Here is a 141978-nt window from a genome sequence, read left to right as displayed (position 1 = left end):
AATCAAATGAGGTCACAAAAAGTCATACATGACTAAACAACAACAAAAGCACTTTATATTATGCTTATAAAGATATAAAGACTCATATTTCAATCTGGAATTTTCAATTCCTGATCATTTTTAGAAGGGAATAGTGAGAGGCAGCTAGGTGGTGCAGTGGAGGACCTGAGTTCAAATCTGCCCTCAGACACTTAATACTTCCTAGTTGCATGACCCTGAACAAGTCACTTTGCCCCAGTTGCCTCAACAACAAAAAAGAAGAAGGGAATAGTGCTAGAAAAGTTGAGATATGGTTTGGGAAGAAGAAACTAGATAGCCTACAGCTTTTCCAACCCAGATGCATCTAGAAAGTGCCCTGCCAAGACTGGGAAAAGATAGAAAAACTTAATTTTGTTCTGTTATGCCATGTATAACTTTGTCTCTGTCTACCCCCCTCCCTCCCTTTTTTTTTTTTTTTTTTTTAAATGTGTTGTCTTTTTTCATTAGAATGTAATCCCTTTGAGGTCAGAGACTGACTGTCCTGATTATCTCTTACATGTATGTTTTGATCACTAGGCACATGGTAAATGATAGTTGTCACATAAAATGATAGTTGACTGACTAACCACCTCTAAACCTAGAGCTCTTCATACTGTACTCTCTTGCTTCCTCTGATCAACTCTGGTGTTCTTCCTACAATCTCTTGTGTCATCCTTTCCTTTTAGGATAAAAGCATGAGTATTTTTTTGGCCTTATCTTTCTTTTCCACCTCTTCCTTTTCAGTCCCAAGATCCAGCCCCTACCATGGAATTGGCTGTGGCCATTCTGAGAGATCTGCTCCGATACTCAGCCCAGCTTCCTGAGCTCTCCAGAGACATTTCTACAAACCACTTACCTGGCCTATTAACATCTTTACTGGGCCTCAAGCCTGAGGTAAGATAATAGGACCTTGGGGCATGGCCTCACAGGGAAAGGTGAAATGGGGGAGGAGAGAATGGAGCAGGAAATGGGAATGAAGGCTCAAAGGGCTCTGGGCTCAGGTAGCAATTTGAAAGCACTAGAATATGGGAGAGGCTCTTGCTCACTTTTCTTTATATTTCCTCATAGTGTGAGCTGTCAGCATTGGAGGGAATGAAGGCCTGCATGACTTACTTCCCCCGGGCCTGTGGCTCCCTCAGAGTAAGTGACTGGCTACTTTGCCACCATCCCAGTCAGTTATGTTTATTCTTCAATTCTACTCTCTCATGCTATACATTTCATAAATAATCCACGGATTTCCTGAAGTAGTTGTATGTGAGAATTTCAACATCCTTCTACAGACTTCTGTTCTCTTGACTAGAACCCAGACTCTTTCAGTTGATCTTTTAAGTAGTCTTTGCTACCAGTAGGTACAATTATCCACTTCTGTAAAACCAACCAGTGGCTCTTATTAACACTCTATGCCAATCCCACATTCATTAGCCAAGATACTATGATAAGCTCTAAGGATACAATGACAAAACAAAGAACAATCCCTGCTTTTATCTAGCTTACATTCTCCTTGCTAAAGGATGTAAAGAGATGCAACATGTAACAAAAGTATTATTTAAAGATGGAGAATGTACTGACAGGTATAATTTTCGAGAATTCTGAGAAAAAAGTATATTCTAGGAATAGAGGACAGTTTATACAGAACCGAGAAGTCAGAATAAAGATTATTTGATTCAGAATGAATGAACAAAAAAATCATTTAAATGCTTAATAGATACAAAGCTTTATAAATAGCAGAAATGGAATCTAGGACACTTGAGGGGGAGCAGTATGAATAAGTTTGGAAAGATAGGCTAGAGCCAGATGACAAAAGGTTTTAAATGCCAAAATAAGTAATTTGTATTTTATCTTAGAGACAATAGAGAGTTACTTGATGTTCTTGAGGAAAGGGACTGATGTGTAATTTGTTTTAGGAAGATTATTTACTTTGGCATCACTGTGGAGGATGAATTGGAGAGTGCAGAGACTGAAAGTAGAGTGACCAGTTAGGGTAGATGGTAGAGATGTTATGGAAGTAGACTTGACCAGATATTGATTTTTTTATTTTTATTAGATTTCTTCCCAATTATATGTAAACACAATTTTCAACATTCATTTTTTGAAAGATTTGAACTTTCAAATTTTTCTTCCTCCTTTCTCCTTCTCTCTCCAAGATGGAAATCTGATATAGGTTATATATGCATAAAATCATAAAATTCTTGTTAGTCATGTTGTGAAAGAAGAAACTGAATAAAAGGAAAAACGCTCTCCCAAAGCCCCCAAAGCAAAAAAAGTGAAAATAGTATACTTTGATTTATATTCAGACTCTTTATCATTCTTTATCTAAATGTAGATAACATTTTCCATCATTTTCTATCTTTGGGAATTGTCTTGGATCATTATATGGCTTAAGAAGGTTAAATTGACAATGGTCAACAGGACAGTGTACAGTATTTTTCATTCAGTTCAATGTAAGTCCTTGTTTTTCTGAAATCTACCTGCACATCATTTTTTATAGCGTAATAATATTCCATTACATTCATATGCTGCAACTTGTTCAGCCATTTTCTGATTAATAGGCATTCTTTCAATTTTGAGTTCTTTGTTGCCATAAAAAAAAGCTACTGTAAATATTTTTGTATGTGTAGTTCTTTCCCCCTTTTTTATGATCTTTTTGAAATATAGACCTAGTAGGTCTAGAGTGGTTTAGCCTGAATAAAGGATATATATTATTGATTGTTATTTGGGCATAATTCCAAATTGCTCTCCAGAATGGTTGGATCAGTTCACAACTTTGACTTATATAAATTAAGTTGAAAATAATGTTGAGATTGGAACCGTGAGTGATTAAAAAGATGATGGTAGGGCAACTAGTTGGTATAATGGATAGAGCACCAGCCCTGAAGTCAGGGCTGAACCTGAGTTCAAATCTGGCCTAAGATACTTAACACTTCCTGGCTGTGTGATCCTGGGCAAGTCACCTAATTCCAATTGCCTCAGCAAAAAAAAAAAAAAAAAATTAAAATAAAATGATGGTTTGCTTTCAGCTCATAATAGATAAGAAATTAGGATAGAGTGGCAGGTTTGAGGGAAAGACTCTGAAATCTGTTTTGGACATGTTAAGACATGTGGGACATCCAGTTGGGAGATCCAGTCTGTCCAATAGACAAAGGTTGGTGAGAGCTTGCAGCCCAGGAGAGAGATTAGGGGTTAGATATATAGATCATTTCCATAGGGATCAATACATTAACAGAATTTATTAAGCACTATTATAAGCTGAATACTTTATCAGGACCTAGGAATAGAAAAACAAAAATGAAACAGTTCCTGTTTCCTGACTTTAAGGAGCTTAATGATATTGGAGGGAAACAACGTATACAAATGTAGAAAATATAAGGCAATTAAAAAAATTGAAGGCAGTAGCAATATGTGAAAGGTAGGACTCCAGTAAGGAGGGAATGTTTGCCTCATACCTATGAGGCAACAACCAAAAAAGAGAAACAAGAAATGAAATATTTGAGGACAACAAACAGTGTCAGTTTTTCTGCCTTGTAGGAATAGGTAAATCAGAATGCTTAATACAATAGTATCAGAAGCTTCTCTGAAGTCAGGAAAAATGAAGATTGAGGAAAGGCTTTTGAGTTTAGTCTTTTGATAACCTTAAATACTTATAGTTCTAGTTAAAGGATGAGATAGAAAACCTAAATTCAAAGGCTTGATAAATGAGCAGGAATAATAGAAGAAGAGGCAGCAAGCATAAATAGCTCTTTCTAAGAAGGATGTAATTAAAACACAAAAATATAGGATGATAACCCAAGGAAATGACTTATTGGGGACCATGCCTAAGTGAAAAACCCAGAAAGCTTGTAAAGGGTTAAAGGGGACTGTACCATTAAAGGGCAGGTCAGTTCTCCAAAAAGCCCCCATAGCTGTGAATCATAACACACTTGAAGGAACTGCAGATCAGCTTTTACTAATGTAGATATTGCTTGTGAATTGGAAATGAAATAAATCTGAGGCAAGAGGGAAGAGGAGAGAGGTCAGAGAATGTAACTGCTTCTCAGTCTCTTTGTTATCATCCTCTCACATGAAGGAGTCTATTCTGCTGTCCGAATTAGATCCCCAGCTGCCATTAGCAGGTGGCTTCCATAATAGTGACCACATCAAAGAAGTGGTTTTTTTTGTTTTTTGTTTTTTTTAAAGAATGGGAAGATCTTATGTATGTTTGTAGAAGGGAAGGAGCTGGTAGAAAGAGGTTTAAGATAAGCGAAGCAAGAAAGGATTGACAGATGAAGGGTGAAGGATCAGGTGTACATATGGTAGGAATTGGTCTTTTGTGGAGGCTATTTACTCAAAAGATTTTGGCAATGTAAGAGAGAATATGGCTTAATGTTGAGGGGTTTTTCAGTTCTGGGTGAAAACCACATAAGTAGTGGTTTCAGTTTTCTGTTAAAGTTTGACTTTAGGGCCTTTTCTGATGGGCAGGAGAAAGAGATGGTATAGGAACTTTGGGCCTGAAAAAGATTTAGAAGATCATGGAATGGCACAAAAAGTCAAGAATAAAAGTCATCTTGTAGGAGTGAAGACACAGTTGAAGTTAGATGAAAAATTTATGAGTGTTTCCAATCAAGAAGATTATGTAATTTTCTTTAGTAATTGTTGGGAAGCATATGTACATGAAAAGCATCTGTCTGATGTTAGCAGTGATAGGACAAGGGATTGGAGAGGTAAGATGAGAACAATTAAATTTATTAAGTATAGGATCAAGATTTTTTTTAAAGGAAGAAATGGAGTAATGGGATGCCTGGAAGTTGGTGCAAATACAAGAAAAGTTTTAGGAGCAATGAGAAATGGAAAGAGATGTACTCAAGATGGAAGGTTGCATTCAGATTGAGAAATTCAAGTTCTGGATCATAAAGGAGGAGTGATTATGGGTGATGGTGAAGATTACGGCATATATCATGGGAATTAATTGGGTTGATGAGTGGAACTATATCAACGAATCGAAGTAAGCATTTCTTTAAGAATCTATTTTGTGCTAAGTGTTGGAAATAAAAAGAAGAGCAAAAAAAAAAATTTTTTTTAAAGGTGATTACATTCTAATGGAAGACAGTTGAAACAACTATGAACAAACAAGATAAATGGAAGGCACTTACTAGCATCAAAAAAGGCTTCTTGCAGAATGTAGTTTTAGCTGGGACTGCAAAAAAGCCAGGAGACAAATGAAAAGAGGAAACATTCCAAGCAGAAGGTAGATCCAGTGAAAATTTATCAAGTGTCTTGTGAGAGGAATAGCAGGGATAGTTGCTAGATATACAGAATACAAAAGGAAAGAAATAACATATTTAAAAGACTAAGTTATGAAAACTTTATTAAAAACTAGAGGATTTGATTTTGGAGGTGAAAGAAAGCCACTGGAAATTTTTGAAAGGAAATAACATGATCAGACTTGTATTTTAAGAAAATGATTTTGATAGTTGAGTGGCAGATGGTCTAGATCCCAGTTTCTTAAACTGTGGTTCATGCCTTGATGTGGGATTTTATAACTGAAAGTAGGAGTCATGAAATTATGATTTGTTATCAGTAAATGTCTAATTTGCATACTTATTTTATATACCTATAATCCCAGGGTCACAAAAAAATTTCTTGGCCAAAAAGAAGTTGCAAATGGAAAAAGTTTTAAGAATCCCTGGTGTATAATAGAGAGAGACTTGTGGCAAGGAGACTAACCAGAAAATTATTATAGTGTCCCAAGTATAAGATAAGGGCCTGTCCACGGATGTTGGCAGTGTCAGAAGAGAGAAGGATGAGATGTTACAAAGGACAAAATTGAACTATTCAACAACATTGATATGGTAGGTAAAAGTAGGAAATAGAGCTTAGGTGACTAGCAGGATGGTGGTGCTCCCTTTAGTAATAGGGAAGTTAGGAAAAGAGGATGGTATAGGAGGAAAAATAATGAATTCACTTGTGGCCATGCCAAGTTTAAGACGTCTGTAGGACATTCAGTTCATGGTGTCCAATAGGCAGCTAGATTTGGGAGACTGAAAGTTGGGAGAAAAGTTAGGATAAAAAGGAAAGATAAATAAATCTGAAAATCTGCATAGAGATAATTGAATCTGGAATCTGATGAGACCATTAAACAAAATATTACTGAAGGAGGAAATTATAGGACCCAGAACAAAACTTTAAGACATACTGTGGGAATTGGGGGAGTCTGGATTTACATTAAGGGGCAAGAAAGATGTCTACTCCTTTCCTGGGATAATATACTACGTATTGTAGATCATAATAAGAGGGGGATCCCTTACTAGAGAGCTTAGTAATTGTAACATGGATAAAGAACCATCAAAGAAGACTGAGAAGACTCCACCATTCAGGTAGCAGAACCAGAAGAGTTTTGTGAAAACCTATAGAAAAGAGAGAAAGGTGACACTGTCAGAATCTGTAGAGAGGTCAAGAAGGATGAGGATTGAGAAAAGACCATTAGATTGGACAAGTAAGGGAGAGAGCTTTGGAGAAAGCAGTTTCAGTGGAATGAGGGAGAAAGTAAGAAAAGAGTGGAAAGAAAGAAAGTAGGAGGTCCTATGTGTGTGAGTAGGCTAATTGAAGGGATAGCAATATGTATGTTGAAGTCTCTTCTGTCAGACCACACTGGACTAAGTGTCAGCAAAACTTAGATGTACATCTGTTTGCCTTAGTTTTCTCTTCTATGAAATGACGACTAGGTTTTTTATAAACTCTTTTTCAGCACCAGAACTCCCCCATCCCCCCCCCCCCAAAAAAAAAAAAAAAAGAAAAGAAAAGAAAAACAAACAATTGAGCACAACTAAAGTAAAAAAAAAAATTCTCATTGCTAGTGTTTCAATTTCCGCCTCTTCTGCAAAGTAGTAGGGTAGATGTCTTCTCTTATCTCTTCTTTGAGGCCATTCATGCCCATTGTAATTTTGAAACATTCAGTTTTTGTTGTTCTTTCCATTTACATTGTCATAGTCATTTGGTAGTGTATTTCTGGTTCTGCTTTACTTCATTTTGCATCACTTCATACAAATCTTTCCATGCTTCTCTGTATTTATCATATTCTTCATTCCTTAGGACATAGTAATATTCCATTATGTGCATAAGCCACAATTTTTCTCAGTGAGTTCCTTGGAGTATAGATATGCTCCAGCAACAAAATCTCTGCATTAAAGGGTATGAACATTTTAGTTACCCCTATTATAATTCCAAATTTCTAAAATAGTTAGACCTGTTTTACTGCTTTACCAGCAATGTTATTAACACATTTGTTTTTCTACAACCTCTCCAATGTTGACTGATTTGCGTTTCTCTCGTTAGTGATTCAGAGCATTCTCACATGGTTGTTTAGTAGTTGACAGCTTTTCTTTTGAGAACATGGTTCTCTCTGAACACTTCTCTATTATAGAATGGCTTTTATTCATGGATTTCATGGAAGTATCTTGGATATCAAATCTTTATTTGCTAAAAATAGAAAGGGATTTGGAAGGAGATGGGATAATAAGAATGGTATTGGAAGGGAATTTTCAACTGGACAACCTAATGCTAAGAGGCAGGTAAGGGGTTTAGTGGATGGAATGCTAGGTCTGGACTGAGTTCAAATCTTCCCTCAGACATTTAGTAATTATAAGGCTTTGGGCAAATCACTAAACCTGTTTGCCTCAGTTTCCTCATCTGAAAAAGGGGAATAGTAATAGTATCTAATTCCCTAGGTGATTGTGGGGATTAAATGAGATATTTGTAAAGCACCTAACACAGTCCCTGGCACATAGTAGGAGCTAACTAATAAATAGAGAAAAAAGTGTGATTTTATTAGACATAGTTGGGGTATATTCAGTTCTCTAATGTTTAGGCCCTTAATTCTCATATGTTTTTCCTTCTGCTTTCCACTTTCAGATATACTTGTTCTGTTTTCTGCTCCTTCACTTTCTCCCCTTTTTTCCCCCCTTTGTTCTCAGTGTTGCTATGATCTTTTTTTTAGGAAACTTTATTTAACTTCCCATTAATACCTTCTCTCCCTCTAAAAACCACTATCCAAATCCTACTCACATTTTCTCTCCTCACAAGTATTTTTTAATTTAATTTTTTTCAGTTTTCAAACATTTTATATTTTTACTTCTATCTTCCACATACCTAGGGGGGGGAAAAAAAAACACTTGTAAAAAATAAGCAGACAAGCAAAATAAATTCCTCTACTGACCATGTCCAAAAATATGTCTACATATTTTACATATATAATATGATATTCTTCTTTGTCAGGAAAGTGGTAGAAATCATCATTAGTCCACTGGAATCATGGTTGATTATTGTGGATCTTTTTGTCTTTTAAAATTGTTTCTGTGGTGTTGATATTATACATCAGGGTGGCAAACTTGTAAGACTGAAAAAGTGATTGAGAAACATCCGAGTTACATATTGTTGTCCTATTTTTGCTCACTTTACTTTGCATCAGTTCATGTATGTTTTTCTGGGTTTCTCTGAAACTATCTCTTCATTTCTTAAAGCATAGTACAGTAGCATTCCATTGCATTCATAATTTGTTTATATATTCTCCAATTGATGTGCACTCCCTCACTTTCCAATTCTTTGATACCAAAGTAGAAGTTTATAAACATTTTTGGATGTAGGACTTTTTTTTTTCTTTTTTTGATTTCTTTTCCACAACTCCACACATTGGGAGAGAAAAAAAGTTTTGACAAAAATGCATAGTCAGGCAAAACTAATTCCCACATTGATTCTGTCTTAAAAATCTGGGTCTCATTCTACACATTGAATCTACTACTTTTTTCTCTCTCTCACTAGAAAGATAGCATGTTTCATCATTGGTACTCTGGAATCAAAATTGATCATTGATCAGAATTCTTAAATCTTTCAAAGTTGTTTGTCTTAATAATGTTGTTACTGTATAAATTGTTCTTATGGTTCTGTTAGCTTCATTTTGTATCACATCACACATATATCCCAAGTTTCTCTGAAATGGTATTTTTCCTTATTTCTTGCAGCATAATAGAAATCTAATATATTCAGCAATTCCCCAAATTAATAGGAACTCATTGTTATTGGTTCTTTGCCACAACAAAAAAAGGGTTTTTAAAGATAATTTATATATATGTATATATATATAAGTTCTTTTTCTTTGATCCCTTTGAAATATAGATCAGTATTGCTGAGACTAATAGAATACACAGTTTAATAATTTTTTGGACACATTTTCAAATTGTTTTTAAGAATGATCAGTGCATTTCACAGCTCTGTTAATAATGCATCAATGAGCTGATTTCCCTGCAGTTCTCCAACATGTTTTTGCCAGTTTGAGTGTTATGAGGAAGAACTTCAAAGTTGCTTTAATTTTATTAATAATTTCAAATTCTTTTCCCATAAGAATATTGATAACTTTGATTTTTTTTCTTTGAAAATTGCCTGTTCATGTAATACTGAATCAGTTCTTTATCTTGGATATAAAATTTTTTATCAGAAAAACTTGATTTTTTTCCATTTCATTGTTTTTTTCCAGTTTTAACTATTAGATTTGTTTATGCAAACCCTTTAAAATTTCATGTTATCACAATAGACATTTTATCTCATGTAAATCTTTTTGTTGCTTATGAACTTCTCTCCATGACTCTGAAGGGTAATTTCTTTACTATAATTTGTTATCTTGACATATAAACCTAATTTCTTCCAGATTGCTGTAAATTTTTCTAAGAGTTTTTATCAAATAGTGAGTCTTCACAATAACTGGCATCTTTTGATTTATCAGACACTGTGCTAGTTTTTTTCTGGGTATAATATGCCTAATTGGTTCTACTGGTCATCCTCTCTTTTAACCAGTACTAAATTGTTTTAAAGGTCACTATTTTGTAGTATAGTACAAGTGCTGGTATTGATACTTCCTTTTCCCTTTGCCTTTACTTCCTTTTTTCCCCCCACGTATTACTCTTGAGATTTTTGTCCTTTTGTTTAATTTCTTTCTCATCATTCTATTTTATAAAGTGATCCATTCTTATTTTGATGTGGTTCTGAATAAGTGAATCAATTTAGTTCATATTGAAATTTGTGTTACATTGACTTACCTATGAGTAATTTATATATCCAATTATTTGGTTCTATCTTTATATTCTTAAACAGTATCTGAAGTTATACTGGCATAGATCACGTATGTGTCTGTGTTAGTTAGTAGACTTCTAAGTATTTTATATATTCTGTAGTTATTTTAAATGTAATTATGAGTTTATTTTGTATCTTGCAACTTTGTTGATGTTACTGTATACTGATAGTTATTTCTTTGTGATCATATCATTTGCAAAAAAGAAGATAATTTTGTTTCTTCTTAGTCTACTTTTATTTTTTGAGTTTTTTTCCCTTATTGCTGTAACTAGTATTTCTAACAGTCTATTTATTAAATAAATCCTAGGGGTGATAATGCATTTCCTTTCTTTACTCTGATTTTTTTTTTGAAAAAGGGATTCTAGTTTATCTTCATTTCATATAATGCCAGTTCTTTGTTTTAGATGCTAGTGATGTTTTCTAAACTTTTATTTAGATACTTAATATCTTTTTGTTTTTTGATTGGTTGTCTGTGAGGTGGTCCATTTGAGGACTTCCATTGTTATAATTGACCATCTATTTCTCCCTGTAACTCATTTAGTTTTTCCTTTAATTAGATGCTATACAGATATGTATATATGTATTTTTTTAATATTTAAGTTTATTTATTGTCTTATATCCTAAAGCAATTATTGTCTCATATACTTAACTATCTTTTTTAACCAAATGAGTTTTTACTGTGGTTTTGTCTGACATCATGGTCATTGCCCCTACTTTGAGTTCAGGTGAACTATCATAGATTTTGTTCCAATCCCTCATCTTAATTCTGTATGAATCCTTTATGTTTTAAATATGTTTCTAGTAACTAATGTATTTTTGGATTCTGCTTTTTTAAAATTTAATTCACTTTTTTAAGATTATATATGTATTCATTTTTTACATGTTTCCATGAGTCATATTGGAAGGGAAAAATCAAAACAAAAGGGAAAAACCAGGAGAAAAAAAACAAACAAACAGGGAGTAAAAGTGAAAATAGGACATGTTGATCCACATTCAATCTCCATAGTACTCTCTCTGGATGCAGATGGTGTTTTCCATCCAAAGTTTATTGAAATTGCCTTGGATCACTGAATTGCTGGCAAGAACCAAGACTATCATAATCAGTCATGACATAGTCTTGTTTCTGTGTACAATGTTTTCTTGGTTCTGCTTGCTTCACTCAGCATTAATTCACATAAATCTTTCTGGGCTTTTTAAAAATCAACCTGTTCATCACTTTTTATAGAACAATAATATTCCATTACTTTCAATATATCATAATTTATCCAGCCATTCCCTAATTGATGAGCACTTACTCATTTCCACTTCTTTGTACCCCAAAAAGAGCTGCTATAAATATTTTCACATATATGGGTCCTTTTCCCCTTCCATAATATCTTTGGGATACAGATTTAGAAAGTAGTGGTACTTCTGAAATCAAAGGGTATACACAGTTTGATAGCTCTTTCCAAATTGTTCTCCAGAATGGTTGGCTCAATTTACAATTCCACTAACAATTCATTGGTATCCCAGTTTTCCCACATCCCCTCCAACATTTATCACTTTTTTCCCGTCACCTTAGCCAATTTGACAGGTCTGAAGTGGTAATTTGCATTTCTCTAATCAATAATGATTTAGAGCATTTTTTCATATGACCATAAATGGCTTTAATTTCTTCATCTGAAAATTGTTCATGGATTCTACTTTCTAATCCATTCTACTATTCTTTTCCAATTTATAGGTAAGCTTACTTAGTCACATTCATAGTTATGATCGTGTTTCCATTTATCCTGTTCTTTTATACTTTTTTTGTTGTTGTTCCCTGCTCCCTTTTTATCATGAGTTCTTATCATTTCTTGGTTTCCACTTAACATCTTCTGCTTTTCTCCTCCATAAAGTAATACACTTCATCAGCCTGATTGCTTTGAAAAGACCCAATTCCAAAAGGAATTCTGTCTTAATGAAAGAAAAGGTTTGTCCTGTTATTTTCAAGCAAATGTTGAAGAATAAAAGAAATGGCTCTCAAATTGTGAGCAGATAGAAGTTCTGTTCAACTTTCTTGAATAAATGATGAACTATTTATAATTAGTGCATGAATTATTTGCTGGGTTAGTGAAGACTGACAAAGGGCCTATAAATGATTTGAGCATGTTAAATACACAGGTGGTAATAATAATTGTGCCTTGAATAATTTTTCATGTGTGTTTATAAAGCACATTTATTACAATAACCTGTCAGGTAGTTATTATAGGTATTCTTATGCCATTAGAACCCCCATAGTTCTTTCTTGGATCCCATTTCTCTTTTCCTGGATATCAGCTGTCATTTCTGGTTTTATGTTAGCTCTCAGTTTTATTAGCCTGCCATTTGTGACTATCCCTCCCACTTATTCATAAAAAGTATAAGAGACCTGACTTAACCAATTTCAGCCTATTTCATGGGCTTAATTTAAGGCTTATTTGATTTGTTCCACAAAGATATTTTGAAAGACTTTGTGAAATCACTTGAAGAAATGCAAATATATTTATGACATTTCTCTGTCAAAATTCAAATTTGTTATTGTTTAGTCAAGCTCAACTCTTCAAGACTTACTTGGGGTTTTCTTGGCAAAACTACTAGAGTTGTTTGCCTTTTCCTTTTCCAATTCATGTTTACATTTGAGGAACTGAGGTAAAGAGGTTGGGTTTGAACTCATGAAGATGAGTCTTCCTTGTTGCCAAGCACAGTGCTCCATCCACTGGACCAAATTTATTTTTTTCCAATCTAGTAAGCATTCGTTCAGCTCCTGCCTTCACTCAGGGATAAAATGATCTTTACAAAAATTGCAATCTGCTATGTTCAGATTCTATTGTGTTCTGTTTGGGACAATATCATGTGTTGGAAAGTTGGTGACAAGAGGGCTGAGAGTCTGGTAGTATCTGAAAACTGTCGATTTCAAAACTATTAAGGAGCCCCTCTGTGCTTTTTCAAATTTTTTTTTTGAAGGGATTGAATTTGGGGGGGAGTTGGATTAGGAAGAGGGGAGAAGCAAGCTAGGGAATTCAGTGGAGGCAGTTCTGACTCCTTATGACACTTCGTAGCTCTTGTTGTTTGGCCAACAAAATGTTTCAGGCAAAGCATCACTTCCCTGATATCATCATGGTCTTCAACCATAAAGGACAAATAACAACTAGCTATACGACTCTGGACAAATCACTTAATTTTTCTTAGCCTTAGTTTTCTCATCTATAGAATGGGGATGACAATTGTATCTAATCTTCCAGAGTTGAGGATCTCATTTTACATGAGATACATGTAAAATGCTTTGAAAATCTTTAAAACTTGTTATTAGACTTTGTACCTCCAGGGGGCAGAACTACATCAGATAAATGTTATAAAGAAAGCTTTTCATGGTAGAATGGATTATGGGAGAATTTTAATTTTGTTGTCTTTTGTTGTCTACCTGCTAATGAATTCTTCCTGCACAGAAAAACAAAAGTCAAAGTTCCTACTAAGAATCAGTCACTATTAAGCCCTCTCTTTACTTGGAGAAGGAAGATGCGATTCTGTCAGATTAGTGTTTAGCTTGCATTCTGTCCCAACTAAAATCCCACCTTCTTTTGGAAGACTTTTCCAATCCCCTCTTAATTCCAGTGTTGTCTTCCTCTGTTAATCATTTCCCAATTATCCTGTATCTAGCTTGGTATATATGGGGGCGGGGAGTGGGGGTATGCATGCAAACTTGCACTCTTGGAAGTGCAAGTTTAACATGTTTGCATGTTAACTCTCCTGTTATATTGCAAGCTCCTTGAGAACAGGAACTGTCTGCTCTTTTTTCTTTAATCTGCACAAGTGATGCAGTGCTTAGCATATAGATGTTTAATGAATGCTGATTGATTGGGCATACCTTTTTCCAGATTATTTTAAAGATGTGCAAACTGAGACCCAGATGGTCAAGTTACTTTGCCTATCATGTAACTTATTAATTGTAAGGCCACTTCTGAGTTCCTGTCCCCTTTAATAATCATAAATTCATGATTAAGCTTCTTAGATCTTTCCTCATTTTACAGCAGATGAGGAAGTTGAGAACTAGATAATTTGAGTCACATAGGGAAAACTAACTCACTTGCCTAGCCCCTGTACCATGGATTATCCACTCTGCCTTTCAGGGATTAGGTTAAGTATACAATTATAGTAAAGAAAAAAAACCTGCTTAGAATATTACTATAGTAAACATTATTAATCATTTGATTAAGAATTTGGATATGAACCTAAATCTATGATTCAAAATCCAGTGTTCTCTCCATAGCACTCTACTGCCTTCCTCCTGATTCAGAAACTTTCCACTGTTCTCCCACTATTTCCTCCTTCATACCCTTCTCCTTGCCTAGGCAAATCCCTTTAAAGTTCCCTCCTTCTCCAAGAGACCTATCCCCAATATCAACTCCCCCCCCCCTTTAGTCTTCATTTTTTTTTTTTTTTTATTATTAAAGCTTTTTATTTACAAAGCCATATGCATGGGTAATTTTTCCAGCATTGACCCTTGCATAACCTTTTATTGTAAATTTCCCCCTTTTTCCCTAGCTGGCAGGTAGTTCATCTTTATATACCTATTAATAACTCTCATATTCTTAACCTAATCTAATCTAACTATCCCTATTAAGTAAAAGAGATGCAGATTTATCCTTCTTCTTCCTTTCTTAAAACTTCATAGTGTCTGCATGTCCTTTTTTCTCATTTACTCTCCAGTTAGGAGGGGAGAATTGAGGGAATCAACTGCTTTTTGGACAAGAATGTATACCTTATTATACTCTCCCCCCTCCCCCAGTTCTTCACTTTCCTATTGCTGTTGAGGGTACTAACATCCTTCCAGGAGGTACAAGCTTGGGTATAGAGCCTTGAAACCTGTTTCATCATCACCCTCATTATTCATTCCATATTGACACTCTTGTCAAATCTTGTTTTCACCTTCACAACATATTGAATATACATCCTCTCTTTTCACCCGTTACCATATTATAGGTTTTCATTACTTTTCTGGGCTTCTGCAGCTGTTTCATTGGTCAGTTTGATTCAAGTCTCTTTTAGCACTGTAATATATCTTTCATTTAGCTACCAAAATGATTTGCCTAAAACACAGTTTTGACTATGTCCATTTTTCTGTCCTACATTCCCTTCCTTACCCTCACATCAGTAAATTTCAATGGTTCCTTATTAGCTCCAGAATCAAAAATAAAATTTTCTGTTTGACATTTTGGAAGTGGCTAGGTGATTCAGTGGATAAAGCACTGGGCCTAGAATCAGGCAGACACATAAGTTCACATCTAGCCTCAGAAACTAGCTGTGTGACCCTGAGCAAATCACTTAACATCTGTTTGCCTCAATTCACTGGAGAAGGAAATGGCAAACCATTCCAATAATCTTTGCCAAGAAAACTCCATGGACATCATTGGCATGCTGTGGTCCATAAGATCTAAGTGGAGGACATGACTGAACGACAATCACTCTTGCAAAACTTTGTGTTCCAAATTTTTTCCCCTTCCCTTCCCTCATAAGACCTCCTTGAGACATTGTATTATATTACATGACCCATCAAGTAATACAATATAAGTTAAACTTGTGTAGTTTTTCTAAACATATTTCTGTATTTATCATATGCACAAGAAAAATCAGATTAAAAAAATGAGGAAAAAAAAGTTCAGTTTTTAAAATTAAGGGAAAAGTTAGAAGAATTAGTCATTTTGATCTTTAAATACATTTCAAGAAATTATGTTTCACCCTGAACTTTGGGGGCAGGGAGCAATTATGTGTTTATTAAAGTAAGAAAGTGAGAATTTCTCTTAGACAACACTCCCAACAGCAGGTTTTTCCAGACTAAAATAGTATCTTTCCTTGAAAAAGATAATGTAATTAGGGATATTCTTTCTTTGGGAATGATTTTGTTTTATCTTTTATAAAGTTTTCTTTAAACTTGTTTTATCTCAAACAGTTCCTCTTGTTCATCACCCTTCATAAGATTTTACAGATTAGTTTATATTTAACTTGATGCCTTTAGCACCTAAATCTGTTGCTATTTGGCATTTTAGAATTAATTTTAGGCTCAGAAATAATTCACTCAAAACTATTAAGTGATTGAAAATAAAAAATTGGAAATCAACATTAACACTAACTATAATAATTTTATGATAATTTAACCAATGTAAACTAATTGGCACAACAAAAAGACTAAAAAAATTCAGCATGACAGTAAGCTTCTTCATGAGCAGTATCATTTCACAAAGCAGAGAAAAGCAGTGGAGATTAAAATCAAGTTTAAAGGCAATCTTAAGAGCTTTAAGAGAAACTGGATAGAGTCAGGAAAACTCCTGAATTCAAATCTAACCTCAGACACTAATTGTCTGACCTGGACAAGTCATTTGTTTTCTCTATAAAATGAACTGAAGAAGGAACCACTTCAATATCTTTGCCAAAAAAAAAACCAAAAACCTAGTGGCATTAGGAAGAAATAGCAAAGTGTGTTCATAATGAAATGAGGACTATACACAGAAGGAAACTATTAAAAATTTGCAAAAACCATTTTTACAAATTTCCCTATGTCTAGGGCTATGGAGCCATCACACATATCCACAAGTCTACTATATTTTACTGCCCCTTTAATGCGAAATCTAGGAGTTTGGATTCTTCTAAAATGGTAGATAACCTAGCACACATGGAACAAAGTCAAGAAAAACAACCAGACTTTACCAAACTTATATGGAAATCATCTATGCTGGAGCAATATAATACAGTTTTTTCCTCAAGTTTCTAAACTTTTAGCATCCAAAGTAATCAAAGTCTTTTGGCTTATCTGCCATTTAGGTATGTCTTGATCCCTATGGCCTCCATTAAGATGGAGTGAAATGGCTGTGGGCCTTGGATTAGTTTTTTTTTTTTTTTACCAACTCAGATCATTTCCCTTTTTTGGATCTCAATTACTTTATAAATTCCCTTTCAGCCCTAAAATTCTGTGAGTGTTTTTTTTTTTTGTTTTTTGTTTTTTTTTTTTTTTGAAGCAGACTGTGAAGTAAAGTGTGATCTTTGAGAAATCAACTTTTGATTAAGCACACTGAGTGAGAGTGGGAAGCATTTTGCCAGCTAATCTATGCTAAGAAAATGATGGGAAGAGAGCTCTCGCGCGCTCTCTCTCTCTCTCTCTCTCTCTCTCTCTCTCTCTGTCTCTTTCTCTTCTCCCCCTGCCTCTCTCCCTCTTCCCTCCCCCTCCCCCCCAACTTCTAGTTTTGAGGCATTTCTAGTTCCTAATGAGTTTCTAGTCTGTCCCTTGATTGCCAGTGTCCAAAATAAGGGTTTGTTTTTGTAGTTTCTCCTAGGCTTGAATTTCTTGGAATTTTTGTATGTTTGGACTTTTTTTTTTTTTTTTTTAATCACTTCTAACAAGATGAGAACTCTTCTTTTTCTCTATCTGGCCAGGGAATTCTGAGAGCTCATACAGACTTTAACCCTTAGTGAATCCTCTGTAGGGTGTGTTCTGTCCCTGTAGTTTACTTACCCCCTTACTTCACCCACTCTTTCATGCTAAAACATTAAAACAGTTCCTTAGAATTGGGGCAAGGCTATTTTGACTTTGGTCAAGGCACGATTCAGTTTTAGAAATTAAATGTAACAAATAAATTCTCAGACCCAGGATCTCAGATTGATAATGTGGTCAACTTTGTGTCTTTTACATAAAATTATTGGATTACTTCTATTACAAGGAAAGGATAAAAAACTTAACTTTACCATAGGAATCCAGCTTTATTGATTAATGTAGGCCTTAGCAACTGTGAGAAATGATACTCTCTACTGAAAAAATTGAAAATTTCATTTGCTATTGGGTGTGACTTTTTAGTGGCATCTATGTCAAGCACAGAAATGCTTTTGGAATGAAAACTAAAATTATTTCTGGATGTTCTACTTTTTATTTCTTATCTGTTCTCTTTCATCCTACATAGTGGAGATATTAAGATTGTTCATATATTGTCACATAGTAAACACGAACTCTGTTATAAAGAGAAACCTTCCAAAAATCTGTCTAGAAATGAAACAGTCTGCCCAGGAATTCGAGTTCCCCTTCACTTAGAGTTCTTTGAAATTTATAGGGTAGTTGTAGAAGAGATTTCTAGTCAGATTTGAGTTGGAATAAATATTCTTTGATGTTCTATTTGGGGGATTTTGCTGACTGGTCTGTCCAAAATGCACACAGATAATTAGCCTTGAAGTAATTTGAAAAGGGAGAGAACCTCAAAACCATGAAGAATGGCTTTATGGAGGTGATCTTACCTTGAGTTGACCTTTGAAGGAAGTCAGAGATTCTGAGAACCAAAAATGTGAACACAGTGTAGGAATGGAAGATGATCTATACAAATCACCAGATGTAGAAGTGGGATGTAGAGTTTGGAAGTGTTTTAGTCCATTTTTTCTAGAGCCCAGAATACATAAAAGGGAGTAATGAAATGATGAGCCAGGTCAGGCTTCCAGATTGAGAAATTTTTGCTAAATCCTAGAAGTAATGAAGCGGGGTGGGAGTAGGGAGGGACACTACTGAAGGGTTTTGATAATGGAGAAAGAGAATGGGGGAATTTATATACACACACACACACACACACACACACACACATACATATAATAACTATTACAGTATACACACACACACACACACACACACACACACACATATATACATATAATAACTATTACAGTACCAGGCACTATGCAGGGTGCTTTTTTACAAATATTATATCATTTGATCATCACAACAGTTATTCAAGCCCAACTGATAAATGATCAAAAGATTTGATCTGTGCTCAAAGGGCTATGTGAATCCTATGACATAACGATACCGTTACTACAGAAGAGATTCAAAGAAAGGGAAATGACCCATATGTACAAAAACATATTCAAAGCTGCTCTTAGGGCAAAAAAAAAAAAGAAAAGAAATTGAGGAGATGCCCATAAATTGGGGAATGGCTCAATAAAGTGTTGTGTTACTGTTCTATGGGAAATGATGAGCAGGACACTCTCAAAAAAAGAAAAACAACCCCCCAAAAAAAAACTACCTGGAAAGTTCTCCAGGAATTCAAGCAAAGTGAATTGTACTGTACTCAAAAGTAATAGCAATGTTCTGGGATGACCAGCTGTAAATGATTTTGCTTTTCTCAGCAACATAATGATCTAAGCCTACTTTGAAGAACTTATGAAAAACCTATCTATACCCAGAGAAGGATTGTGTGTGAATACAGATTGAAGCATTCTCTCTTTCTTTTTTATTAACTTTTTTTTTTTGAGGGTTTTTATTTTCATTAACATGGGAAATCTGGTTTTTTTTTTCCACAATATGATTTTTATAGAAATGTTTTGCATAACTTACTTCATATGTAGTTTCTTAATTGTGAGTAGGGATAAGGGAGAGAAACTAGAACTCAAAAAAATTAAAAATAAATGTAAAGTTTGTTTTAAATGTAACTGAGGAAAAATATTAACTAAATAAATCAAATATTAACATTTATGAAAGGTAGGTGCTGTTATCACCTCCATTTTACAATTGAGGAAACTGAAGTTAAGCAATTTGCTCAGGGTCATAAAGCTGATGAGTGCCTGTTTGACCTCAGGTCTTCTGGACTCCAAGCCCAGCACTTTATCCACTGGCCCACCAACTATTTTTTAGAGATGTGATCAGACTTGTGCCTTAGGAAGATTCTTTTTGCAGGTGTATGGAGTTGTTTTGGAGATGAGAGTAGTAAAGACTTTTGATAAAAGTCTTTATCATAAGTTCAGGCAAGAGGTGATAGAATGTTAGCCATGCAAGTGAAAGAGAAGCAAAACTAGGATCATCCAAGCCTAGGAATTGTTTGTTTTGAACCTGGTCGCTGATGCCCTCCATATAAGTAGGGAAATTTTGGAGGCAGGGACAGGTTCAGGAAGGAAATTAGTCTTTTGGACATCTTGCAGAAGACAGTCTATTCTCAGGGCACTCATTACCTTTCCCTTCATATTTCCCAAGTACCCAAACACTACTCATTTTTTTCTGAAATATGCTTTCTGTATTACTGTTACAGTGACTGCCTGCCATTAGTTGGTTCCCTGCCTGAGATGCCCTTTTCTTTGCTTTTTTCTCCCCATCACCTCAAATCTGCCCATCCTATAAAACCCAGTTAAGGAATTGACTCATGCTTAGAAAAATGTCAGGAGAAGAAACAAGGATGATTATAGAGAAAAAATAAAAATGGTGTTTCCTGAGCTATTCCCACTTTCATAAGACCTCCCTCCTGGTGATTCACAGTATATAAGCCAATGATTCATTTGTTGCCATTAGACAGTATGACATTTCTCACTTCCTCTTTTTGATGAATACTAATTGAGATTATAAGACTTATTGGGAGGAATGGGGGAAGGAATTCCTTTGTCTTTCTCAATAATTCCCTTTCCCTCTAGGGCAAACTGGCCTCCTTTTTTCTATCCAGAGTTGAAGCTTTGAGCCCTCAACTCCAGCAGGTAAAAGGATTGTGGGGAGAATATAAAAATGGAAGTTGGAAAGGGTGGTATGGGTATATAGAAAAGGCTAGATTTTCCCTGCCCTCAACTTTATGGCAATCATATAGAATACATGGGTCCCAGTATTGGGATGATTCTGTGTCTTTGCCTATTCGGATCTCCCCCTTAAATTTTCTTGCCTCTGGCTTTATTCTAGTTTTAAGATTTTTTTCTCCCTCCTACCAACCACATAAACACCTCTACCTACTTCCTTGTCTCTTCCCCTATTTATGTCTGTCTTCTGAGCTCATGTGTCTTGGTCTTCCTTTCTTCCTTTGTTTCCTTTAGGTTTAGAATCGATTTTCCACCACCATCCCCCACCCTCATTCCATGTTTCTCACTGGTACTTGGGGAGGATCACAGAGTGATTCCCTTGGGTGACCTAGTTCCTGACTCTCCTCCCTACTGTAGTTGGCGTGTGAGTGTTACTCGAGGTTACCTGCCCTGGGGGCTGGCTTCTCCCAGGGCCTGAAGCACACAGAGAGCTGGGAACAAGAGTTACATTGTCTACTGGCCTCTCTACATGGCCTTTTGGGGGCCCTCTACGAGGGCGCTGAGACTGGTATGGTTGGGTCAGGATTAGTGGCGGGGAGAATGCTGGGGTTGGTAGGGTTTGATTGCTATGGTCCTTGGGAAAGTGGTGATAAGAAGGGTGGGGAGGAGGGAGATTGATTCCAGAATGGTACGGTTAAGAGATGGGGGATGACTGACAAGGGATCATTCATTCATTGATTATCTCTTGCTTACTGTAGGGAAAATGCCCCTTATGGTAAATAAGGCATAAATAAATAAATCTCTGTGGGATCTGGGAAAACTTGAAGCTCTGATTTTTTTTTGAAAGAAACAGAACAGAGCATGTGTGGAGGATGAACCATATGCCTGCTTTGGACATGAGTAGAAGAGTAACTGAGGAGGGTGGGCTTAATCTGGGTTAAATTTTTGGGAAAAATGTGACAGCTTGGAAAAGGGATGACTAAAGGTAGGAAGTTTATTAGCTGTCACTTTGTATATTTGTGTGTGTGTATATCTTTGCATATCCAGCCCCAATACAATATGAAGGTCCTGGAGTGGAGCTCCTGCTGCCACCTCCTGCAGATAATGATGTTCATGGTCTTCTCCAGCTTCGACAAAGGTTTTCAGGGCTGGCCCGATGTCTGGGGCTCATGCTCAGGTGTGGGAAAGGGAATAACATGGTATGGGAAGGTGGGAATGGGGGAACATGATATGGGTTGAAAAGGGGAGGACCTGGAAAGAGGCAGAGTGAGACTGCGTCAGGAGGGATTAGAATTCATCTCTAGCTCAGGTGTCCTTAGGGGTGAGGAAGACAAAAGAAATGATAGGGCCAGTTATTTGGAGAGTCTAGATCTTATGGGGTCTTCTCTCTGCCTCTACTTCCAGCTCAGAATTTGGGGCACCAGTGTCCGTACCAGTACAAGACATACTGGACATTATCTGCCGGACTCTCAGTGTTAGTGGCAAGAACATTGTAAGTGAAGAATTACTCATTATAAATCCATAGACTACCTTTGCTGTCCTCACCTACCCTGGGATCCCTCTACTCCCTAAGAATCAGGACTTTTTATTTTCCTCTGCCGTCTTCAAAAATGCCTGTATCTTTTCACTTTTCCTTATCTCCTTTCTTCTTTGTGTCCTTACCCATTTGCCTCCCACCTCCCTGCCCCACTCCCAGCCTTCCCTTGCCCCATGAACATACTGATTTCTCTCCTGACCAGAGCTGGCTGGGGGATGGTCCTTTAAGGCTACTGCTGTTGCCCTCTATCCATCTGGAGGCCCTGGAACTGCTCTCTGCCCTTATCCTTTCGTGAGTGTGATTGGGGAGGGGGGAGTTATTGAGGGAGTTGTAAAGTGATCTCAGTGTTCATATTCTCCCCTCACTTTTCCAGGTGTGGGAGTCGACTTGTTCGATTTGGGGGGCTTATCTGCCGCCTGCTTCCCCAGGTCCTTAACACCTGGAGTGCTGGGCGAGACCCCCTTCCACCAGGCCAGGAGAGACCCTATAGGTAATGAAACTTTAGGAGTGTTGTACTAGCATTGGGAAGAATTGATGGGGTATAAGAAGCAGTCAAATGAGAATTTCATGAGAGGTGGATTCTAAGAGAGGAGAGAAAAGACTCCTTTCATACCCATAACTCCTTCTCTCTTTGTCTCTCAGTGCAGTTCGGGCGAAGGTGTACTCAGTGCTGGAACTATGGGTACAGACCTGTGGGGCTGGGGCTGGGATACTCCAAGGGGGAGCGCAGTCTGAAGCTCTGCTTACTCATCTGCTTAGTGACATCTTCCCACCTGCTGATGCCCTCAAGGTGAGGCCTGAGTCTTCAACCTCAGTCTCTCCCAAACACTCTCCCATCCTGACTCTACCTGCTTTGTTCCTCTCCTCCTTAACTCGGCCTGTTCCCTTCCTCCTTTTTATTTATCATATTTTCTAACTTACACACCAGTAATACTCTTCCTGCTCCCTCCCCAACTCCTGTCCCCAAGCTTCGTGGTCCCCGGGTCACCCAAGATGGAGGATTGCAGTCTGGGAAGCCTAGTGCCCCCAAGAAACTAAAGTTGGACTCAGGGGAAGCTGTGGTCCCACCCATGCACAGGAAGGGAGATAGCAATGCCAACAGTGATGTCTGTACTACTGCCTTGAGAGGTGAGGCTTTATGACAGCACTAGGAGAAATGTTCTCTGATTTGGAGTCAGCCCAGTTTCACTCACATGAACCCCTTCCCATCCTCCCAGGTTTGAGCCGGACCATCCTCATGTGCGGGCCCCTCATCAAGGAAGAGACTCACAGAGTTGGTTCCCTGCATCAGATCTTGGATTTGGGGGGGGTAGGGGAGGAGGTGAAGGGTTGAAGCCTTGTAATGTTGGTGACTGGGGTGCTGGCCTTTTCTCTCCTCCTCTCCCTCTCTTTGGTGGTACAGTTGAGGGAGGAGAGGGAGTCGGGGGGAGGGGGGAGGAGGGGTTTGTCGTTTAGTGTATGACCTCTCTTTTTGACTCCCCCAGCGACTCCATGAGCTGACATTGCCCATGGTAATGGGTACCCAACAGGGTGAGATTCCTGGAGGTTCTCCCTATACCAGTGCTCGATGTCGCCGAGAGCTCTACCGCTTGCTACTTGCTCTGTTGCTGGCACCAGCACCACAATGTCCTCCCCCCCTCACCTGTGCCCTGCAAGCCTTTTCCCTTGGCCAGCGTGAGGAGAACCTTGAGGTACTACTGCAGAATGCCCTCATTTTTCTGGGACAGAGTTCCTTCTCTTCTAGCTTCTGATCTAAGTTTCTGCCTATTTTTAGGAAGCCTAGTTTATCTATGGATTCTGTTTCTGTTTTTGCTTTTTTCTATATCATATCTCAGGTCTTCCCTTGCCCTTGTTCCTTAGGAAGGAGAAGTTCATCTACTTTTCTCCTTTCCTGACTTGGCTTCTTTTAGATTTTTCCTGCCTTTCTCTTCTCTTCCATCATGCTATTAATAATCCCCATTTTTTTCTCTTTGCCCTTCTCTAGGTCTCTTCCTTCTGCTCTGAGGCATTAGTGACCTGTGCTGCCCTGGCCCACCCAAGAGTTCCTCCTCTCCAGTCCCCAGGTCCCTCCAGTCCCCCTATTGTTCCCCCAACTCAGCCTGAGCCCCCTTCCCCCTTCCGGGCCCCACCTTTCCATCCCCCTGGTCCTCGGCCCCCAACCTCTGCCACAGCTAACCACCTGGGCCTCCCTGTCCCAGGCTTAGTGTCTGTGCCCCCCCGACTTCTTGCTGGCCCTGAAAACCATCGGGCAGCCTTTAATGAGGATTCTACCCCAGCCCCTGCTGGAACATCCCCACCTTCCCAGCCCCCAGAGGAGGCCTTTGGAGGAAGGCCTCCTCGACCAGCGTTTGTTCATTATGAGAAGGAGGAGACATCGGATGTGGAGATCTCTCTGGAGAGTGACTCAGATGATAGTGTGGTGATTGTGCCAGAGGGGTTACTGCCCCTGCCCCCTGCGCCTCCCCAGGGTGGCACACCACCCCCAGCACTGCCTGTCGTTGCTACTGCTGCCTCCCCACCCCTGCCACCCAAAGAAGAGCCTGAGGAGCTGCCCCCTGCCCCTGGACCCCTGCCACCTCCACCAGGGCCTGGAGCCCTCCCACCGCCCCAGCTAGTGGCTGAAGGGACAGCTGGTGGGGGACCCCCTCCGCTGGAAGAAGACCTAACGGTTATCAACATTAACAGCAGTGATGAGGAAGAAGAGGAGGAGGAAGAAGAGGAAGAAGAGGAGGAAGAGGAGGACTTCCCAGAGGAAGATGAGGAGGATGAGGAAGAAGAATATTTTGAAGAGGAGGAAGAAGAGGAAGAAGAATTTGAAGAGGAGTTTGAGGAAGAAGAAGAAGGAGAGCTGGAGGAAGAGGAGGAAGAGGAGGAGGAAGAGGAAGAAGAGGAAGAACTAGAGGAAGTAGAATTTGAACCAGCAGAGGGTGAGGTAGAAGATAGGGGAGCCCCTCTCCCAGATTCTTCCCCGCTTCCTCCTCCCTCAGAGCCTCCCAAGGAAGAACCAGAGCCTGGTCTCCTGATGGAAGTAGAAGAACCCAGTGCAGAGGATGAAAAGGAGGGGGAGGGTGCCCCTGCCCTGGCCCTTGAGGCTTCACCCTCTCAAGGAGAAAGGGAGCAGGAAGGTAGAACAGCTGCACCAGAAGAACCCCCTGCTGAAGAGCTGGCTGGAAATGAGCCCCCTGTCTTAAGTGAGGAGGGGACTGATGAGAGAGGCAATCAAGAGCCTCCTCTAGCCATGGCTGCTGAGACCACAGCGACAGAGAGTGAAACGGCATCCTTGGGGGAGGTAAGAGGGATGAACACGGGAGGGGAGCACGGGTGGGGGGTGGCGGAGAAAGTGGCCGCTTCCCAGGCTGGTTGTGGCTCCCCGCCTTACCTGCACCTTTTGTCTGTGCCTCTCTGCCTCCAGAAGGAACAGGATGACACAGCCGCTATGCTGGCCGATTTCATTGACTGCCCACCTGATGAAGAGAAGCCAACACCTCCACCAGAGCCTGATTCTTAGCACCCCCTCCACACTCATACCTCCCAGGTTTTCAACTTAAATAAAGTCATTATCTGTATATCAGCCATAGCCTCTGCTTTTCCTTTTGCCTGCTGCAGCCCAAACATTTTGTCTTAGAAGGCAGTTCAGGCTTGGTGGGAAGGGACATTGGCCTTCTGTCTCCTTCTGCACTCTTCTCTTTCTTTCATTCTTCCTCTTCTCTCCCTCTTCTGATCATCTCTGTGGAAACCAAAGCTTAGCAGCCTCATCTTTGCTTTCTCTTCCATAGATGTCCTGGGCTCTAACTGACAATATCAACATTTTATAAAATGCTTTCAGAATTCGTAGCTATCGTTCTAACCTTCATAGCGGTAATGAAAGGACCACAATATTGCCTTGGACAACTTGATTTGGGGGGAAGGGGTCAGTACTGTTGTTTCCATTTTGCAGAAATGAAAACTGAGACCCAGAGGAGAAATGACATAAAGGAGAAAGAAGGTTCCCCAGGCAATTGAGTCATATATCGTACCAAGGTTCACTAATTTGGACTAGATGTGAAGAGTGATGATGGGTCAGCGTGCAAACTTGTATAAGACAAACTTCTTTGTTTAAATAACTTAATATGGTCGGGTAGGGGACATGATATTTCATCTGAAATGGTTGGTAATATTTGGGTTAGCCATAGAGTGTTAAAGTTGTTGAGGACCCTGGGATGATGTGCTCTAGCACCTAGAAAGCAGAATGAAGAGAAGTAAGGTGATTGAACCAAGGTTACATGAGTAAGTGGTAGAGCCAAGATTTGAATCCAGGTCCTTAACTCTTACTCCAGTATTCCTTTCAGGCAATATATTATATCCCCAACTGGATTTCCATGTAGGAAATAGACTTGGAGTCTGAAAGGCGACAGTTGAAATTTATAAGGCATGAAATGAATGAATGGTTTAGAGATGATGGAATTCCAATGAATGAGTGTAACCTCCACTCCAACTGTTGTGCCCAGGGGTTCCTCGCCAGGCAGAAAATCTAGCAATGACTAAAGAATTTGGAGACCCAGATTCCCAGTCCTTTTTACTGTTGTCGAACAGCAAGGTCCTTAGATAAAGTACTTTAAGTTCTCATCATCTTCATGTTGAACTAGATCTATATCTCAAGTCTCTTATAGCTCAGATTTAATAAACTTGGTGATCTTCCTCACCTACATTCTGCCAAATTTAGTCCCTTTTAGCTGCCCTTCCAGATCTAGTGGGGTCTGTCCCAGTGGGTGCATGTGTCTATCTAAAATTTTGTAGAAATTGGGTGTCAGGTGGTTTGCACAGGAATTGTTCAGAAGCAAATTGTTGTGTGGCAAAGAGCACTAGATTTTTTAGAGTTGCAAAACCAGAAGTCAGATCCCAGTTAACTTCACAAATTATTACTGTGTACATGGAAATGTCACTTTATTTTCTGGGCCCCAATTTATTAATATGTAAAATGAGCAAGCTGGACTAAATTACCAGCTTGGGGTAAAGAAATGAGTAGAGGGAAGAGCTTCTAACTCCAGGTCTGGTATCCTGGGATTATTAGTTTCAGATTTTCTTCTATTGGACTGAATGCAATTCACCCATTGTTTCTATTCCTGTAGCAAAGTAAGAATCTGCTCCTATCAGGTCCTTGCCTAAATCTTTTCATTTCCAGACTAAAGATTCTTAGTTTCTTCAACTGATTCTCAAGTGTCACAGACTTTATTTTGTCAATGTCCATAAAATACAGTGCCTAAAAAATAATCTAAATGCTCTATCCAGAGCTTTGTATGCTTTGATCTGGGCTAAGTAAGAGCGCTATGACCGCCTTTATATTGAGTTGTGTAATGGTTGTGTTTTGGGGGGGAATGGAGAGGTACGCGAAATATGTTTGTCTCTTCATTGTCACATTATTGACTCATAAGTTTCCTGAAAAGGCCTTTTTTACATGAACACTTTGCCTAACCCCAACTTCTCTATATTGTCTTGATGTAGTTGAGGTATTTTGTTTTCAGATCCAAGTGGAGAACTTTACATTTATCCCTATTAAATCTCATCTTACTGTATTTGACCCCATTGTTCTAGTTTTGAAAATCCTGACTCCTTCATCCAGTACTAAGTATCCCTTTTCAGCTTTTTGTCATCTACAGATTTGACTAGTAGCCATATATTTCTTCATTTAGATAAAAATGCTAAACAAAAAAGTGAAGGGTAGATCCTTGAATACTTTGCTAGAGACTTTACAGGTCAAATAACTTCTCTAGGTCTGTATTGTCATTCACCCCTTATTTCTACGTTGCCCATTAGGGTGGCATGAGAGAGCACTTGGGTGCCTCCCAAACGTACCTTCAGTGTATCTGATTCCAAGCCTTAGCTTAGCACTCACTTTATCAGAAGGAGACTCTGCTTAAACAATTATGTCTCTCAAGACCCACCTCAATTCCTGTATTTGTAACCTTCTTTGATCTCGCTAGTCTGCAGCAGCCTGTCTTCTCTCTTGGGTCTTGTGGTATTTCTTCCTCCCTTGCTCCTTGTTATTGCCACTTACAGCACAGACCCAATGCCTTGTCTTTTCATTTCATAGAGTCCCTAAATAGAATTGGAAGGGACTTCAGAAATGGACCATCTAGTTCTGCCTCAATATTTTATGGAAGAGGAAATTAAGATCCAGAAAAGTGAAAACCATTGCCTGTGATTGCACTAAACAAATCTGTTTCAGGACTAGAGTCTGATGCTTTTTCCTTCTGTACTATCTTGCCTTTTCAATAAGATTAACCTGCTGGGCAACTGTTTGTTTTGACATTCTAGTGCTCTTGAGGAAGAGACTTCAACACTGTGTTAAGGGCAAAGGGCACTTGACAAGGTATTTGAGATAGAAGCATAAAATGAGGGGGCATGCAAACTGGAGAAGAGAGGAGAAAAGAAGTGTGGGATCGAAGTAAATGATGTGAGCTAAGCTGAGTCAATAAAGATGAGGACTATTGCAGTTGGGAAAAATTAGTCCAAGCAATAGACCCTTATTTATCTCCTGTTTTCCCAGAACACAGAACTAGGCAATTAAGGCCAGAAAGAAATTAGACTCTTTTCCTTCAGAAAGTCCTTTCAGTCTAACTGACAGCAAGTTGTAGGAAGGCGGAAAGAAAGATGTGAGCCCCACTACAGCCTTATTTGAATGTGTATCTGTTTTCTATATTAATAACAAATTGCATAGCCATTAACAATGATATTTTTCAAAGGCCATAAACTTGATTCACAATTGAGAGAATCAAAGGTAGCCCATGGAAAAAGATTTCTTGGTTTTACTTCAGGATGACAGCCAAGCCAGTTAGAGAACTTCTATAATTTGGGTATTTCCTGGGAATATCTTAGAACCTGCCCACTTTTGATCTGGAGAAAGAGTTAAAAGGATGATGAGCTAGTGACAGGGAGGTAGAGGTTTGGTGTGGTTGTCTATCAGTGTACCTAAAAGATTGATCTTCATATACATTGCCGGCCCTTTCCTCTCTCCACTCCTCTCCTTAAACTACAATAACAACATTTTTTGAACGTGTAGAGAGCATGTAGTAAGAGAAATTTCTTGGTGTGCTATGGGAAGGGCATGTTCTTTAGCCCCCTAGAAAAACAAATTTAAGAGTGCATAGCTATGAAGCTCTGTGGTTCTGTCTCCAGATTCAAAGATAAGCCAGCATACGAGATGCCTCCAAGCTCCAACGCCAGTTTCTCGGCCATTTCAACTTTATTTCCACCCTCTAACCTCTCAATGCTGGGCCTCATGCAGAAAAGTCCTGGAGTTTCTGATAATGCTTTGTGTTAGCACAGCTAATTTCTGCTTTTAAACTTCCTAAGATGGGCCTTTACCCTGACATCAGGTTTCTAGGAAAAATTACAATACTTGTTCACATGTAAGAGTTCTCACAACAGATTTTTTAAAAATTAGTTTTATAGGTGTGAGATTTTTCTGATGGCCCCTAATCCTCAGTTAGAGGAGAGATTTAGATCCCTGAGAAAAGAGATATCTTGTGAAAGTCAGGTGGTAAAGCTTTCCTGGAAAGCAGAGGATAGGTAGGGAGCAGAAAAGGAGCTTACCTGGTCACCTTTCAATATTAACTTATTCTTACTAAGTATTACAGGGGAAGCATGCTAGTATTTTTTTTTAAACTTTACTGGATTTATTAATTTTTTTATTATAGCTTTTTATTTACAAAACATATGCATGGGTAGTTTTTCAACATGGATCCTTGCAAAACCTTCTGTTTTCCCCTCCTTCCCCCAACCCCCTCCCTTAGATGGCAGGTAGTCCAATACTTGTTAAATATATTAAGGTATATATTAAATACAATATATATATATATATATATTAAATACAATATATATATATATATATATAGATTTAGATTTAGAAAGAAGGTAAAAAAAAACCTGAGAAGGAAAACAAAAATGCAAGCAAGCAGTAATAACAGAAAGAGTGGAAATGCTATGTTGTTGTCCACACTCATTTCCCAGTGTTCTTTCTCTGGGTCTAGCTGATTCTTTTCATTACTGAACAATTGGAACTAGTTTGGATCATCGCATTGTTGAAGAGAGCCACATCCATCAGAATTGATCATCATGTAGTCTTGTTGTCATGTATAATGATCTGGTTCTGCTCATTTCCCTTAGCATCAGTTCATGTAAGCCTCTCCAGGCCTTTCTGAAATCATCCTGCTGTTCATTTCTTACAAAACAATAATATTCCATAACATTCATATACCACTCAGCCATTCTCCAATTGATTCAATTTCCACTTTCTAGCCACTACAAACAGGGCTGCCACAAACATTTTGGCACATACAGGTCCCTTCCCTTCCTTAAGATCTCTTTGAGATATAAGCCCCAGTAGTGACATTACTGGATCAAAGGTTATGCATATTTTTATTACTATTTGAGCATAGTTCCAAATCGTTCTCCAAAATGGCTGGATGTGTTCACATCTCCACCAGCAATATATCAGTGTCCCAGTTTTCCCCACATCCCTTCCAACATTCATCATCTTTTCCTGTCATCTTGGCCAATCTGACAGGTGTGTAGTGGTATCTCAGAGTTGTCTTAATTTGCATTTTTCTGATCAATAATGATTTAGAACACCTTTTCATATGACTAGAAATAGTTTCAATTTCTTCGTCTGAAAATTATTCATATCCTTTGACTAACAGTTGGAGAATGGCTTGATTTCTTATAAATTTGAGTCATTTATATATTTTGGAAATGAGGCCTTTATCAGAACCTTTGACTGTAGAAATGTTTTCCTATTTTTTTGAGGAAGTATGTTATAGTGCACTAATAGAAAACTGGTCTAGAATCTACTACTTGGCTTCAAGTCCTACCTTTCACAAATTGGCTGTTTGACCTTAGGAAAATCACAACATTTCTGTATTCCAGCCAACCCTCTAAAAGGTATGGTAGAAAATTTCCCCATCAGCAATGAAATCACAGGTTTGGATTATAGAGGGTCATAGTCAGTGGGGAAACTCTGGGTAAAGTATGGGACCCTTCAGCCCCGAGGGAACCTGCTAACAATGTCTGGTTTGGCTCCTCATCTCCCTTAAGGGCTCTGGGTCCTCCTGAGAAGTCAGAGGGCGGTGACAACTTGTGTTGAGATTGAAGCAGAGTGATACCAGGTGGAAGAATGATACCAGGTGGCGAACTACATACAATAGCAAGTTGTTTATGTGGTCCCATGTGCACAGTGTTGTTTTTCTTTCATTATATAAAGGGGAAAGTCCTTGAAATAAACGAACTCCATTTTTCCACCATCCTCAGGAGTCCCACCTCATCACTTCTCCACTAGGAATGTATATTTTAATCACCCCGGCATAGGGGCTCTAGAAAGCAAGAGTATGTTTTGTCACCCCAACTTGGGGGCTCTAGAAAGCAGGACACAACATTGGATCAAAACAAAGTCCCAGAACAATCCCAAACTGGGTGATAAGTTATTTCTAGATTGTTGAAGTATTCAAGCCGTACCAATGCACTCTAAATTCAGAACCCTGATATACTGTCCCAAGCTTTCATGGGCTATTTCCACAAACTAAGAAGTAGGCAACTTTCTTTGTCCCTGAAATTCCTTCCCAAACTGGAGAATTGAGTAGGAATAGGAAACACAAAAGAATTTAACTGAGGTCCCTAGGCTAAGATCACTTACCTCAAACATCTGGGGAGATGGGGTAACAGTTCAGAGTTTTCCCCTACCCCCATGCCTCTCTACAAGGACATGAATGATAAAATCACAATCCACTACTGCCAAGAAACAGGAGATTCTCCTCCAAAAACTGGGTCCCTGGAGTCACAGACTTCCACTGTCAGTCACCCCTTTCTTTCTCCTTAAGAGAACAAGCTCAGTTATACTTCCAGATAGCATCTGTCCAGTTTTCTTCCTCACTATAACTAGATAGATTCCCCACACAGATTAGCTTTTTGCAGTTTCCAGTCTCTTCTAGTAGTATTTCAAGCTTCTTTTCAATAACATTTCAGTTTTTTCCTCTGAAATTTTTCTAGACACTACAAAAGATAAAACTTCCTCTTCACAACTAGCCAGACAACATCTTGATACTTACCTTAGATTTTGACTACAGAATTTTCCTGCGTAAGTCATATCCCATGACTTGAATCTGAGAGTGACTCCTCTGAGTTTCTGCTATTTTTTCAATCTTTCACAATAATCTAATTGTCACAATAGATTTTTTTTTTATTTCTTAACAATATGATGCTTTTGTGTGCTTTTTCAAGATCTGGTTTCTCTACTCCAAACTTTTTTTTCCAAAATTTCAATTACAATCTCGCCCCCTACCATTCTCTAATTTTACCAGATAGTGCCAGCTTTGGTCCTTTTTTTTTTTTTTTTTTTTTTGCTCCCCTCTCCACCAGAGCAAACCTTAGCGTTTTGGGGATTTTGTTTTAGTTTGAACTTGTGGCATTAGAGAATTTTGGATGAGTAAACTCCCTACTGATGCAGATAAGCATTTTTAATCTTTAAAAGAGTAGCCTGGGAAACTAAGTGTTTGGGTCACACGGCCAGTAAGTGTCAGAGGCAGGATTTGAACCTGTTTTCTTGACCAAAACAAAAGCATTTTTATTATTCTACATCCTCAGACTGCTATTATTGTCTATCCATAGGTGTTGAAGGAGAAAGGTTCTTTTTTTGGTCACATTTTTCACTTCTGGTTCCGTGTCCATAGCAGAGATCCAGTCCCTGCCTTCAAGTTCATAATGTCTAAATGAGGGGCTAAGAAAGATGCTAAATTGTTCAGGGATAAAAAAGGATAGATAGGAAGGAGAAGCATAAAACCTTCATAAGGACTGGACCTTGGGGGCAGTTAGATGAGGCAGTAGATCAATCATGGATCCTGGATTCAGAAGGACCTGAGTTGAAAACTGGCCTCAGACACTTAATACTTACTAGCTGTGTGACCCTGGGCAAATCGCTTAACATGTGTCAGGTTCTCTTGGCTCTCAAGAATGCTATGCCTGTGTCTTCTTCCTTAGACCTCCTTTCTTTCACAAAGGCTAGACCAGTGAAATTTCATGTGACTCTAATCTTTGGAGCCAGACTTCATGTTTTTTAATTAATGTTTTTAATTTAATAGTATTTTTTTTCCAATTATATGTAAAGATAGTTTTCAGCATTCATTTTTATTAGATTTTGAGTTCCAAATTTTTTTCTCCTACCTCTCATCTCTCCAAGACAGCAAGCAATCTGATACAGCTTATACATATACAATCATTTTAAACATTTCCATATTAGTCATGTTGTGAAAGAAAAAATCTGAATCAAAGGGAAAAATCACTAGAAAGAAAAGACAAACAAAAAAGGTGAAAATAGTATGCTTCAATCTGCATTCAGTCTCCATAGTTCTCTGGATGTAGATGGTGTTTTCTATCCCAAATCTATTGGAATTGTCTTGGATCAATGTATTGTTGAAAAGGCTTAAGTCTATCATAGTTGATCATTATCACATAGTCTTGCTGTTACTGTGTACAATGTTCTTGTTCGACTCACTTCACTCAACATCAGTTCATGTAAGTTTTTCCAGGATTTTCTGAAATCAGCCTGTTCATCATTTCTTACAGAACAATAATATTCCATTTATATACTATAACTTTTTTAGCCATTCTCCAATTGATGGGCATCCAGTCAATTTCTAATTCCTTGTCACCACAAAAAGAGCTACTACAAACATTTTTGCACATGTGGGTCCTTTTCCCTCCTTTATGATCTCTTTGGGATACAGACCCAGTGGTGACACTGCTGAATCAAAACTGCACAGTTTTATAGCTCTTTGGGCATTGTTCCAAATTGCTCTCCAGAAATTTGGAACTATGCTCAAAAAGTTATCAAACTGTGCATACCCTTTGATCCAGCAGTGTTTCTACTGGGCTTATACCCCAAAGAGATACTAAAGAAGGGAAAGGGACCTGTATGTGCCAAAATGTTTGTGGCAGCCCTGTTTGTAGTGGCTAGAAACTGGAAAATGAATGTCCATCAATTGGAGAATGGTTGAGTAAATTGTGGTATATGAATGTTATGGAATATTATTGTTCTGTAAGGAATGACCAGCAGGATGAATACAGAGAGGACTGGTGAGACTTACATGCACTGATGCTGTGAAATGAGCAGAACCAGGAGATCATTATATGCCTCAACAACGATACTGTATGAGGATGTATTCTGATGGAAATGGATCTCTTCGATAAAGAGAGCTAATTCAGTTTCAATTGATCAATTCAATTGAAGCAGCTACACCCAAAGAAAGAACACTGGGAAATGAATATAAACTGCTTGCATTTTTGTTTTTCTTCCCGGGTTATTTATACCTCCGGAATCCAATTCTCCCTGTGCAACAAGAGAACTGTTTGGTTCTGCACACATATATTGTATTTAGGATATACTGTAACCTATTCAACATGTAAAGGACTGCTTGCCATCTGGGGGAAGGGGTGAAGGGAGGGAGGGGAAAAATCAAACAGAAGTGAGTGCAAGGGATAATGCTGTAAAAAATTACCCTGGCATGGGTTCTATCAATAAAAACTTATTTAAAAAAAAAACAAAAAAACAAATTGCTCTCCAGAATGGCTGGATCAGTTCACAACTCCATTTATAATGCATTAGTGTTCCAGTTTTCTCACATCCCTTCCAAAATTCATCATTATCTTTTTCTGTCATATTACCAATTTTATACTTAGGAGAAATTCTCATCTTGTTTTCTCCCTTATCTTTTCTTTTTGTTTCCCATTATTGTCTCCATTTTTTCCTTCCTGTCATACCACACTTCTTTGTATCCTCTCTCTAGTCTTTCTTGACTTTCTTTTTTGATTCTTCCCAAATTTTCCTTTCTCTTATAACATACCTTATCTAACAAGAATTTTTAGATAGATCTGTAATGCCCCACCTCACTTTTCTGATGGATTAGATAGATTTCTACATTTGTGGAGAGTATGATAATGTCTATGACTGGGCAATCACTTTACTCCCCTATCTTCAACTGGGGAATTGCCATATCTACCACATATCATATATTTGCAGTTGAAGAATATGATTATTTTGTTTGGGTTCAGGGTAAAAACCACTTTCCCTAAATAAGAGTTAAGGGGAGAGGAGAAAGACAACATTTGGAGGGGAAGGAGAGAAGAAGAGAAGGGAATTATTTAGCGTCCTCTATATACCATACATTTATTTCACAAATAATAATCACAAATAGGAAGCAAATATTTATCAAAACAAGCAAGTAAAATAGTAATCATGGAAGCTACAAATTAGCTAACAGAATACACTAGAGTAAAGGGGACTTTACGACCAAGGAGGGAGATAAAATCACAGTTTAAATGGGAAGAGAATGATTTCACTCTAGAAATATGCTCCCAGCAGTGTTTAAGGGGCATAGAAACTGGGAATGAATGTACACGGTGATGTGCTGGCTTTTCCCCCCAGGGCCTATGACTTTAGAAATCTCCCATTCATCATTCATAATCCTATAATGTTTCTCTCTCTCTCTCTCTCTCCAAGAAGTCTCTCCATCAATCAGGAGTAACATTTTCCTACATGTATACAATGGCACACAGCTGTCCTTCAGGAGATAAACAAACCCACTTTAAGTGGAGTAGGGCTACACTCTTAAGGCATGTAGAGGCTTCCTCAACTATCTGTAGAGCCATTTGAGGTATTCTGAATCAGTATTCACGCAGAACCATTGCTCATGCTTCCACTTGGGGAAGGCCAAAGGAGCAATTAGTTCAACACAAAAGTATTAACTAGATGGTAAGAAGAGTTTTTGGAAAATGTTTCTCCTATAAAACCAGGGAACAGTCCCTGACAAGTAGATAGATCTTCAGGAGGAACAGTGGACATATGTAAATGACACATGTGGTACAGGCCTAGAAGGAAAGGGAGGCTATAGCTATGAAAGTTCCTTTAATATCGTAGATCACAATTCATCTCTGCTTATCTTATTATGCTCCTTTTATCCATGTCCTACCAGTGAGCACTCTGGTTGTCTACCTGCCAAGTGCCATCTTCTCTTCTGTCATAAAAGTCCTTGATTACATCTTTTACATCTGCTCTTCTTGGTCCCCTGTGTATGTTACTATCTGTTCACATTTCACCCTGCACCTGTGTGATATTTTTAATTCCTCAAACACTTTTATATTCTGTATTTTGCTATTATATCAGCAATACCAATAGAAGGATGTGATTTTAAAGAAGAAAAAAAGCTTTTATGAGAAGCTTGAGACCATTAAGAGAGCTTTGCAATTTCCCAAAGGCAATTCATTGTTGTAATTTGTATCTCCTCTATTTACTGTCTCTCTTTATACTGTCTGACACAATTATATTTATTGAAGGTCAGGTTCAATGGATTCCATTCCAAATGTATATTATAATTGGGGCAATCATCCACTTGTGTTTTGTTTTGTTTTGTTTTTTTCCTATGTAGATCATCAGGCCAAATGCCTTTGAAGGATTTCTTCTAGGAGTCCCTGCAATGTGCTTTGACCATATATATATATATATATATATATATATATACATCTGAACGACCTCACCAAGCCCAGGAAATCTCACCATATTTCCTCCCCCATAGTGCTAAACCACTTTGGTGAGCATACATTTATCTTTTTATGCCTCATCTGATGTTTATGATTTGAAGATTGATAAATAATAGGTTTGTTACTTGTTATAAGGAATTCAGAATGATTATGATGGATGGATGGATGGATGGATGGATGGAGATACGTTGTTTTAAAAGAGCATGGCAAAATAATATTTTGATCTATCCAGTCAAATGCTTTTTCATTATCATAATTAACAAAAACATTGGGCTCATTTAGTCTACATCTTTTGGTTAATTGTGAAATAGGAAGAAGGTAAAAGTTCTTGTTTCCTCATTGAAGATGCCCTTGATTCATGCTTCAGTGACTCTCAAAAGGATTGTGTATGGATGGAGAGTAGGTCTATAATTAATGATGGTCTTGACCACATCTTTTTAGTTTGAGACTTTTTCTATACCTGTGGTATTTTCTCCCTTGTATACCTTCTATATCAGACCCAGAACATTTAGTCTAATCCAACTCCTTTTCCTTCTTTGTCCACTTTTCGTACTGTGAATAATGTTAGAGAAGGGGGAGGAGGAAAGAGGAACAAACCTTTATTAAGTGAATGCTAAGTGCTTTACATCTCATTTGATATTCACAAAAACTTTGGGAGAAGTTGCTGTGACTGAAATTTGACTAGTCATACAGCTAGTAAGTGGTTGAACTCAGGTCTTCTGACTCCAACTTAGCATTCTGGCCAGTTCATTACTTAGCTGCTTCTAGGAATCCAATAGGTCATTAGCCCTGGTGGAGAAAATAGTTTATTATTTAAAGTTATTATGTTTAATGAGTTTTACAAATATTTCCCCTTTTCTTCTATTAATCCTTCAGTTGTCTTTTTTTTTTTTTAACAAAAGTTTTTGTTTTACGAACTAGAAAACTTTCAACACAAATATTTTCTTATAAGGCCAGAAAAAAGGTCATGTTAATTGGTTAATCTATTATACCTACTTGTTTTTTAAAATACATATTAACATGCGTAGAGTAGTATCAACATAGCCCTGCTTCTTTTTGTTCCTTTCTGAACTTCCTTCTTCTGTGAATTTTAAAATAGTTCGTTGAGGTTTTGCAAGGGCTAATTTTGAAGAATTGTCCATGCATATGCTTTGAAAAATAAAAAGCTTTAATAAAGAAAAAATTACAGGAAAAAAAGTTCATTGCTATTTTTTGGTTTGTTTTTAATCAATATTCTGCTATCCCCCTCTCAACTCTCCCATCACCAAATTAAAATCCTCCTTTATTATACATAAAAATAATCAAGGAAAATAGTTTATGCTGTGTCATTTGGGTCTAAAAATATATGACTTTTCCTCCATCATCTCTACACTAATTGGAGATGCTTCATCATCAGCCTTGTGGAGTTCTGATTAGTCACTGCATTGGTCAAAAGTGTGTGTGTGTGTGTGTGTGTGTGTGTGTGTATGTGTGTTTCCCCCAAGTACATGTTAAAAAAATTTTTAACATTTGGGTTGTTTTGGGTTTTTATTTTTTTTTTTTGAGTTTTGAATTCTAGATTTTATCCCTCCTTCCCTTTCTTCTCTCCCCCTTCCCTAAGATGGTAAGCAGATATAATGTCCTATTATGTGCAGTTATGTAAAACATTTCTACATTAATTATTTTGTACAAGAAGACTTCAGTGAAAGAAGGAAAGTGGAAAATTACATGTTTCAGTATGTATTGAAACAATATCTTTTTCCTCTTGAGGCAGATAATATGCTTCATCATTAATGCTTTGGGATTATCTTGTATTGCTGAGAATAATTAAGTCATTCACAATTCTTCATTGTACAATATTGCTGCTACTGTGTATAACATTTTCCTGGTTCTGTTCACTTCATTTTGTATCAGTTCATGTAAGTCTTCCAGGTTTTTCTGAAGTTATACTGCTTATTATTTCTTTTTTTATTTTAATAGTATTTTATTTTTCCCAATACATACAGAGATAGTTTTCAACATTCACCTTTGCAAAACCTTGTGTTCCAAATTTTTCTCTCTCTCTTCCTCTCCCCCTATTGGAATCCTTACAAAGTGTTAAGTCATTAGAATTGATAGAAACAATAATTATCTAATTTAGCATGGTTCAGTATGATTGATCTGATCCTACAAGGAGATGTTATGGGCCAGAACTTGAAACAAGGTACTAAGTGGAATTGAGGAGACAATGTTTAAATCTAGTTTAGAATTGATTTAATCCTACAATAAATAATGGTTTCCCAGTGATATAATGATTGGTGTGTACTCAGTGTGCAGCAAGAAGCTCTCAGTCCCAAAGAGCACTCTGGGAGATTGAGAAGCCACGAGTCAGAGTTGAACTACAGGCAGGAGCTGGAAGAGCTTGAAGCTGGCAGACAAGCTGCAAGAGCTCTTGGAACCAAGGAAGGAGATAGACCTCTAAGAAAGCTACCCGGGCCCAAGGAAAGAGACAAGACTTGGAAGGAGAAAATAAACATTTGGATTTTATTAGCTGGTTGCATTTGAAGTGATTATTACTTTGAACTGAAACTAAGGCTGCCTCCAGAGAACCTCCCCAAAAAACCTGCTCCCAGAGAATGATTATATTATAAAAAAGAAGAGAACACTACATCCCCCCAAACAGGAAGCAATTTGATATAGGTTAAATATGTGCAATTCCTTCTAAACATATTTCCATATCCATCATACTATGCAAAAAAAAATCAGATGAAAAGGAAAAAAATATGAAAAAAGGAAAAAACAAACAAAAACCAAAAAAGTGAAAATACTGTACTTTAATCCACATTCAGTTCTCTCTGTGTATACAGACGGCACTTATCATCACAAGTCTATTGGAACTGCCTCGAATCATCTCATTGTTAAGAAGAAGCAAATCCATTACATAATTTTTTTGTTGATTATCACATAATCTTGTTGTTACTGTATATATACAGTGTTCTCTTGCTTCTGCTCATTTAGCATCATCTATTCATGTAAATCTTTCCAGGATTTTCTGAAATCAGCCTATTCACCATTTTTTATAGAGCAATAATTCTCCATTACATTCATATATCATAACTTATTCATCCATTCCCCAACTGATGGGCATCCATTCAGTTTCCAGTTCCTGCCACTACAAAAAGGGCTGCTACAAACATTTTTGCACCTGTGAGTCCTTATCCCTCTTATATGATCTTTCTGGGATACAGAACCAGTAGAGATATTACTGGATCAAAGGGTACATAGTTCCAAATCGCTCTCCAGAATGGTTGGATCATTTCATCTTCTCCACCAACAAATACTTGTTATTTCTTAAAGCAATATATACCATTGCAATCATATCCCACAGTTTGCTTATTTCCCCTCTATTTGGCATCCCCTCTATTTCCAATTCTTAGCCACCAAGAAAAGACCTGCTATAAATATTTTTGTACAAATAGGTCCTTTCCTCTTTCTTTTGATATCATTGGGATATAGACTTAGCAGAGGTATTGTGCAAAGTATGCGGTTTTAAAAGCCCTTTAGGCATAGTTATTGGCCAGAGTTTATAAGTATTTAAAATAGTTTTCCTAATTCTGATCACTTCATTCATCACTTCTTACAGGTTTTTCTGAATCTGTCATTTTTGTCATTTCTTATGAGGCAATAATACTGCATTATATATGCCCACATCATAATTTGTTTAACTATTCCCCAGTTGATGAGTACTCATTTTGTTTATAGATCTTTGCTACAACAAAAAGTACTGCTATAGATATTTTTGGACATATGGGTCTTTTCCTCTGTCTTTGATCTCTGTGGGTTATATGCATAGTAGAAGTATCCTTAAATCTAAAGGCATATAAAGTTTAGTCATAGATACAGTCTCAAACTGATTTCTAGAATGGGTTAGACCACTGTACAAATCTACCAACAATGTATTAGTATGTCTTTCCTCCCTAGTCCCCCAACAATTGTCATTTTTCTTTTTTTTTGTTACCTTTGCTAGTTTGCTAGCAGAACTTATTGTATTTATTTACATTTCTCTTATATTTTTAATAATTGGAGCATTTATTCCAAGTATGGTTATTGATAGTTTGGCAGCTAGGTGGTACACTGAATACAGTGATGAGGCCTGGAATCAGGAAGACCTAAATCCAGCCTTAGCTACTTCCTAGTTTGTTGGGTAGCCACTTAATATCTGCTGCCTCAGCTTCTCCAACAATAAAATAAGGATGATAACACTTTTCTTCCAGGGTTGTTGGAAAGATTAAATAAGACATTATTAAGTACTTACCACAGTATCTGGAACATGGCAGTTGCTTAATAAATGCTTTTTACCTTCCCTTCTCTTCCCTTAAAAAACTGTTTAAGCATTTAAATACTGGAGAATAGCTCTTATTCTTATATTAAAAAATGTTTAAGCATTTAAATACTGGAGAATAGCTCTTATTCTTATATATTTATATCAGTTACTACATATCTGTTATCAGACCTTTATTAGAGAAATTTGCTGAAAAGATTTTTTCCTAGTTAACCATCTCCCTTCTAATATTAACTATTGTTTTTGTTCAAGCAAAACCTTTTCAATTTTATGTTATCAAAATTGTCTAATTTGTCTTCTGTGATCATATCTATAATATGTCATAGGTCAATAAATTTCTCCCTATTCATAAGTATAAACATTTTCTTCCCATCTTCTATAATTTGTTTACGACATGACCCTTTATTCATTAGGTGCTTATTGTAGCAAATGGTATTAGATATTGATTTATGCCTAATTTTTCTTAGAGTGCTTTACAGATTTTCCAGAACTTTTTGTAGAATTATATGAGTCCTTGTTTGTGTATTTGGTTTTATTGAAAAATATGTACTTGTATTCTGATCAACTATTTAAATTTTTAACCAGTACCAGATTGTTTTGATGTTTTCTGCTATCCAGTGTAGTTTGAGACTTGTTATTGCTGGTATATAGTTCTATAAAGCATTTCTTTAGCAGTTTGATTGGCATGGCATTAAATCTGTTAATTAATTTAGGCAATATTGTAATAGGAGCAAAGCCCAATAATTATCAATTAATTTTCCAATTATTTTAATTGTACTTTATTTCTGCAAAGAATGTTCTGTAATTTTATTAATATAATAGGATCCTATGTGTGTATTCATAACTGGACTCCCAGTTTAAAATTTTTTTAATGATTTTGAATGGGATTTCTTTTTCTCTCTGTTGAAATTTTTTTGTAATGAACCAAAAAATTGTTGATTGTAAAGTATTTTATATCCTGTATATCCTTTACTAAAATTAGGCTATTAATTTTTAGTTGGATTTTTAGGATTACAGAGCAAAGATATATTTCTGGGTTTAAAATGTTGCTTTATTTTATTCTTGCCATGTTTCTGATCTTGAAAGTGCCAAGAAGATATACATCCTTGAAGTAATTAATCCTTCTGGGAAAATGTCTGTGAATGTTAGAGCTTGATTAACAATCAGATCAGGTCTTCTATCTCCTGTATAATTAAGGAATATACACCTACTTTCTCAAAGAAAAATCAGGGAACCAAATGTGAAGGAGGGGACACTAGAATGATTTTTTAGGAGGTATTAGGAGCAGCACTGATCAACTGTATTTCCTTTAGGTCACAGAAAGAAGTAAAAATGGGATACACACACACATATAACAAGTATAATATTCACAAAATAAACTTATCAAGGATTGCCTTATTCTCACACATACAGAAATCTTAAAGTTTAAAGGTTCAAAGATGTGTTTATTCTTTCAGGGAAGTTGAAGAAATTATATTAAATGAAATTACAGGGTAAACAGCCATTGTCAGGCCTGAGGATAAGCCATGACTCTACTGGCCTTTCAAAAGCAATTTAAAGTCATTCAAAACTTGAAATACCTCTGAAGAGTTTGAGTTCTGGCATTTGAGAAGCGAGCTAGCCAGCAAGGAAGAACCTAATTGATATTTGGGAATAGGGAGGACTGATTTCTCTTTTCTCCTCTTCCCCATATCATTGATCATAGCATTTTGGAGCAAAGATACTTGTCCAGTAGAAGACCATCCTCCCAAAAGGGAGCAGGCCCAAAGAATCTAGCAAAATAATATGTCACTATGCCCAAAGGGAACAATATGAGGATGCTATGAAAAGTAGGACATGAGGGCCCTGAAGCATTCATTCATGAATGATCGTGGTTAGATATGTTCCCTAAGTATGTGTCTCTCTCTATATTTCCCTTTTTTCCCCCCACAGACACTGTGTATGTTGTGGGATAGTGCATCCAAATTTGTGGAGGAAATACTTTATAGTTACTATTCTTACAATGCCACTTCAGTAAAATGCTTTGTCTTAGGCTAATTGTGTCCTCTAGCTAACTATTTAAGGTAAAAAAAAACAACAACAACATTGCTAGGAGATTATGAACAATACTTTTCAGAATGCGAAATTGAAGAATATCCTCTACCTGGGGATCTAACTGCCCAGCGAGGCCTTGGAGACCCATCTTCCAAGTGTGACTTAGGAGGAAGGGAACAGCCCAAATTGAACACTTGGAGTTCCACATAGGGGAAAGCAGTGATATGTTTCCAAGAAGAAAAGTTTCAAATATTCTTTCCAGAGTTTGGAGAACTTTTCTTTCTTTCTTTTTTTTTAAATTTAGGTTATACCTGTACAGCCATTTAAAAAATATATATTTCCATATGAGTCATGTTGGGAGAGAAAAATCAAAATAAAAAGGTAAAAATAGTATGCATTCATCCACATTCATTCTCAATAGCACTTTCTCTGGATATAGATTGTAATGCTGGAGAAACCAAGGCAAGATAGAGTGAGAGAGTTTTTAATATTTTATTTGGAATTCTGAGAGAGACATTATGCTGGGGGCATGATTCCCCCCAGGGCTGATGTCCAAAGCATCCAGCATTGAATGTGAGGGTCCTGAACTATATATACACACGTAGCTCCAAGCTCAGATAATAAAACAAAGGCGGGGGAATGGGGAGTGGAGTCCAAACTCTGGTGAGTGGGAATCTCCAGGCAGGAACCATCAATCCAATTCTGACAGGTTGTGGGTAGGACCATAAATTCTAACAAATTGGAGTTAAGGAGATGTCCAACTAAAGTCAGGAAGTCTGAAACTTAGAGATACTAATTAGGTATTTGAGATAGGACATCTGGAGTTTTATCTTTTGGAATGCCAGATGTTCACAACCTTAATTATCTCAGTTCTAATGAACAGAAAAGGGGGAGGGGGGAGGTTTGCAACCAGAAGGATTGAGGCAGAACAATTCAGGAAAACTGAGGCAAGACAATTTAGGGAAACTGAGGCAGGACAATTAGGGAAACCGAGGCAGGAAAACTAAGGGAACTGAGGATGATAAAAGGGAACTGTGGCACAACAAGATGGAATTTTTCATCCAAACTTTATTGGAATTGCTTTGGATTACTGAATTGCTGACAAGAAGCTATCTTGTTGCTCTGTACAATGTTGTCCTGGTTCCGCTTGCTTCATTCAGCATCAGTTCATATAAATCTTTCCAGGCTTTTCTAAAATCAGCCTGTTTTATCATTTTTTGTAGAACAATAATATTTCATTATTTTCATATACCATAACGTATTCAGCCATTCTCCAACTGATAAGCATTTACTCATTTTCCAATTCTTTGTACCTTAAAAATAGCTGCTACAAACATTTTTCTACATGTGGGTCCTCTTTTATGATTTCTTTGGGATTCAAACCTAGTGGTGGCACTCCTGGATCAAAGGGTATACACAGTTTAATAGCTCTTTGGGCATAGTTCCAAATTGCTCTCCAGAATGGTTGGATCAGTTTACAACTCCACCAATAATGTATGTGTCCCAGTTTTCCCATATCCCATCCAACATTTATCACTCTCTTTTCCTGTCATCTTAGCCAAGCTGAGAGCTATGTAGTGGTACCTGAGAATTGTTTTAATTTGCATTTCTTTACTCCATAGTAATTTAGAACATTTTTTCATATGACTATAAGTGGCTTTAATTTCTTCATCTGACAATTGATTATTCATGTTCTTTGACCATTTATCAATTGGGAAGTGACTTGTATAGTCTTAGAAATTTGACTCAGTTCTTTATATATGTTAGAAATGAGGCCTTTATCAGAAACACTGGCTGTAAGTACAAATTGTTTCCTAGCCTTCTAATCCCTTCTAATCTTGGCTGCATTTTTGTTTATGCAAACCCTTTTTAATTTAAGATAATCAAACATCCATTTCGCATTTTATAATGTTCTCTTTTTTTCTTTAGTCACAAATTTATTCCTTCTCCAAAGATTTGATAGGCAAATTATCCTTTGCTCTTCTAGTTTTATCATGGTATTACTTTTTACACCTAAATCATGTTTCAATTTTGATCTTATTTTGGTATAGTGTGAAATGCCAAAGTCAATGCCGAGTTTCTGACTTACTATTTTTCAGTGTTGGGAGAACTTTTCAGCATGTAATATTGCTTAGTGGCAAAGTTAATTGATGTGTTGATTGGTTTTACTGAAATCCTTTTTTTCCCTTTATTAAAAAATTTTGTAATCAAGAGTAGCTCACTGAGTTGGAATAGAGGAAAGGAGAAAGTGGATATAAAAATCCAGGAGATGTAAAACAACAGATAGCAATAAAAAGATTTTAAAATTACAAATAAACCTCAGATCCCTAATCCAAAAATAGTTATTGGCCCAACTTTCGATTTCCTAATTCTTTTTTAAAGTTTTTTATTTGTTTTATTCTTAATTTAATTAGTAAAATAAGTATTTCTGTAACAAAGTAGAACAGAAAAACGGGATTGTACCTGAAATTGCAGATCCATTATATATAACTTGTTATTTCTTTCAAATATACAACAAAGTTATCATATAACTTTATTTTTAAAAATATATATGGTAACAAAACAAATCCACCCACTATCCTGCCTAATGAGGTATCTCATCATTCTTTGTGTATATAGTCCAAATCCCCTCTTTTGAGATGTGGATCTTCAGTCTTCTGAAGGTACAAAAGTCTTTTCCAAATTTCTTTGAACTCTTCTATCATCTTCAACCCAGGGAACTCCTGTGAAGACATTGGCTTCACATGGAAACAAGATTAAACTTGGGGAAGGTCTGTTTCCCATCAACAGAGTTAGATTCCCTTTCTTTGGTTCATTTTTTCCACTGGTATTAATCCAGGAAATCTCTAAAGCCAAATTTAAATTCCTGCCTGATTTGGAGTGGCAAACCACGCTCAAAGCAGCTATCACTGGGACTCAAAAGTATAATCAATGTAATCAATAAGGCAATAGAGTGTATCTCTAAATAAGTTTTAGGTCCTTACTCTCTAACTTTATCAAGTTGGTTGGAGTGTGCGTGTTTATGTATGTGTGTGTGAAAGAGAAAGAGAGAGAAAAATAGAGAGAGAGAGAGAGAGAGAGAGAGAGAGAGAAATTCATCTCTCTAACATTTATCATTTTTTTTATCATCTTTACCTAATATGAGAGCTAAGATAAAACTTCAGAGCTGTCTTATTTTTCTTTTCTGTTGTTATTAGCCATTTCCAATGTTCTTTCACATGATTGTTGATGGTTTACATTTCATTTTTTGAAACCTGCTTCAATCTTGATCTCTATTTTTACCAATTTCCTATGTAGCCTGAATATCATACCTCTTTTGGAAATATTGGTGCAAAGATTTTCCCCAACCAATAGTTTCTTTTCTTATTCTAGCTACATTGATTTTATTTGTGCAAAAGCTTCTAAATTTTATTTAATCATGATTTTATATATTTTTGATCATCTCTATCCCTTATTTGGTTAAAATTTCTCCCCTGGCAATAGTTCCTTTAATTTTTTTTTTATTACATGATCTTTTATATTTATGTGACAACTCCATTTGGAATTGAGATATTTGGTGTAAGATTTGGTCTCACCCCCTAATACGTTGTTGGTGGAGTTGTACATTGATTCAGCCATTCTGGAGAGCAATTTGGAACTATGCCCAAAGGGTCATAAAACTGATCCAGCAGTGTCACTATTGAGTCTTTGTTCCAAAGATATTATAAAAGAGGGGGCCCATATGTGCAAAAATGTTTATGGTAGCTCTTTTTGTAGTGACAAGGAATTGGAAACTTGTAAATGCCCATCAATTGGGAAATGGCTAAATAAGTTATGGTATAGTAAAAACTGTATGCAGATTGAAGCACACTATTTTTTACCATTTTTGTTTGCTTTTTTTCTCTTGAGTTTCCCCTTTTACACATATGTATATTTCTCTCACAACATGACTGATATAGAAATGTTTAAAATAATTGTACATATATAACTTTTAAAAAAAGATTTGGTCTAATCTTAATTTCTGCCAAACTATTTTCCAGTTTTTGAATAAGGTCTTGTCAAATACAGAATTCTTATCCTGTAGTTTGTGTTCTTGAGTTTACTCAAATTCTAGGCTACTAATTGTTTTTGTGTATACCTAGCCAGTGTAATCTATTTTTCTACTTTTCAATCAGTACCAAGTAGTTGTTTTATAATGAGCTTTAAGTTTTAAATTTTCCCTTGATTACATGAAAAAGCAAGTTTTAACACTCGTTTTTGAAAATGTGGAGCTCCACATTCTTCTTCCCTTCCCTCTTCATTAAGAAAACAAGCAATTTTATATAGATTATACATGTACAGTCATATAAAACATATTTCCTTTTTTTTTTGTAGTTCTATTTTTTTAAAATAACTTTTTATTGACAGAACCCATGCCAGGGTAATTTTTTACAACATTATCCCTTGCACTCACTTCTGTTCTGATTTTTCCCCTCCCTCCTTCTACCCCCTCCATCCCTTTACTCCCTCCCCCAGATGGCAAGCAGTCCTATACATGTTAAATATGTCATGGTATATCCTAGATACAATATATGTGTGCAGAACCGAACAGTTCTCTTGTTGCACAGGGAGAATTGGATTTAGAATGTAGAAATAACCCAGGAAGAAAAACAAAAATGCAAACAGTTTACATTCATTTCCCAGTATTCTTTCTTTGGGCGTAGCTGTTTCTGTCCATCACTGATCAATTGAGACTGAGTTAGATCTCTTTGTCAAAAAAATCCACTTCCATCAGAATACATCCTCATACAGTATTGTTGTTGAAGTGTATAATGATCTCCTGGTTCTGCTCATTTCACTTAGCATCAGTTCACGTAAGTCTTTCCAAGCCTCTCTGTATTCATCTTGCTGGTCATTTCTTACAGAACAATAATATTCCATAATATTCATATACCACAATTTACCCAATCATTCTCCAATTGATGGGCATCCATTCATTTTCCAGTTTCTAGCCATTACAAACAGGGCTGCCACAAACATTTTGGTACATACAGGTCCCTTTCCCTTCTTTAGTATCTCTTTGGGGTATAAGCCCAGTAGTAGCACTGCTGGATCAAAGGGTATGCACAGTTTGATAGCCTTTTGGGCATATTTCCAAAATACTCTCTAGAATGACTGGATCAATTCACAACTTCACCAACAGTGTTTTAATGTCCCAGTTTTCCCACATCCCCTCCAACATGTCATTTCTTTTTTCTATCATATTAGTCAATCTGATAGTTGTGAGATAGTATCTCAGAGTTGTTTTAATTTTCATTTCTCTAATACGTAGCGATTTAGAGTATGTTTTCATATGACTATAGGTAGCTTTGATTTTTTTCTTTTAAAAATTGCCTGTTCAAGTAGGTAATGAGGAAACCAAATTATTATTCTTTGCAGATGATATGATGGTATAGAGAACCCCAGAGAATCAACTAAAAAGCCATTAGACGTAATCCACAGCTTTAGCAAAGTTGCAGTATACAAAATAAATCTACATAAATCATCAGCATTCTTATACATCATTAACAAAATCCAACAACAAAATCCAACAGCAAGAAATACAAAATTCCGTTTAAAAAAAATAATATAAAATGTTTGGGAATTTATCTGCCAAGGGAAAGTCAGGAACTATATGAGCAAAACTACAAAACACTTTCCACAGATCTAAGTCAGATCCAAGCAATTGGAAAAATATCAAATGCTCATGGATAGGTTGAGCAAATATAATAAAGATGACAATACTCCCTAAACTAATCTATTAATTTAGTGCTATACCAATCAGACTCCCAAGAAACTATTTTACTGAACTAGAAAAAATAGTAAGAAAATTCATCTGGAAGAACAAAAGGAATTTCAAAGGAATTAATGAAGAAAAAAATCAAATGAAGGTGGCCTAGCTGTACCAGATCTAAAACTATATTATAAAGCAACGGTCATCAAAACCTTTTGGTACTAGCTAAGAAAGAGAAGTTGAATAAGTTGTTGCTAGATTGTTATAGTCATTGGCTCACAGAACAAAATAGCCAATAACTATAACAATCTAGTATTCAACAAACCCAAAGGCCCTACTTTTTGGGATAAAGATTCAGTATTTGACAAAAACTACTGAGAAAATTGGAAACTAGTATGGCAGAAAGTAGGCATAGACCCACACTTAACACTATATACCAAGATAAGATCAAAATGGGTTCATGATATAGGCATAAAGAATGATATTATAAATAAATTAGAAGAACATAGGTGAGTTTATCTCTCAGATTTGTGGAATTTGGATCCAATTTGGAGCTGTACTCAAGGAGTTGTCAAACTGTGCATATCCTTTGATCCAGTACTACTGGGATTATATCTCAAAGAGATATTAAAGAAGGGAAAGGGACCTGTATGTGCAAAAATGTTTACGGCAGCCCTCTTTGTAGTGGTTAGAAAATGGAAATTGAATGGATGCCCATCAGTTGGAGAATGGCTGAGTAAATTGTGTTATATGAATGTTATGGAATATTATTGTTCTGTAAGAAACGACCAGCAGGATGATTTCAGAGAGGTTTGGAGAGACTTACATGAACTGATACTAAGTGAAATGAGCAGAACCAGGAGATCAATATACGACAGTCAATTCTGATGGACGTGGCTCTCTTCAACATTGAGATGATTCAAACCAGTTCCACTTGTGCAGTGATGAAGAGCGCCATCCACACCCAGAGAGAGAATTGGGAACATGGAATACAACATAGCATTCTCACTCTCTGTTATTTGCTTGAAATTTGTTTTCTTTCTCAGTTTTTCTTCCTTCTTGATCTGATTTTTCTTGTACAACAAGATAACTGTATAATATGTATACATACATTGGATATAACATGTATTTCAACATATTTAACATGTATTGGACCACCTGCCAGCTAGGGGAAGGGGTGAGGGAAGGAGGAGGAAAATTGGAACAAAAGTTTATGCAAGAGTCAATGTTGGAAAAATTACCCATGCATATGCTTTGTAAATAAAAAGCTTTAATAATAAATAAAAATATCTGTAAGGAAAAACTTTAAAAAAAAATATTCTGTACCCATTCTCCACCCTATCCAAAGAAGGAAGGGAAGAGAATTTTCTCTCATTTAAGGCCAAGATTCATTATTACAGTTACACAGTGTTTGGTTTCAATTTAATTTTTGTTTACATTATTGTTATCATTGTCCATAGTCTTCCCAAATCTCTGAATTCCTCACATTTATTGTTTCTTGGAGCTCAATAATTGCATTTACATAACAGAAAAAAATTGCCTTTTCATATATCTTTTGACTACTATTTGTGGGATGACTTGTATTCTTTTAAGTTCTACTGGTTCTCTGTTTTTGAGAAATTAGACCTTTCTCATAGAAACTTGCTATAGAATTTTCTTCCTCCAGTTTCTTGCTTTTCTTCTAATCCAATGCCAAGTGTTATTAATGATTACTCATATAGTAGTTTGTGATCTGAAAATCAGTTATTTAACTCTTCATTCGGGATACAATTGTCCTCAGATTTATCTAACTGAAACAGGTTGTTGGTGGTAGTGTGAGAGTGTGTATGTGTGTTATGGTGAGGTCTGGAGAGATGGAAAACATTGGGAAACAAGAATGTCTTGAAATTATTAAGGGAGTTTAAAACTAAAAAGTAGTTTCCACCTGATAAAAAGAAAACATTATTTTAGAAAGACCGGGGTCCTAGAAATTGGAAGAATGAGAGAGACTAGAAGACAATTAATTATTTCAATAAATGGCATGTAGAAGAGGATGTGGATTCAAGAGCTAGCTATGGGGAATAGAAAATAGCAATGGTAAATGATTTCATGAAATATTACCGAGATCTGATGAGGATTAAAAAAAAAAACTTTTGAAAACTAACTTATACTTTTAACAAGAAATGTTCTTGTCAGAGAGATGCTCATTTTTGCTTAAGATATATATCACAGTAGATATGTAATTCTTTCTTCTGTCTTTACCCAACTTTTTCTTTTTTTATTTTCCTCAATAACTTTTTATTGACAGAACCCATGCCAGGGCAACCTTCCACAGCATCATCCCCTGCACTCACCTCTGTTCCGACCCCTTCCCCTCCCTCCCTCCACCCCCTCCCCCAGATGGCAAGCAGTCCTCTACATGTTGAATAGGTTACAGTATATCCTAGATACAATACATGTGCGCAGAATTGAACAGCTTTCCCGCTGCACAGGAGAATTGAACTCAGAAGGTATAAATAACCCGGAAAGAAAAATAAAAATGCAAGCAGTTTACATTCACTTCCCAGTGTTATCTTCTTGGGTGTAGCTGCCTCTGTCCATTCCTGATCAATTGAAACTGAGTTAGATCTCTTTGTCGAGGAGATCCACTTCCATCAGAATACATCCTCAAACAGTATTGTTGTTGAGGTATATAATGATCTCCTGGTTCTGCTCATTTCACTCAGCATCAGTTCATGTAAGTCTAGCCAGTCCTCTCTGTATTCATCCTGCTGGTCACCTCCTACAGAACAATAATATTCCATAACGTTCATATACCACAATTTACTCAACCATTCTCCAATTGATTTTACACAACTTTTTCCTTTCATCTTTCTCAAATTTCTCCCAATACCCTGTTGCTTCTTTTTGGTATCCCTAGGACTTGGCTAATATCATGTCCTAAATAAATGTTTATTCATTGATTGATCTTCCACAAGGGGTTGAATTAAATGGCCTCTGAAGTCTCTTCCCTTTCTAGATCTACAATCCTATCCATCTCTTTTCCATTTTCTTTATCTTCCTCTTTATTTATTTATTTGCTTTCCTGAGGCAATCAAGGCTAAGTGACTTGCTCAATATTGCACAGTTGGGAAGTATTTATAAGTGTCTGAAACCAACCTGACTTCAGGGCTGGTGCTCTATCCACTGCGCCACTTAGCTACCCTTCCCTTCCTCTTTATTCTCCTCCTTCCCGCCTTGTTTTCCTTTTCCTCTCTAGAATCTTAACCTTCCCTTCCCTCACCTTACTTTGTTTTCCCCTTTACTTATTTCCCTTGGTGGTGAAGGATTGAAAGGTTAGGAATTATGAGTAAAGGTGTCGAGGAATAAAGCTAAGAGGGGAAACAGCGGGGAAGGGAACTTGTCACTGGGTACTTGACTCCAAGCCCCACACTCTCCAAAGTTTAGCAGCCAGCACTCTTTTGAAGAGAGAACTCTAGGGTTGAGGGTCCCCCATTCGTTCAGCAGAGTCTTCCGAGCCCAGCCCAGCTGGGTCCCAACCTAATAAATAGCTGCTTTTCCCTTCCTTCACTATAGTGACTCCTCTCCAGACGCTGTAGGCCGCTATCATGTCTGCGTGGCCACTAAGAGCTCTGTCTTCATGGGGGTCCAAACAACCAACCAGGTTCAGCTATGGCTAGTAGGAGAGCATGGGGAAGAGGCACTAACAATCCAAAAGACTCTTCGAGGGACGCCAGGGTCTGGGAGGAGGTGGTTTCCAAATGATTCCAAGAACTGCAAGCGCCTGAATCCCAGAGGAACAAGAATTTGGCACCTAGAGACTCCAGGGTCTTGGATCTTAGGTTTAGGAGAATTCCTAGGTGTCTTTGATTTGTCCTGTTTTCTGCTTTTTAAATATTACTCTCTGGTTACTGGCTAGATTTCTTTCCTAAGGATTGTGCCAATTGGCACAGTGGCTTCAATCAAACAGATCTGTTAAAGACCTTAGCTTAAAAAGGCCAAGGTCTCCCAAGGTATCCAGGGCCATCTCCAATGGTCCTGTTCTATATCTGCCATTTGACCCAGATGACTTTGGAGGAGAAAATGAGGAAGGTCACACCTTGCCACAGTCCTCCCTCACTTAAATCCAATTCACTCGCTTGTCACATCCCCTCCCTGATGCCATGGTCCTTTTCTAAAAGGAGGGACAAATAACAATCCTCTCAGAAACTGTTCCTCTTTCACAAACCAAATTCTCTAACACTGCAAGGAGGAAAAAACAGGCCATTTCTGCTCCTTTTTCCAGCCAGATGTTTTCCTATGACTGTAGAGGGACATCTGATTCCTCTTGCCCCATTAGTGTCCAAGGATCCCAGCATCTCCTATACATTACTCCTATTGCTACATTTTTTCCCCATTCAATCCTGTCTCCATCTTCCCATCTTTATGTCTACTGATATCATTTCTATCCTGGTCTTCCCATGTCGATCGACATTTTTTTGGTGTGTGAGGTAGTTGGGGGTGAGTGATTTGCACAAGGTCACACAACTAGTAAGTGTTAAGTGTTTAAGTCTGTATTTGTTCTTAGCTTCTCCTGGCTCCAGGACAGCTGTTCTATCCACTTGGGCCATCTAACTACACCTACATCTTACCTTCTGAAATCTCTCTTTCTTCATCTTTCTCCACGTGATAACCCTCCCTTCTTTTCATCTCTACGTACCTCTCTTTCCCAATTGAGGCTTGACTAGGATCGGTTCTCCTTCCTAGGTGGACCACGGGGAAGTATTGGATGTTAAGTCTGGATGTTGCATTCTGCCAACCTTTCTGTCCTCCAGAGATTTCAATAGTTAGCTGCTGAATCAAGGAGAGCCTGGGGGTCCCCCTCCTTTGCCCTTATTTAGAAACATGGGAACAAGGTTGCAAAGAGTTGTTAGGTTTTCTCCCACTCCATGGACCCTTCTAGGACCCATGCTTCCTCCTTTTGATTAAGCCACTTATAAAAACATGCCTGCTATGTGTGGAGCATCAGATTTGAAATACTGATTTTCCTGACGTCATAGCAGTCCTATTTTGCTTTACATTAAAGTTTCTTAGTTGACCCTTGAAGTTTCCACTGGAGTCCTAAATGTCCTAGCTCTTCTCCCAGGCAACTCTGTGAAATTGTGTTCCCTTTAATCTGTAAAATTAGCCCTCTAAAATTGTGTACCCTTTGATCTGTAAAGAAGGGAGATTTAAATCTCAGGCCCTCCTGGGAAGCACATCTCCCCAGATAAGTGATATCCAATTGGGCCATTTCTAAGGCAAATCACCTCCATCAATAGCCAGAGCTCTATTCAAATTCAGGCTGAAAAAGCTTTCAAAGCAATTTCATTTGGGAGATCCTAGTCTGATCAGCTCAAACTGCCCCAACCTCTCCCCTCCCAAAATCTGCTTATATAATATGTTTCTGTTTACTGAGTTTTTTGCAGAATATCATAATCTGTCTATAGCTGCCTGCCCACTAAGAAGACATTCTCTTCTCAGTGCCAGCCTATTACTCTAATAGGACTTTGCCACTATGAAGTCAGTCTCTTAGCAAAGCTGACTTCTCATCCAACAATAAACTTCCATCAATTCTTCGGGTTCATGAATTCTTTCATGAAGAATTTGTGCCTCTGTTCTAAAGGGGATTTCCACAACTCTCTGACTGCCACTAGAACCTCATCAAGAGCAGTTCCCTCTCTTCTTTTCTGGTCATTGTGTGTTTTGGGCCTACCATAGCTTTCTCTGCCTTTCCTACTCAGGTATAGGAGTTTAATGTAGAAATCTCAAAGTTCCTGGGTTCCCCTCCTATTCATGAAGGTATGCAATATCTCCTCCTTGATTAAGACAACTGGTTTTGCAACCAAATCACAGTGCAAGGTCTGGGGAATAGTGGAACTGAGTTCACATTCCCGTGTTACCACTGGGTGCTGGATGAAGGCATTGTCTGCCTCCCTGAAGGCACTGATGGGAAGGAGCTGCAGGATGGAGATGAACCAAATTCCTTCTCCATTCAGGTTTTACATTTCTGCCTTATCCCCAATCTAGGTCTGCCTTTCCTGCTCTTCAGCTTTTGTGCTAAGTTGCTCCCAACACCTGCTCTTATCTTTTGTTGTGGAACTTCTTCTCCAAGACAAGGATCAGATCCTTCTCTAACAGATTAAGGTGACATGATAAAATGAAAGATAGGTATTTTGCCATCTTAGATGCCCAGGAGCTTTATCTGCTTCTGTCACACTCTATATTCTAAAATGTCCCCATTAACTGCAAACTTCTTGAAAACAAGGTCAGAGTCTTCTCTTTGTATCCCTGGTGCCAAGCATAGTGTCTCCACATCTAGTAGGCATTTACTAACAGGAATGGAATCGAATTGGGAAGGGATGAAGGAGCTATTGAGGGAAATAAGGAATATATCTATAGTTGTGAGATGTTAGGAGCAGTGTGTGGGTAGGCAGGAAGAAAAAGGGAAAGAGGGAGCAGAAGAGGACTGGGGAGGAAGTCTGTCATTCAGGTCAAGAAAGAGATGTTAAGTGAAGACTTTCCTTTGTCCCCCAAGCCCAGACAATCAGGAATGACCCCCAGGAATTCTTCAAGATATTCAGAGAAGAAGAGGGAAAAAGGAAGCAATAGAGGTGAGAAAGGGAAGCTTCTTCACCCATGATCCTTGAAAACTCATCTCTCAGCAAAGGTCTTTTCCCTCTTCCTTTCTATCCTAAATGTCCTTCTCAAACTTCCCCCCAATCCACATCAACCCTTTTAGGCTTAATACACCAGATACTGTTCAATTAGACAATGAGCTCTCATCTTTCCCTACTCTGACCTCTTACTCCTGCCTACACTGCTATTCTTAATGAAATTTCAATCCTAACCCATTAGGTTCTCACTACCCAGTTAGCCCATCCTCCAAGATTTAACACTTGAATCCATATTCCTATCTCAATCACCACAGTTGGCATTCCTGGAAGGATAATGTAATTCAGACAGTCTCTGGGACTACTCTGTCTGATCTTCCTTTGGATGAAAGATTTCATGAGGACAAGAAAATTGATTTCGGCTGTTCCCTGGCCAAGGGGTAAGTGAGATTGAATCTATGGGTGTCTGAATTGGTGATATAAGCCTGGTTAAGAGAAAGCTTGATTCTGGATACCCTCATTCTCAGGAACAGGCTGTAATATCCTTCCTCAACCCTTCTCTCATCCTCTTCTCCCTCTCCTCATGCTTCCCTCTTGCCCCCAGGCTTAAAGACTTTGCTATCTAGGGAATTTTAAGCATCCTGAATTCCTGGAAGAGCCTGGAAGATTTTGACCAAATTTTCTTGCCTGGGCTGAATAAACTGGCAGGTCAGTGAAACCTTACCACTTCCTCCTTATGAATTACACACCATCATCTTAATTTACCAAGCATTTTTATTCAAATGAGAAACTGGAGATACTATCTAAACCTTATGGTTTTAGTTGTTTTGTTTTATTCTTCTTTGTTTTGAACATACTTAGAATTTTATTAGGCCAAAGTAATGGCCCACACAGAACATGGTATATTAAGATGAGTGCTGAGGCTTTGGAAAGAAAAGTCTTCCAGGTCCACATAGCAAGTTTCTGGCCAGATATCAGGAATTTTTGGTCTCTCTCTCTCTCTTATCACCCTTTTTCAAAGCCTGTAGCACTAGCATCAGAAAAAATTGAGGCTGATTGAGAGGCTTGGGTAGTGAGTGGCAATAGTCCTACCAAGCCTTAGGTCCAACTGATTAGGAGTGACATCTGCAAAAGGATGGTAACAGAGCTGTGATTCATGAGGCTATCTAGGAGGACTGCTGGTTCCCTTCTTAATAAAGACTTTACCTCCAAAGGCCAGGGTGGGGGAGATGGAAGAAGGTAGGTGTGGTAATGAAAAGAGATGAAGGCAAAGACAGTTGAGAGAAGACAGTGGCAGCGGAAGTAGCAAGGGTCGTGCTAAAGGACCCAGAGGGTTGACAGGAGGTGATAATCAATCAACAAATACTCTCTGGGAAACTTTCTTCCCTTTTTATTTCCTCACTTAGAAGTGAGGAAACCAAGGCCCAGAGAAGGAAGCTGATGTTTGAAGAAGTTGAATCAGATGTCTCCTGCCTTACAGTTCTAAAATGTACAATTCCAGTAGGGCTGTACAGAGGAAAAGAGGGATTTCTTCACCCACCAGTGGTGGGGGAAGTGGGAAGATAAGCAAACAATATTAGGTGGAATTAGATAGGTTTGTCTCACCTGTTTGTAGAGATACATGCAAATAAAATAGACATTTTAAATAAACTTGGAAGCCTGGGCAATTAAGAACAAAAAAGATTTATTGAAAACAACCAAAAGGAACTACACAAATAAACCTTAGATTCCTTGGCCTAAAGGTCCCTTGAGAGATCTTGTCCATCTTATATCTATTTCTAGATACACCACTCTGTTCATTAGTTTAGGAAAATGCTCTCTCTGACATCTGACTGGTTGGGTTTTGAAGTCCTCTTATACATTTACATTTTAATTGAATTATATTTGTGTTTGTTTTTGTTGTTACTGTTCAATTATTAGTTTTATCTGACTCTTCTTGATCCATAGACCAAAGCACACTAGGCCCTTCTATCTGTCCAAGTGTGTGTTCAATGAATGTTTCCATGTCACTAGTTATCCATCTCATCTTCTGCTGTTCCCTTCCTTTTGTTTTCAATCTTTCCTGCCATCAGTCTTTTTTTTTCTTCTCATTATGTGACCTAAGTATTTAAGCTTCAATTTCAGTATTTGGCCTTCCAGTAAATAGCTGAACTAATTTTTTTAAGTATGACTACTTTGATCTCCTTGCTATTCAAGAATCTCTTAAAAGCCTTCTCCAGCACCACATTTCAAACCTTCAATTTTGTGATTTTCAGCTTTCCTTCTAGTTCCAACTCTCAGCCACACCTTGCTACTGGAAAAACCAGTTTTAAGCATATGAACCTTTGTTGGCAGCACTCCTCTGTCCACCAGGGATAGGTAGATAGCTTCCAATCTATAAGGAAGGATATAAGGATATGGGATATACACAAATAAGAATGATACAAGAGAAGATGATGAAGGCAAAGAAATCATAGAATTTGAGAACTGGAAGGGACTTGAACAAAAATCTAATCCAACCTTTATCCAAAAGGAATCCCCATTCTCCCTTATCCAACAAGTGGTCACATGATGCTCATTCAACTTCTGGATAGCTCTAATTGCTAGGAAGAGTTTTTTTCCCGCTTTGATAACATGCCTCCTGTTGGCCATTTTGCACCCTTCATCCTTGGTTCTGCTTCCTGGGGCCAAACAAGGCAACCCTCCTCTGCATGAGAAATCCCTCTTCAACTGATCCCATAGAAAATGGACTCCAGAATTTTTACCGTTCTGGTTGCTTTCTTCTTGACATTCTCTAGCTTATCAATATTCTTAAATGGTAGCTAGTTAAGAAAGAGAACCAGGCAAGGTATTTAAGAAGATCTGTGCTTTTAGCAATTGTATATTCTCACCTGGGAGACAGCGGCAATAGAACAGTTGGAAAAGTGGGCCTCAGGACCAGGAAGACTTGGTTCCCAGTCTTATTTAAAACATCAACCGGATGTATGGCCCTGGGTAAGTCATTAATCTTCTTACTGCCCCAGACAACTCTCTATAAGTAGTAGAGTAGGAGATCTGCATGGTGAAGGAAGTTTTCCCAACTGGGAGTTCCACATACCAATGAAATCCTAAGGTCAGGCTGAATTTTTTCCCTTATTTGTTTGTAAGCCCTTTGAAGGTAAGGACACTTTTTGTAGCTTTGTATCTGTCAGCTCCTCTAAATTATTCCTCAGATATCTCATCATTTTCAGTCCAGGTTCTATAAAACTCTGCTAACAGAGCACAGGTTCTGACAGGCTCTAGCTGTCAAGGAAAGCTTACACAGCATGATAGACTATATAACTATCATATGAGTCTAATTAGTTAATTTTGTTGCTGAGCTGAATTTTTTTGGCCAGAACTACTCTTGAAAACCAACCACTAAGTAATTAGGGAACTATAAGTCCAGATGTTTTCCTAAAGCATACCAATTGATGGTACCTTTTCTAAACCTAAAGAACCCCCAAATACTATGAAGACTTCAACAGGTTGCTGTCATTATGTTGTTGTTGTTTTTGCTGAGGCAATTGGGGTTGAACTCAGGTCCTCCTGACTTCAGGGCTGGTGCTCTATCCACTGCACCACTTAGCTGCCCCTGTCTTTATATTTTTGCCACAACCTCATCCACTCTTCTCTTCCTCTTTTCATTCCTTCTAGGTTTTCCCACCTCCTTCTATTCTGGGGATGATCTGTTTCTTTCTGACCATTGTATTTTCACTTGTACTCGCCAGCACTCCTCTGTCCACCAGGGACAGGTACACATACTATACTATGAAGCTAGGCTGAGAATAGAATGAAGCCTAAATTTGCTTGTAGATTGAGATAGGAGATAAAATGGGATTGGACAGGAAACTGAGAAACCACCTGGTTCTCTGAATGATTCTAGATTCTCCCCTGTGTTTCATCCTTCAAGCTTGACTGGTATCACTGGGTTCCTAATGCACCATGCACTATGCGTATGCCCCCACCCAGTACAAAAGATGTGACACTGGAGATGGTGATGGCAATGGCTACTTTGCCCAGTGTCCACCAGGCATCTCTCCAGATGTCTTTAATATGGCAACTTGGTCAAATTCAGCCAAACATGGTGAGGGATTGGGGGTTAAGGCTGAGGGTGGGGCCAATAGCTGGGCCTCAAATTGGGGTACCAAAAAACTCTGGTATGGAAAAGATCTGGCTTTGAATCTCAACCCTGACTTCACCTTTATGAATCTGGATCCTCTGGCACTGATTCCTTTTATAAAATGGGGGGATTAAATAGGAGACTGAACAAGAAAAAGCCTTAAGACCAAATCAGTTCCAATAGAGCAGTAATGAATCCAATAGAGCAGCTACACCCAGCGAAAGAACTCTGGGAGATGACTATGAACTACTACATAGAATTCCCAATCCCTCTATTTTTGTCCGCCTGCATTTTTGATTTCCTTCACAGGCTAATTGTACACTATTTCAAAGTCCGATTCTTTTTGTACAGTAAAATAACTGTATGGACATGTATACATATATTGTACTAAGGTTCCTTCCATTATGGATACTTGAGGAATTCTTTGCTAGTCTTTGGGATATTTTTGGGATTTTTTCCCCTCTTTTTGGCCCAGGTTCCTTTGGGACAGTACAAAGAATACTCAGGATCTGGGCCCCAGACTGTGCTGAACTGTTTTAGGGATGATTTGGTCATCCTGGACAAGGAAATCTGGACAAGAAAGAAATTCTAGGCTGTACCTGCAGCCAAGCTGAGTGGAGAACAATGTCACTATCTGAGTCCTCCAGCCCCTTCCAACCAGTCTTCCCAAGCTCACCAGCATTCCTTTGGCACCTTCACTTAAGTCCTAGTCTTCTCTGAGCACTTCCTAGCACATCTCAAAGTTTTCTCAAAATCCTCAGGCTGGAGGAGAGATAAAGAAAAGGTTTTGGTGCATTAAAAAGAACATTAGACTTTATTCAGGAGAATGAATCCTAATAGCCACCCATCTTCTAGCTGAGTCATTTAAACTCTCTGGGAATACTACAATTTATAGGAGGGTTGTGAGGAAAGTACTAGGTAAACCTTAAAATGTTAGAATAATGTGGACTATGTCATAGAACTTAACAGTCTGAACTAGAAAGGGGATTAGAAATCACAGCCTATCATGAAAATCTTCATTTTAAAGAAAACTAAAGCCAAAAGAAATCACTTAGACTAAAACTGCACGCGATTCAGGAAATTATCTCTTCCTCTCTCCTACCCAGTTTTCTATCTTTTTTAAAATGAATGCACACTCAACCAAAACAAATTCCCAAACTGATGGTATCCAAATCTCTATCAGAAGATAGGTAGTATATTTCATCATGAACACTCTGAAATCAGGATTGCTCAGTGATAAACTGCTTTGCTGATTCGCTCACTTCATTCCATATTAGTTCGTGCAAGTTTTCCTATATAAATTTCTCTGAAATCCTCCCCTTCTCCATTTCTTATAGTATAATAGTAACCTATTATACTCATATAACTCTTAGGTATTTCACTGTAGTGACTGACTTTAATGCCTTTTCCTTGCCCATTTTGAAAAGTTGTTCTCTTCTGCTTATCACTTATCGATGATCTAGAATTTACATACTGAGATGTATAATTAACAGAAGTTACTCCTAGAAAGGATCTTGGAAGACATCTGAAGTAACTTCCACACTCCTTTACCTGTTGAAATCCTACTTATCCACTTTAGATAGAAAATGCCATCTGCATCCAGAAAGAGAACTATGGAGACTGGATGCAGATAAAAGCATATTGTTTTCACCTTTTTTTTTCCTTCTTTTTTTTTTTTCTCTTTCTCATGGTTTTTCCCTTTTGTTCTGATGACTTTAATTTCACCATTTGATATGTCTGTTCATATCCTTTGACACAGTTGGAGAATGGCTTGTATTCTTATAAATGTGACACAGTTCTTTATAAAATGAGATCTTTATCAGAAACACTGGCTATAAAGGTATCTCTGATAGAACTTAATGGGTAAGCAGACTTTGAGATAGAGAGAACCTTGGAAATTTTTATTCAATATGTGGGTACCTAAATATGAAGTACAAACTATGAATTTACACTGTGATTGGTTAATCTATCTCCTTAATTTTGAAAATGAGGAAACTGAAATCCAAGGTCATACAAGGGAGTAAGGAATCATTTGTGCTTGAATACTTCCTATTACAGCAAGTTCATTGCTCATCTCTTACCTGACGGTGGCTCTGTTGAGTGAGTGGCAGAAACTGAGAATGTTATCTTCATCTTCTAAGTGTAAATGATTGATTTTTTTTTTTTTAACTTAAAAGTTTACCCCTGTCCTGGGCTGGAAACAGGGGTCCAAAGAAGGCATGCTTATCAGACTGAAGATGTAAGCAGCAGTACAACTAGAAGGAATGGGTGGAAAAGGCAAAGAAATAAACTTAGGGCTAAATGAAAGGGAAAACTTCCTAACATTAAGCATAGTTCCAAAATGTAATATTTTTTAGATGTAATGTAAATGTAATAGAGCCAAAAGTACTAGGCTCTATTTAGCATCCAGCCTATACCCAAGGTATAGGGACCTGCTCCTGTACCTTGTTAAGAGAATTTTACTGTATTAGTCTCTAAACTGAATAGCTGACGTCACACATAGCAGACCTAGAGACAGACTTTTAGAGAGCAAAGCAGTGGTATAATTGTCACTTTCAGAGAGGGGAAATATGGTTTGCAAACCAGAAGCTCTTCAGGGAAAGAGACCTTCCCTGTTGAAGGAAAGGTAGAGATTTTATACACAAATCATAAGTAGGAAGGTGGATTACAATATAATTCTTTTCATTGCTTCAAATCTTGAGGGTCAATGCACTCCCACACCTACCCTTGCCCTCAGCACAGAACTAGAGTTCTGTGATGGGAATAGGTTTCTGTAGTCCTTGATTTGCTTCACTTCTTGTATTCAGATACAATATAGCCACAAGAATGTAGCCACTATCAGAATGATTGATTTTTAAATGACCTTGTGAGTTTCTGACTGCTAAGACAGAAACAGCAGCTATGAGAAATCTTATCAAATGGATATGAAATATCATATGAATATGAAAATCATAATTCTATTCATAGCCTTAATACAGGTTAACTTTTACCTCTGAGAATTCCCAGCTTCCTTAAAGCTCTGCTCAGGTGCCAACCCCTACATTAGAACATCTTAGGCTCCTCTCCTTAAGAAAAAATATTTGTATTCACATGTCATGTTGTATCCTCCCAATAGAACATAAGCTCCCTGGGGACAGAGACAATTTCATTTTGTAACTTAGTATAGTATCTTATACAAAGGTAACTATCTCTGTTGAGTTGAAGTTAAATTGTTCCTTGTTGAAGTACAGGTTGGAGAAGATGGCCTCAGATCCTTCCAGTTCTGATATTTTATGAAAGATGTATGTGGATGTTTGCCTTTCCTGTGTAGACATTTAACTATAAAATTTCTTTTCAATACTCTTATACACAGGCAATCTCTTGCCTCCTGATTCTCCTACCTTTCCCATACTCATACCCTAGATAGAAAATTTTGAAGTTGATGTCTCAAGAAGACCTCTAGTTTGTGAAGGTTCATAAAATCCACCATTTGCTGAAGGATGCCTGGTTCTGCAATCATATAATTGAGTCTTTGAGCGGATCATGGAGGAGAAAGTGTTTCTCTGTTACCAATAGGAGCAAGGGGATGATATCATCTGTCTACTTGAGGCCTAGTAGTGAGAGTTATGGAGTCTGGGGCAAGGAAAGGGCAGAGGATTTAGGGCTAGAAGGGAGTTTAGGGGTTATCTAAATTAATTCCTTCATTTTAAAAAAGAAAGAAAGTGAGAATCATTAAAGGAATGTTACTTGCCCAAAGGTTGGGGTTGGGTGGGTTAAAGTTAAAGAATAGAAGGGAATAGAAGATGAAAAGATATAGGAGGGAAGAACACACAAGAAAGGGAAGGCACTAAGAAAGACTGAGGTTAAGGATTCAAGAATTCAGAAGTTGAGGGAGTTGGGAAAAGTTATATAACAAATCAATAGCTTTACCTGGGTGAGCCTAGGGACATGAGGAAAAGTGGCATCCAAAATTGGGGAAGAGAAAAGATGGGATGGGAACGTAGAACAGTAAATCTGCCTTGAGACTGGGCAGTAGGTAAAGAAAAGGGATGGGAGATGGGCTTGAAATGGAGGCAGAGAGGAACAGAAAATGGGAATGAGATTTAGGAAATTGTTGAGCTGAAGTCAGGGGAGAGCAGCTTGGAAGCACATACATGGAGATGGAGCAAGTAAATGAGACTTTGTTTCCATGCCTTCCAGTTTGAATGATGGGAAATAAAGTTTAGGGTCTGTTTCAGAAATACCAAGAAGAGCTAGAAAAGGGCACTATTGGTGATGTCCCTGACTCCTGACCTCTCAGCAATTTAAGCTGACTCCTAGTTTACATTGTGATCCTTGATTTTTTAGTGGCCTCTAGCCTACTTCCACTAATCCTTGATTTTTAACCCTTCATTGAACAATTAACTTTTGATTCCATGGACCTCCAGTTGGACCACCTGGAAGAAAGGGCTACTCTTGTCAGTGGCTGCAGTATCAGAGAAAGACTTGCCCCTGGATGTGAGATTCCATGAGGAGAAGGCAGCTGACTTTGAGAAGATAATTGGTTGCAGGATAGGAATAAAAACTAGGGCTTTGGGGGTGGAGTTCCCAGACACAATGACAAATGTGGAGTTTTTTTGGGGAAATTTCAAATGTTTAGTTCCCCACTCACTTCCTTATCCTAGAGTGATGGAGATTGTCCTTAAACAGCTATACACCTTCCTGAGCCTCCTGGAATAACTTGGAAGTTTTTGGCCAAACCTGGGGCAGCAAGAGTACCCTGGTTAGTCAGTAACAGTCTCATAACCTTAGTGAGCTCTCCAATGACCCATCCATGACATTCTGCGCTCTTCCTCTCTATATCAACACCCAACTTCTACCACCATCCCCCAAATATTGTCACTGCTGTCTTTCTACTGACCATCTTATCCAGAAATCTATAAGGCTAACCCAGAAAAGTGGGAAATACATCAAAAATGAAAATCTGAGAAACAAAACAAATAATCCCAATGAGGAAGAAAATAATTATAACATCTCTTTTGTCAACTCAGCCTTTTAAATTTTTAGGCCCTTATTTAATATGGAAAATGGATGAATAACTGGGGATGAACACACAAAAATAATAACTCTATTAAGAATAGTATCCAGACAACAGCAAGATTATATAATGATCGATTCTGATAAACGTGGCTCTCCTTAGCAATAAGATGATTCAGGCCAGTTCCAATAGTGATGAAAAGAGCTGTCTTGTGAAATGAGCAGAACCAGGAGATCATTATATACCTCAACAACGATACTGTTTGAGGATATATTCTGATGGAAGTGGTTCTTTTCGATAGAGAGCTAATTCAGTTTCAATTGATCGAAGATGGACAGAAGCAGCTACACCCAAAGAAAGAACACTGGGAAATGAATATAAACTGCTTGCATTTTTGTTTTTCTTCCCAGATTATTTATACCTTCTGAATTCAATTCTCCCTGTGCAACAAGAAAACTGTTCGGTTCTGCACACATATATTGTATCTAGGATATACTGTAACCTATTCAACATGTAAAGGACTGCTTGCCATCTGGGGGAGGGGATGGAGGGTGTGGGGGGGGGGAAATCGGAACAGAAGTGAATGCAGGGGATAATGCTATAAAAAATTACCCTGGCATGGGTTCTATCAATAAAAAGTTATTAAAAAAAAAAAAAAAAGAAAGAAAGAAAAGAGCCATCTCTTTGTTTTCTTTCTCATTTTTTCCCTTTGATCCAGCAGTGTCTCTCTACTGGGTCTATATTTCAAAGAGATTTAACTGATGTTAAATGAAGTGAATAGAACCAGGAAATCCTAATACACAACAATAACAAGATTATATGATGATCAATTCTAATGGACATGGCTCTTTTCAATAATGAAGTGATGCAGGACAATTCCAAAGGTCTTGTGACAGAATCTTCTGCACCCAGAGAGGAGTGGGGATTGAATGTGAATTACAACATAGCATTTTCACCTTTTTTTGTTTGCTTGCTTTTTATTTTCTTTCTTTTTTGATCTGATTATGGATGGAAAGTAGATGGTGGTGGGAAGAGCATTCAATGTAGACACCTGGATTCAAATTCTGATCCTAACATCAACTCTGTTATAATGGACAAAATACAACTTCTCTGGCCTAAATTTACTTTTTGGCAAAAAAGGGAATTGAATTATATGATTCTCATGGCTTCAAAGCATAGAGCATATGGCATTCTCTCGCTGATTTCAACTGATTTTCTGATGACTCCTACCCTCTAATTCTAGGAGTTTGGAACTTAATTTTGAGAAATAGTATGAAGATGTTCTTCCTAATTCCTGGATGTTAATGAAAAAGAATCTTTCCCTTAGGAAGTCTGTCCTGGTTCTTCCAAATTGGCAGGCTTGAAAACATTCATGTTATCATCTCCATCGGACAACCAGGTCTTACACCACTACCTACCCAAAATGAAGGGTAGAAATAGGTTTCATTCCCCTTTCCTAAGAAGATGCACTGCGAGACCATATTCCCACTTCACGACAGTCCGGCAAAACCCTTCTCTCGCACTATTCCCATTAAAAGATGAGGGAAATTAGGTCGTCATTCAAAAAAAGTGCTTCGTATTGGGAATTCACAGAACCTTCATTGTTTGATGGACTCCAGAGGTGGCAGGGTCGCTTTTGGGACTGCATGACTCTATTCAGAGTTCAGACACGTGAATATTTCCCCTCCACCCCTTATTTCGTCCATCAGTAGATCGCACCATTTCCTTGGGGAGAAAGATTCCTATTTGCCCTCGGACACTGTAGAAGCTGGAAGTCCTGCGAATGTTGGCCTCAACACTCCTTCATTTCGACGTTTCTGCAATTGTTTTTTGGGAAGGGCCGATCTCTGGAGTTCTACGTCTGCCCCTTTTCCGGCTCAAGTGACTTCCTTTCCCCAATCCTGGCACTTCTGCATGGACTCCTTCGCAGAATTTGATCTCACCCGTCTCCTACTTTTGTTGGATCCGCCCCTTCCGGATAGAACTCCGTCTCCCGGCGCCAATCCCTTCAAGGGGTGGGCTCCTTTCCCTAACCCCGCCATTGTAGCCCCTCCAGGTCACACCCCTCAGACACACTTCCCCCTCTTCCCGGTCCTCAAGATAAGGCTCCTCCCGAGGGGAGGTTCCCTTTTTCCCGGCCTCCTCCCGCTCCCTAGGCCCTCCTCTTTAGGCTAGAGCCCCGCCTCTCTCCACGCCCCAACTAGATTCAGTCCATCCCTGCTCGAGCTCGTCCCTCCCCGCTCTTTCCTCCCCGAGTCCTGATCCGCCTGGATCTTTGTCAGTCCTCACTCGCGCTCTTTGGCAGTACCTCTTGCTATCATGGGTTAGCTGGAACCCATGTTCCACCCCAGCCTTTGCACTCCCCGCTAGGTCTTGGGCTGATGCTCGGCTTGGTTTACTTCCTTTATTGCAGGCCCCACGTGACCACCTGGAATGTGAAGGAGGCCAATATGGGCAATGAATTATTGAAACTCTTTTGGGGTTAGACCAGATAGCGTTTGCCAGGAATCGTGGGAGCAGACTTTGAGGGGCTGGAGTTGAGGAGGGCGGGGCTCGAGAGAAAACGGTAGTAGATAGCAGGTAGTGGTGGAGCCTGGAAAACAAGAGGCGGGGAGGGGGAATGAGAATTTGCTAGTTGGCACTCGGGCCACTAGATGGTGCAGTTGATAGACTGCCCGGCCTGTAGTTAGGAACACTCTTCTTTCTGAACATTTCTTTCCGAAATCAAACTTAGCCTCTGCCACTTAGTAGTTGTGTGACCCTAGACAAGTCACTTAGCAATGTTTGCCTCATTTCTTCATCTGTAAAATGGCAAATCACTTTCTCTGCCAAGAAAACCTTAAAATTTCCTGATGAATTGAAATCAGACAATGCATTTTTGCTTGTATTTGTGCGTGTGTGTGCGCGCGTGAGAGAGAGGAGAGGTAAAAAGAGAGGGACAGGGAGAGAGAGAGATGGAGAGAAAGAGAAAGAGGGGCAAGAAAATTAAGAGGGACACGAAAAGTCGAACGTAACTGAACAACACTGATGAATATAACTAAATCTCTTTTAACACAACATCCATGGATATAACTAAATCTCTTATCTATCATCATTCTGTAAAACGAAACCACTAAGGGTAATCTGTTCCATGTTCATTTTGCTCTAAATTTTCCTCTTTCAAGCTTCATAAGGATACATCAGTTCTAGTCTTTCATAAATCATCGAATCAATCAGATTCTGTTTTCATCTTTCCAGAATAAGTAACAACTTTTCAAATGCTTTAATATTTAAAGCAATTTATGTACATTTTCTTGTGATCCTAGCAAACCTAAGATAAATAAAACATTATTTCTTAATATTTAATTTCCCCCAATTATGTACAAAGACAATTTTTAATATGACTTAAAAAATTTCAAGTTCCAAATTTTCTTCTTTCCTCCCTCAGTTACCCCCCTCTACCCCAGGAAGCATATAATTTATCCCAGCCAAGAACTATCAGAAATGGGTTTAACAGTTAAAAGAAATGAAGTTTCAGTTGAATAGTGGGGTCTGAAGCCAGAATACAAGGACAATGAAGTGAATGGAAGATAAGGAAATGGGGTCAATGAGAGTTTTCCTTTTTTTTTCACAACATAACTAATATGGAAATTTATTATTGCATAGGTATAACCAAAGTCAAACTGCTTACTTACCATCTCAGGGAGTGGGGAAGGAGGAAGGGAGGAAAAGAATTTGGAACTCAAAATTTAAAAAAATGTTAAAAATGATCGTTTACATGTAATTAGGAAAGTAAACTAATAAAGGGGAAAAAAAGAACTATCATTGCAAGTATTTGAACCCAGGATACCAGATTTTAAATCTATCTTACTTCTTTCACTATACTACCCTGTTTCTCCAGTGGCACTAAAATGCTTAGTCTAATTATGCAAAAGCAACACAATCTGTTAATATTTCACAATGCTTTGAAACTTATATGTGGTTGGTTATTGTGACTAGCACAACACAAATGGGCTAGTGGTTTGAAAATAAGGAGACTGGGTCGTTGATAATTCAACAGCCGTTTATTAAGAGAAATCATGCTGCTTATATATCTTAAAACCATATGTTATTATGAAAAGTATTGTTCTGTGACCAGCCCTGGTTTCTGTTTTCTATGATCTAACTCTCTGAAGCATGTTGAGTCTGGAGACTCAATCCTGTGTGAAGTTCACAATGCCTCAGTAATTGTGCCAGAACCTTATGTTTTCTCATTAAATGCACCCTTGATTAATCTTAGGAGGAAAGGAACATCCCAGTTACTGAAGTCTCTAGCTTCCTGGAAGTTCTCTACATCTCTCCATTTTTTATTTTTTGAAGTGCTCTCAAGTCTTGAAGTCTGAGATCCTGTCTGTGGACATTCTCAGCAATTCTTTTAACAATGGTTAGAAAACAGCCTACCAGAGTAAGTCTATAGATACAGATGCATGTAAGTAAAATTACAGCAAATGCTGAGTATAATTTCATGCCCAATGGCATGGAATGTTCCTTGTGCTCTCTTAATCCAGTCAGCAATTGTTTGGGCACTAGTCAGGTTCTAGATTTTCATGTCATTCTTTATCTAACATCAGCAATCTTTTTTGAAAATCTTTAATAACCAATAAAATATTTGAATTTCCCCATAACCCATTAAGATGATTTCTAATTTTATCCCAATCCCATTCTGACTCACTGTATTCCTTGTTAATCACACAGAAACTAGTAAATCTGTAATCACACACCAATCTTTATCTTCAATTTTTCTACTACTTCTTTTTTTTCTTTTTTAGATTGATAAAAGAGATTTATTATGGGGTTTGGAAGCAAGGTTAAAGTATAGGCGAAGGTAGAGATAAGGAGAGGGTCCAGTGGACAGAAAGTCCTGACATGGCTAGCTAGCATGTTTGGGACCTCTGACAATTGTCCTACTTCTTATCCTATTTCAAGGCCATCCTCCATTAATTAATTTGTAGCTTCATAAACGCCTTATTAATTTTATTCTGTAAACCCTTTAGAGACGTTCAGAGTAAGTTCATGCAAATAATTAGCTTGAACTATTGATTTTGAACAGTGGTTATAGACATAGTGAAGCTAAAATAGAAATTAATGTAATTATATCAAAAACAACACAAAAACCACATCTTTTCTTTCTACTTCTGCAGAACAAATGTTCAATGTTCTCCAAGGAATGGTTTGCTCAAATGTGATACCAATTATCACTCTGTATAGGTAACAACATATTAAATGAAAGCTTCATAATAAGAAAAACAATACTGGTCTTAACCTTGCTTCCTATGCATTCAGAAATCTTTCATTCCCTGCAAGTAACATTACAAGCTCCTACTATTGCTATTGTCACCTGGCCAATTTCTCCTCACATGAAAGCATAATCATTTCCCAAACATGCCTGCACATAATATGTATTATAATAAAGCATAATCATTTCCCAAACATGCCTGCATTATATGATACATTCTTATTTCTATTCTGATAATAGGGGTCTCCACCAATTTCGTTTGGGGTATACCCCAATGCACATGGTAATTACGAGAGTCATTATGCCAGAATATATAAGTCTGATTCTAAATTGTGTTTCAAAATCTCTGTTCTGTTCTGCAGTCCAGAAAAGGAGGATCAACTTCTGGACAAGGTGACATATAAATTCCCCAATGAGGAGTTGTTGTTTCACAATTCTGTCCCAATTGTTGTTAGATTGAGGAAGTGTTGTATAAGTTTTATGGCACTAGACTTAAAGCCTTTTTTATGTAAATGGAGAGTTGCAACATTTCTAGTAGCCAAAAGCCTGTGAAAAAGACCATATTTATGATGAAAACCTATTGGTTGTATCAGATTACAGCTGCCAAAGCTAGCATTTGTAGTAACACATAGGGAAGGATCAGTAAGTTCAGTAAAGATCAGTAAGTTCAGTAAAATTAAACTTAATTATTGAACTATTTGACTCCCCTCAATGCTCTAATACCAAATTCCCTAACTAAATATTGAGATACTGTACAACAGAATTTCAGAAATGTATTGTTACCCATGCTCATCCCATCCAACAACTCTCACCCAAGATAGGCTTTGTATAATATCCCAGAAGGTTTTGTTTTATTCTTCTCCCAATTTAAGGTGTGCCCCTACCAGGGCATTTTCAGGAGCCATGCTGCTCGATTCCTCTTGGGAAAGTCTTTTCTTTATCTTCATGCTCTGGATTAATTTGGACAGGGCAGCTATATCTTTCGGTGATCCATGTAACTCCCTCATCTGTGGAAATACAAAAAAAATCTAGGCCCCGAATTTATTACCTTATCAGAGCCCCTCCATATCCCATTAACATCCTTCCATATCACATATTGTAATGGGAGGGCCAGGCAGCAGAGCTGGTCCCTTAACTTTTTCTGTTCCTCTTTGTTGGAGGAAAAATGATGTAGTAAAGAAAAAAATAAGTGGGCTGGGGTGTGGGACATGTTATTCAATGTGAGATAATAAATGGTCTATTACATGTTTTGTGGTTTCTCCTCCTAGAGCAGAGGCATAAATGAATCATGAATATGTATCTACAATAACATGCACATATTTGCATTTTCCAAACTCTAATACATGTGTAATATCCATGTGCCAAAGCTCATTAGGACATCTTCCTTTGTGGTTGATACCCTCTAAGTTAGGAAGGTGATACACAACATAGGCAAGACATCCTTTGACTATCCATTGGGCCTGCTCTTTGGTAAAATGAAACATTTTTCTGAGCATCCAAACAGATTGGTGAAATGTTTATTGTGATGCCTGTGCTTCTTCCATAGTGCTAATAAGACATTGATCTGCTATATGAGTTCCATCAAATATAGATCTTCCAATGTTAGTGTAGAAAGGAATATGTAAAATATATTTTTATATTTGTGATGAGCCCTAACTACATCTTGAAGATCTTGAAACATAAACAATTCAATAATATTCATTCTTTTAATATTAGCTGTTTCTATTCTAGATAACACTCCTACTGCATACTTAGAATTTGATATAATGCTGATAGGCTCTGGAAACATAACCATGGCAGTTAAAATAGCTACTAATTCATTTTTCTGAGTGGATAAAAAAGGTGTTTTGATTTGCTTAAGTAGCCCATCCTCAGGGCTGTATATAGAGGCAAGATAAATTTGTAGCATCAGTAAATGTATTTTTGCCCCGAAATGATTGTTCTGATATAACTTTCTGAAATATAAATTCATTTTCTGATAAGAATTTAAAAATCCCTTTTGGATTGTCATATTTAATTGGCATAGCATGAATCCCAATTATAATCTGCTATTCAGGAGTTTCTTGTATTAATTGTTGTATCTGGTCTCCATTATAAGGGATATATATCATCTCAGGTTTGTTGTCACTTAATTGTATATACCTTTTGATGTGTTTGAAAATTAATTTTGTTATTGTAACTGGGTACATTTCTAAAGAAGTTGATGGCTTTATGTAGATTTCCCCATTCTGTAATTTACTTACCTTGTATGATTATGCCCATAGGTGTGTATCTTGAGGCTAGAATTCTCATCTGCAACCCTTTTCCTTCTTTTATTCTGTCAGTACACTCCCAGGAAGCTAGAGTCTTCAGTAACTGGGATGTTCCTCACCTCCTAAGACTAATCAAGAATGCATTTAAGCTTGAAATCATGAGAAAACATAAGGTTCTGGCACAATTACTGGGGCATTGTATAATCTTGTATAAAGCTGTAATCTGATACAACCAATAGGTTTTCATCATAAATATGGTCTTTTTCACAGGCTTTTGGCTACTAGAAATGTTGCAACTCTCCATTTACATAAAATTGAGTTTCCAGAAACTAACATGTTTCAGAGAGTTAGATCATAGAAAACAGAAACCAGGGCTGGTCACAGAACAGTGCTTTTCTTAATAACCTATGGTTTTAAGATATATAAGCAGTATAATTTCTCTAATAAATGGTTCTGTTGAAATATCAGCAACCTAGTCTCCTTATTTTCAACCACCACTAGTCCATTTGTGTGATGCTGGTCACAACAGTTGGTAAGTGTAAATATCATCATTGACAAATGAAGAAAATCCAACTTCAGAAGATAATTATTCTAAGTGACATAGTAAAAGATTATTATGAAGAATAGAATTCAAGTTCACTTACTAACTGACCTGTATTCTTTCTACCTTTGTTTCTCTGTATCATCTTCAAGCATTTTGCATTTTTCCATAAATTCATGAGTACAAATGAAATTTCTGGTGTGAGCACCGTGATGCTTTTGTAGGAAGGAAAAGTGTAGAGTAATAGAAAGAATATTTAATTTAAAGACCTAAGTTCACCACTCTATTTCAGCGGTCAAATCACAACTTCTCTGGGCCTAAATTTCTATTCTGGCAAAATAAGGGAGTTTGGAGCATATAGCATTTTCTTATTAATTTTAATTGCTTTTCTGATGACTCCTTGGCTTTTGCTTGGGTCATAGGAGCACATTGACTCCTGGGGCTTGTAACTTAATTTTGAAAAATGGTCTGAAGATGCTCTTTCTAGTTTTTAACTGTTAATGGAAAAAAAGAAACAAAGGGTCTTTCCCTTAGGATGTCTTAGTCCCTGGTTCTTCTTATTATCCTCCTTCTCCCTTTCCCTTGAAATTTCAGAAAGGTCATCTCCATCAGACAAAAGGTCTTACATCACATCCCTCCCCCCAAACCCACAGGTCAAAAAGAATTTCATTCCCCTTTCTCCTAAGTAGAGCACAGCAAAGTAGTAAGGCAGTCTGAGCATTCTCCCAGTTAAGGGATGAGAAAAACTTGGCCAACATCCAAATTGGAAAAAAGGAAAAAACAAACAAACAAACAAAACTTATACCCAGAATCCAGAACCACTAACAGTTGGCTAGACTGCTGTCGGGCAGGTCTACCTTCCAGGTCACCTGACTGGGGCATTCAGTCAAGTGAGAGCTCCCCACTCTCTGATCCCCCCTCCCCCAACCTTCATATTTGTCTTTGTTCAGACCGTATATTTGTGGGGAGAAAGGAGAAAGATTTGTATTTGCCTCTGGACTCTGTTGAAGCTACAAATATTGTGAAATGTCCTCTTCTGCATCCTTTCATTAAGTTGTTTCTCTGGCTGGTATTTGGTGTTTTGCTTCATTAGCTCAAGTTCTTTTTATAAGGCAAGTCCAGAACTTCCAGTACTTCTCCCTGTACCATGCCTCCCTTTTCCCTTTCTCCTTTCTCCCTCTCCTCCCCCCCCCCCCCCCCCTTTCTCCACCCTCTAGTCGAGCCTGTTCTGTCTCTAGCTCTGCCTTCCAAAGCCCCTCTGCCGTTTTCTTCCGCACTTTCAGGCTGAGTTGTGCTCCTCCTCCATGTTCTAGTCTCCTCCCTATGGCTTGAGCTCAGCACTCAATCCAACCTCTTGTCATGGGGTGGGCACTTGAAGCCTGGATCCTGTGTTCTGAATTGAGTACTTTATCCCAACTCCTGCACTACCAGCTACCAGCTCTGTTGTGGGCCCATGGCCGGTGACCTGGAGTGTGATAGGCCATGACGTGCATGAAAGCAAAGAGTGAGCCCACTTTGGTGTGGAGGGGAGGGGAGTGAGAAGAAAGATAAGGTGCAAACGTGGGGTGAAAATTTACGGAATTAAAAGACTGAGTGGGGTTAGGCAGAAAGCTTTTATTAAGCACCTAACCTGTTGGTTACTGATAAGAGCTAAGAATACAAAAAAGGGCAAAAGAGATCCTACTTTCAAAGAACTTAGTCTAATGAAATTAGGAAAACAAGGTCTTGGGGAATTTGAGCTTGATGGGATTTAAAAATGCCTGGTACCCCAAAATATTGGGGTTCAGGGCCAGTGTAAATGGAGGTGTCTCAAAATAATTTACAGGCTTAGAACCAGCTCCAAATCAACAGGCAATTTTTTTTTTTTTATTAGCTGTTGACTGACGAGATAATTCTAAGCTAGTGAAGTGGGGAACAAACAATTTATAGAGGTAATTTTTTGTTGGGGGGGAGTGTGATGTTTAGGTTATTGTAGTTACCTTTTAGTTTTAGAATGCTAATTTCTAAATCTTAAAACTGGTTAGTTTCATAAGGTCAAAATGGGTTCATGACCTAGGCATAAAGAATGAGTTTATAAATAAATCGGAAGAGCATAGGATAGTTTACCTCGCAGATCTGTGGAAGAGGGAGGAATTTATGACCAAAGAAGAACTAGAGATCACTATTGACCACAACATAGAAAATTTTGATTATATCAAATTGAAAAGTTTTTGTACAAACAAAACAAATGCAAACAAGACTAGAAGGGAAACAATAAACTGGGAAAACATTTTTACAATCAAAGGTTCTGATAAAGGCCTCATTTCCAAAATATATAGAGAATTGACTCTAATTTATAAGAAATCAAACCATTCTCCAATTGATAAATGGTCAAAGGATATGAACAGACAATTCTCAGACTAAGAAATTGAAACTATTTATAGTCATATGAAAATATGCTCCAAATCATTACTAATCAGAGAAATGCAAATTAAGACAACTCTGAGATACCACTATACACCTGTCAGATTGGCTAGAATGACAGGGAAAGATAATGGGGAATGTTGGAGGGGATGTGGGAAAACAGGGACACTGATACATTGTTAGTGGAATTGTGAACACATCCAGCCATTCTGGAGAGCAATTTGGAACTATGCTCAAAAAGTTATCAAACTGTGCATACCCTTTGATCCAGCAGTGTTTCTACTGGGCTTATACCCTAAAGAGATACTAAAGAAAGGAAAGGGACCTGTATGTGCCAAAAGGTTTGTGGCAGCCCTGTTTGTAGTGGCTAGAAGCTGGAAAATGAATGGATGCCTATCAATTGGAGAATGGTTGAGTAAATTGTGGTATATGAATGTTATGGAATATTATTGTTCTGTAAGGAATGACCAGCAGGATGAATACAGAGAGGACTGGTGAGACTTACATGCACTGATGCTAAGTGAAATGAGCAGAACCAGGAGATCATTATATGCCTCAACAACGATACTGTTTGAGGATGTATTCTGATGGAAGTGGATCTCTTCGATAAAGAGAGCCTTAATTGATCAAAGATGGACAGAAGCAGCTACACCCAGAGAAAGAACACTGGGAAATGAATATAAACTGCTTGCATTTTTGTTTTTCTTCCCGGGTTATTTATACCTTCTGAATTCAATTCTCCCTGTGCAACAAGAAAACTGTTCGGTTCTGCACACATATATTGTATCCAGGATATACTGTAACCTATTCAACATGTAAAGGACTGCTTGCCATCTGGGGGAAGGGGTGGAGGGAGGTAGGGGAAAAATCGGAACAGAAATGAATGCAAGGGATAATGCTGTAAAAAATTACCCTGGCATGCGTTCTATCAATAAAAAGTTATTTTAAAAAAACTGGTTAGTTTCAAAAAAACTCTGATAAAGCTAATTTTAGGGCTTTAGAGGTTGATTGGAGTTAGGAGTTAGGTATCTTCTTTTCCAAGCCAGCATCCCACTCATAAACATTCTTTTCAAAATCAGTATGATTATAAAATAAAAATAATCTTAAAGTAAAATACAGTACTCTTAATATCAGATATCCTGGAGTCTATAAATAATACAGACAACTTGGAGCCATGGTACAATACACCTACTTCAGTCCCTCCCCTCTCAAATAGTATTCCTGAGACAAGACAATGCAGAGATTACAATCACATCAAATTTATTAAGAAGCTCCTCAATCTGTGACCTGCAAGCTACAATGGTCAAGGATCTACCCACACAGATGAAATTACAATAGATCTAAACTACTGCAATATCTATCTATTGATATCTAATACACAGCACAGAAGAGTTCAATTAATATTGAACAAACCTCAAATTTCTTATCTTCTCTACAAAATTGCTTGCCTTTTCAATGAGGAACAAGGGGAGGGAAAGAGTTTGGAATTCAAAATTTTTTTTAAAAAGTTTAAAAATATTTTTATATTTAATAAAGACTAGGGAGCCCTGAAACTGTCCTGACTTTGGGATAAATGCTTGAGAACTCCGTGAACTCTACCTGGAGAGACCCACCCCAGGGAATCAAGACAAAGTGGTTTCATTCTGTTATCTTGGTGGGACTAGTTGAGTCCAGGACCACTCCTACTTAGCCTGAGCTGGAGATCTAGATTTCTATCCACCTCTATTGAGTTGGAGATTAATCTAGGACTACTCATTCAATTGGAAAATTTCTATTTAATTCTCAAAGATCTTGGTCTGATTTCAACTCAAACTGCTCCCAGCCTCTAGCCAAAGTTTCAAATTATAAAAAGGGGCACTTCCTTGCAGAGGCTCAAAGCAGGAACATACCATGCCAAGGAACCTTTCTCTATCCTTGGCACAGCTGCCTGCGAGGACCCTCTGTCTGCTGAGAAAGCATTCTCTTCTCAGTGTCAGCCTCCATTTCCCTAATAGGACCTGGCAGAAGGTCCAAAGTAGCTTGTTCTGCTTCCAGGGCCCTGTCTGTTGAAATGCATTCTTTTCTCAGAGTCAGTCTCCATTTCCATAAAAGGAGCTGGTAGAGGGCCAAAGCAGGATAATGCCTTGTCAAGGAATCCCTTTCTCTCCTTGGCATAGCCACCTTTGAGGATCTCCTGCCCGCTGAAAAGACATTACCTCTTCTCAGTGTTAATATCCTCCCTTTTTAAAATAGCTTTTTATTTTCAAGATATATGCATGGGTAATTTTTCAGCATTGACAACTGCAAAACCTTCTGTTCCAACTTTTCCCCTCCTTCCCCCCACTCCCTCCCCTAGATGGCAGGTAAACCAATACATGTTAAATATTAACACCTCTCTTTATTTTTCTGCCAAGATTTCTCTGCTGGGAACTTTATATTTCTCTGTTGGGATTTCTCTGCTAGGAACTTTATCTTGTCAATCTTCCTAGCAAAGGCTGACTTCTCAGTTCCAACAATAAACTTCTTTTTGCCAGTCTGACTTTTCAGGTTCAGAAGGACCTGAAAGAGGTTCCCACAACTCTCTGCCCTGTGCCGAACCTCATCAATAAGAAAAAAATTAAAATGTTAAAGTTAAAAAAAAAAAAAAGCCTTGGATAATAGCTCCACCCCATTATATTTAAACCCTTTCCTTTCTCCCTTAAAGAACCATCTCCCTAAAAGTAAGTAAAACATCTGGAAAAAGAGATACAAAATCTTAATAAATCCTTGAAAACTAGAATTGAGCAAGAGGAATTAACTAAATGACACAAGATGCCAAGAAAGAATAAAACAAGAAAAATGAGTTGAAACAGCTCATTGGAAAAACAACTGGAGAACTGATCAAGGAGATTATTAAAACTGTCAGACTACCTGGATACAATATTACAAGAATGGACACAATATTACAAGAAACTATTAAGGAAAATTGCCCTGAAGTTCTAGAACAACTGGGTAAAGTAGAAATAGAAAAACTCTTGTTCACCACTTGAAACAGATACAGAAGAAAACTTACAACAATATCATAACTAACATTCCCAAGTTAATGAAAAAATAGTGCAGGGAACAAGAAAAACAACAAACAATAATTTAAATATTGTGGAAATAACTATCAGGATTTCACAAGATTTAGCAACCTTTACTCTAAAGCTGTAACTCTTGGACCATATTTCGAAAAGCAAAAAAGCTGGGGATAGTGACCAAAAACAACTTACCTAAAGCAAAGTTGAACATAATGGGAGGAAGACATTAATAAACTAACTTTCATGTATTTGTAACAAAAAAGAACCAAAATGCAATAGAACATTCAATATAAAAGATCCAGAAGAAATATAAGGAAAACTGAGAAGTGATTGTAAGATACTTATTAAGGTTAGACTATTTACTTATTAAATATATTTAAAATGTTATAAATATTTTCAAAACTTTCATCATTACAAGGTAGTTTGAAAGAATGACTGGATCTGAATTATATATGATGGGGTGATTCTAAAAAGCAAAACTGGGTAGGAAAAGGTAAAAGGGGGCACTTATATTGTAAAAATATAATGTGAAAGGATATATAGATTGGGAGGGTAGAGAAAGGACTGTTAGAAAGATGGGTATATAGGAAGTGAAAATGTGATAACAGGATAGGATAAAAAGGCTGAATGGCCGAGTGGCCAGAAACTGGAAACTGAGTGGATGCCCATCAATTGGAGAATGGCTGAATAAATTGTGGTATATGAATATTATAGAATGTTGTTCTGTAAGAAATGACCAGCAGGATGATTTCAGAAAAGCCTGGAGTGACTTACATGAACTGATGCTGAGTGAAATGATCAGGACCAGGAGATCATTATATACTTCATCAACAATACTATATGATGGACATGGCCTTTATTAACAATGTGCTGAACCAAATCAGTTCCAATAAAGCAGTAATGAACTGAACCACCTATACCCAGCAAAAGATGACTATGAACCACTACATAGAATTCCCAATCCCTCTATTTTTGTCTACCTGCATTTTTGATTTCCTTCATACTATTTCAAAGTCCAATTCTTTTTGTACAGCAAAATAACTGTATGGACATGTGTGTGTGTATATATATATATATATATATATATATATATATATATATTATACTTAACTTACACTTTAACATATTTAACATGTATTGGTCAACCTACCATCTAGGGGAGGAGGTGGGGAAAGGAGGAGAAAAGTTGGAACAAAAGGTTTTACAACTGTCAATGCTGAAAAATTACCCATGCATGTATCTTGTAAATAAAAAGCTATATATAAAAAAAGGCTGAAAAGGAGAATAGTGAGTAAAAATAAAATGAAAGGAAATTCACAAATAGTCATTATAACTTTGAATGTGAATAGGATGTTTTCAGCAGCTCTTCTTTGTTGGGATAAAGAAGTGGAAATTAGGGGGAGCTAGGTGGCCCAGTGGATAGAGCACCAGCAGTCTTCCCAGTAGAGGACCTGAATTCAAATCTGTCCTCAGACTCATAACACTAAAAAAAAAAGGAAATTACAGGGATTCCTAATTTAGTTTATTTTTAATACACATTATTTTTTTTTAATTTAATTTTATTTAATAATAACTTTGTATTGACAGAATCCATGCCAGGGTAATTTTTTACAACATTATCCCTTGCACTCGCTTGTGTTTCGTTTTTTCCCCTCCCTCCCTCCAACCCCCCCCCCAAAAAAATGGCAAGCAGTCCTATATATGTTAAATATGTTGCAGTATATCCTAGATATAATACATATTTGCAGAACCAAACAGTTCTCCTGTTGCACAGGGAGAATTGGATTCAGAAGGTAAAAATAACTCGGGAAGAAAATCAAAAATGCAAATAGTTCACATTCGTTTCCCAGTGTTCCTTCTTTGGGTGTAGCTCATTCTGTCCATCATTTATCCATTGAAACTCAGTTAGGTCTCTTTGTCATAGAAATCCACTTCCATCAGAATACATCCTCATACAATATCGTTGTCGAAGTGTATAATGATCTCCTGGTTCTGCTCATCTCACTTAGCATCAGTCCATGTAGGTCTCTCCAAGCCTCTCTGTATTCATCCTGTTGGTCATTTCTTACAGAACAATAATATTCCATAACATTCATATACCACAATTTACCCAGCCATTCTCCAATTGATGGGCATCCATTTATTTTCCAGTTTCTAGCCACTATAAACAGGGCTGCTACCAACATTTTGGCACATACAGGTCCCTTTCCTTTTTTTACTATCTCTTTGGGGTATAAGCCCAATAGAAACACTGCTGGATCAAAGGGTATGCACAGTTTGATAACTTTTTGGGCATAATTCCAGATTGCTCTCCAGAATGGTTGGATTCGTTCACAACTCCACCAACAATGTATCAGTAATACACATTATTTTATGAATTATGTTGGGAGAGAAAAATCAGAGCAAAAGGGAAAAACATGGGAGAAATTAAAAAAAAAAAACAACAAAAAAAAGAAGTGAACATAGCATGTGTTGATTTACATTCAGTCTCCTTAGTTCTTTTCCTGGATACAGATGGTGTTTTCTGTCCAAAGGCTATTGGGGTTGCTTTGGATCACTGAACTAGCAAGAACCAAGTCTTTCATACTCGATCATTGCACATTCGCACAATAATACATTATTGTGTACAATGTATTCCTGGTTCTGCTTGTTTTACTCAGCACCAATTCATGTAAATCTTTCCAGATCTTTCTATAATCAGCTTATTCATCGATTTTTATAGAACAATAATATTCCATTACCTTCGTGTACCTTCATGAACTTGTTCAGCCATTTCCCAATTGATGGGCATCCACTACTTTGCCAATTCTTTGCTACCACAAAAAGAGCTGCTACAAACATTTTTGCATATATGGGTCCTTTTCTCTCCTTTATTATTTCCTTGGGATACAGACCCAATATAGTATATGGTTGTGATGTAGCACTGATATACTGTGCTATAAAAAAAAGTCTTAAAAAGGCATGGGAAAAGTTACACAAAATAGTGAAGATAAAAATGAGCAGAACCAAGAGAACATTGTATATAGTAACATCAATATTGTTTAATAATGACTTTAAATCTTTTTGACTATTACAAATATACAAATTAAAAAATAGGAATATGAAGACGCTCTCTGTATCTAGAGAAAGAACTGATAGATGTATAGGGTAATTTTATATGTTCATATAAATATATAAACATATTTACTTACTTATTTACTTATTTCTGATAGCTATCCCAAGGGCAGATTGAGTGAAAGGAAGAAATAGAGGGAGAAAAAAGAAATTTACATGATAACTTTATTGTATATTGTAAAATAATATATTGTATATTGTATATTTAACAAAATAGCAAGTTGTACATAATAGATTTGCAGTTTCATGTGCAATCATCATTTTTACTATATTATGTTATGCAGATATTTGTTTTATTCCCTAAATTAAAAATAAAATTAATTTTTAAAAAGAACACCTGCCAAATATTTTCCCAAACTATATCTCCACATCATGTCTTCAGATCTTCCTCCAAACCCCCAATTCCCAGAATACCCTTCAAGATTTCAACAGATTGCTGTCTATGTGTCTACCACAATCCCATCCAGTCTCCTCTTACTATCTATACTTTCTATTCCTGGATTCCAGGAATGGAACTCTATTATTTTAGACTTTGTGCATCTTCACTTGTATTAGTGTCAAGCTGGGAGATTGACCTGCTCATAGACTGAAATGGAAAGTCAGTGAAACTGAGACACTGTTTGGTTCTGAGTAACTTGAGGTTTTTCTTTTTGTTTTTTTCCTTCCAACTGAACTAGTATGCCTTGGTATCCAATGCTCCATGCATATGCCTTCATCCAGCACAAAGAAAATGGTGACAACTGTTCACTAGGCATCCCATTAGATACTGAGTCAAGTTCAGTCATAGTGAGGGGATGGACAGTTAAAACTGAGAGCCAAACCTTGGATAAAAAGTAGAAGACAAATGTCTTCCCCTACTCCATTCAATCCTCTAAGCAGCTAAAGTGATGTTCCTTAAGCTCACATTCGACTGTCACTATCTACCCTCACTCTATAAACGCCAGGGGTTCTTATTATCTCCAGGCTCAAAAGTAAAATCTTGTTTGGCAAAGAAAACCTTAAATTAGGTCTCCTCCCTCCCATATTTCCAGTCTTCTTACACCATACTCTCCACCACATACTTTTGGATTCAGTGACATCCTTGCAAAATATTTCATGGACAAGATACTGTACTCTATCTCTAAGCTCCAGGCTTTTCTCTGGCAGTCCCTCAGGCCTAAAATGCTCTCCTTTCTCATCTTCTGGATTCCTTTATGTCCCCACCAAAATGCTATCTTCTACAGGAAGCCCTTCCCAACCACTCTTTAATCTTAGTACTTTCAGTCTGTTAATTATATCCTATTTATCCTATATAGGCTTGGCATGTACATATTGGTTTGCTTTTTGTTTTCCCATTAGATTATGAGCTCCTGGACTTGACTCTCTTGGCTTTTTCTATGTTCCAGTGTTTAGCATAGTATCTGATACTGAAAAAAGATAGATTTGGAATGAGATCTGGGCTCAATTCTGACAGTACTATTGGGACCTTGAACAAATTCCTTCTCTGAGTCTAAATTCTCCTAAGGAATGGGGAGGAACTGGCTAGGTCTCTGAGTGGTGAAAAGGCAGGGAGCTAGACCAGAAAGAAGCTTAAAGTTCTTTCCAGTTCTAAATCTAAGATCCCATTAAGGGATACTAGAGAATTTCTTTGCTAGTCTTTTGGGAGTGATATGCTTGTTCTATTGTTAGGTTTCCTTGGGACAGCACAAAGAGTATTTTTCAGGATCTGGGAAGCTGGCTATGCTGAGCTGTTTGAGGGAAGATCTGAACTCCCTGAAAAAGAGATCATAGAAAAGAATGTTCAGTAAAATCTGGCCTATGAATTCCTGCAGCCAAGCCCAGTGGAGAACAGTGTCACCATCTGAGCCTGCCCTGCCCCTTTTCAAACATGCTTTCCTGAGCTCACTAGAATTCCCCTTAAAGTTCCACACCTCAAGTCCCTTACCTAAGTATTCTCAGAGTCCTCGTTTAAAAAACAACAACAACAACTACTTCTATGTTGGAAGCAAAGCACAGATAAATAATGCTTTTGTTGCACTGAAATAAACATGAGTAGGAATCCTGACACTAGCTGTGTGATTTTAGACAAGTCATTTAGGCTCTCTGGATTTCAGTTGACTCTTCTGTAAAATGAGGACTCTACTACTTAAGGGAGGAGTGTGAGGAAGGCACCTGGGAAAAATCTAAAACTCTAGAAATGAGAGTCATGTCATAAAACATGGATTGTATAAGCTGGAAGAGAACACAGAAATCATATCCTACTCTGAAAATCATCTTTAAAACAAAACCAAATACAACAAAAACTTAAGAGAAGTCACTTTGTCAGACTTAAGCTATTTAGGATTCAGGAAGGGACAGTGTGGGGAGCCCCCAACCAAAAAAAGGCAAGTTTCCTGTTTCTGATAACCAAGCCCTTTTATTTCCTATACTAGGAGTCCTAATCATCTTAAAAAGAAACCCCACACATTCCCCCTTCCCTGCCCATTTTCCAGGGCAGGTCCAGGCCCATCCCCCGGGTGGGGAAAGTGGAAGTGCCAACATTTTGAGAAGGGTGGGGATAGCTGTAGGTACATAGGCGGGTATGGGAAGGGCTTCTTCACTAAAAAGCTTTGAGTGTGCCTTGGAGAATCACTGGACAGTGAGAGGGCTCGGAGCAACTTTCCCGTTACTCTTCTCACAGCAGCCAGAGTCTCCAAGACAGATGGGTCGCTACCGGGTCCGAGTGGCCACTGGAAACTTTGCTTTCTCAGGGTCCAACAACCAGGTGCAGCTTTGGTTGGTAGGGCTCCGTGCAGAGGCGGAACTGGGGCTTCGGCTACGGCCAGCTCGAGGACAGGTCAGTGAAGGGGATAAGGATGTGAAGAGAATTGGGAACTGGGTAATTTAAGTGTCATGCACTAGGACAACTGAGAGAGGATCAGGAAAAAGTTCTGGGTCAGGGATTTCTAGCTTACTGCCATGCTGAGCCTAGTTTGAAGGAAAATGACAAAGTTGGAGCATAAGGGACACCTAGAACTCTTCTCTTCTCTTGGACAATGGACTTGAACGGGAAGAAACCTCAAAAGGGCATAATCACAAACTATGTATGGCATTCTGGGATCCCCAGGGCCATTTACCTTGGAGCCAAAAAGCAGAGGAGAAGAGGGAAGGGATCTTTATAGAAACAATGCTAGACTTGGAGCTAGTGGATCTGAGGTAAGGTCCCCCACTCTGCCACTGAAGCTCTAGTTTGTTCTTAAGTGGCCAAATTGCTTCACCTTTCTGGGAATAAGTAGGGTGATTGACCTATATATCAGATAGGCTTGTTATAGACAAAGTTCTTTGAAAAGCACTATGAAAATGTGACATATTCCTATTGTCCCTTTTCCCCTGGTTCTCTTAGAATTTTAAAAATTAGTAAACAAAAACCTATTTTTTTCTCCCTCCAATCCTGCTTCTCTATGAAAAAGAAAAAAAAAAATGCTTCGTCAAGCAAATCACTTCCTAAATTAGACATATTCAAAACACAGATCTTAATTTGCAACGAAATACCCAGGTGAGAGAAAACACAGGGCAACCAAAATAATGAAAATTTAATAGCGTTTATTGCTAGCTAGTGACTGAACCCCACCAGAACAGGGGAGTCAGCAAATGAGTGGTCTCAGGGCCACATATTTATAGAAAGACGAGAGAGACATCAAAATGTTTCTTGATACATTTATCATAATAAAAGGAATTTCTATTCTAGACATAAGGCAACAATTATCATCAGACAGGCAATAAGATAGTATTTCTTTATGTTTATCAAATTGTCAAGGTCTTAGCTTTTTTAGGGCAGTGCATCTGAGAGTGTAAAAATACCATCCACATTAGGGCATGAAGAGTTAGTAACAAACTTCTAACTAAAGAATTTCAAGATTATTTTTCTCATGGTCCCATCTGGGGTACTTTTCCACTTCAGCACCCTGAATCCAACAAATCATGGGTCCTCTGAAATGATGGTTGTTAAACAATTTTTAGGTCTTTTAAAATTCTCTATTTACAATGTTATTGTATAGTATTCTGATTCTGCTCATTTTTCTCTGCATCAGTCCATACAAGTCTTTCCCAAGTTTCTCTAATTCTCCATCATTTTTTACCGCATAGTATATTCCATTACATTCATCCCCAGACTCTTTGATACTGATCTCACTGCTTGCCCCTTGACTACTTTGAAAAGCTGTTCTCTGGGGTAGATTATTTATAATCTAGAATTTATTATTTATAAGATGTGTATGAAGTGTACAATTCACAGAAGATTATTTCTAGAAAGAATCCTAGAAGGTATCTAGTCTAACTCTCACATTCTTTTTACCTCTTAAAATCCTACTCATCCATCATGGCTCAGCCTCTAGTACCATATCCTCCATAGGTTTTCCAATTCTTGCCTCCTCTACTGAATTTGTTTTTTTTTCTCCAAACTAATCACTTTTCTTAAACTTATGTTACTTAAACATTTAAAAAATTTTATTTAATTGTACTGACCCCAACTATTCAAGTATAATCCTATAGCATCCATAATGGTATCCAACAAGTACATAGAACATAAGAGAGAAAGAACCTTGGAAATGTAATTCAATTTATCAAATAATACCTACTATGAATTTACATTGTGATCATTTAATCTAACTCCTTCACTTTATAAATGAGGACACTTGAGGTTCAAGATCACATGTATTATAAGGGGCTAGGTTTGTTTATCTTCAGCAACAACAGTGTAAATGAACAGTAAGTTCATTCCTCACATTTAATCTCACAGTGACCCCCCCAGAGAGGAGAACAAGGCTCTGGGTTGCATAGTAGATGGTTACCTGTCAAACTTCTTTTCAACATAGAGGCAAAGTATCTTCAGATATAGGTTCAAATTTTACTATATTTATGACATTAGGCAAGTCCCTTTAATTTTGAAGCTTCAGGTTCCTCATTTATAAAATCTATAAAAATACAAGCTGTTGTGAGTTATGATTTCAGTTCTCCGCCTCCTGATTGACTTACTTTTCCTTCTACCCACGCTGTAGATGGAGGATTTTGAAGTTGATGTCTCAGAAGACCTGGGTCCCCTCCAGTTTGTGAAGCTTCGTAAAATTCATCTTCTGATAAAGGATGCATGGTTCTGCAACTATATAACTGTTTGGGTCTTTGAACAGAGTGTGGAAGAGAAAGAAATAGTATTCCCCTGTTACCGCTGGGTAGAAGGAGATGGTATCATCTGCCTTCCTGAGACCACTGGTGAGAAAGATGGAACCTGAAGTAAGGAGAGGGCAAAGGACTTAGTCCTGGAAGGGAGTTTAGGGATCAGCCAAATTATTGACCTTGTTAATGGAAAAGGAACTGAGGCACCTTAAAAGAATATGAAAGGTGGGGTGTGGTTGGAATTAAAGTTAAAAAACAGGAGGGACTTGTTAAGGAAAGGACAAGAAGGAAGGAAGAAAACACAAGAAAGGGAAGGTACAAGGAAGGCACAACAAGGGGGCAGGAGGTCAGAAGCAGAGGGAGCTGGAAGAAAAGTTAGGTGACAATTCTATAACATAAAGCAGTAGCTTTAGCTAGGTGAGGTTGGGATATGAGGAAGAGAATGTACAGTGTATGACTTTAGGAAGTTAATAACAGAGAAAGGTGACAATAAAGGCCTCAGAGTAGAAAATGCAAAGAATGTGATTTTGGAAAACAAGAGGTATGAGAGTAAAAGTTGGGCAGGGCCAGAAAACATAATGTTCAGAACTGAGAAAGGGGTAAGATGGGGATAAGAAGCTTGGGATGAGGACTCAGAAGAATAGGAACTCTGCTCTGAGACTGGGTAGCAGATAAGAAAAGGTATAAGAAATTAGCTTGATATGGAAGCAGAGAGGAACAGAAAATGGGGATGAGATTCAGGAAATTGGTGAACTGGGGGCTGGGAGGGGGGGGACAGAACAGCTTGGAAGCACATACATGGAGATGGATCAGGTAAGTGAGATCTTGTTTCCATGCTTCCCCAGCTTGGATGATAAGAAATGAATCCCAAGACCTGTTTCAAAAACATCAAGAAGAAGAGCTGAAGGCGAGAAGGACACTCTATGGGTGATGTCCCTGACCCTTGATCTCTCAGTAATTTAAGCTCAGACTCCTGGGCTCCACCTTATTTACACTGTGACCCTTGATCCTTTGGTGGCCTCTAATTTTCACTAACCCTTTTATTTTTAATCCTTTTGATTCCAGCTGGGCCAGCTGGAAGAAAGGGATACCATTATCAGTGGCTGCAGCATCAGAGAAAGACCTGCCCCTGGATGCAAGATTCCATGAGGAAAAGAAGGCTGACTTCGAAAGAACACGGGTTTTGGGGTAGGAATGAGACAAGAGACAAAAACTGGGCTTTGGGGTGGAAGTTTCCAGGCAAAATGGTAGATATAGGGTTTGGAGAGGGCATTCAAGCATCTAATTCCCAACTAACCCAATTCCTTTACTCCTTATCCTAGGGTGACAGAAATTGCCCTTAAACGTCTGTACACCGCCCTGAGCTCCTGGAATAGCTTGGAAGATTTTGACCAAATCTTCTGGGGTGGCAAGAGTGCCCTGGCCAGTAAATAACAGCCCCATAACCTTCCAATTCAAGCTCATCTTCTCCAATGACCCATCCATGACATTCTGTTCTCCCCTTCTCCATATCAATAACACTCAACTTCTCCTAAATACTCTATCACTGTTGTCTTTCCACTGACTATTTTATCTAGAAATGTCTATAAAGGTAACTCACTTTAGGTGTCTCTTTTGAGGATTTCCTGAGGGTCGGGGCATCTGAAGGTTGGGGGCCCAAATGTTTGGGACCCTGAGGAGAGTCCAAACACAGAGGCCTTTGGGGTGCTATGATTTCTACTTTTTGTTCCCAGAGAGGGTGCGCCTATCCTGGAAGGATGATGATTTTTTTGGCTACCAATTCCTCAATGGTGTCAATCCCACACTGCTGAGAAAATCCTCTTCACTCCCCACTCGACTGGTGATTCCCCCAGGGACAGAGGATCTTAAGGCCCAGCTGGAAAAAAAACTCCAGGTAACACTCTTCTCTCTACTCCCAATTCTTTTTTCTTCCTTGTAACTTCTCTGATGATACAGAATTTTAAAAGCTTCAAGGGATCAAATTAGGTGAGTTTCTAAATACATTGCTCAAAGTTTGGGGAAAAGGTAAAATGCCATAAGATACCTTGTTTTTAAAAACTGAAGAACCCTAATTAAATTCTGGAAAAATAATAATCAATCATAGAAGTACAATTGGAAGAGTCAACAGTAGTAACTAAATACCTTTCCTTCATGGAAAACTTATTTTGTGGCAATCTTGAGAATATGTAAAATAAAAGGAAGAGGAACATAAAAATAAAATGAACCTAGTATTCTTTTTCTGGAGAATCTGGAATACAAAAGAAACAACACAAAAAAGAAGAAACAAATGGAGACAGGAACAGATTAACAAATGAAGACTCTTCATATAGATCTTAGTACTGGACCTCATCACATAGAGAAAGGGAGAGAGAAGGGAGTCAAGAGATTAAATGACTTCAGGAAAATGTCTTGGAAAAGATGGCAGGAGAGGGCTTAGGAATTTAGAAGAGATGAAAGGAAGATTGAGAAGAGGGAAAATAAAATTTTTGGAAGAAGAAAAATGAAGTATGAAAGTGGGAAAAGAAGGCAAATGATATGAGAGAAGAACAAGACTATCTAAACAAAGGACCCTTAAATGTAAATAGAAAGGACTCTGGAGTCAGAAGACTTGGTTTCTAACCCCTGCTTTGCTTTAGTAGATGTGTGACCCTTGGATAAATCATTTCACTTCTCTGGGTCTCAATTTTCTCCACTATAAAATGAAAGGTTGAACTAGATGACCTCCAAGGTACCTTCCAGGTTTCAAATTCTATGTGCTTGGGTCCAGTTAAGAATCTGGACTCTCTTTTAGTCCTTTTTGCTAATGTTTTGACTGTCTCTGATATTAAAATTGTTGTTCCACATTAAGCTTGGAAACTTGACCTTAGACTCAGACTAATATATATCCCCCAGGAGGGTTGCCTCTTTGAAGTTGACTTTTCACTGTTAGCTGGAATCCAGGCCAATGTGATCCAGGGAGAGAGGCAACATCTGGCTGCTCCCCTACTTATGTTAAAGATGGAGCCTGATGGGAAGCTGCTCCCCATGGTCATCCAGGTGAGAGAACCTAGGCATCCTTCTACTCAGCTCTCTTATTCATCCTTCCATCATCCCACTGACCCATTTCCTGAGACAAAGACCTTTGACTCTGCTCTATTTAATCAACTCTTCTTCCTTTCAAAAACCCATGTAGTTCAATAAAAAGAGCAGTGACTGGAATAAAGGCCTTGGATTCATATCCACTACCTGTCTAATGTTGGGCAAGTCAATTAACATCCGCTGGGCCTCTGAGGTTCCTGCCAGTTTTTGATCTATGGTTGTATTGATTCTTTTGTCCTCCAGCTCCAACTGCCTGGCTCTGATTCTCCAGTTCCACCACTCTTCCTGCCTTCAGATCCCTCCCTCACTTGGCTCTTGGCCAAGGCTTGGGTCAAAAATTCTGACTTCCAGCTGCATGAATTGCAAGCACATCTGTTGAAGACTCATTTGATGGCTGAAGTGTTTGCTGTAGCCACCATGAGGTGCCTCCCAGGGATGCACCCCATCTTTAAGGTACCTACTTTACCTTCCAGCTATCCTTGACATCCCATCCTTCTGGGATTAGATTGGGAAAGGACTGTCAAATAATATTCATATAGGATTTCTTTATACCAATTATACATTATGTGTTTCAACTGACAGCAAAGAATTCTGGGAGGCAGCTTTAGTACACCTGAAAGAACAAATCACTTTTCTTCTCTAGGTCTTAATTTCCTCCTTTGTGAAATGAAATTGAACTAATGATATCTCAGGTTCTTTCTACTTCTCACATTCTAAGGTTCTAAATTGTAATAATGCAGATACTGAGCTAAGCATTCATTGTGTGCCTGGCATTGATAAAATCTCTGAAGGATTAAGAAATTATGTGGCCTCTGCCTTCAAGAGGTTCATGATATACATACAAAGCTGTAATAAATTCGGTGCTCACTCTTTCATTATTTCTTTTTTTTGCTGAAGCAATTGGGGTTAAATGACTTGCCCAGGGTCACACAGCTGAGAAGTGTTAAGTGTCTGAGACCAGTTTTGATCTCAGGTCCTCCTGACTTCAGGGGTGCTGCTCTATCCATTGCACCAACTAACTGCCCCTCACTCTTTCTTTTTAATATCTACCAGCACACTTTCCCTTTCGTATTCCTTTCCCTACTGACCCTTGCTCAATTCTACTCTTCACTTTTTTCTCTTCTTTCTCTCCCTCTCTTTCACTTGCTTTCCCTCACCTCGCCCCCTCCCCACTTCTAATAGCGATAGCAACAAACATGGTACAGGTGTGGTCTAAGTTACCTGAACTGGAGAGTTTGTACAGGAGTGAGCAGCTCTTAAAGATTGGGGGACTAAATTTGTGTAGATTTGAAATTTGTTAAGGACTTTGGACTTTATCCTGGATATTTTACCTGGATAGGTATTTTAAGAATATTAATCAGCATAGAGTAGAATAGAGAGATAAAAAGTATTAAAAAAGTCCCGGAGAGGATGCCAGAACCTTGGGCGATCCATTACTGACTAGGGCAAAGAAGAAGAATCATTAATAAAAGCTAAGATAGAAATTACAGATATAAATGGTAAACATTTCCTCAATGATCCAAGAAAAAACTTTCTAAGAAAATATGGAAAATATGAGATTAAAGATTTTGAGCTAATCAGAAGAGAGTAGGCAAATGAAATGGATTTCCTCCAAAATACATATCAAGTGTTTCTCTTGCTCAAAAAATGTCCCCTACTTCCCATCATGTATTTTATAATTTGGACCCACAAATTGGACCCCTTCCTCTAATCAGTTTGGTCTTCCCCAACTATGATATGCTCAGTCCCACTTTCATACCTTTAAAACAAACAATGTCCTCAGATGTCTTACCCTTTCCTCTTATCTGAGTTTCTTATCCCTGAAAGAACCTTGAGAGGCCATCATTTTTTATCGTCTATTTATTTTTTATCTCTTTAAATTTTATATTATTTTATTTTTATTAGATTTTCTCTGATATTATCCCATTCCCATGCCAACTATGTAATCCATTCATATCCTTTATAATGCTTCTAATGTTCTTCTATTGTAGCACCATCTTTGTCCCAAGTCTATTGTCTTATGGAACATAAGCTTTCCCCTCTCTTATGTCCCCTGTCCTATTCCAACAGCTCCTGATACCTCACCTCCGTTATACACTGGAGATTAACACTCGTGCCAGGACCAAGCTCATCTCTGATGGGGGATTTTTTGATCAGGTATGAATGGGTGAGATTCAAGAGTTAAAAAAAAATATGAGAGTGTCAGGGAAGATTATGGACTTCCTCCCCAAGTACTTTTTTTTTTTCAATCCTTAGGAGCCCACAAAGACTTCCCTTTCCCACAGCTTCAATCAATCACCTGATTCTATCTTATTTTTAATCCAATTAAATATTATGCACAAGGCATTGTAACTATATGGTTAAACCAGATGTGAATGATCCCTATCCTCCATGAACTTACATAATGGTAGGAGATATACACAAATAATAACAAATTAGATGATGATTTAAAGGAAGAGTCAACAACAATGTAAGATTCAATGAAAGAGTTCATATCAACCTGGGAAGATGAAAGAAGGTCAGCAGCATCTGAGCTGGACCTCAAAGGAAAAAAAAGATTTCAATAGATAGATATGAAGCAATTGTATTCCACATGTAAGGACATTTTTCCAGTTTATCAGGAACATAGACATACAGTATATGAAGGGGAATAATGTGAAATAAAGTAAGAAATGTAGGAAGGACCCAGATTTGGGAGGGCCTTGAATGGCAAGGTGAAGAATTTGTACTTTATTCTATAATCTATAATCACTTAAGATTGAGGACAGAGCAATGACAGCATCACATCTATGCATTATCTTGAGCTGGGCTTCTTCAACTTTTCCTAATCACAATCCCTTTTAGGTGTACAAATCAAGCATTTATTGATAATAAATCATAATTGTATAACCCTCACAATCAGTTACATGAACCATAATTTAAGAAGTTAGGATATAAAGTATAATGGCAATACTGAAAGATGACCTAGAAAAGAAGAGCCTGGAGGCAAGGAAAGATGTTATTTCAATAATGCAGGTCAGAAGTAACAGGGGACATTGTTAAATGCACCTCAATGGTCTAGCAACTGATTGAACTTGAGAAAGAGGGAAAAGTGAAAAAGGACCTAACTAAATTCCTCCCAACTTCCTTTCTAATTCTTAAATTGGCTCCCCGCCTCCATCCCATCCTAACTCTCTATTCAACCAACACAGGCGGTGAATACTGGTGGGGGAGGTCACCTGGATGTCCTCCGAAGGGCAACAACTTGTCTGACCTATAGATCCCTCTGCCCTCCTGATGACCTGGCTGACCGAGGGCTTCTGGGGGTCCCATCAGCTCTCTATGCTCATGATGCCGTTCGGCTCTGGGACATTATCTCCCGGTGAGGAGGTGGCACCAAGGGGAGAGGGATGGATCAGAACAGGGGGAACATGCAATAGTGATAGGGCAAATGAGGACTGGGAACAAGACAATATAAACTAGGCAAACAAGATGGCCAAGACTGAAAGGATATATTAAAGAGTCATGAGATGGTAATCTAGGATATAAGAAAAAGAAGACAATGGAGGTATTTACATTAGTTTCATATCACTTTCTTCGAAATTAACTGTGAAGTAAGTAGTGAAGGTACTATAATTATAAAAAATGAATGATATGTTCATTTAACTACAGGTGAGGAAATTGAGACTGAGCATTACATTGGTTTGTTCTTAGTTACACAATGAGAAAAAGTAGGTACCTTAAAGATGGTATGCATCCCTGGAGGCACCTCATGGTGGCTACAGCAAACACTTCAGCCATCAAATGAGTCTTCCACAGATGTGCTTGCAATTTATGCAGCTGGAAGTCAGAATTTTTGACCCAAACTTTAAATTGATACAGAGAAAGTTGTCTAAATAAGTCTTCCAATTTAAATGGAGAGAAAAAGAAATAGAGAGAGTTAGGGGAGTGTGTGGGGAAAAAAAGAAAGACAGGAAGGGAGGGAGAGAGAGAAAAGCAGGTACAACACTGGTGAAAGAACACAAGTAAAGATGCCCAATAATTCACAGGATAGAGAATTCTAAGGGGGGAAAATCCCATAAATCCCTCAAATGCATAAAGGAAATATTATTCATGACAATAAGCACATCACTATTGAAAGTTATGACTTAATCAAATAGAAAAGAACCATGGGATGGGGGATGTTATGGACTAAGCTCTAAGCTTTAGGACAATATGGTAATTCTGATTAGTGACTAGAATGAGATGAAATATTCATACACTATAAACCATTTGACAAAAGGAAGTTCACTCAAGCAGAGCACAGATATGATTTGTAAAGCAAATTTACAGAAATCGTTCAATAGCTCCCCACAACTCCATATAAGTACAACAATGCAAAGGGTCAGCAGGAGATCTTTCCTTCCAGGGCATTCAGAAGTCCACCAAAGCTAAAGAGTATTAATTATTCATGGGTTGAGCTTTTATGCCTCAGGACACTGATCTTTCCAACTCTTATGACCATGTAACCATTTCAGTAAAATCTTTTTTTCTTTTTTAGCATGTATAAATAAGCATGCACTTATTTGTGTATATTAGTACTGTATATTATATATCCTTGTATACATTATATAAGAAGTATATAAGCTTTAAAAGATTAAAAAGTATGAAATAAAGAAGAAATAATAGGTGAATCAAAAAGGAGTCACTGGAGTATACTAAGTGAAGAAAGTGTTTAGATCTCCACTTATATAAAATCACTTTGGCCACAGTGTACAGGATGAATTGGAGAGAAGAGAGGTGAAGAAAATAAAACAATTAAGAAGTTGTTACAATAGTCCAGGCAAGAGGTGATAAGGGCCAATGTAATGATAAGAGGAGTTAGCTGTGTGAGAAAGAGAATGAAGCAAGACATGTCACAGAAGTAGAAAAGGCAACATTTTGGCTGTTTCCTGGATATGTGGGGTGAGGGAGAAAGAGGAGAGTACAAAGATAGTACCTAGGTTGCAAACCTGGGAGAGCAAATTTCAAAAGCTTTCAGAGAAAGTACAGAATAAGATCCTATGATCTAAAACTTCATAGTCAAAGGTAGCCTTGGAAGGATGGGAAGCTCTCAAAAATGAAGGAAACAAACAGAAACAATGTTAAGGAAAAAGAGAGAATTGTTTAAAGAGACTTTTTAGCAAACAGCCTTACTTGGGGATAAAAACAAAAGAGCAGAATAATCTTATAAGAAAAATGTCAGTGACCTGACTCTGATAAGGAATGTTAAGAACAACAAAAAATTTTCTAAATTACTTATGGGCAAATAAGGACCAAAGTGGAGACAGGACCACTGCTTTAATAGATGACATGAAGATAGAGCAAAGACAAAAGAATACAATTGTTTTCTTGGCCAACAAGAATGATCTTTGGGTTGGAAAGAAGAGAAAGAAAATGGTGAAAAGTTTAAAAAACAAAACAAAACAGGATAAATTAGTAGAGGGTAGAAAACCTAACTCCTCTGGGCAAGATCAAATCACCTAGCCCAAATTAATCCCATTGTTAAACTAATATTAGTGATATGAAAGGAGAGGAGAACCTTTGCTGCAGGACTGGAGAAGAACAAAGGTCCTAACTATCCAAAGAGAAAAGAGAAGGCAGAAGACTGGAAAGATATAGGAAACTTTCATTCATTTAAAAGTGCCAGCATATAAAGAGATACTAAATTTGTTCTGTGCCTCAAGGGGCAGCAGTAGGAGCAATGAGGAAAGTGGTAACAAAGGAACACCCACTTTCTTTGATGTAGAGAAGCTTCTTAATATACAGTTACCTCAGTTAATGAACTACCTCAGGAGGTTTCCTCTCATTGATGATTTTCAAATAAAGGGGAAAAAAAATCACAACCTGTTGATGATGATATGATATAGAGAAAGGATTTTTAAAATCAGTTTGGGATGAAAAAAGATGCTCTTTGAATTTCCTTCTAATTCTGAGTCTTTTGGAAGCCCACCTGTCCCCCTTAGGTGCTTTTCCCTAACCTCTTTCTCTTTTGGAGAACAGATATGTGCAAGGAATAGTCCAGATCCATTATCTGGAAGACGAGGTTGTGCGGAGTGACCCTGAGCTACAGGCTTGGTGCCGAGAGATCACTGAGATTGGGCTGTGTAAGGCACAGGAACGAGGTAAGACTTGACATCTCTCAAAGGAAAAATCACCTCCCTTTTCTTCTAAATCCTTCCTAGAAACCTCTTTAAAAGCTTCTCTGCGCTCTCCTATCTTTGTTTAATTGTTTGCAAGCCTAGGGGTCATCTAAAATTATCTTATATCTTAGTCCTCTTACATTTCCCTACATTTTGTTTCCTTATTCCAGGTATTTACAAACAAGCCCATCTCACAAACACAAGGCACATAAAGCAGGTGGTACCTCATGGCAACAGGGTTCTGGTTGCTAGTAGATAGATCTTGGGATCTCCATCCTCCAACTTTATAGCCTCTACTCGAGGATAAAACTGAGAGACAAAGACAAAATTCCTCTTTTCTCACTTCTAATTCTCTAGCTTCTCCAACAGACCGGACCTTTTTCTCCTATCCCTATCTGCTGTAAGCCACTATATATTAGTTTTTGTACATCTCTAAACTTGTGTCAAAAGTTACAATGTAAAGGAATTTGTCAGAACAGAAAAACCTGTGAAAGAAGGAAGTTTCTAAATTTTTCTAAATACTAAAAGTGACAAGAGAAATAAGATTTTTGATCATATAAATTCTTTTTTTTAAATAAAGCTTTTTATTTTTAAAACATATGCACACTATATCCCAAAGAGATCTTAAAGAAGGGAAAGGTACCTGTATGTGCAAGAATGTTTGTAGCAGCCCTCTTTGTAGTGGCCAGAAACTGGAAACTGAGTGGATGCCCTTCAATTGGAGAATGGCTGAATAATTTATGGTATACGAATATTAGGGAATATTATTGCTCTATAAGAAATGACCAGTAGGATGATTTCAGAAAGGCCTGGAGAGACTTACATTAACTAATGCTTAGTGAAATGAATAGGACCAGGAGATCATTATATATTTCAACAATACTATATGATGATCAATTCTGATGGATGTGGTCCTCTTCAACAATGAGATGAACCAAATCACTTCTAATAGAGCAGTAATGAACTGAATCAGCTACACCCAGCGAAAGAACTCTGGGAGAATTCCCAATCTCTCTATTTTTGTCCGCCTGCATTTTTGATTTCCATCACAGGCTAATAATGGTACGCTATTTCAAAGTCCGATGGTTTTTATACAGCAAAATATCTATTTGGACATGTATACATATATTAAATTTTTAACTTATATACTTCAACATATTTAACATGTATTGGTCAACCTGCCATCTGGGGTAATGGGTGGGGAGAAGGAGAGGAAAAGTTGGAACAAAAGGTTTTGCAATTGTCAATGCTGAAAAATTACCCATGCATATATCTTGTAAATAAAAAGCTATAACAAAAAAAAAAAAAAAAAAAACATATGCACAGATAATTTGACATTGATCCTTGCATAGCCTTGGGTTTCAGATTTTCTCCTCCTTCCCCCTCCCTCTTCCCCAAGATGGCAAACAATTCAATATAGTTCATATAACTTCTAAGAGGCAAAATTTTCCTAAGTCTGCATATCCCAGGATCTTGGCCACTTCAGGAGAACACCAGCCCTTTTTTCCCCCTTGAGTTTCCTATTTCTTCTACAAATTCTTCTCTTTTCTAGGGTTTCCTGTATCTTTCCAGTCTCGTGATGAGCTTTGCCATTTTGTCACCATGTGCATCTTTACATGCACAGCTCAACATTCCGCCGTTAATCAAGGACAGGTAAAGTAATTTGCAAATCTGAATCCCTGACTGTATGTGGACTAAATACTTTTCTTTATTGGGGGAAGAGTTTGGAGGAAGGAAACTAAGGGCTCAGATCTTAAGTAATTTCAGTGTATATCCTAATTACAGCTAGACTGGTATACCTGGGTTCCTAATGCTCCATGCACTATGAGGCAGCCACCACCAACTACAAAGGATGTAACATTAGAGATGGTGATGGCCACATTGCCCAATGTCCATCAAGCTTGTATCCAGATGACTATTTCATGGCACTTGGGTCGGTTCCAGCCAGACATGGTAAGAGCTAGAGCCAATAGAGAGAACAGGGTCTGGGGGTAAGAGAATAGAAAGGTAGGGGGCTAGAGATCTAAAGCTCATAACTGTGAAATGACCTTCTCTGTCTCAGGTACCCCTGGGTCATCACAAAGAGCAATACTTCTCAGGACCTGGGCCCCAAGCTGTACTAAACCGTTTCCAGGAAGATTTATATACTCTGGAAAGGGAGATTGTGGCTCGAAATGAAAGTTTGGACCTGCCTTATGAATACCTTAAGCCAAGCCGAATAGAAAACAGTGTTACTATCTAAGTTAACACCTGGCTGACCACGACTCTGATTGGATTGGAAAAGCCCCATTTCCTTCCCTAATTCTTTTACAAAAAAATCACAAACTTGGAGATCTGTCCTCACACTTGACCTACTTCATTTTTTCACACTCCTCCTTGCCTGAGGAGAGGGCCTTTCTTCTTCTGGTATAAAACAAGCTTAATATCACACTCTAGTGTCATGAGTTTATATCAAATCCTTGACAATACTATTTTCCCATTTCCCACACATGCTTCTTATTTTCTGGTACTGATGTTCCTGTAAAGAAAAACCTTCTTTGACTCTAGTCCTTGGGCAGACATCCCTTCCACATCATTTTGCCTAAGGATGGGAAAGTTTCCAGTTCATAGCACTGATAGTCCCTCTAGCTATACCACCTTACTGCTTCTGTGTCCTTTCATTTCTGTGACCCTTTGCCACAATCTGTAATTAATAAGTAACATATCTATATACTATTAAGTCTTCTCAGTATTTGCTCAGAGAACAAAATAACTGCATTACTGGTATAAGGCCACTGACTAATACTAACTTTCACTGTACCATCCAGATGATATCCTAGGATACAGTCATCTTCCATAAAACAGTTCTCCAAACAGCTTTTAAAGTCAGCTATCTGTTGATATAACTAAATCTCTTTTGAAGCTGTTTTGATCATCATCTTGTACCACCACTAAGAGTAAATGATTTTATGCCCTTGTTATAAATTTGCCTCTTTTAAGTTTCATGGGGATACTTTGTAGTTCTGCTATGCCACAATTTACAATCTTTAATAAAATCTTTTCTTCATCTTTTCATTATGTGTAACAACTTGCTTCTAAAACACTTTAAAATTATTCAGAGTAGGGTATGTCATTATCTTGTGATCTTTAAAAATCTAGATAAAACAGGTAATCTTATCTCTATTTTACACAAGGATACACAGATTCAGAAGCTAAATAACTTACCCTATATCACCAAGGTAATATTGGAGGTGAGACTTTAACCCAGGATTTGGATTCCAAATCAACCTTACTTTTTCTACTACACCATGCTGACTCTCCAATGATAAACACTAAACCTGTTAATCTGCTCACAAAGAAGCTCCTCCAACCCAATTCTTTAGTAACTCATGATGTTTCAAGACTTATAACATGTTTCCTTGGTAACAACCTTATATTGTAGGAAATAAAAATAATATTTCCATTTTTGTCAGATAAGGAAACTGAGATTCATAAAAGTTAATCAAATTATTCAAAATCAGAGTAGAATAGAGTAGAACAGAAGCAGGTCTACTGATTACCTATAAAGGCCTCTTACTGCCACAACTGCATTTGGCATTCTCTGTACCAGCTCCAAGTCTGTTTTACTTTTCTCTAAGTTCATGAGGCAGAATTAAATACAATATTGCAAGTGTAGGTACATGACTGTTTTGTAGGAAGAAAAGTGTAGGAAAGAGCATTTAATGTAAATACCCAAGTTCAAATTCTGATCTTGATGTCAACTCTATTATAATGAACAAAATACAATCTCTCTGAGCCTAAATGTTGGCATAAAAGGGGATCTAATCTATGGCTCTCAAAGCTCAATTGCTTTTCTGATGACTCCTTGCCTCTAGCTTGGGTCACAGAAGCACACTGATTCTTGGTGCTTGGAGCTTACCTCTGACAAATGGTCTGAAGATGATCTTCCTAGTTCCTGTTAATGAAAAAGAAGGAACAAAGGCCCTTTCCCTCAGGAAGTCTCAGTCCCTAGTTCTTCCTACATCCTTTTCCCCTTTCTCCTGATATTTTCAGAAGATCTAGTTGATAGATTTGAAAATATATATGCCCTCATCTCCATCAGACAATCAGGTTTTAATATCACACCCCACCTAAAGCCTAAAGTGGAAACAGGTCTCATTCCCCTCTCCTCATAAGATGCACCGCTAGATGACATCCCCCTTCACTACAGTTGGCCAAAGCCCTTCCCCTATATACTCTCAGTTAAGGAATAAGGGAAACTAGGCCAATACATTTAAAAAAAAAAAAGGGGGGGGGGGGGGCTTCTAACTGGGAATCCACAGTTCCACTCACAGTTCCACTCACAGTTGGCTAGAGAGCCGGCAGGGGAACCTTCAGGATCACATGATTCTGAATTTCAGTCACGTGAAGAGCCCCTCCTTCTTGTTTCGTCCTCCTGCGGAGCGTACCATATTCAGCGGGTAAAAGAATTCTATTTGTTCTCGGATCTGATAAAATATGTCTTCGTGGAAGCTGGAAATGCTGCAGATTTCATCCTAGACATTTCTTCTTTATAAAGTTTCTCTCTTCTGTTCCCTTTTCTGGCAATAGCCGCTCTACGGCGTGCTAAATCTGCTCCCTAACCCCTACTCTCTAGTCTCGCCCTCTCTACCTGGTCCACTCCTTCCGGCTCGCGCTGGGTCCTCCCTTCCTAGGGAGCTCTCACGTCCATCCTTTCCAGTTTCGCTAAGGCACCTCAGTCTTTTATTCAGTTCTCTGACACCTGCACTGCATTCCACTTACTGCACTGTCCATTCCAGCCTGGGATCACTATGGCTTCCCTTTTGTGTTGTGGGCCTAAGCTGGCCGCCTGCGGCATCGTACTCAGCGCCTGGGGAGTGATCATGTTGGTGAGAAGACCGAGGGAGGGCGCGAAGGAATTGGGAGCCTCTAGTTCTGGACGCACGAACAATTAGTAGCTTTGAGGGAATGAATGCCTAAAACCCTTTTTGGGTGGAACCTGAGCGTTTTTTAGGAGTTGGGGGAGAAAGGGATGGTGGGGAGAGAGATAAGAATTTGGGGAACTGGGGAGGAAGGCGTGAAGTCAAACAATATTAAGTCTCTGCCATAGGTCTGCCAACTGCTAAGCTCTAGGAATAAACGCAAATGACAGACCCTAATCTCAAGGAGCTCAGTCTAATGATATGAAGTTGAGATTGGGAAGAGTGAAAGGTCTGGGAAGCTTGAGGAACAAGAATTGGTTAAGGAAAACTTGATTCTGAATCTGATAAAGAAGTCTGATGTACCATTTCCTATAATTCGCTGCTGGCCTCTAGAATGGGGTAGAAAGCCTAAAGGAGGATGTCTATCTCGGATTAGTGACACTCTTCCCCCCCCCTCCTCCCCCCGAAGAGAGAAGGGCAATGTGGGGTGAAGGATGTTGCTGGATCACAAAATGGGACCTGTTATTCTTTGAGTTGAGAGAAGGGTGGAGTGGAGGGAAGGTTTGCAGAGTTTCACCCGAGCGTCATGAAGAAGTAGGCGGCCAGTACTGGTTTAGTCTGATCCTAGGTATTGCCAGATCTGAGAGCCTGATGTTATGAGAAAGGGAAGAAGGACAAGCCAAGGTTTATTCTTGAGAAGTGACTGGGAACCTAGATTTGTTTCATCTTACCAATTATTTTCATGTTATTTCCTCAGGTCCTTCTTGGAATTTTCTTCAATGTCCATTCCGCTGTCCTAATTGAGGATGTACCTTTTACTGAGAGTGATTTTGAAGAGTGAGTTGTAGGGAATGGGAGGGATTTTCCAGGGCCAGAGGAGTCGTAGGCCCCTTAAAAGCTTGGAGAATTAATAGAAAACCAAGAGGGCTGGACTTTCAAATATCCTGGGGGCAATGAGGACTTGGGAGGTCTAGCAGCTGCCTTCACCCTTACTTTCATCCTCCAGGGGTGGTCCTCAGAAAATCTATCAACTTTATGAACAAGTGAGTTACAACTGCTTCATTGCTGCTGGCCTCTACCTCCTCCTTGGAGGCTTCTCATTCTGCCAAGTCCGACTCAACAAGCGCAAAGAATACATGGTCCGTTAGAACACTTCATTCCACTCCCAAGGATTTGGGGGTCCTCCTTGCCCCATGTCTCTTATTTAAATTCCCTTCTCCCAACTTTCCCCTTCCTTCTTGTGGGTCCCTCCATTTCTGTCACTTTAGGAGCTGAGGGCTTTGCTATTTACTCCCTGGGGAGTGGGTCAGGGGCGGTGAAGAGAAGGACTTCCGTTATCCTTTTTGATCGACCCCTTTCTAGCCTCTCGGTTATTGTCTCTGCTAGAAACAATAAAACTAGTGTCCTCTGTGGCCTTGGTATGAGTTTGTACTTTTAATCCTTCCTTCTCTAGTGGCTGGGGTCGCCTTTAGGGTAGGAGGGAGGGGCGAGAAACCTCCAGCGTTCCGAGTAGCGTTCCTAGGAAAGTGGGGCGTGGAAAGAGAGCAAATCCGGAGGATGATTAGCCAGAAACGGAAGTGTCCCGGCGCCTCGCCGGAAGCCGAGTGAGCTCCGCCTACCAATCCCGGTAGTCGGGGCGAACTCCAGCGCCCGCCGTCTTCCCTTCATGCCCCGTGGACTGAGCGTTCCCTCCGACTGATGGTGCGGGGGAGGAGCGCGAGCGTGAGCGCGGCGGACTCCAGGGGCCGGTGAGAAGCAGCTTGCTGAGCAGAGGGGCGGGACTTCCGCGGCCGTTTGTTGGCTGGGCTGCTCCCGTTCTCTGCTCGCGCGGCAGCTGCTGCAGCTGCGTCCCCGGGAGCTGGCGTCCAGGGCCATGACGTCAGCTTCCACCAAGGTGCGCGCTCCTCCCCCACCCCCAGCCCGGGAGAGACCGAGAGAGCCTGGGTAGTCCTGGGGAGGGAGGCCAGGAGGACATCCTACCCACCCCCCACCCTCCACCCCCATTCCCGAGGATAACGCCTCTCTTGGGACTTGGACCATGAGGAATCTCGGGTGTTGCTTCTTCCCTTGGGAATTGACTGACTTCCTATCCCCACCCCCCAGTTTAGCGTCCCACCAATTCCTGGGTATCGATAGAGCCCGGCGTTGTAGCACCTTCTCCCAAGGGAAGGAAGAATGGGGACCCTCTGTGTAGTGTTTTCTCTGAAGTGGAAAAGGAGGTTGGTGTGCCTATTTATGCCACTTTTCACCCAATGGAGAGAATGGAAAACTCCAGGTACATTTCTCACCTGGTGGGGAGAATAGAAACCCTTATATAATGCTTTCCCTAGAGTGGAGAGTTGAATTTTCTAGTTTTACTCTCCAGTAAAGTGCCCCTCAGAGGATGAGCCTGTGTCCTAGGCTTGTGCCCCACAATCCTCTAGTGGTTGGATCCATCACCTGCCATCCTCCAGGTTGGAGAGATCTTCTCCGCTGCTGGTGCTGCCTTCACAAAGCTTGGTGAATTGACAATGCAGTTGCATCCAGTGTCGGACACCTCCCCTGCCGGGTATGTTTGAACTGGGAGGAGAAGATCTGAGCAGGATCACACTGCCTTCAACCCAGGGAGGAGGGAGGATCTGACACACGTTGCCCTCACCAAGGGAAGGGGCAGACCACTCTCTACAGTCACCATTCCCTGACCCTTGGTTCTCAGTTTAGTGCTCCTGCCCTTCACTATGGGCCTATTAGCCTCTTGGCTTACAAGTATATGATCTCCATAAACCACTGACTTGTGAGCTTGAGCACGTCTTTTAAATTTTTCTAGGCCTGTTTTTTTATTGGTAAAAGCATAAATAAGTCTTTGGACAATTGTTATAAGAATGAAGTGAGAGTTGTATAACTGCTTTGTAAGCTTTACTGTACTGTACAAAGTGAAAGTATTATTTAAGTATTCTAGGCAGGCTCTTTGAATGTCAGCGGTCAGATCATATTTATATAGGTTCTTCATACCCAGGGTTGAGGGAGGCAGATCTGGGGGGTTTATGTAGGATAATTAAAATTGTTTCTGTTAGATGCCCAGAGATACTTAGGATTTGTGGAAGGACTTTAAAGGGGTTTGGTGGTTTTGAAACTGAGAATCCAGAGCATGTGGTGTGTGTGGGGTGACTTCACCCCTCCTTCCCCTACTCCACTTCCCCATCCCCCTTTCCCCTCCTGACAGTGCCAAGTGGACAGACACCGAGATAGAGATGCTGAGGGCTGCGGTGAAACGATTTGGGGACGATCTTAATCGCATCAGCTGTGTCATCAAGGACCGGACTGTGTGAGGGAGGGTGGTTAGACAGGGAATGGGATGGGGTGGGGTGGATTGCTTATTCTCCTCTTGACCTTTCTTCCCCTTGTACTACCTCTCCTGCTGTCTGTGGTCAGGATGCCCTGGGAAGTGGATATAAGTAATATGAGAATTACTACAGTTGAAGCAGGGATTTTTGAAATATTTGGTAGGGCCTCCTAGGTTACTTCTGAAAATAGTTTGCTTAGGTTCTCCACGAGACCTTAACAAAGAGTGTAATCCTAGTCAGTTGGTTGTAAGGGGACTTCTGGGATTCTTTGTATTGGGTATTTGGAGTTGTTTCTTTAGGATGGGGTTCCCATTCAATGTATAAGTATTTTTGGTAGACCTTTATAAGACAGTATCTATACCCTTCCTTCTTGGCCTCCCCTCGACCCAACTCCAATTATGAGTCCCTCTCTGGAGTTCCCTGGCATTCCAAATAAAGAAGCATGAAGCCCCCTCCCCTGCTTTGCTCAGATATTTTACTTCTAAGCCTCCTGTCCCTTTCTCCTAAAGTTATCTATTTGGTCTACACTTAGAAAAAATGAAAAGTAATCCCTCCTCATAAAAAAAGTTAGGGATTTCTGAGCTAGAATTCCTCAGGCCACAGATTAAATCCCCCTGAGTTTCCTAATATATCATTCCCCATGTGCCCTTTTATTCACCATATCCCTTTGACACCCTTCCCCCTTTTTTCGTATCCTGTCTCTCCTCCTCAGCGCTCAAATAAAGTCTACAGTGAAACGAAAGGTATATGAAGACTCTGGCCTCCCTCTTCCAACTGAATCACCCAAGAAAGGGCCCAAGAAGGGAACATCTAGTGTCCTGGTTCCTGCCTTACCTGTATCCCCACCCACTGGGTCTAGTGTCCCTGAAACTGGGGGCCCTCCCCTGAAGAAGCAGAAGGCTGGTGAGGGCCATGGAGTGTTTTTTTGTAGAGGACTGCTAAGGAGAAAGATAAGATCCGAGGTCAAATGAATGAACTTGGAAATGAAACTAAAAGGGAGCAGTCTCTCAACCTGTAGGGGAAGAGGAGAAGCAGGGAGGAGAGGGAACTGGAATTGGGAAGGTTTGGGGAAATTGATGTTGGGGGGGAACCTAGTTGATGCCTCCCCCTCAGATGTGACGCTGAGCGCCTTGAACGACTCAGATGCCAACAGTGACCTAGTGGACATTGAGGGCCTAGGGGAGGCTCCCCCAGCCAAGAAACTCAACTTCGACCAGGGTAGGAGTCCTACCCCTTCCTATACTAGTATAGAATTGGAATTTGGGGGAGAAAGTTCTTATACCCTGGGGAGAGGGAACTCTGTTGGGTGGAGAGGTAATGGCATAATAAAAAAAAGTGGATTGGAGTCCCAGCTGCTTGAGTAGAAGCTTTGCCTCTGACTAGCTATGTGATATTCTCTATCATGAGTCATATCAGATGTTTGTATGTTTTGTGACAGGTAGACATTTCCTTGAAAGGTGGGTTTAGGGCTGTCTCTACCTCTCCTCATTTCATTTCCTGTTCCAGACAGCCTGAAACTAGACTCTGGACTTCTCATGACCTCTACTGATCCTCCTTTGCTCTCCCGATGACCCTCCTACTTCTGACCCCTGTAACCATTTTATCGTGGATCTAAGTAGAAACCTGGAAAAAGGAAAGCTGAAGGAAAATATCTGCCATACAGATCCTGTGTGAACACTTGCCCTCTGCCTACAATGGACTTTTTTTTTCTAACAAAATCAAATAAAAATTTCACTCAATTTGGTGGTTTTGTCTCTATCTCATCAGAGAACAAGGGATTATTCCTCCAGCATAGACGAAAGGGTTGTCTTCTCCCCATAGCTGCTCTAGCCACCCTGTCTGGAGCAGCACCTTCAATACTGGCATGGCTTTCCTTCAGGTGCCAATATTTCTGTGCTGCTAAAGCCAGGGAGGCCAAGGTGATGGTGGAAGTGGGTAAGGAGAGCAGTTACAGAAAGATTTCATCAGTTGAGGTAGTACTCCCTGAATGCTTAGGATTTCTCCCAAAGTTTACGTGAGGGTATTCTTCAAAGTCTCCATAAGGTGGCCCTAGGATCTTCCCTGGTAAGATACTTCTATGTATTTATGGGGTTTATCCATTTTGTTTGTCATCCGTCCTCCAGGGTGTCCAAAGGTGTCCTGCTCCAGGTCCAAGCTGTGGTGGTGGCAGTGATGCCTTCCTTACCCTCACTCTAACACCACAGTGTGGTTTGGACTTGGCCACAACACTGAACAAACCACAGTGTGCTGCTGGGGCGGAGGCAGGATGGGATTTGGGAGTAGTGTGCTGTGAGAAACAAAAGGGTAGTAGAGACACAAGTACATTGAAGGAAAAACTGAGAACATAAAGCCAATTGGTGGAAAAACGAACCTGGCTTGTTGGAAGGAGTTTTGGGGATGCAGTGGCAATGGGAGGGAAGGAGGCAAGAATGCAGATTAGGTAGACAAAGAATTCTCAGAGAATCTGGCAAAAAAAAAAAAAAAAAATAGAACCCAGCCCAAGATTTTCTTAGGATCTGTTTGTATATGTGCACAACTGGAATGGTGGGAGAGTAACTGATGAAGAACCTCACCTTAGCCCCTGCCCTAAACAAGTGTACCCACATACATCTATCCTCCAAAGACAAACAAATACAAAGATATCCCAAATAAGGCTAACAAGTGGTGAAAGCCAGTTCTAGACGTGGACGGGGCTGGCTCTTGAGTTGGAGGTGGAAGCCAGAACACTGTATGGGACCCTGACCTGGCACAAAATGAGAGGAAGGAAGAGCAAGAGTTGTAGAGGGGTAGGGAAAATGAGTAGGCAAAAGCCTAGAGAGAAGTTACTTTTTGGCATTTCTACCTACCTCCACCCTGCTCCTTAATTCCAGTATGGGTCCTATTTGGGACCCACGTGCCTTTTTCTATATACTGGCTCTCATATCCCATCAATCAGGCCCAAATCCCCAAGGGGAAGCCACGTTGAACATACAAACATTCCCCCCTTTCCTCACCCATGCTCCTCCCCAACCTCCAGGCCCTTCCTCCTGACACGTCTTCTGTCCTCCCACATCCTCCCATCTTGTCTGAGACACTAGAGGTAATGGGGGTGCAATTAAAAAAAAATCTACATGTGAATCTGTAACAAACATAAATCCAAAGTTAAGAGCAAAAATTATTCTAATAAAAATTAAAAGTACCTTCTAGATATATTAAAAAATATATATATATGTACACACGATCAAAAACCCCTTTAAATTTCCAAAAAAAAAGAAAAGAAAAAGTCCCAGAAACCAAAAAGAACAAAGATGGTGTAAACAGTTTTTTAGGTTTAGGAGGAATCCGGACACCCCCTCCTAAACCTCTCCACCTTCAACACTCCAGACTTCTTGTTATCACCTACATTACCCCTCAAATGTAAGAACCCCTAAAAAAATCTTAATTTTAATCTTTAGGAGAATTATTTTAAAATTAGAGATGGAAGCCAATGATAGAGATGAGGAGGTGTAAAAATTCTTTGGTCTCCAATTTTAGCTTTGAGGTGATGTGTGCATGAATTTCAAGGCTCAAGAAGTAACTTCAACCTGTCACCTTATCTTCAAAGTCCATACCCCAATTCCCACCATTCCCCCCAACTTCCCTTTATTTTGCCCCCAAACAGGGAATACTTCCCTGACCTCTCCCCACTTACCTCAGCTATTCCCCCCTGGTTCCTGGTCCCCCCCTCATTTCTGAAGGGAGCCGATTTGGAAGCATATTCCTCAAGTTAGGGGCCCAGGAGAGAGGAGACACCCCAAGTCGTATCTTCGGCCTTCTCTTTTCTCCTGGCTGACTTAAGGAATGGGAAGTGCCTTAAGATGGGAGGAACCCCCCCAGGAGGGCTTAGGAGTGGGGTTTCCTCACTCAAAGTTAGAATTGGGGACACCCTCCCCCCCTCCCAATCCATCCGTCTCCAACTTGGGTGGGAGAGGCAACAGAAATGCCCAAGTCAGATTACACCAACACTACATTCCTCACCCACCCTATAGGGGTCCAAAGCCCCCCAAAAAATCCCTAAAAAATTGAGGGTCAAGAAAGGACTACCCTTGACCAGCTCCCCAAATCTTAGACACTCAGGTCCCCCCGTTTCTCCAGGAAAATTCTTCCTTTTGCTTGCCTCCCGCCCGCCCTGCTCTGTCCTGATGCCAATTTTGGAAGTCACTCTCTCCCTCCTCCTCCCGGGTGCCCCAGCCCGCCCCTCTCCCCTTCCAAGGCTGAGATGCCCGACACCTGGGGATGTGGTCAAGAGTCCTTCCCAAGGACCTGGGGAACATGGGGCCCAGTCCATTCCCCCTACTTCCTAGGAAGCTGAGAAGCCCGGTTCTTTCTCCCCTCCCCTCCCCCCAACCCCGGCTGGGTCTCTGTGGTAGTTTAAAGAAGCTTGGAGGACTGGAATCTGCCATTGCAGTTGTACAGCCAGGTTTTTTTTTTTTTTTGGTTGTTGCTGTTGCTGTTGTTGGGGTTTTTTGTTTTGTTTTGCTTTTGATATAAGGTTTTGTTTTTTGTTTTTTTTTGGGGGGGAGGGATATGCGGTACGGGGGAAGGAGAGGCAGAAAGAATGCCTGGGTCCCTTAATCCCCCACCACCAGATCTTGTTCTCTTTGGGAACCTATCGGTCAATCTAACTCTTTCCAATTTCCTGTATGCTTCTGGCAATCCCCAAGGATTACCAACTTTATGGGAAGGTGGTGGTGGTGGTGAGAGCTCTTGTTCAGGCATCGAATTTCAAATCCCCACTCTTTGGCTTCTAAATCTCACAGCTACAGTGGCTCTTTGTTAATAGGATCTAGCAACAATTTGAGTCCTTCAGACACATGTATTCCATAATTAACTGAAAAATCTCTAAGTCAGCACCCCCCAAATTTGACAAGAGCTCTCAAACCTATACTCTCAGTCCCTGAAATCCTCCCCCATAAAGTACTCCTGAAATTAAACCCTAAAAACTGATCGCTGAATTCCTCAAATCCTCTCAGTCTCAAACTGTAAATAGAAACCCAGTTAACTGCTTCACACCCAAACTGCATTCCTAATGTTGAATTCTCAACATTTCCAATCCTGGGCCTTAAACTCTTATTCCTTGAACCCATCAACATCTGAAAATATTTGTTAACAGTTTCCAAACTTACTGCTTTTCCTTAAATCAAAGAGAATAAGTCTCCAGTCTAGGCTTGTGTTCCTCCTTGAAAAGTTCCAAATCTTTCTCAAACCCAAGGGACTCCTTAAAACCTGTTTCTGCTTCCAATCAGTCATAGTTAATCTCCAAATAATCTCATAACCCCTGTTTTGTTTTCCTACAGAATTAGAGGACAATCACTCTTTTCCACCAAGAATAGAGAGGGAAGTTGGAAAGAATCATCTTCTCTCCTTGACCCCCTGAAATACTCTATGATCCTTTACTATGTCTTACCTACTTTCCAGTATGATTACAAATTATAAATTAATGATGCTTACTTAAGATCCTTAAGGGATTGAATTGCAGATAATTAGCATGACTAATGATTAAGAGAATTCTACACAAATCCAAAAACCTAGAAACCTTTTCTGACCATCTTGTCCAGACTATTGGGTCTACTCTCTTCCTCATGACCTCTTAGCCAGAAGCTTTCCACATCTCTGAATTTTATTAAGCTCTACTAAGTATTGGCTGAGGCTTAAGCCATGGGCATACAAAGAAGGAAGAAAACAGTCGATTCTAGCTCTCAAGAAGTTCAAAACCTTAAGGAGAGACTATATGTAACTATGTACAAACACAAGATAAGGACAGGATGGAGAGGGGAAAATCAATAGACACGTTCTCTCCCCCACCTCCCTTCTTTAAACTCCAATTCCCATCTCTGGAGCTTTTCATACTCCAAATACAACGGGAGATGGAAGGGTGAAGTTGTGGGAATATAAATTACAGTTGGGGAGTGAGGAAAAAACTGAACCAGGTTTAGGTTTAATCCTTTCCAAGACATCCGTTAAGGTTCAGTCGCCTCCAGAATGTCTGGGACAACGCAATGCTGCCATCTTGTGGATAAAATAATACATTATGGAACAGTCTCCTCAATGAACCAAAGACAAACCTGTACCTTGGTCTGGGCAAGCTAGAAACCTGGGTCCTGTAGAAGGAGCGAGGGATGGGGAAGCAGGAGATCCCTAGTTAGAGGGGCATCTGTTTAGTTCTAGATTCAAAGTCAGGAGAGACCTTCGTTCATATCTCGCCTCTATTAGAGGCTGTGCAACCCTGGGCAAATTTGTTAACCTCTCTTGAGTCTCAATTGCTTCACTTGTATAAGATTTGTTATTAGCTAAAGCTTATATCTATATTATTAGCTAATATCTTAATTCGAAATTGTTAATATGGAATAAGATAACGTATAGAATATCAATCATACACACACACACACACACACACACACACACACACACACAAATCGTAGTGCTTGAAGAGTGGAGTCTGGCAGAAGGGGAAAAGTCTATAGCTTCGAGTTGGTGAGATGCCATGTCCCCTCCGTTTCTCTCCAGACTTCCGCCCTGGCTTGGGGGGTTTCCCCACCCTCTCTAGCGGAAGCAGCTGGACTGTCCGTCCTGTCCCAGTACAATGGCAGGAAATGGACTAGAAATCACATCCGCCCCTCCCTTCACTCCCTCTCCCTATCAGGTCTCCTCTCCCCGACTCTCTCCCCGGTTCCCCCTCGAGGCCCGGCCATGAACATTTTCTATAGCTACGTGGCAGCTACATAAAGTATAGGGTTGAGGCTAGCCTTCTTGGTAGGGATTCTTAGACGTTAGGGACAAAAACTTTCTGTTCTCAATAACTTTTCTTTCCACCTCTTGAACTGGGATGTTTGACTCCAGCTGGGAATTTTCTTTTCCCTGCCAGGATTCTTTTAGTCGGCTATACCCCATTTCCCTCTCGCTGTTTGCCTACGCAAGTTGCTAATTGACCCCCAAAGGCCTCCCCCAGTTCTCCTAAATACCCTAAAACTTTTCTCTGTCTTTCAAAGAGACACTGCAATACCTCAGAGTTCTCTAACCCTAAATTCCGGTTCACATTAACCTTTAACGTTATTCCTCTTGGACCAGCAGATCACACTTTTCCCATGCCACTACCTCAGTTTCCAGGGTCCCACCCCCAGTCTCCCCCATCTAGGCAGGCAGGAAGGATACCGACCCAAATACTTCCCCTCCTCCCTCCTCCCGCCCCCAACATCCCGCCGGGATAAAGAGTCAGGACTGGGAGAGATACCCCGCCCCATCCCAGCAAGAGCAGAAACCGCAGCCCCTGCCGGACGGGGGTGAAAGACAGAGGGGAATACGCACTCCAGGGATCCTGAGAAGTGTAGGGGCAAGTAGGGCTAGAAAAAGAGGGACCCGGGGAGTTAGACATAATGTGAAGGAGGGAGTAAGACTAGCAGAACTCAGGGTCCGGAAAAGGGCGGAGGGGGGGAGGCGAAGATCTCAGGAGTCTCTGACGTCTCTGGATAGATTTGGGCAAAGAGCAGGATTTGGGGAAATATAGTAGGAGTCGAGGAGAAGAGAGGAACAAGATGCCAAGTTTAGATCAAATTCCAAGTCTAGGTTTTGGGAATGTCATTAACTAACACCACTTTGCTAGTTCCTGTTAAGTGAAGAATATCATTAATAATTGGATGCGTCTAGAGTTTTCCAAAAGCGGTTTTTTTGAATTTTCCCCTGCATGGGATAGGGAATTGGGATTCTGGTGAATGGTGCACCAGATCTTGGAAAGAGCCGCACTTTGGCAGATGGGAGGTGGGGAAGAAGGACTAAGTCCGAAGGCAATGGGCATTGCAGAAGCTTCAGGAAACTTATATCTTGAGAAAAGGTTGGGGAGGAGAGGGAGGCCGTTCCAGGGGAACAAGAAATGCCCAGACTAGGAATCTGCCTATTCAAAATCAAAATCAAAAAAGGAACAAAGACCCTAGTTTTTTGACTCCCACGTCTCATCCATTTTCAGGCCACCTTCATCATGAACTCGGCCGCCGCAGCAGTGGGGAGTCTAGGCTACGTCCGAGAATTCACTCGCCATGCAACAGATGTGCTCTGGAACCTGAACGAATTGCGCCTTCGAGGGGTCCTCACCGATGTCACGTTGCTAGTGGGAGGTCGGGCCCTCCGGGCTCACAAGGCTGTCTTGATCGCCTGCAGGTTCGAGAGGGCGGCTCTGTGGAGAGGTGGGGAGGAATGTGCTCTTCGATCAGGGGCGGGACCTGACTGAAAGTAGGGAAAGGGCGAACTAGACTGATGTGGGATTTGGAGAAAATTTACCTGGATTGAAGAAATGAGGCCATTGGAAAAATTAGGTTTACTTGGGAGGAGCAAAATATTCACTAAAAGCAGAGCCCACGGGTCCAATGTGTGGATCTCAGAGTTTATGTAGCAGAGGATTATTTTTGTTTTGGCTTTCTGGAACTGAACTGCCTGCCGCATCAAATACCTGCATTCTCGATTGTGAGATTGTTTTGGCCTAAGGAAGCAATAAAACTCACCTCCCCTTTGTCTGGCCCGCAGTGGCTTCTTCTATTCGATTTTCCGTGGCCGGGCAGGAGTGGGAATGGACCTTCTTTCCTTACCTGGGGGTCCTGAAGCTGGTGGCTTTGCCCCCCTTTTGGATTTTATGTACACTTCACGTCTACTCCTTTCACCTGCTAATGCCTCCGCCGTCCTGGCAGCAGCTACATACCTACAGATGGACCATGTAGTAGAGGCCTGTCACCGATTCATCCAGGCAAGGTGAGGGGGAGGCAGTTTGGAGGGAGGAAGCTTGGAAGGAGAGATGACAGTTGAGTAAGATTGGGTTCCCACAATGGAGCTATCAGAGGAGTTGAGAAAAGGATGTTCATTTCAGGTTGGGGAATATTTAAGAAGATTGTAGGTTTGGAGGTAGTGAAAAAATTAGAGGTTCCAACACCTTGGAAATAAATCAATTTACCTCCCTGAGCCTCAATTTTCTTTTCTATTAAAAAAAAAAAATTGACCTGATGGCAGGGGCCTAGTAGTTTTGCTTACCATAGAAGAATCTAAATTAGTTTCCTCTTACTTAAGTGGACTGACTTGGAGGATTGGATTAAGTTTGGTCAAAATTGTCTGGCTCTCTCACTTCCTAGTAGTATAACTTAGGGTGATGATTCAACAAATATTTATTATACATCTGCTAAAGTGACAGGTACCGTGGTATGTGTTGTTAATTTGAAAAACAAAAATGACAGTCTCTGCCCTCAAAGAGTATATTATTATCTTCCATGTGGGAGACAACACGTACATGCAGAAAATTTAGAGAAATTGGGAGGAAGGTAATATCAGGAAAGGAATCTGTAGAAGGTGGTACTTGAGCTGAGCTTGAAGGAAACTAGAGATTCCAAGAGATAAGGAAAAGAAGTATATTATAAGCAGTGTACAGCCAGTACTCCAGGAATAATAGCACAAAGATCAGAGATGGAATATTGTGTGTGAAGAAGGCCAGTTTGGCTGGAGAGTAGAGAGTGGAAAGGGAGGCTAGAAAGCTAGGTTACAGCCAGATTGTGGAAGACTTTAAATGCCAGAGGAGATTGTATGTGATCCTAGAGAGCCACTAGAAGTCATTCAGCAGGGGAGTGTCAAAGTCAGTCCTTGCTTTAGCAACATTGCTTGATTTTATCTCATTTGTAAATTGAAGGAATTGAAGCAGAGAATTTTTAAGGCCACCTCCATCTCCAAACTCTATAACCTCAACTCTTCTATCTCACAGCTATGAGCCCATAGGTATCTCCCTGCAACCACTTGATGCAGAATCACAGGCACCTCTTATGTCAGCAGCCCCTCCAGAAGGTAGCCCTCACCGCTTTGAGGGTCACCCGGACCCCCCAACAGAGTCCCACAGCTGTTTCCATGGTCCTCCTATCCCAGACAGCCCACCTAGTCTTGGTCCCTCAGCCTGCAACTGGAAGAAATACAAGTTCATCATTCTCAACTCCAGGATGGCCCAAGCAGGGACCCCGGCTGGCAAGGCGGACGCTATTGCCGAACCAACTGGTTCCGTAAAGCCTGCCAGTGGCGAAGAGGCCGGTAGCAGCAGTGGGGAGGAGGGTTCCTGTTCCGGGACTGGGAGCAGGTTCGAGGGCATTGGGAACTCGGAAGGTTGGGGGAGGCATGCCAGGTGATACCTAAAGAGTGTGGTCTCAGGGAGTTGGGACCCAGTGGTATTTGGAGGGGCGTGGTCCTAGGAGATGCGGAGAGAAGGTGTCTACCGAGCACTTGAGGCTTTGTCTTTAGTAAGTAGCGAAATAGTTCAATCACTAATCTAGATTCTAAATGGGAACTACGGGCATACCTCTAGTCTAGATCAACTCTAGATCCAATACAGCTTCTCGTTTGGGAGTGGGAGGGTAGTTTTTTTTTCCCTCAGAAGAGCTTTTGCTCTCCCTTCCCCCATCCCTAGGCTCTCCCCGGCGCTTGATCCCCCTTTGCTGCTCATGCTTCCCAGCCAGAGAAAACTCGGATTGCCTTCTGAAGCGTCCTGTCCCCGACCAGGTGAGAATTCTCTCCCTTGCTCCGGGATCCCAATAATAAGCAATTCAAAGAGACAAGTTTCTTTCGAAACAACCATAGGACTAGAGTGAGGCGTTTTCTACCGGCTGTCACAGAGAAGGAGTTAGGCTCAGGAATAGAAATCAATCACTACCCGGTAGAGAATACAATTCTAGAGAGTATCCTAAAAACGGTTACTATTGCATTCCCTTCCCAGGGAATAATTTCTTCAACTACCAACACTGTGAGGGAAGGCCTGGCTGCCCGGTAGAAGTGGAGTCGCGAGCACTGACCCCCTCAGCCTGGGGAACGAAGACAAGCCCTACAAGTGTCAGCTCTGCCGGTGTGCTTTCCGCTACAAAGGCAACTTAGCCAGTCATCGTACGGTGCACACAGGTACACAGAAAAAGAGGAGAGATCAAGGGGATGGGAAGGAGAGCCCCGGACCAGCCCGCTCTAGTAGAACCCAAAGGTCAGAGCTCGAGTTCCTTCTTTCCTCCTCTTCTTAGGGGAGAAGCCTTATCACTGCGCTGTTTGCGGGGCGCGTTTTAACCGACCTGCCAATCTCAAAACGCACAGCCGCATCCATTCTGGAGAGAAGCCTTACAAATGCGAAACCTGTGGCTCTCGCTTCGTGCAGGTACCGGGGTTGCGGAGAGGAAGCTCGGGAGAGTTCTAAGTAAGAATTCTAAAATGATCCAAGATTTGAGTCCTGGGATGGGCAGATTATATACTTAGCCGGCTCGCTTTAAGTAGGCGCATTCAAAGGTCCCAAATCGACTAAAGCTTGGTTCAATATGTGGAGGGAACGAATGGCTAAGAGAATGGGAGAGGATGAAAGGTGGTGAGTGAGTTGAAAATATGGCTGATCCCCAATGCTATCCATCCTTCCGGGCGCAGGTGGCACACCTTCGTGCACACGTGCTGATTCACACTGGGGAGAAGCCTTACCCCTGTCCTACCTGTGGAACTCGCTTTCGTCACCTTCAGACACTGAAGAGCCACGTGCGCATTCATACTGGGGAGAAACCGTATCACGTGAGTATTAGGGATTGGATAGGGCCAATCCCTCTAAGAGAAAATCTGCCCATCAGTGTCTTTAGGGAATGATGGGTGAGTCGAGAGCAGAGGAGAGGACAAGTAGGTTGGAGAATTCTGGAAGTGAGTTATGGGAGCACATAACAAATGGTTGTTGGGCGGAGAGTGAGGATCAAGATTGGGGAACAAGAACAGACTTTTTTGGTCCCACTTGAGAGGGGAGTAGGGAGGGTGAATAGAAAGTAACTTGCCATTCAGGATCTAGTTAGGGAGTAGAACTGATGATCGGGGAGCAGCACTTTTAGGAAAATTTATTTATTCTAGAGTTTAAAAGTGAAAATGGTAGGTTTGGTTACAGACTGTGACAGTATTTGCTTCTTCTGTGGCACGTTGCCAATTGTGACTCTCCGCTTTTATCCATCAGTGCGAGCCATGCAACCTGCATTTCCGCCACAAGAGTCAACTTCGCTTGCATCTTCGACAGAAACATGGTGCCGCCACCAACACCAAAGTCCATTACCATGTTTTGAGGGCCCCTTGTTGAGGGCCAGGCTTGTGGCTCAGCTTACCCTTACCCTTACCCTTTTTTGGTTCTAATGTTGATCTCAGTGCAGTTTTTCACTTTGGGGAGAGCAGGGGTAGCAGATCTTCTAGGTCTGTTTCTATTTTGCTGGCCAAAATCTCTTCCCTTTGGGATTTTTTGCCTAGTTCCCTAAGAAGAATTAGATTGCCTGGCAGGGAACAGAACTCAACTCCTAGCACCTAATTTCAGTTCTTCTATAAATATAATTTATTGGAGTTACTGGGTGAAGTTGATGATTTTTTTCTCACAAGGAACCATATTCCGCATTTCCTCATTCCTCCCCCACACCCATTAGGGAATTATGTGGCTAGAAGTGATCCACAGTAAAGTGAGGTTATAGCTCTGCTGGCAGAGCCAAGCCTGGGGACCCATTTGTACCTGAGCTTGAATATTTCATATAATTATTATTATTATAGGCATTTTACGTAAAGAAACTTTTAAAAAAATTTTTACAAGAGGTAAGAACCTCTATTCTACAGCATTTTCAGAATCTTATGGGGGTAATGAAGCCAAGCCATGCCATTCTGGAAAGTAATTCTTAAATCAATGCTTTTCTCTGTGCCTGTTGAACAGAACAATCCCTTCAGTGATCTAGATGTAGAGAAAATAAATCTTTCACCGTGGCTCTGTAAGAAGTTTTGGGGTTCTGCATTACTCCAAAGTGGGGGCTGGTAACCTCCAGAAATTTCGTTAGTTCATACCTAGTCACCTAGAAAAGGAGGACTGGATCCTTCATGGTGAATATAAAATTATATGTTTTATCACTGTAGAGTTGGGTCTGGGACCTAACCTGATATTTTTCAAATTAGCTCTGGTTGTGCAAAAATTGGGAAATTACATGTTGGCTCTAGAAAGGAATCTAGAATTCCTTGCTACCCTAGAATTCAGCCTGCTTATCTGTTAGGCTGCTGGAACTCTCTATATTGTCTCTATATTATCATTTGGAATGACAAAGACTGAGGTCCTTGAGGCTGAGGTGATGATACCTTCTGTTTGGGTCTATATTTGTTTCCTTAGTGTTTTCTCTTGCAGAGAAGAAAATGATCATTTATTTTTCCTTGATGCTGGACATTGCCTCATTAGTCTCCTACTGTAACTAGAAAACTTTAGCTCAAGAAATCTTGGGTACTATGTAATACTGTCTTGTTGTTGTTGTTGTTGTTGTTGTTTTTAAACTTAGAAACTGTTCTGGAATATCAGTTTTGTTTGTTTTGAACCGCAAAAGGTATCACAACCTAAGGCTATAAAAAGGTGTGGGAAGAAGAAAGAGTTTAAGTTTCATGGAATAGAACATGGACTGGACATTTAAGGGAATGTTGTAATTGCTGAGTTGAATTTAAGGGCTTCCAAAAGGATGGTCTGTCAAGAACAGCCTCTGACTATTGGACAGAAAAGTAGACTTCTATGTATTTGGGCCCAGGATTAAAAAAGACATTTCCAAATGATGTTGGTTTCACAAGCTGGGATCAAGTGAACCTTGTACTTTGATCTGCTAGTTGAACAAAGGGTTGGAAATAAAATCAATTCCTTTCAAGATGAAGAAGTCTTATTACAGTTACACATCTTTACATCAAAGCTGTGCAAATGCATAGACTGGTATTTCTCTACAAATTATTTTTGGTAATGTGAGAGAGGTATACTCATTGTAGTTAGGCAACTGAATATGGTGGGGGTTTAAATTTGGTGGCCCTTGCCCAAGTGAAAATAGAAAGAGGAGAAAAATGAGAGACCAGAGGTGATATTTAAAGGGAGAATGAAAGGAAAGTGAATGAGAGATGGAACTATGAGTGGATGGATCTAAAATGGCATACTGTATAAGACTTGGAATAAAGAAATATTAATATCATTTGTTGTTGATTTCTTGGTTATATCTGGAATGGGGAGCTGTACTTAGGTGAATTTTGACTTATACTCTCCAGACTAACAACACTAGCCCCTTTCAATTATACTCTCTACAACTTCAGATTCATTGCTTGTGATATCATAAAGCTCCAGAGCCACCTGCATCCTGTCCCATATGAGGTGACTTCCTATATGAGTTGAGGGACTGAGGAGGAAATCAGAAAGCTCTGTCAAGGGGCAGCAGCACTTCTTTCCTGAAATATTATTAAACATCCTGATCTTTCTCATACTCTGAATTCTTGTTCTATTCTCAGTACCCAGTTATCCCTTCACAACATGTCATTTCAGGACACATATCTATGTGTGTTAAAGAAGGAAAAGGGAATATATTGTATAATCAGCAGTTTTATTTTATTAAGAGCCTGCTGTGTCAATTCAGGCCTAATATGAAGTCAGTGTAATAACACCCAAGGAAATCAATGTATTTTTAAGAAAGTCTGTTCTAGAATAAAAAAGATAGTAATCCTGTTGGACTCCATCTGGTCAGACAACATCCGGGATATTATGTTCAGTTCTGGGCACCACATTAGGAAGGAGGTTGGTCATTTGGAGAAAATCCAAAGGAGGGCAACCAGGATAGTTAAGGTTTTAAAGTTCATGCTATGTAAGAAGGAACTGGAGATGATCAACTTGGAGAAGATAGTTCTTCCAATACTCAAACTCAGCTAACTTATTTGCCATCACTTTTTTAGGTGCATATGGCAAAGCATATATTAATGCCAGTTCTTTAATGTTATTTCCATTAATGAAATGATAACAGTTTCTGATGTTGAAATATTTGATAGCACCAAAGACTTTGGTGGCAAAAAAATTTTTTTTTTCCTGGGGCTTTATGGCTGTGGCACCTTCAGGAAGCAAATCCATAGCGCTCCTTTCTCTATCTGAAGACACTGAGCTGAAAGCATTGCTATTCCAGGGCTTTGGGGATCAGGGTCTTTTCATTCATTAGCTTGGAGATATGAAACCTTGATATAGGTGTGAAGAAAATTATTATGATTTTCATAATTATCAATATGATGTATATATAATGAATATACATCTAGATTTTTCAGAGCTACCATTTTCTCAGCAGACTCTGACTTGGGATTCAGTCTTACATTTCACCTTGAAATGATCAATCAATTCTTGACAACTCTCCTGTGTATGTTAAGTGAAGTAAACTGAAGATTGTAGAAAACAATCTTGGGGATTTGAAACACTCAAGAACTGTTTCCATAGAATTGGAAAATACCCATATTGTCCTGTACTTGTGGGCTTATCATGGGAAAACTACTCAGGCTCTGAAAATGATTGTCATATAATCTACCTTCCACATCCTTTCCCAGTTATGATTTGTGTATAAACTCTCTCTCTCTCTCCTGCAACAGCGGGAGGTTTCCCGCTCAGAAGAGCTTCCAGTTTGCAAACTGTATTTCTCACTCTGAAAGTAATTAATTAAAATGTTAGTTGATCTCTTAAAAACCTGTTTCTAGGCCTGTTTTGTTTTTTCTAGCTATTCACACAATTTAGAGACCAATAAAGTAAATTCTGTTAACACAGGGGAACAAAAACAAAAAATAATTACAAGTACATAAAAAAGATCATAAAAAGACTATTCAATTTACTCCTCTGGAAGATCAGGCAAGGCTTCATGAAAGAGGTGACCTTTGGTTTGAACTTGAAAGAATTAATTCAAAAATTGGAGGAAGTGGGTGGGGGAATTCCAAAGCATAGGGATTTGAATGAACAAATGCATATTATCAGGAAATCTCAGAATGTGTGGACCAGATGGCAAATAGGGAAGTCTGGCTGGAGTGATTATTTACAGTTTATTTTGTATCTGTTTTGTTTTGTACATAATTTGCATCTAGTCTTCCTTATTAGACTGTGAGCTACTTTTTCCTTTCTATGAATCCTCAGCACTCAACCCAGTGCCTGACACATAGTAAGTGCTTAATAAATGTTTATTGATTGACTCTAGAATGGTGGAAATTAGTATGAAATGAAGTCTTTGTTGACCATCCTCCCCTGCTTCTCTAATTCTCTCTCTCTTTTTGTTTTCATTCATTTCATTTTATTTAGACTTTATTGTTCAACGAACTCCCACTACAGGCAAAATACAGAGGCATTTAATATTGAGGTCTGGATTCAGAACATGAATTACAGGTAAAGTTCCCCAACAGTGAACGTGGAGTTCCACCCCAGGAACGATTAATGGCATGATATGTACCCACTTTCTCATTCAAAAGGAAGAAAATAAGTCCACATTAAATATTCTTTGAGGTAGTATTAAGCAGAAAATCAAGATATTCATAATTTACTAATATTCCTACTCCCTCAGGAACATGAAATGAAGGAAACAGCCTAGAGGTATATTTTACAACTACAAGTATTTACTTAGTGGAGGCTTGTTAGGGTCTTTTTACAAATGGGTCCCGCCAGGCTAGGGACTGCCCCATGAGCAGGATCCTGGTCATATTGAGATAGCTTCTTAATGGGAGACGGCTCCCTCTCTGATTGGCTGTGTGTGTGACCTCACGGACCCTTTTTAAGCCCACCGCAGCAGGAGGTCGCTCTCTTTATCCTGGGATAGCTGAGCCAAGTGGAGGGATAGCCAAGAGAGGTAAAGAGCTCGATAGTGAACACATGGTTCTCTCACAGACCTGGTGTTCACTTGGGAGTTAACAGGTCAGGGCAATATGTGAGCAAGTATAATAAAGACTTTAAGTTTGACCATGACTGTTCTTGAGTACCCTATCAGTTATTAAACTATGGTTTACTGTGATGACTGTGTATTTTAAAATCAGCCAGAGTCAGGAATTCAGGTTAAGGGAAAATCTTCAATCTTTATTCTTTGGGGAGGTGAAGGGGGATCGTGATAGCAATGTGAGCAGCTGCGACAGGAACCAGCCAGCAGTCTCTTTTCGCTTCTCTCTCCGCCCCTCTCCCTCCACCCACCAAAATCATCATTTCCTATACAACACATCAGGACTTGCACAAAGAGTGGGCAGGGGCCATTCTTTCTCCAAGCTTATATATTAATAGAGTATGGTCCAATTACTATTTAGCCTCATGTGCTTGGGACCTCAGTGCATCAACTCAAGCTTCAGCCCATTACAGTTTATGAAATCATAAATCATAGCCAGAGATTTCTGAAGGCCTCAGAAGAGGCGAGTCGGGTTAAAGTTAGTTGACACTGCAAAGGTCAGTGGCGAGAGGATTCTCTGACAGGTTGGGAATTAGGAGAGACTGGCAATGAAAAGTACAGGGTAACGCTAGGGCATTCACAAATGAAGTGATTGCTCAGGGTTAAGTAAATTACTGTACTTTTCAGAGACTGCCCCTGCTGATAATCCTAGCATGAAACCAGTTCACAAGGTCAGCTAAGAGTTATAATGGTCCGGTCCTATATAAGTTGATGCTGTTGCAGGAGACAGAATATAATCTTTTGGCTTGAATAAAACATTTAAAAGGACACCTCCTAAAAGTAAAGCGAGAAGCACAGGAGAGAAGAATTTAGTCAACTGCAATGCTCCAAAGCTTTGGCCCTAAACTACAAACTAGGGCACTGTGACTCCTGCAGACTTCCAATAGCTGGCCTTGTAAGGAGCCTCTTTCTTATCCCAGGAGTTATTTGGTCTTCAGTGCCAAATGCTTATCCATTTCAGCTGCTGTATCATCTGCCATTTGTCCAATCTGTTTAATTGTACCTTCTATCATTTTATCCTTGGTTTTCTTCAATTTATTCATTGTATTGATTGGTGCTTTTCTCAGGGCATCTTTAGCCTTTTTTGTATTCTGTTTTGCAAGCTTGATCAGCATTTCACTGTGTTCCCTTGTAACTTTGGGAATTGGTACCTGAATTACTGTCCCATCAACTTCTGGGTTGGTTTCACTTTCATTCCATTTTCTCTTATGGTCTTGATAGCTGCAGCAATACACTCTGGGAAATTGGTCATGTTTACTAAAATTAGCTGAGGCTATTTCAAGGAAATTTGGCCAATCTGATTTAAATCAAACTTCCCATCTTCAGTTGTCACAGTTATATGATCCAGGGACCCTGGAGAAGTCCCTATATTGAGATTTTTATTGAAATTATCCTTAATCACAAACTTCATTTCCCCATCTACCTCTTCCAGATGGATTGTGTCCTCCACCAAGGATGCATTAATGATGACTCTAGGCTGGAGATGTCCTTTGTCTTTGGCTTTGGTGTTCTTGGTAGCAAAATGTCAGATAGACACAGTTGGATAGGCCCAATATTGCTAATAGTCATTCCATGTTATATATGTAATCCTCAGCCTAACTTCTGAAACAAGCTTTGTCTAAGACTGAGAGTTGCAAAATCCAGGCTGCACCCATTGAAACCATCGACCATGGTTTCTGCTGTTGGGGAAACAGACTTTGGGCTGGTCTCCTACTGTTTCTCTAATTCTCAAAAAGTACTGCACACCTCCTTCCCCTTTTCCTATCAGAACTAATATGAAGTTCTGAATCATTATACTTTTCTTTCCCCACTTCACTTTGACCACCCTTCAGTTTGGACAATCCTGTGTGGAAGACTGGTGGAGAGATTCCAAGATGCTCTCTTTGCCCTTGAGGAACCCAGAAACCAAATGGGGGAACTGCTACTAGTGTTGAGGGGTAGAAGAGGAATTGAAGCAGAGGTTAGATCTGAGGAAAGATAGGCCAGTATTATTTAGAACTCAATTGATAAGAGTCTTGAGGAAAGGGGATCTGTTGGTACAACATCTGGGTTCCTTGCTTATCTTTCTCTCCAACCTGTGAGGAATTACAGACACAAAAACAGAATTAATGAAAGGATCCTTGCCATGTAGCAGAGGGAAAAGTTCTCCTTCCTGAGGAGGAAAGAAAGAGGATGGTGAATGTGATCCTCCTTGGTGCAATCACCACTACTCTTCTCATCATTTTTGTTCCCTTATCTGATGTCCTGTTTTTGAGAACAGAAGTGATAGGGCCAGGCATCTTGGTCCAAAGATAGAATCTGTGAGTTTTGTCACCCAAGTCCACAGCTCTACTTTTCTTCCACTCAGAAAGTGAATTTTAGGAATCAAAACTGTCTTAGTCCTGATTCTTAGAGTGGAACCTGCTACCCCTACTTCCTATCAGGAAACATTCATGGTTCCCTCCCTCCTCCGTTCCTCCTCTATAGCCATTCTCTCTCTCTCTCTCTCTCTCTCTCTCTCTCTCTCTCTCTCTCTCTCTCTCACATCCTCACATCCACACATCCACACATCCACACATCCACACAAAAAGTTATTCTGGACAGGTTAGTGAATAGGAACAAGTTTATCTAAATCTGTTCCCCCTCATACTTTCCAATTTCTACTAATGGACCTACTAGTCTCTCAATAACCCTAACTAGAAACCTCAGGGTTAAGACTTAACCCTCATTCTCTATATCCAGTCAGCTGCCAACTCTGTCCATTTTACCCCCACCACATCTATGAATTTGTCTCCACTCCATTTACAGTTACCACCCAAATTCTTGTCCTTCCCAATTCTCTTGTGGACTATTGTAATAGTTTCTTAATTGGTCTTGTTTCCACTTTATCCTTACATTAGTCTATAATACAGCTAAAAATCAAAACAAAACAAAACTCTCCTAAGGCCTAAGTTTGGTCATATTATTACCCTGCTCAAACAACTTCCAGAATTTGCCTCTAGAATAAATTACAAACTCCTCAGTCCTGCATTTAAGGCACTCTGCTCTCTGGTTTCAACCTCTCTTTATGACTTTATTTTGCAATAGTTTCTCCCATCCCCTATCTTTATTCTCTATTGCTTTATGGAACTTTATTATTATTTTTTTTTACATAGCTGAAACAACATTTATGATGCTTCATTCTAATTAAAAAAAAAAAAAAAGACCAGGAATCAACATCATGATCTCAGACAAAGCAAATAGTAAAAATGTGTCAAGAGACAAACAAAGAAACTATGCCATAGTTTATTCAATTTATTAAAGACCTTCAACTTCCTGCTTTCCTTCCTGGAAAGAATAAAAATCTCTCTTAAGATTAAGGGGGGAAGACACTAGACATATCTAGTCTGCCTCTTTTTTAGCTATACATGTTTAGCCCATACTGGTGGGCCTTTATGTACAAGAAGCTCTAGACTTTCACTAGGCAAGAGGCTCACGTTCCAACTGAAAGCTAGCCAGTTGAGAGAATGAGATTATGCTAATCATGCCCCTACTTAATCCTCACGAGGTAGCTCAAAGCTATCCTCATTCTTTGAAGCCAAAAAGAAAAAGATATGGGGGTGAGGGGTGGGGAAAAGGGTTTATCCATTGAATCAGCAGTCAATGATGGAATTTAGTCACCTCCCTTAGCAAGCCCCTGAGTCATCAGTTCTGATGAAGCTCAGCAACCAATTAAAGGACTCTTTTTCATCATATGTGGCAACATTCTGCACATGGCTAGAAGAATTCTCTCCCAAGCTTCCATTCAGTATACTGGCAGAGAATGCCTGAACTTCCCTTGTCTAGCCTCAGTTACATAAGAGATGGAGTGCTTTGGGCACTTTTTCAAGCCCAAATAGAAATGGGCCACTAAATATGATTCCTACATTCCATTGCTATATGATATAGAAGATCATATAATAATTTTATTATTTTTTAAAATAATTTTTAATAATAATTTTTAAATAATAGTTTTTTATTTTTCAAAATACATGCAAAAAACTTAGAAGAACAAAGGATATTTTACCTCTTAGATCTGTGGAGAATTTGCGGCCAAAGAACTGAAGCTCATTATTGAACACAAAATAGATTATATTTTTATTATTATTATAATAAACATTTTAGCAAAATATTATATTTTATTTATAAATTGATTATGTTAAGGAGTGGGGGAAGGGAGGGAAATTTGGAACACAAGGTTTTGCAAGAGTTAATATTATAAAAATTATCCATGCATATCTTTTTAAAATTAAAAAGCTTTTAATAAAAACAAAACAAAATACAAATAAATATATTTTTCAACATTTACCCTTTTTTAAAATAGCTTTTTACTGACAAAACATATGCTAATTTTTCAATATTGACTCTTGCAAAAACTTCTGTTCCAACTTTTCCTCTCCTTTCCTCCATTCCCTTCCTTAGATGGCAGGTAGTCCCATACATGTGAAATATGTTAAAGTATATGTTAAATATAATATATGTATACATATTTATACAGTTGTCTTGCTACACAAGAAAAATTGATTTTAGAAAGAAGGTAAAAATAACCTGGGAAGAAAAACAAAGATGCAAGCAAACAATAACAGAAAGAGTATAAATGTTATGTTGTGGTCCACACTCATTTCCCAGTGTTCTTTTGCTGGGTGTAGCCAACATTTACCCTTGCAAAACCTTGTGTTTCATATTTTTCTCTCTCTCTCCCCACCTCCCATTGACAATAAACAATCCAATATAAGTTAAGATGTGCAATTCTTCTAAATATTTCCACATTTATCATACTGGAAGAAAAATCAAATTAAAAAAGGGGGAAAAATGAGAGAAAAAAAACAAGCAAGAAACAACATTTTTTATCCAAAAATTTTTGGAATTGTCTTGGATCACTGACCTGCTGAGAACCAAATCTTTCATAGTTGATCATCACACAATCTTGTTGTCACTGTGTACAATGCATTCCTGGTGCTTTTTCTTTCATTCAGCTTCAATTCATGCAAATCTTTCCAAAAGCCTTTCTAAAATTATCTTGTTCATCTTTTTAAAAAAGCTTTTTATTTTCAAAATATATGCATAGTTTTCAACATTCATCCTTGTAAAATCTTGTGTTCCAATTTTTTCTCCCTCCCTTCCTTAAAGAGCAATTAATCTAACATATATTAAACATATGTAAATCTTCTATGCATATTTCCATAATTATGCTGCACAAGAAAATCAGATTAAAAAGGAAAAAATGAGAAAGACAACAAAAACAAAAACAAAAAAGATGAAAATACTATGTTGTGATCCAAATTTCATCTCCACAGTCCTCATCTGGATGGCACTTTCTATCACAAGTTTATTGGAACTGGCCTGAATCACCTCATTATTGAAAAGAACCAAGTCCATCACAATTGGTCATCACATAAACATGTTGTACAATATTCTCTTACTTCTATTCACTTCTCTTAGCATCAGTTCATGTAAGTCTCTCCAGGCCTCTCTGAAATTATCCTGCTGATTGTTTTCTAAAACAATAACATAGAACAGTAACATTCCATTGCATTCATATCCCATAACTTACTTAGTCATTCCCCAACTGATGGGCATCTCACTCAGTTTCCAATTTCTTGCCACTACTAAAAGGGCTGCCACAAACATTTTTGCACATGAGTCCTTTTCCCTTTTTTATGATCTTTGGGATAAAGGCCAAGTAGAGACCCTGATGGAGTCAAAGATATGCATAGTTTGATAGCCTTCTGGGCATAGTTCCAAATTGCTTTTCAGAATGCTTGGTTCAGTTCACAACTCCACCAACAATGTATTAGTGTCCTAGTTTTCCCACATTTCCTCCAACATTCCTCATTGTCTTTTTCTGTCATCTTAGTCAATCAGAGAGGTGTATAAGTGGTACCTTGGAGTTGTCTTAATTTACATTTCTCTGAAATGCAAATTAAGACAACTCTGAGATACCACTACACACCTGTCAGATTGGCTAAGATGACAGGAAAAAATAATGATGAATGTTGGAGGGGATGCGGGAAAACTGGGACACTAATGCATTGTTGGTGGAGTTGTGAACGAATCCAACCATTCTGGAGAGCAATCTGGAATTATGCCCCCAAAATTATCAAATTGTGCATACCCTTTGATCCAGCAGTGTTTCTATTGGGCTTATATCCCAAAGAAATACTAAAGAAGGGAAAGGGACCTGTATGTGCCAAAATGTTTGTAGCAGCCCTGTTTGTAGTGGCTAGAAACTGGAAACTGAATGGATGCCCATCAATTGGAGAATGGCTGGGTAAATTGTGGTATATGAATGTTATGGAATATTATTGTTCTGTAAGAAATGACCAGCAGGATGAATACAGAGAGGACTGGCGAGACTTACATGATCTGATGCTAAGTGAAATGAGCAGAACCAGGAGATCATTATACACTTCGACAACGATATTGTATGAGGACATATTTTGATGGAAGTGGATTTCTTTGACAAAGAGACCTGAGTTTCAATTGATAAATGACGGACAAAAGCAGCTACACCCAAAGAAAGAACACTGGGAAACGAATGTGAACTATCTGCATTTTTGTTTTTCTTCCCGGGTTATTTATATCTTCTGAATCCAATTCTCCCTATGCAACAAGAGAACTGTTCGGTTCTGCAAACATATATTGTATCTAGGATATACTGCAACATATCCAACATATAAAGGACTGCTTGCCATCTAGGGGAGGGGGTAGAGGGAGGGAGGGAAAAAAAATCGAACAGAAACGAGTGTCAATATAAAGTAATTATTAAATTAAAAAATTAAATAAAAAAAAGATTTAGTGAAAAAAAAATTTACATTTCTCTGATCAATAGTGATTTAGGGCATTTTTTCATATGACTAGAAATGGCTTTAATTTCTTCATTTGAAAATAGTCTGTTCATAACCTTTGACCATTTATCAATTAGAGATATAAATTTGAGTCAATGCTCTACATATTTTAGAAATGAGACCTTTATCAGAGTTTTTGGATGTAAAATTTTTCCTCCAGTTTTCTGCTTCCCTTCTGCATTGGTTTTGTTTGTTCAAAAACTTTTTAATATAATCAAAATTATACATTTTGCATTTCATAATGTTCTCTAGTTCTTCTTTGGTCATAATTCCTTCCTTCTCCACAGATCTGAGAGGTAAATTATCCCTTGTTCTCCTAATTTGCTTATAGTATCATTCTTTATGTCTAAATCATCAACCCATTTTGATCTTATTTTGTTATAGGGTGTTAAGAGTTTGTTGATGCCTAGTTTCTGCCACTGTATGCTTTCTTAGTCGAAGTTTACCCTTAAAATCAAAAGACCTGCAAATATGGATAATTCTGTGTAATACGTGTTTCCTACCAAATCCCCATGGGAACATTTCTGTAGGCAAGACAATATCATTCAGATCTCAAGAAGGATTTTTATTGAGTTTAAGTCATAACTATGATTTTAACAGTATGGGGAACTCCTGGTAAAATATTTCCTCTGAATCCTTCCTGAAAAGGATGCATACATATAAAAATGTTTACACAGCTCTTTTCATAACAAAAAAAGGATGGAAACTGAAGGAGTACCCACCAAAAGTTATGGGATATGGTGATAATGGAGCCATAATGTACTATAAGAAATGATAAAGGGGACTGGCTTCAAAGAACCCTGAGATTTGTATGAGCTGATATAAAGGAAAGTAAACAGATTAGGAGAACAATTTATAATGTGACAACAATATTGTAAAGACAAACTACTTTGAAAGACTTAGGAACTTTGATCAAAACAATGGCCAACCACAATTCCAGGGACTGGTGATGAAACAAATGATTCCTCTCTAAATAGAAAGATCTTGGGCTCAGCATTAAAAGTGAGGTATTCACTTCAACAATGATATTGTATGAGGATGTATTCTGATGGAAGTGGATTTCTTTGACAAAGACTCAGTTTCAATTGATAAATGATGGACAGAAGCAGCTACACCCAAAGAAAGAACACTGGGAAACGAATGTGAACTATTTGCATTTTTGTTTTTCTTCCCGGGTTATTTTTACCTTCTGAATCCAATTCTCCCTGTGCAACAAGAAAATTGCTCAGTTCTGCAAACATATATTGTATCTAGGATATACTGCAACATAATCTAACATATATAGGACTGCTTGCCATCTAGGGGAGGGGGTGGAGGGAGGGAGGGGAAAAATCGGAACAGAAGCGAGTGCAAGGGATAATGTTGTAAAAAAATTACCCTGGCATGGATTCTGTCAATATAAAGTTATTATAAAAAATATTAAAAAAAAAACAAAGTGAAGTATTCACACACAGAGATGTTATATGTATATATAATACATAACTATATTATATATGTACATATATGTGTATATTATATACACAAACTTCAGGCCCCTTTCTGAGTTGTAGAATATTTATTTTATATCTCAAAGTCCCTCCCCTTATACATGTGTATGTTTATAATATTAATATTTACATACAGATATGCCTCAATCTGAACTGATTCTATGACCTGTGTATACACACACACACACACCCTTACCTGGATATGATAAGACTAATGCAGACAATTATACTACATATATTTGTAGCAGGTTTTGTATTTTTTGCTTTCTCAATTTGGAAGTGAAAAAAAAAAAAAAGGATTTTTTTTTTTTTAAAGAAAGATACTTCTGAGGTAGCTAGGTGGTGCAGTGGATGGAGCACCAGCCCTAAAGTCAGGAGGACCTGAGTTCAAATGTGACCTCAGACAATTAACACGTCCTACCTGTATGACCCTGGACAAGTCACTTAACCCCAATTGCCTCAGCCAAAGAAAAAGAAAAAAAAAAAATAAGAAAGACACTTCCTCTATCAATGCAAATGAACACCTTCTCTGGAATATTATATTGTATTATATTATTTTATGTTATATTATATCATATGAGTTGCCTGGAGATAGTGAAAGGTTAGATGACTCATACAGGATCACAGACCCAGTAGGTGTCAGAGGTGGAATGGGAACCTAAGACTTCCTGATTCCAAAACCAATTCTCTCTTCAACAATCTCTCCAGATTCTCTACAGGAAGTTTAACTGAAGTAAATCAGTCACTACAAGGAGAAGAATATAAATATCTTAGAAACCACATCCCCACAATTGACAGTAGAAGGTTAGGTCTCAGAGAAGTAACTGTTAACTACTCTGCTGATCTGGGTCAAGCAAGTTACTCAGCTGCTCGATGGGTTTCTCACTGGGTTCAACCTCTAGGAAGCAGTTTGTTTAGCCACTGGCTTGCTTCCAGACTGGACCCTGGACCAAGCAGGTCATTTGGCCACAGGGCAGCTGTTGCCTAACTAGGTTGAGCAGGTAATTCAGGTAATTTTCTCGCATCTCTACTAGATGGATTTCTTGGATTCTTGGATTCTCTGGATTCAATGAGAAGCCTCAAGTCTTCAACCACCTTCAGCCTCTGATTCAGTGGGTAGCAAGTTTTTTCTCTTAGATTCCCTCAAAACCTCAGAGAACTACCCTCTCTTTTAGGTAATCTTGCCTAATTCAAAGACAATTTCCAAGGTAATCCACCTGGCTTTTAGTAATCCAGCCGCAAAAATCTGCCTTCTTACCTTTTTATCCCCAACTGCAACTGAAACCTAAAGAAAAATAAAACTAATTACAAAAAAGTATAGTTAATCAAAACAAATTTCCTTTTTTTTTTGCTATGTCCAAAACCAAATCTGTCTCATTCTGTACTCTTAAGTCCTTCACCTTTCTATCAGAAGGTAGGTAGCATGTTTCATAATTCATAATCATAAATATTAAATTATGTATGAATTATGGAATTGTGGTTGCCTATTACACTGATAAAAGTTCCTAATTCTTTCAAAGTTGTTTGCTTTTACAACATGGGTGTCATAGTATAAATTGTTCATTTTACTCTATCAGTTCATACAAAATTTTAAATATTTCTCTGAAACCATCTCCATTATTATTATAGCATTTCATAATATTTATATACCATAATTTGTTCATCGATTCCCCATTTTATGGTTACCCCTCAGTTTCTAATTCTTTGCCACCACAAAAAAAGCCATAAATTATTCTGTCCATTCTTAATTTGCTCCCCTAGTTCTCCCTCCTGCCTTGTCCCCTTTTCTATTTCCCCACTAATTGAATTATGCTTTTGTGCTCAACAGTGTGTGTGTATGCGTGCATTTTTCCATCCTTGAACCAGATCAGATAAGTTGTTTAGTCTTCCAATCATGTCCACACCTCCACTATCCTTCATTATCTCCCCAAATCTGTCCAAATTCATGTTAATTGTTTCCATGATACTATCTATCTCATCCTTTGTCCCTTTTCCTTTTACCTTCAATGTTTCCCACCATCATAGTCTATTTTAATGAGTCCTATCTTCTCATTATATAGCCAAAGTATTTCAGCTTCAGCTTCAGTATTTGACTTTCCAGTGAATAGCCTGAATTAATTTCTTTCATATTGACTGCTTCGATCTCTTTGCTCTCACAGGAATTCTCAAAAGTCTTCTCCAACACACGATTCAAAAGTATCAATTCTGCAGTGCTCAGCTTTCATGCCAGTGGGCAAGTGTTTAATTTCATGGCTGTATTTGCTATTTGTGATCTTTGAGCCCAAGAATATGAAATCTTATACTTTCTTTTCTTCTCTATTTGCCAGGAAGTGATGGGACCAATTACTAAAATTTTATTTTATTTTTTATGTTAAGCTTCAAGCCAGCTATTTTTCTTTCCTTTTTTCTTTCTTCCTTCCTTCCTTTCTTTCTTCCTTCTTTCCTTTCTTTCTTCTCTTTCCTTCTTTTCCCCAGAGACTCATCTTCCAATATTATCTCTTTTATTATTTTAGTATTATCCATGGAGTTCTCTTGGCAAAGATACTGGAGTGGTTTGCTATTTTCTTCTCCAGTGGATTACTTTTTGTCAGAATTCTCATTATCACTTATCTGATTTGGGTAGCCCTACTTGGCATAGCTCATGGTTTTATTTTATTCATTTAATTTATTTTTCTTAGAGGGCTCTGCTACACAAATAGCATTGCCATATATTACCTACCTCGTTTTCTTTTAATTTTTTAAAAACTTATTTTTGTGAGGCAATTGGGTAATTCCAATTTTGATTTGTCTGTGGTCACACAGCCTGGTCTAATTTGACCCCTGATGATGACATATGTATCATCTTCTCTATATTTGAATCTAGACAGTTTTATACTTTAGTTCCTTGCCATTCATTGTTCATTGATGGTTATCTTTTGATATTTCTCTTAACTCCTGTATTTGAACTACAAAGTTTCTATCCATCTCTAATCTTTTCATCAAGAATATTTGGAAATCTTCCATTTCATTAATTGTCTATCCACCATTTCTTTTGTATCATGCTAAATTTTTCTGGGAGAGTTATTCTTGGCTGTAAGCCCATATCCTTTGCCTTCTAGAATGTTGTACTCCAAGTTCTTTGCTTCTTCATAATGGTAGATGTTAAATTATGTATGAACCTGACCAAATCTCCTTGGTAGTTAAGTTTTTTCTTTCTGTTTATTTGCAGTTTATTGCAGTTTATTTCTTTGACCTGGAAAATTTGGATTTTGACAATGATATTTCCAAGAGATTTTTTTATTTCTAAATCCCCCGCCCCAACCTCTAGTCCCAAAATATCTGGGCAGTTTTCTTTTAAGTTTTCTTGAAATATGATGTCTAGGCTCTTCTTTTGGGCATGGCATTCAGATAGTCCAATGATTCTTAACTTTTTTTTGCCTTGATCTGTTTTTCTGGGTCAGTTATTCTTGTTATATCTTACATTTTATTCTGGTTTTTTTTTCAAAACTTTTTTCTTGTTGTCTCATGGAATCTTTGGCTTTTATTTGGTCCATTTTAATTTTCAAAGAGTTGTGACTTGGGTAAGTTTTTACATGTGCCCCTCTACATAAAGACAAAGCACCTTATGTGTCAAACTGTTAATTTCCTTTCCTATTCTTTTGTCCATAATTCTCATTTTTTTAGTTTTTTATAATAGCTTTTTATTTTTCAAAATACATGCAAAGATAGTTTTCAACATTCACCTTTGAGAAATCTTGTGTTTCATATTTTTCTCACCTCCCTCCTTCCCCTAGACAGCAAGCAATCCAATATAGGTTAAGCAAGTGCAATTCTTCTAAATATTTCCACATTTATTATGCTGTACAAGAAAAATCAGATCAAAAAGGGAAAAAAGTGAGAGAAAAACAACTACAACAAAAAGTGAAAATACTATGTTGTGATCCACATTCAATCTCCATAGTTCTCTCTCTGAATGCAGATGGCTCTCTTCATTGGAATTAGCCTGAAACACCTCAATGTTGAAAAGAGTCAAGTTCATCACAGTTGATCATCATATAATCTTGTTGCTGTGTATAATGTTCTTTTGGTTATTCTATCACTTCACTTCTTAGCTCACATTTATTTTCCAGATTTTCCCCAAGTGTTCTTTTTTCATTAATAATAAAAATATTTTTAACTCTTAAGAAAACCAAAACTCATCTTTTTCAGGAATTAGAATTTGAATTTAAGATGGGTATTCCTCAGTGATTTTCCCGTGGGGTCCTAGCTTTTAGCTCGTGCCTTGGAGTGCAAGGATTTTCTCAGTTCTCCCCACCCCACTGGCCCAGCCGCCTTCCACAGATCACCCGACCTTAGTTGCTTGGTGAAGAAGAAAATGCTTGTAGATGTTTTAGAATCATTCTCCTTTTCTGGGTATCTTAAGCTTTCCTATAACCATAATAGCATAATTCCCATGTCTACAAAAGTTTTTAGAAACCTTAATAAGGGACATAAATAAAGCAAATTATCCAGAGAGCATTTAAAGATTAAACTAGAAGGAGGAAAGCTGACAGGAAAAACATTGGAACAATTTCTCAAGATTTCTATTATAAACTATATTATTAATAAGAGTGGAAATATCAAATTTGAACTTTAAATCATAGTCCCAAATACACTGCATTAGAAAATAAAAAGGGCACAAAGAAAACAAAGATGGGAAAAGCACACACAGAATATGCCCCTCCTTGCTTAAGGTCACAGTTTTGAAGATGTTGAGGGAAAAATTACTTCTCAAGCTATCAGGATAGTGCCTTCACCTTAACCTTTTCCCCAAAACATGGATATTACCTCTTACTTAAACAACATTCAGAAAAATCAGCAATTACCAACTCGTTTTACTTTCCCCTCCTTACAAAGTAATAAGCACAATCTACAATCCTATTTGTCTTATAAATATTGGATACAAGAAACCTTCGAGTCAATCTCCCTGAGCCTCAATTTTCTCTGCTAAAATAGATATCTTATCGGTGTCTAGTTCAAGCAATTGTAAGGATTTATTAGGATTAACTTTGTGAAAGTAACTTAAAAAAAAAACTTTTAATAAACAAAATCTTTTCTTTCCCTTCTCTCCTCCTCTGACGTAAAAACAAAAACAAAACCCTTGTAACAGATATAGTCAAGCAACACAAATTCCTTGCACATCTGACACATCCAAAAAAGTCTTATTCTAAACAGTATTGTTGTGGTGGTATATATTGTTTTAGGGCTCCATATCAGTTCTTACAACTCTTCCCAAATTTCTCACCCATAATCTCAGCCATCCTGATGAAAGCACGGAGGATGCATAATTATTAATTTTGAAGTCTGAGGACTTTAGATTCAGCTTATTGGTTGTACTATGCTGGAGCTAGCTCCTAGATCCCAAGGTTAAATTGTCATCTTGAGCATTTACATCTCCGAAATCGGCAGCCGTTGCAAATTAGGACCTGGATTATCTCTTTTTTATTGCCTAGATTTGTGAAAGTGTCGGAAAAAATGTTAATAAAGCGGTTTAAATTCTGGTGTCCTGACTACATTCCCTACTACCACCACCTAGGAGATGGTTGTTAAATATTTACCAGCACTCTGTACTGGGTACCGCTACCTTCAGTTACGTGAAGAACCTTCTTATCTAGAGGAACCTTAGAACTCCTTGGTCCAGTGATTTTCCCGTCGGGTCCTAGCTTGCAGCTCGTGCCTTGGAGTGCAAGGATTTTCTCAGTTCTCCCCAGCCCACTGGCCCAGCCGCCTTCCACAGATCACCCGACCTTAGTTGCTTGGCGAAGAAGAAAAGCTATAGGTGATACGGGGGAAAGAGGCGTGTCTTGCTCCGAAGCCTCACCCTCTCCAGGGACTAAAAAGCCAGACCTCGCTGAACCGGACTTCCTCCCTTGGAGCGGGTTGGATCCGTCTCCCTTTTCTACTTTAGTGGTTTCGCGCTCTGCTGTGGTGGGGAGTTGAGGGGTGCGGAGTGTTAAGTGGTGGGAGGCTACCGCCTCAGTGTGCACCTATCCCAAACTTATTCTTGGCGGGCGGGGGACGAATAGCTGGAGCTGCCTTCCCTTTCCCCTTTCCTCCCATCCCCTAGGGTCGCCCCTGTCCTGCTTCCCCCAACTTGTAGACAGCGTGTGGGCTTGCTTTAGCTAGCGTGGGCTTAAATCAGCCAGGGCGCAACCTTTGGAATTGTGCGTCCACCCTTTACGCTACCTCCTTGCTGTTTGGGGGATGGCCTGCTCCGTCGAGCCCCCCGATGGGGGTTGGGGGTGGATAGTGGTCCTTTCAGCCTTTTTCCAGTCAGCGCTGGTGTTTGGGGTGCTGCGATCTTTCGGCGTCTTCTTCTTGGAGTTCGTGTCGGCATTCAAAGAGCCAGCGATGCGGGTCTCTTGGATCACCTCCATTGGGATCGCCGTGCAACAGTTTGGGAGTACGGAGGGCAGGGACAAGGCTGAGGGAAAAGGGCTGGATACCCGCTTCTCCGAGGGGCGACAGGGCGAGAGCTTGAGACCCCTGGCTCTTCTCCGAAAAACCTGCCTGTAGCTTCCCTCCCTCCACGTCTCCAGGCCCCGTGGGCAGTGCCCTGAGTACCCAGTTCGGCCCTCGGCCCGTGGTGATGACAGGGGGGATCTTGGCTGCTTTGGGTCTGATGCTGGCCTCATTTGCGACCTCCTTGACCCACCTCTACCTTAGCATCGGCCTGATCTCTGGTGACTATGTGTGGTAGGGGTTGGGGAAGCTGGGCAAGGGAGGATTGCCTGGGTCTTCTGTTGGGTTCTGGAGTCCCATGTTCTCCCAATCTGTGCCCCCTTGAAGGAGATAATTAAGGAGGGGGCCAGGACCTCACCGGAAGACTGGAAGAATCAGGCAGGAATCAAGTGTGGACTGCCTTGGCCCAGAGAAAACAGAACATAAAGGCTGTATCTATGCCTGAGCCTGCTGAGCCCTTATCTTTCTTTGTTTTTCCCCTTTCTGGCAGGTGCTGGCTGGGCCCTGACCTTCACCCCCACCCTGGCCTGCCTCTCCAGATACTTCTCCAAGCGTCGCTCACTGGCCACAGGATTAGCACTGACTGGCATAGGCCTCTCTTCTTTTGTCTTTGCCCCCTTCTTCCAGTGGCTTATCACCTATTACGCATGGCGAGGTGCTCTTCTCTTGGTAGCTGCTCTGTCCTTACACCTTGTGGCCTGTGGGGCCCTCCTTCGGCCTCTCAGACTGGCAGAAGATCCTAGTGTGGGAGGCCCGGCGGCTCAGTTGGTCTCCCTGCTTCGCCATGGCCCCTTTCTGTGTTACACTGCTGCCCTGACCCTGATCAATGCTGGCTACTTTATCCCTTATGTTCACCTTGTGGCACACGCCCAGGATTTGGGTTGGGATCCGCTGCATGCAGCCTTTCTCCTGTCCTTAGTGGCTGTGGCAGACTTGACAGGACGAGTGTTCTCAGGATGGCTGGGGGATGTGAGCCCAGGGCCTGTGGTTCAGCTGCTGGCACTGTGGTCTTTTCTGGCAGGGATGGCATTGGCCTTGCTCCCTGTAGCACAGCAACCCTTGGTCCTCATGGTCCTAGCTATAGCCTATGGCTTCACTGCGGGGGCCCTGACCCCTGTGGCTTTCTCAGTTCTGCCTGAACTTGTTGGAGTTGGAAAGATATACATCGGCCTAGGACTGGTACAATTGGTAGAGAGCATTGGGGGACTGTTGGGGGCACCATTGTCAGGTAAGAGGGCTGGGGGGTGGTCTGAGTGACTAAGGTCACTAAGGAAAAAGAAAGTTGGGGAGTACCTGAGTCTCCAGATAATTATAAATTAGTGAAGAAAAAGGGTAGTGGGGTAGTGTGAGCTAACTGAGCTCTGGTAGCTTGTGCTTTTTGAAGGGATTACACAGGCTGCTAGGGTTAAAGTGCTCCTGAACTTCATTCCCTCTCTGGCTCTTGTCCTTCTGGACTTTGGCTTCAGATATGATCAAAGTCCTTAGGACTGGAAGAGAAGCCAGATGCGTTTAAGGGGCATCTAGAGCCTAGAGCCTGTTAATAGTTAATGGGAACAATGTGAATAGGAAGAATTGGCTAGTAGAGCTGAAAAGTGAGAGGCTGTGGAATTGTTTTTGTCCTGCTTCATTCCAAGCCCCCTTTGGGTTCTGAATAAGGAGTCATCCTAAGATTTTCTTCTTTATTGTCCTATGCAGAGGCAGGAGGATGGCTTTGATGATGCAGGAAATCATTTATTGTATAAACCTGAGAAGTGGTGGCTGGAATGTTGCCAATTAATCTGTTGTTCGGAATGGATTTTAACCCATCTGTTCCCTCTCTCCCTCTCTTTTCTGTTCTAGGCTACCTCCGAGATTTGACAGGAAGCTACACAGCTTCCTTTGTGGTGGCCGGAGGCTTCCTTCTCAGTGGAAGCATGGTGCTTTGTACCCTTCCTGGTTTCTTCTTCTGCTTCTTCCTACCTTCTGCCTCAGAACAATATTCTATGACAAAATCACTGGAAGCCAGAGTCTCCCCCAACAGGGCTGAGTATGAAGAAGGAAGTCCAGAGGTCCAGGATCCTTAACTTAGATAAGATTCCAGCAATTCCTCATCTTCATCTTCTTCACCACATCCTCCACCCCCTATCTTAGCTATTTATATCTGTATCTCTGTGCTTCCTTGGGAGCAATTGATAGTAAGGTCTTACCCAATTTGCTGTGTTTTTAAAGACCTTTTTTTGTTGCTTATGTTGTAACTCTTCCCTCTCCCATACCCTCCTGTTGTCTTCAACTCTCTAAAGACCACATAAATTCAAGGCTCTCTACTGTTTTTCTTCCCCTTACTTCCACTAACAGTCTAAAACTATGGATCAAAGACCCATGGCAAGGATTTGTCTGATACCTTTTATCTGGCCTCAGTTATCTTAGCCTCTTTGAATATCCCACTTTAGGACTGAGGAAAATCAAGACATAAGTGTGTCTCTGATGACAAGAGAAGACAGATGAGGATAGCTGGTGATAGATGATTGAGCTCATGGCTTGAGTACTTAGGATGCCTGTTTATCCTGTCTCCAGGGCTGGGATGTCCTGAACTATTCTAGATCAGACTTTGCTCTCTGTACTATGGGTCCTTTTTTATTTTTGCTGCCTCTTTTTCTGAAGAAGGGAGGGCTACTGGATCAAAAGAAAGGATAAATTGATAAAATGCTGTAAAGTCCTAGTGGGGTAAGAAGCTGAAGATGGGAAGAGAGCAGAGGGAAAACACCATGATGTCTAGGATCCTGCTTAGAGATCAGGGTGAAATCATATGTATCCTGATCATTCTCCTTGTTGAAAACCAAGATTTTTTTCCCTTGGCACCACCCAAGGTAGGGGTAGAAAGGAGGTCAATGTTCTTCAGAGGCTTATCTGTTAGGTTAGTATCTTATCCCTCATACTTGGCTTCCTCAATTTGGGAGTTCCCTGTATCTAATAATATAGGGTCTCCCATCCCTCTTCTCCATCCCACTTATAATTTCCTCCACGTTTTTTAGGTTGTCTATGGGGTTTGAACATAGAGGAAAAGGGAGTTGGTAGTAATTTTATTTGGAGGGAAAGGGGAAAGAATAAGGAGTCAACAATTAGTATTTGAAAAGGAATGAGGATCTTTTGGGGAACCCAGGGCACTTTCAGGAGAGGGAAGGAGTTCTCCCTGCTCAGCAGAAGGGGTTGGAGGAGGCGGAGTAGGATGACAGGGAGGCAGGGCACCAGGGAGCATCAAGTAGATGAAGCTGCCAGAAAGGATGAAGGAGCCACAGACAAGGAAGGAAGCTTTAAAGTCACCTGTCACATCCCGAAGGAAACCTGTGTAATAGGAGAGAAGAAGCATGGGAAGATTAAAAATTTCTCTCCTCAAGGGAAGGAAGGGACTCAGAGGAGGAAAAATGAGACGGGATCATCTTTTGTGCCTGATTCCCTTACCTGAAAGTGGTGGACCTAGGAGTCCTCCCAGGCTCATCAGCATCATCACCAGCCCTGTGGCCTGCAAGATGCCCCCAAGCCCTACAAGACCAGGAAGAACACCAAATACCAGTGGAGCAAATGCACCTGCACTCATTCCATAAGCTCCGGCTGCTGCCAGTAGGGGTCCCCCCCACCCTTCTTCTTGTTCCTGCACTAACCCCACTGCCACCAGCCCCAGCCCAGTCAGTGCCCCAGTCATGGCCAGCAATCGTGGGAGAGGGATCCAGCCATGGTCTGCCAGCCACCCAGAGACCAGTCGGGTTCCCGCATCCCCTACTGCTGCCCCAGCAACCACTAGAGCTGCCCCATATCCTCCAAGCCCAAGGTCCAGAGCATGGGGGGCAAGGTGCACATAGGGAATGAAATAGCCAAGGCCCACCAGGGTTGTGCCCAGTGCAAACACAGCAAAGGCAGAGTGGGTGAACAGGGTGAGACCAAGAGCATCAAGGGGACTGTGGGGTGGGGTAATAGGATCTCCAGAGAGAGGCAAGGGCCGGAGCAGGGCCCCACAGGGGGTGAGATGGAGGGTGGTGGCCCCAAGCAGGAGCAGGGCGCCTCGCCAACCAAAGGCATCGAGGAGGAGTTGTAGAACTGGGGCCAGGAGCAAGGAGGCTACCCCGTTGCCAGTCAGGGCCAGCCCCACAGCCAGGACCCTGCGCTTGGAGAAGTATCGAGAAACGGTACCCAGGGCTGGGGCAAACACCAGAGCCCAGCCAGAGCCTACAGAAAAGAGTACAGCTAGAGTCAGTGCCCCAGCCCTTACTGCCTCTGGGGATTCAGGCACACTGTCCTGACCTCCACCTGCCCCAAGGTCCCCCTCTCAAGGAATGCTGGTACCCCACTTCCCTCCTTCTCCCACCTCACCCGCGAGAAGGCCAAGGCTGAGGTAGAGGTGCAGGAGGCTGCTGGCAAAGGCTGAGAGAATGAAGCCAAGGGAAGTGATGAGACCTCCTACCATCACCACAGGACGTGCCCCCCAACGTGTACTCAGGGCACTGCCCACTGGGCCTGGGAGAGGTGGGGATTGGAGTCAGTTCTGGAATGCCCCACTTTTGCTTGGGATTTTCCAAACCCTCCTCACCCAACCGTGCCCCACCAAAACCACCCTTCTGCAATGTTTCCCCCCACTTTTGTCTTCTAGACTAGTAGCTGGATTAACTCTTGGTCTCTTCTTAACTATGCCCTTTGCTGTCTCTTCTGAGCTACAATTTGGGTCTTACTGAAGTCTTAAAATCATCTGCTTGCCCTCCCCCTATCCTTCTTGCTTACTGGCAGCCTGCTGCACAGCCAGAGTGATGGCACTGATCCACGAAGTGTCTTGGGTACTTTGGTCAAAGTACTCTGCTAAGGCAGGGAGAGCAAGGCCCAAGGATCGGAGCAGCCCATAGGAGAGCCCGTTCACCACAAATGCGGAGCCTGCCACCACCCAGCCCCAGCCCCCATCAGGGGGTCTGGCTAGTGGAGAAGGTGTCATTGCCTGTGGGAGCAGAAATTGGAAATGAGAAAATGACAGCCCAGGAGGAATAGGAAGGATTAGGACCCCACCACTCTGTGTCTTGACTCCTCCTTAAAGAGCAGATGTTAGGACTCGATTCCCTCCAATGGGAAGGAACACCCCTGTGGTTGTGAGGAAAAGGAGTTGGCGAAGCCTACGGTAGGTGCTGGAGCCTCAGAGCCAAACACCCAGCTCCTTTTTGTAGAAATGAGGAAAAGGAAAAGAAGGAATGAGGTGGAAGATATCTGGGAACTCCATTCTCCAATCAATACCCTTCCTTCTCCCCTCACTTACCTTCAGTATTCTGTCTGATTAGAGGGAGAGAGAAAGATGATCCTCTTCCCACTTGTGCCCAGAGGAGGTCAGAAGCCTGGAAAGGAAGAACAGCAACAGAACTGAATTAGACAGCTTCTTCCTCTGTAAACAGAAGTTACCCTGAGGGACCAAACCACCTGGGCAAAGATAAGGAAGGAGAAGGTACAGCAGAGTAGGGTGGGAGTGGACCAGGGCTGCCAACCAATCACAGGAGAAAAACAGTAAGTCTAAGAGTTGAGTTCCACGGGGATTAAATTACTTCTCTTGTATGGAAGGAAAGTCCTTTCCAGTTTCTCATACATCCACTCATCTGCTCTTGATTTTGCAACGAAGAGTAGAGTGGTTTACAAAACCCAAAATGCATTTTTGGTCCAGGAACAGACATAGACTGATAAGATTTTAGATATAGCTAAGACTAATCTTATATGTAAGTGCCATGTAGTTTAACACCTTTATATAAAAGAGGGGGAAACTGAAGCCAACTTGAAATATCACCATGTCATTCACAGGGCCAAGACTAAAAAATAGATCTTTAGGTATCTACTACTTAGTTCAGGAGTAGGTGAAACTCAGGTATCGTTGGCAAATTAATAAATTATTGAGTTATTTCACTCAGAAATATTTCACTTATTTTATGTAAATGATGAGATAGACACAGGTGAGAAAGGCAGAGGAACTGATTGTCTCCAAAGTTCCAATTCTGGAAATGCACAGCCAAGAGCAAAGCAGTAGAAAGCATTAATGTCATTATGTCTATAGCATCCCATCTGTTCCTCCTTTTCCTCCTCCCAAAGAGTCATTCCATGTGACAAATAGTATTTTTTGGAGAGAAAAAAAATCAGCATAGATTGATATATCAAAAAAGTTCCAAAATGTGAGCAATATGTAACACCTGTGGTTCTACCATCTCCACAAAAGGGGTAGGAATATCTTATCTCTTTATTTGAATCCCGATCTTTAAAATTTTGTTATATTTATTTTTGATTTTTTTCTATGTTGTTTTTCCATTTTCATTGTTGTAGTTGTTGAGCATATTATTTTCTTGACCCTACTTACTTCATTGCATCAGATCACATAGATCTTTCTGTGCTTTTATGTGTATACATAATTTCTTATAGCACACATTTTGTTTAGTCATTTCCTAAATATTGGGCATCTATTTTGTTTCCAATTCTTAACTATCATGAAAAGTGCTGCTATACATATTTTAGAGTACATGGGAATTTTTTTGTTTGTCAATGGCTTCCTTGAGATTTAAGTTCAGCAATAGAGTCTGTTCTTCAAAAGATATGTCACTTTTGTCACTATTTTCATAACATCACATTTTTTAAAAATTGTTGTACCAGTGTGGAGCCAAGATGTCAGAGTAAAAGCAGGGACTTGCTGAAGCTCTCTCCCTAACCTTTCCAAATACCCTTAAATAATGATTCTAAACAAATTCTAG

At 39.4% G+C, this 141978-nt stretch overlaps 7 protein-coding genes, 1 long non-coding RNA gene and 1 pseudogene across 21 annotated transcripts in view; 6 read left to right on the top strand and 3 right to left on the bottom strand.

The window, feature by feature from the left end:
* The window catches only part of PELP1 (proline, glutamate and leucine rich protein 1), a 30589-nt gene extending 4850 nt beyond the window's left edge, over nucleotides 1-25739 (top strand). The window contains exons 4-17 of the mRNA XM_051995898.1: nucleotides 763-912; nucleotides 1087-1158; nucleotides 20539-20598; nucleotides 21049-21199; nucleotides 21679-21808; nucleotides 22036-22123; nucleotides 22371-22459; nucleotides 22542-22658; nucleotides 22811-22958; nucleotides 23137-23296; nucleotides 23386-23441; nucleotides 23653-23859; nucleotides 24153-25457; nucleotides 25581-25739. Of these exons, the coding sequence (XP_051851858.1) occupies nucleotides 763-912; nucleotides 1087-1158; nucleotides 20539-20598; nucleotides 21049-21199; nucleotides 21679-21808; nucleotides 22036-22123; nucleotides 22371-22459; nucleotides 22542-22658; nucleotides 22811-22958; nucleotides 23137-23296; nucleotides 23386-23441; nucleotides 23653-23859; nucleotides 24153-25457; nucleotides 25581-25676 (2829 nt within the window). The 3' untranslated portion in view covers nucleotides 25677-25739. The remainder of the gene's footprint in view (nucleotides 1-762; nucleotides 913-1086; nucleotides 1159-20538; nucleotides 20599-21048; nucleotides 21200-21678; nucleotides 21809-22035; nucleotides 22124-22370; nucleotides 22460-22541; nucleotides 22659-22810; nucleotides 22959-23136; nucleotides 23297-23385; nucleotides 23442-23652; nucleotides 23860-24152; nucleotides 25458-25580) is intronic.
* A 41168-nt stretch (nucleotides 25740-66907) lies between these two features.
* On the bottom strand, nucleotides 66908-100031 carry LOC127560923 (uncharacterized). 6 transcript variants are annotated; one of them, XR_007953428.1, is made up of 5 exons: nucleotides 99796-99847; nucleotides 99371-99406; nucleotides 72020-72156; nucleotides 70589-70783; nucleotides 66908-67115 (listed from the first exon to the last, which is right to left on the bottom strand). It is a non-coding gene; the product is annotated as an uncharacterized LOC127560923 (long non-coding RNA). The 6 variants fall into 6 exon arrangements; XR_007953430.1 differs by having other exon boundaries at nucleotides 99784-99837; XR_007953429.1 differs by lacking the exon at nucleotides 99371-99406 and having other exon boundaries at nucleotides 99784-100031.
* LOC127560919 (polyunsaturated fatty acid lipoxygenase ALOX12-like) lies at nucleotides 83610-98526 on the top strand. 2 transcript variants are annotated; one of them, XM_051995887.1, is made up of 14 exons: nucleotides 83614-83939; nucleotides 86140-86350; nucleotides 87100-87181; nucleotides 87320-87442; nucleotides 87577-87680; nucleotides 87988-88148; nucleotides 89147-89290; nucleotides 89576-89785; nucleotides 91403-91489; nucleotides 92524-92693; nucleotides 95333-95454; nucleotides 97025-97125; nucleotides 97258-97425; nucleotides 97535-98526. In XM_051995887.1, the coding sequence occupies exons 1-14, from the start codon at nucleotides 83685-83687 to the stop codon at nucleotides 97712-97714; spliced, it is 2118 nt and encodes a 705-aa protein (XP_051851847.1). In that variant the 5' UTR covers nucleotides 83614-83684; the 3' UTR covers nucleotides 97715-98526. The 2 variants fall into 2 exon arrangements, with proteins under 2 accessions (XP_051851848.1, XP_051851847.1); XM_051995888.1 differs by lacking the exon at nucleotides 97258-97425 and having other exon boundaries at nucleotides 83610-83939.
* A 142-nt stretch (nucleotides 100032-100173) lies between the features above and the next one.
* On the top strand, nucleotides 100174-101785 carry RNASEK (ribonuclease K). The gene is made up of 3 exons (XM_051995897.1): nucleotides 100174-100340; nucleotides 101131-101210; nucleotides 101380-101785. Exons 1-3 carry the CDS (start codon nucleotides 100263-100265, stop codon nucleotides 101519-101521), a joined length of 300 nt encoding a protein of 99 aa, XP_051851857.1. The 5' UTR covers nucleotides 100174-100262; the 3' UTR covers nucleotides 101522-101785.
* A 186-nt stretch (nucleotides 101786-101971) lies between these two features.
* On the top strand, nucleotides 101972-105435 carry C4H17orf49 (chromosome 4 C17orf49 homolog). 7 transcript variants are annotated; one of them, XM_051995889.1, is made up of 6 exons: nucleotides 101995-102267; nucleotides 102797-102921; nucleotides 103576-103677; nucleotides 104409-104599; nucleotides 104810-104914; nucleotides 105203-105435. In XM_051995889.1, exons 1-6 carry the CDS (start codon nucleotides 102247-102249, stop codon nucleotides 105265-105267), a joined length of 609 nt encoding a protein of 202 aa, XP_051851849.1. In that variant the 5' UTR covers nucleotides 101995-102246; the 3' UTR covers nucleotides 105268-105435. The 7 variants fall into 7 exon arrangements, with proteins under 7 accessions (XP_051851853.1, XP_051851855.1, XP_051851849.1 ...); XM_051995891.1 differs by having other exon boundaries at nucleotides 101996-102267; nucleotides 105207-105435; XM_051995890.1 differs by having other exon boundaries at nucleotides 101998-102267; nucleotides 102827-102921.
* A 4952-nt stretch (nucleotides 105436-110387) lies between these two features.
* BCL6B (BCL6B transcription repressor) lies at nucleotides 110388-117690 on the top strand. The gene is given in 9 exon segments (XM_051995886.1): nucleotides 110388-111865; nucleotides 112229-112450; nucleotides 113445-113807; nucleotides 114135-114226; nucleotides 114441-114518; nucleotides 114521-114619; nucleotides 114733-114863; nucleotides 115124-115261; nucleotides 115686-117690. Coding segments are annotated over 9 exon segments (1422 nt in total). The 5' UTR covers nucleotides 110388-111686; the 3' UTR covers nucleotides 115806-117690.
* Nucleotides 117691-121343: 3653 nt separating this feature from the next.
* On the bottom strand, nucleotides 121344-122673 carry LOC127559070 (ribosome-recycling factor, mitochondrial-like; annotated as a pseudogene).
* Nucleotides 122674-134588: 11915 nt separating this feature from the next.
* Nucleotides 134589-137538, top strand: SLC16A13 (solute carrier family 16 member 13). The gene is made up of 4 exons (XM_051995885.1): nucleotides 134589-135185; nucleotides 135322-135465; nucleotides 135735-136472; nucleotides 137084-137538. The coding sequence occupies exons 1-4, from the start codon at nucleotides 134987-134989 to the stop codon at nucleotides 137305-137307; spliced, it is 1305 nt and encodes a 434-aa protein (XP_051851845.1). The 5' UTR covers nucleotides 134589-134986; the 3' UTR covers nucleotides 137308-137538.
* A 750-nt stretch (nucleotides 137539-138288) lies between these two features.
* SLC16A11 (solute carrier family 16 member 11) lies at nucleotides 138289-140703 on the bottom strand. Of its 2 annotated transcripts, XM_051995883.1 has the most exons (5): nucleotides 140514-140703; nucleotides 139994-140201; nucleotides 139589-139732; nucleotides 138683-139444; nucleotides 138289-138565 (listed from the first exon to the last, which is right to left on the bottom strand). In XM_051995883.1, exons 2-5 carry the CDS (start codon nucleotides 140196-140198, stop codon nucleotides 138336-138338), a joined length of 1341 nt encoding a protein of 446 aa, XP_051851843.1. In that variant the 5' UTR covers nucleotides 140199-140201; nucleotides 140514-140703; the 3' UTR covers nucleotides 138289-138335. The 2 variants fall into 2 exon arrangements, with proteins under 2 accessions (XP_051851843.1, XP_051851844.1); XM_051995884.1 differs by lacking the exon at nucleotides 140514-140703 and having other exon boundaries at nucleotides 139994-140456.
* Nucleotides 140704-141978: the final 1275 nt, after the last annotated feature.

The sequence above is a fragment of the Antechinus flavipes genome, chromosome 4 (assembly GCF_016432865.1).
Source record: "Antechinus flavipes isolate AdamAnt ecotype Samford, QLD, Australia chromosome 4, AdamAnt_v2, whole genome shotgun sequence".
Lineage (NCBI taxonomy): Eukaryota > Metazoa > Chordata > Mammalia > Dasyuromorphia > Dasyuridae > Antechinus > Antechinus flavipes.
The sequence above is the reverse complement of the archived record's forward strand: the minus strand, read 5'-3'. Positions and strand labels throughout refer to the sequence as shown.

What these genes read in the sequence shown, in the direction of transcription:
- LOC127560919 (XM_051995887.1), top strand. Translation starts at nt 83,685, where the DNA reads ATGGGAAGGGCTTCTTCACTAAAAAGCTTTGAGTGTGCCTTGGAGAAT. An exon ending in GGATGCACCCCATCTTTAAG is followed by an intron (nt 89,786 to 91,402) that starts GTACCTACTTTA and finishes CTATTCCAACAG; the next exon opens with CTCCTGATACCTCACCTCCG. An exon ending in GTCGGTTCCAGCCAGACATG is followed by an intron (nt 97,426 to 97,534) that starts GTAAGAGCTAGA and finishes TCTCTGTCTCAG; the next exon opens with GTACCCCTGGGTCATCACAA.
- RNASEK (XM_051995897.1), top strand. Translation starts at nt 100,263, where the DNA reads ATGGCTTCCCTTTTGTGTTGTGGGCCTAAGCTGGCCGCCTGCGGCATC. An exon ending in CCTGGGGAGTGATCATGTTG is followed by an intron (nt 100,341 to 101,130) that starts GTGAGAAGACCG and finishes TTATTTCCTCAG; the next exon opens with GTCCTTCTTGGAATTTTCTT. An exon ending in ACTGAGAGTGATTTTGAAGA is followed by an intron (nt 101,211 to 101,379) that starts GTGAGTTGTAGG and finishes TTCATCCTCCAG; the next exon opens with GGGTGGTCCTCAGAAAATCT.
- C4H17orf49 (XM_051995889.1), top strand. Translation starts at nt 102,247, where the DNA reads ATGACGTCAGCTTCCACCAAG. An exon ending in TGACGTCAGCTTCCACCAAG is followed by an intron (nt 102,268 to 102,796) that starts GTGCGCGCTCCT and finishes ACAATCCTCTAG; the next exon opens with TGGTTGGATCCATCACCTGC. An exon ending in TCGGACACCTCCCCTGCCGG is followed by an intron (nt 102,922 to 103,575) that starts GTATGTTTGAAC and finishes CCCTCCTGACAG; the next exon opens with TGCCAAGTGGACAGACACCG.
- SLC16A13 (XM_051995885.1), top strand. Translation starts at nt 134,987, where the DNA reads ATGGCCTGCTCCGTCGAGCCCCCCGATGGGGGTTGGGGGTGGATAGTG. An exon ending in CGCCGTGCAACAGTTTGGGA is followed by an intron (nt 135,186 to 135,321) that starts GTACGGAGGGCA and finishes CCACGTCTCCAG; the next exon opens with GCCCCGTGGGCAGTGCCCTG. An exon ending in GTTGGGGGCACCATTGTCAG is followed by an intron (nt 136,473 to 137,083) that starts GTAAGAGGGCTG and finishes TTTCTGTTCTAG; the next exon opens with GCTACCTCCGAGATTTGACA.
- SLC16A11 (XM_051995883.1), bottom strand. Translation starts at nt 140,198, where the DNA reads ATGACACCTTCTCCACTAGCCAGACCCCCTGATGGGGGCTGGGGCTGG. An exon ending in CAGCCTTGGCCTTCTCGCGG is followed by an intron (nt 139,445 to 139,588) that starts GTGAGGTGGGAG and finishes TCTTTTCTGTAG; the next exon opens with GCTCTGGCTGGGCTCTGGTG. An exon ending in CCTAGGTCCACCACTTTCAG is followed by an intron (nt 138,566 to 138,682) that starts GTAAGGGAATCA and finishes CCTATTACACAG; the next exon opens with GTTTCCTTCGGGATGTGACA.